Source organism: Seriola dumerili, unplaced genomic scaffold (genome assembly GCF_002260705.1).
Source record: "Seriola dumerili isolate Sdu_G_001 unplaced genomic scaffold, Sdu_1.0 BDQW01000110.1, whole genome shotgun sequence".
Classification (NCBI taxonomy): Eukaryota; Metazoa; Chordata; class Actinopteri; order Carangiformes; family Carangidae; genus Seriola; species Seriola dumerili.
Window position 1 is genome coordinate 2,097,705 of NW_019174365.1, and position 144,179 is coordinate 2,241,883.

A 144,179-nucleotide genomic window follows, 5' to 3' on the forward strand; every position below is an offset into this window, starting at 1 on the left:
GGAGCATTTAGGCTACATTTGGGCCAGTGTCGTTGTCATTCTTTTAGTCAAAAAGTAGCAGCCAAATGTTTTTTTCTTCTACTTTTAAACATGACAAGTGACACATTTCTGTGGAATGCATTTGCGTTAATCTCGGATCTCAGGGTGTAAGATTTTGGGAATGTCAAGGGTTAATGTCAGGTTTGGTATTGGTAAGAGCCCAGTGTCTTTTGTCTCTGCTGTGATCAGTAAGCCTTTGTTGAGGTTCCATATTTTGTGACATGTTCAAAAAGCCCAGCTGTGGTTTCTTGTATTCAAAACAACACAAGAAAGATGACAAATTTTGAAATTCATTTCATCTACAGTATGTTTGCAGTCTGTCTTATTGTCCCTGCATGTTACCACACTGAAGTTCTGGTGTCCAATGTTCGCTGTTCCCTCAGGGTCACAGCAGTGCAGCTAACAAACACATCAGGGAGATGCAACATGACAGGTGTGTTTGCGTGCCTGTTACATCCCGTCATTGACAACACAAGGGGGAAACATAAATGAGAGTCTTGCACAGACGTGAGGTGTTTGGAAAATAAACGAAATTTCTGTTAAATGGGGACATAGAAATAGATGAGTCCTGCTGTAGTTATTAGCACAGGCGTATCATTTAGCCTGAATGTCCAGCTGTCACGAGCGTTTTTGTATGAGCTAATGAATTCTCTCTTCTCCCTTGAGCAACAGGATTCTTTGTACAATATCCTGTTCATGTTCATAATGACCAGTTGCTTTAACTGAGATAACATGTGTCGCCATGGGCGCTCTTTAATGTGTTAACAGTAAAAAAAAAAAAGAGAAAAAAAGAGAAGAGTTTCCATGCACCTGTGTAGGAGACTGCATGTGTCCTCATGTGTCTGTGGTGGTGAACTTGAATCAAGTTAGACTGTAGCACAGGCAGGAAAAAGCCCTGCAGTCAGAGTTTCTGTCTCTCTAATAGCGCTGCTGTGACAGAGATGAGTGGCAGTGAGCAATAACCAGCAGGTCAATAAGAATTAAGGCTGGAGAGAAAGTGGAGGTACTGTAGTGTTAAAAAAAAAAGAAAAAAAAAAAAAAGAAGTGGCTGAAAGAGAAGGGGCTGTGCACTAAAGCTTAGATAACGTTTCATTTTTAGTTCATCAAAAATAACTGTCCACCACAGAGGCAGTCCCTTAGAAACTGCTGCAAGCTTGCTGCTGTTTCGGTTTCTCTCTTTCTCTGGTAAATGTGACTCTGAGAGCATCACGGCTCAGATTATTGTGCTCTATTCTGCGAATTACAAACACTCTGTCATACTCTCTTCCTTCATTTCTCCACTGACACTGCGTTAAACCAAAACCAGCGGACTGTCATAGCTTAGCAACCAAAACAGTGTGCATGGGGCACTGATAGGAGCAATATTCAGTATCTCACTTCATTTTTATCGCTTTTCCAAAACCACAAACACAAAAGTTAAAGGAGGAGATTAAAACAAAAGAAATGTCTTCTGACTGGCTTACTACCTATGTCAGTAACATTGCGTTATCTTTATGTCAGTAACTAACATTAACATTATTAAGAAGGGGGCACCTGTCACGATTGGCATTCTCCACTTGATGAAACAGTGGGGATAGGGCTCGAAGAAGACCAATATTCTTTAGTGTGCTGGGCTAACTAGCTCTTAGCTCTACCCTGCAATACACAGACGATGTTGCTCCTTTACTTCTATGCTGACTTTTTGCTTGTGACCCAAAAGTGACAGTTAATTTTATTTTATTTATATTTTATTTTTATTTATTTTTTTAATTTATTTTCTTTTTTTGTTTTTTTTAAATGTGTGTCACTTGTATGAGAGAAATACCTTCAATGATGAGGGTTCTCTTCTTCTTGAATTAATAGTATCTCAGGGAGTTTTTCCATCTCATAATCAGGGTCATCCCTTATATGGGCAAATACAACATACAGTGTGTGTGTATGTATGTTTAGTGGTTGTGTCTATTTTTGAATGAATTTAAATAACTACAACAAATAGACCGGACAGGTACTACACATCTATCCAGCCATCAAAGACTCCTCTCATATGTCTCTGTCTCTCTGTGACCTTGTGTATTAATTATTCACATTGTGTGACTGTAGCCCCGCCGGAACACTTTCCTCCATTAATTCAAATATATACAGTGCTGTGGGCCTGACAACTCATTTACACGTTCAACACTTCTCACACTCGCTACCGGAACTACATTGTTGTTTTCTTTCTGTTGCTTTTCATAGCGCTGTTTTTTTCCTTACATCTGTCATTGTTATCATTATGTTTCTCCTCACCCGTTCCTCTGCATCTGTTCTTCAGAGCACCGAAATAACATACCGTTTTTCACAACTTCACAGCAGACATACAGTACCTGTGCTTTTTCCCTCTCCGCAGCCTCTCCTGTCTCCATCTGTCAATTCTCATCTTCCCTCCCTTTTGCTAGTGTCATCGATCCCGCTCTTAAAAACCGAAAAAAGTGCATAAAAGCGTCATGATTCTATGAATACTTTAAGTGTCCGAGTACTTTTAGATGACCGGTGCGCCGGTTGCAAAATTCCCATGACGTGTCTTACTCAGCTACAGTGTTATTTTCACTCTCTCCTTTCTCTTCCCTCAGGCTGAGGATCCCTCAGCATCAGAGAAAGCACAGTGAGAATGTTTCTGAAAGCTCGCCCAAAACCTCCAAACCTGAATACCCTAAGCTCACAGAGAAATCATAAACCATTTTCGGCTCAGCGAACCAAGCAATCACAGCATTTAAAGAACATTTTCAGGGGTGACACGAAGTTCCCTGGGGATTTGAATAAAGTTTCCAGTATTTTCTCACGGCCATCAGAGGGTTCAATTTATAATTAATCCATTTTGTACCCTTTTTTAAACTTCACATTACCATACTACAAAATGCATATTCAGTGCGCATCACCTGCTGTGACTGGCTGCCAGCAAACATGAATCTTGTCTCCATTCCTTGAAAGACAATTAATCAGCTGGTGGTACTGTATCTGCATTTCATTGTTCTTGAGGTTTCCCATGATGTTAATGTTAGGTCAGGGTGAATCGTGCACCTGCCATGCAAATGATTACGCATTTAACCTGACGAAGCTCTTGCATTTTAATATACAGATGCAGCAAGATGGAATAATGAAATTAAGCTTCCTGTACAGCCAATAAAAATCCTATTTTAATAGCACACATCCTTAGAGTGAACACTGTGGCTTTCTGCTGCAGTGCTTATCCTTAAACCCATACACGGTTTGAGCCAGAGTGTACCATTGCGACAAATATAAAATGTCGTGACTACAATCTCCCTCCACCCCCTTTTGACCCACATAAAATCAAGGGCAGGGTCAATTGTGTTAGCAGGCTATTCATTTTTAGATTGTATAAGCTGTATCAATATTCATTTAATTAATGTAAGTACAAAATTAAACTACTGGCCGTCAGTATGTTGGGCCAAATATTCTTTTTGTTAGAGAGAGAGAGAGAGACATCATCACTCTGTGCTGTTTTGATGCATAAGTCGTGGGTTGCATCTTTTTGAGGTTCAAAAACAGTGACGACTCTTTCAGTTAACAAATGACCTCGTACTGACTAACCGCTACAGCCGATAAATCATACCTAATAGTTGGAAACTCTCAGTTAAACTTGTAAGAACATGGCAACAATATCTTAATCACCTTACTCAGAATTCAGAGATTAACAGCTGCTCGCCTTGTCAGCCTGTTAAATCATTATGTTAGCTAATGTTATCTTAGCAGTAAGAGCTATATTGCTCGATATTGGCACATTTTACAATGACAACTTTAAACCCCTCTTAAACCTTCCATATAGTGCATTGCAATCCCCCGTAAGTGGGACCCCTGATGTGCGCTGTGTGCGTTAACCTATTGCTTGCATCTGAGGCATTCAGGTAATGTGTAAATTGTCACATCTATTGATAATCTGAGGCATTTAGGGGTCATCTGGAAATTGTAGCATTTACCAATAGTCTGTATGTGGCAGTGGTGGTGATGGGGTTCTTTGCCCCCCCCCCCCAGACTTAAGGATAGCCACTGAGATAGCCAATGAGAGCTGTCAGCAGGATCATTTAGATGATATCCAATATGTTCAGCTTTAGTAAGACGTGAGTAGACAACTACAGTACATAACAGTCAGAACTATAATATAATGCCTCTTTTTAATGTAATGACCAATTTACAGTAGGTCCTGTTAGACATTACGGAATCTTCTATACTGATTTCCTACAAATTCTCATTAGCTTAGTGCAATGGAAAACAAAAATAGCTATATATCTATGTATATGTCTGATATCATTTCTCATATTTTAATGTTATTTTGTGGCACTCAACAGTTGCACAGTTTTCACAGTGCTGTTTGTCGTCTCTCTTGATCGGAGGTGACCCCCTAAAAAGTACTATTAGGCTCATTTCAACCGTTCCCAGGCTATCATGGCTCAAACCCAGTACAACCAACCTTCTTGACAGAGAGTAGACACTCAACAGACATGGTCACATGCTCACACACACATACACAAATACACTTTGCCTTTCTACTGAGCAGAAGCTTTCATACATACCCATAGATGACACTTTAATTGCAAGATAGGCTAAGAAGCATATAGAGCTGGAAATACAGGGGTCTATTAGTGTATCCTTTGTAATGGATATCAGGAATAGAAAAGGGAATTAGGCCTAGGCCTTGCTACTGACAGAGCATTAGAATAATCCCTGCTACTTAGGACAACAGTCAGATACTAAACACACCAAATCCACTTCCCCCGCTCACAGAGCAAAAGCAAACTAATGAATGAGGCGCCTTTGCATATTCACCATTATAATTGAAGTCAGACAGAGACCATTTATTTTTATGAAGCACCATAAAGCACTGCAGCACCATCCGCGGGCCTTGCCAAACAAACACGTGAAGGCAAACAACTCTGGAACGGATGTGCACATTCACACAAGCGTGCACATCCACACACTCTCTCTCTCTCTCTTTTTTTTTTTTCTTCTTTTTATTACAGCTTCAGTCCTACCCTTTGAATCCTAACAAGGCTGAGAACATTCATTTTCTGAGTTGTTAAGTCCAAAACATGATGCTGGAGCCAGAGGAAAATAAGCAACAATACAAAGAGCTCCAGATAGAAAAAATAAATAAAAATGCAGCCAATCCCCCTCTCGACGCTGATGTTCACCATGACATAGAGTTAGTATCATCCTTAATTTCTCCTCAACTCCCTGCCATTTCAATGCATATATTTCATTATAATTTGCAGACCCTTCAATATCTACCTTTGATGGGTGGATTACAATCTATTTGCCGAGATTGAGAGGTTATTGAGAAATCCCCACAATGACCTTCCATTTGGAGGATATGAATATGTCCCAGATTGCCCAGAGAATGAGGCAAGGTCACGTAGGCACAGATTGAATGTCAAACCCAGATGGCTAAATGGCAATATTGATACACCGGTTGATGGTTATATCAATATCGTCATCTGTAATTGGTGTAACCCGATGGACTGCGTGTCAGTTAAATGGTTTGTTGCAGTCATATTATCTGTTAGTAAAGTACAGATAATGATCCGTGATGGTCATGGAGCAGAGGAAGAACAGAAGGAACCTTATTGGGTCCTTCAGTCAATTCTGATTAACTTAGTTTGACATTTTTTTCCACTTTTGTTCCAATTGTTCCAATTGTTCGGCGCTCTGGTGCTTTCAACTTTTTTCTGGACCCTACAAAACTGAAATAAAATGAAACCTTTAACACCCACCTCCAGAAAACACCATATTTTTAAGCTTGTATACTCAGCCGTGCTTTGTGTGCCTTATATTACTTATTGCGATTTAAATATTCTATTGTATTTTCATCGTGGTTTCATTTAACCGTATGATTTGACACAGCAGAAAAACAGAAACAGAAACAAGATACAAAGAAATAAAGAGAGAAAACCCATAATACAGCAAAACAGAAACAATACACACGTTAACCAATATGCATCATTTCTACAGAAAAACAAATCAACCTGAATGTCACAAAAAACAGTCAATGTAATATTTGAGGTAATCTTGTTTTCTTTCCAAGCAGACAAAGTTTAATTAATAACAGAAAAGTGTTTGTTTAGTTTAGTTTTTCTCTTTGTTTTAATCCCAAACAGAGCAACAAAGGAGCTCAATTTGCCAAATACAGCCTATCCAACACGACAAGTTATTTTTTGCACAATTTTGCCTTCAATGCGACAGGGACAGTGAGAGAGAGACAGGAATGGGATGACATGCAGTGGAGGGCACTGGGCTGGATTCAAATCCAGGCCGCTGAAGGACTGAGCCTAAACAGTATGTGCTCTACCAGGTGGGCGACCGGGGTGCCCCAACGTGAATCAATCAAACCCACACTATGCAATCACTAGATAATACTTATGCAAGATTTTATACTTATTATATAGTTTACATGATGTCACATCTGAGACACAGTCTTATGGAAAATGAACAAAAACAAAAGTCATATTTATTGATATATAGATGACATGTTCATATTCTTGGATCTTCTCATAGTAATAAACAGACTGTAAAAGTTGCTGCAAATTAAACTTATCACTAACAAAAGTTGGGTAATTAATAACTATGTATTTTATTGTGTAATACTCATACTAATCTTTATTTTGGATTGTTATTATTGTATAACATTCTTTATAATGATTAGTCAGATGATAGAAAATGAACTGACATCACTTTCCAGCATCACAAATCAGAGGATTTTGCTGCTTTTCTTAGATTTTTATTTCTGGGAATTTAATCTTTTCTTGTTGTTGTTGTTGTTGTCACCTACTGCTCTGGCAAATTGTGGTTCGTCACCATTTTCTCACATTGTAAAGACCAAAAGAAGAACTGATTCACCAAACATGAGTCAACTATGATCTTCAGCCTAATTCACTGATGAAAACAATCGGTAGCCAAAATGTACAAGCACCCAGGTATGAAATACATATTGTCCGATGCAGAGACAAACATACATTTGTTACCCACAATGGATCACGCACGGATGCCGTACTGTACAGGCCTTCACACACACATATGGAGTTGTTCTTTTTATAATGGCTTTGTGTCAGCGTATAACGGATGTCTCCTAACAGTGCCATTTATTCCCATCTCCAGCTAGCCTATGCCTGTCCAAACAACAGCATGAAACAAAGGAGGGAAAACAACAGAGGGGAGACAAACACATCAATCTGCCACTAAACCACACACACACACAATGACATCAAACACACACATGCACTACACAGACAGATGGCCTAATAGAAAGTAAGGTGACATAGTTATTGAAGATTTTAACTCATACATAGTCATGGACTGATATGGGTGAAGTATATGGGATAGAAATGGAAAAGAAACACACACACACACACACACACACACACACAGCGAGCCGAAGAAGCGCAAGTATAAGAAACCAGAGCGGAGATCAATCAGCTGTCAGAGCGCCGTGTGTCTCTGAGGTGGAGTTGGCCCTCGGAGATGAAGTAAGTTTGATACAAAGAGCGGATCTTTGATTGGAGCCAAAGCTTAATGGGGCTCCGCACTGAGAGTGGAATGGGCTGCGGCATCACTCCAGCCTCAGGGATCACAGCACTTGATATTTGATAGAGGCACACTGTCGTTTTATCTGCATGCGCTCACCTGCGCATTTCAGGGAAGAAATAGAGAGAGATCAACCTCCTCCCAAAGTCCACAAACACACACCTCCCTCGTCGTGGTGGATGTAAATGAGCTACTTTTATTTATATTTGTTTGTCATTACACTTAATGCTGTTCCTCTGCTGTGGTCCCTCCATCTCATTGAAATGTGCTGTATAAATGTTTATTGTTATTTTCATGGCTGCATTAAGTATTGCACAAACGCCCCCGCTGTTTTCTTGGTGAACTGTTGAATGCTGCAGCAGATTTCAAACACAGGAAACCCCAGACAAACAGCGGTAGAACAAATAAAACGGAAACTCACACGCTCAAATTTATGTATTGAACTATTATAACAACAACGTAAATAAGCTTGAGCTAAAACCCCGCCTGGTGCCTGTGTGGCAGCCATTGATTAAAGGCCCTTGTTAGCATGTACGGCCCCTCATATGTTTCTGTTGTGTCATTGATAAGGCCTTTGTATTCACTCTCGCTGAAGGGAGCTGGCTAATTAAAAACCAGTGACAGCCAGATTCAAGGAACAAAGGCATTGGTCCCACTGTCGCAGATTTGCATACGCATTAATTGTTGTTCTTCTTTTCATCTTGAAGTTTGTACAGTAAGGCTTACACGCTCAAGGAGTGAATGGAAGTTTCTGCAACAAGCTGGTTTTGTTACACAAGGGTGAATCGGCCTTACCACACATTATGAACACTGCAGCATTATGAATCTATTAAGAAGTAAAATACTGTAAGTAATATCTGTACTTGTATGAGCACTCAAGTTAGACATTTTGTAGTAAAAGGTGGATTACGTTTTATACTCTGCCTCAAGGCTTTGTTTCATCATGGAACTACCACACAGCGTTTGATTTTGTTGAGCTCATAGGACTTGTTGTAACTGTCCTTTTCAACAACCAGCACTCCCTTGATTTTTTAAGTGGTTGCAGGGGTAATCACTTCATCAGGGTCATCAGGAGGGCACCCTCCTTCACCGGAGTTTCAATTGATAAGCCCACAACACCTTCAGAGAGCTCAGTGGTGACATCTGCCCATTGCACGTCAAAGGCCCGTTCTACATTAAAATTTATTTTCAGCCACATTTTCTGTCGTCCCAGTCTCACACACATCTTAATGGAACAGATACACTTGTTTTAATCAGGCTGTTTACACAGGCCATGTAACTGTTCACATCGCACTCACGCAACACACTTGTAAACGCAGCCCAAATCACATTTGAACACTGCAAGTCTATTTTCTTCCATTTTACACATGCAACTACAGTGATTGTCTACTGGGCTCTGACTGATAACAGAAAGTCGAAACTGTGTGCATCCTGTGTCCACATCAAGTGGCAACCTCTAGGGCTGAAAAATTAAACAACAGGGAAATGCCAAAAACTGCAGTTCCTCCAATAACCACTTGAGTCTGGCTCCATAAAACGAGCCAATCCCCATAGACTCCCATGTTAAAATGCCCAATTTAACAGCAGAAATAAACATGTTTACAGCCTGGTGCAAAAAACAGGTTTTGGTCTCTCTTGCTAATTGCCCATTAATGACAACTGTGCAGGGTGAATTTATATATAACTCACACATTTAAATTTTATCAAGGCTTAAAGTTCTGCATAATTGAGAGCGTGTCACTTTGAGTGACAGGTGGGTGTGTGTATGCTTGCCAAAAACCAGCATGCACCAAAGTCTCAGTCTCCCACACACGCCCCTCCTCTTCGCCCATTTTTGGATTAGCTGGGAGTTTGGTGGAATCAGGTGCCAAGACGGCGACGGCGACGGAGCCCACTCCAAGCTTCAAAACCACTACTAAGAAACCTACGAGGGACGTCAGACATACTATGTCCATCTTTATAGACAGTCTATGATCCACACACACAGAGCTGCTAACATGCAAGACACGGTGTTAGGAGTAACTGCAGCCACGGGGAGTGCCAGTTTTAAACGGCGCCTGCTGATTGAAAGTGGTTTCCGCAGCCCTAATATAGTGAGACCTGAAGATCAATCGGTCGAAGAAAAACAGATGAATGTTCATAGAATGTACTGCAGAGGACTCTATGTAAATAATAGCTACCAATACGTGAAACATTTTGTCAATTCTTTTCTCAATGAAAAATACATGAGTAAATCAAGGGTCAAACTTGAAGGTTACTGAGCAAAATGTAGGTTTGCAATCCTTGGCAATATTTCTGTGTGTGCTACTGGTCTCTTTCTGTGAGCTCACACACCAAAACACAGTGTGTGTATCCTTGAAGCCTAAAATTAGGACTCTCCTCTTCCTCTTTTTTCCTCTCTGCTATTTGCTGATGGACTGCTATGTTTCTTGGTGCATTTCACCCACCAACTATCAATCAGGAGAGTGGTGTAAAACCATCCACAGAAAATGATGATACCTGCATGTTTGTGTGTGTACATGTCAGTTAAGCAGAAGATACAAACTAAAGAAGATCCAGCTAATTCAAACAGTGCTCCTATGGGCCAGTACAGTTGTCAAAATCTCAACATGCATGTAAGTTAAAAGTGCTTGAATCACTTGCTTTTACTACAGAGTCTTGCAGCAGAAAATGTGAATAGCTAAGGCAGGAGGAAAATATGGGTTTTGAAAGCTTGAAATCTCAACATTTGGTGAAGTAACTTTTGAATTACTGACATTAATCAAAAACCTAATCAACCTTTTACAGATATATTTAGACCATTATGTTATATGGGACAGTAAAAACTTTACTTATTGCCCATTTAATTGTCAGTATTTAGGGAAATAAGAAATAATGTTGCATAAAACAGTCATCTGGTTTTAGTCTGACAGGCAGACATATGCTTGCCGCTCTAATTAAACCATATGTGTGTGCAGTGTGCAGCCGAGCGTCAGCACGGAGGGGACCTCAGCAGGTTAGAGAGGTGAAAGAGTCGCTTTCCTCCATCAGCCCCCCCCACCCCACCCCACCCCCCACCCACTCTCGCTCTGACAAACAGGGAAGCCACTTATTAGTGGATCCTGAGCTGTCAACAGAGGCGCACACTGCGGGCAGACATTCTGTCGCAGAAGACACCCACACTCTCCAAGTACAAGTCTCTCCTTTTTTTTTTTTTTTCTTCATCAATACACCTCTGCGTGTAACACGGCTCTGTCACCATGCTTATCTACTTATCTACCAATCTCTCTACCTCTAAGCGTTCTGCTCCACAACTTCAGCTGCTTGAATGTAATTAGCACTGGGTAGTAGCGAAGATTTCGTCACGCAGGGATCGGGACACATGTTGCTCAGCAGAGAGGAAGAGACTGGTGGTAGCAGGACTGGGATACTGTGGTTTGTAACAGCGGTGCACTGCAGTCAGATGCAACACGCTGAGCGGGAGAACACACTCTACTCATCTTAACCAGCTCATGCAAGATGGCAGCAATAAAAGAAATGGAACCCTGCTATTAGGAACGGGCAGTCAGTCCTTTTAAGATACTAGATAAATGTGGTAAAAATTTTCAGACAGCCATTTCTCGAGCTTTCAAGTACTTAGAAAATATCTCCATCATATGTTAATGAAGTTGTTTAATTCAGTAATGCAGATACACATATGGAGCTTTCAACATTTTAGCCACAAGACTAATTCTGTTGGAATTTAAGATGCATATTAAGGAATTAAACTTACTTTTGCCAGACTGGAACAAAGAGGATGATGCATGCAGCTGTCACACCTCAGTGAGCGGGGCTTTGTCTCAAGAGGAGATGCTGATGGGAATGGGTATGTGGTATTAAATTGTATCACTGAAGTTCATTTTACTACTACTACTAATTCATCATCACTATTGTAGGAATTGGACCAGAGTCCAAAAAACTCAATGGAACATCTGTGATTACATCATGTCTAGCTTAAAATTAAATTAAAAATTAGTAGATTAGAAAAATGTCTTCCCAAGCATGGGTGTGAAAATGAGAGAGAGAAAAAAGACATAACTGATTGAAACGATTTGCTGGCACTGAAATTTTGAACAGTTTTTATTTTCTATGGGGCACAAATTTACAGAAGTTGCCTAAAGCCACTTTAAAAGGATAGTATCGCTTCACATTTTCTTCCTGGACTAAATAATGCGTCACTGTAAACATGAAGACCTAATTTTGTTTCGGTAGGCTTTCTGTCTGTTTTTATCATTGCTCCGCTGTGCCTGTCTTGAATATATACATATCAGCGTGCACATTACATTGTTCTTTTCTCCCCCGTCAATCATGACACCCAAAGCCTCCTCCTGTAATGAATATCTTAGATCACTGTACAAACTTTTTCATATCAATATATTTGTGTTTACAATGTCTTTATTAGCAACGACAGCACTGGAAGCACTGTAAAACGTATATTTTCCAGATGACAAAAATATAACTCATGGCATTCACTGAAGAACGAATGCCTACAACCTCTAAAGTTAGCGTAGAAAAAGCGACGGGTTCCTATGCATTGCAATTATTTATTCATTTATTTTGTTAAGGGACATTGTACATTATTAATCAACATTCAAATGCATGTTGAATAAATGCAGCGTCAGTTGTGACATTGTTGGTTCTCAGAAATTTTCTTAAAATTATACTGAAGTGAGTACCAGGCTGGATTGTGCTACTGAATTCCACTGATGTGATGCTCTGAAGGAAAAGACGGCCTTGTACAGTTGACTCTAGTTACTGTTTGTAGTAGGTTTGAAGGTAATGAAGCCGGACCACGAAGCCGCTATTATCATTGTACCTTGTAGTGATACTTGTGAAATGATCTGACTATTTTCTCAGCTCTATGCAAGGTGATGGACAAGTTTGTAGCCAGTATCTACTGAAAGGGACATTTCCTCACTGTTTTCACATAAAAATCTTAATGTGAATGTCATGTTTGAGTACTCCAGTGGTCACCAGTGTTACGCAACAAACCTGCTGCAGAACGGCAGAAAAGTACACATTATGCAGAGTGGACCCATACGATTACATATTTCCAGGCATAGCCCCACCCAGCCTGCACCTGACGAGAGGTCTAATCAACCACGAACTGAAAACACTGATGTGAATGTGCAAAGCCTTTAATTCGAAAAGTAGGCTATTAGCCTAGTTGTCAAATAAATGTTTCCCTCTTTAATGACATGGATGGAAATATTTACATTTGAATATTATTCATAATATTTAGGAAACATTGGAATATTTAAGAAAAGGACCAAAAAATATTTTTCATGCACAGTGCTTAAGTAAATGTACAGCTGTCCGACTTAACTTGATCAACCTAAAGTGTAGGGAAGCAAAGTCTAGGTAAGTAAACTACAGGGGAAAAGAGTATAGAGAAAGACATCCCAACCCAGCCCTTACCCACTACCACTTCACCACTAAGTGTCACTCCAAATCAAGTTACACTCGCAGCTGTGGAGGACTCTTCTAGTGAAGGGGGAGGGTATATAAATGTATAGGCAAATTATGGGACGCACCTGCCACTCTACCACAACAAGGAAGCAGTCGTCACCATCGCAGCGGATAGACGCCCTGCTTGCACGGGGTTTATGCTGTTTGACAATTTACGAGAGGCAAGGATACAACGTCTAATCTAAAACCATGAGAAGGAGATATGAGTTGAATTTGACATATTCTCATTTGTTTCCATGTAGGCTATGCACGCACACAGGCATCCGTGGGTTTGCTACAAGTCAAGCGACCTTAAGGACAAAGGGATATTCTGGTGGTTTTAGTTTTTAGTTTTAGTTTTACCTTGTAACACCACACATTCTGTGATTCAGTTTGAGGCTGTAAAGGAAAAACATATCTAAAATACTTGACGTAGAAAAAAGAGGGAACTCTTAAACTCTGTGACAAACCTCCATGTGAATACGCAAATGAGTTTGGATGGGGCGAGGGGGTCAGTGCTTGTTTGGGATTGGGCCATACTGAGTACTGAGTGGTGCCTCTTTAAAAATACTAACTTAAAAAAAAAAGGTACCAATAATTCTAATTTTCTTTGTGGCTGGTTATCACCAAGTTGTCCTTTTCTTTAATGCTTCCATGATGCTTTGACACTACTGAGTTATGAGCCGTACATACTTGCAGCCCCCCTCTCTCAGAGCTGCTAAATCATGCAGTCAGTGGGAATCGCACAGCACGGGGGCTGATTTAGTAGCCCATAGCTTTGGGGTGTTAGAGTTCAGCATCACATCATTACTTTTTTACACCTTACATTGATTTGTTTAGTGGAGTAACAGGCCCTGTTGTGGTCCACAAGGGGATAAAATAAAGACTAGGAGAGAGTGCAGTCAACTGCACCTCCCATGGACACTGCACTCTGTGAGGTGGATGGTGGGATGGATAGAATAGAGTAGGCACTGATAAAAAGTGAGGAGGAGTAACCACCAGGACCTGCTGTCACAGGGGCAATATAATCTTCAATATACCTTTTCCCACATGTACAATACCTTAACTTATAAAGGTTCTGGTAGTTTTTGCACTTTTTGTTTGTTTTTTTTACCCCAGGCCTGGCATCATTTCCAGAAATCACTCACCGTCCTAGATAATGTGCATCACAATATTTACATATTCATATGACTGTTTTACATTGACACCAAAGAGTCAGGTGATTTTCTAGAGGGACACCTGACATCCCATAGTATCTTGCCTGCACTGCAAATAATTCTAGTTCTCACTGCAAGAGGATACCAAATTTAGCAGTGTGTTCACTGCTAAATTTGGTATCCTCTTGCAGTGAGAACGCTATGAAAATTAGTCTCAGCTACAGCTTGAATATGAAGCGTGTTTCTCCGATCAACAGCATGTCAATGCAACATCATTCCGGGCTTTGACTGCATTACCAAGCATCGACTTATCTACCTGGAACAGCCATGTCGCATGGGAATACACTGGAGGATGTAGGAGACCCGTCTGTGAATGATGAAAACCACTAAATAAGCCAGACATGTTGGAGGCTGGAAACATTCCTCGTTCCATGCCAAAGAAGCTTAAGATGAAAAACACACACAGTAAGTGACAGCTGCATCAATCACATAGATTATTGACAGTAAACATATTGAATTCTAAACCTTCAGTGTTTTTATCACGTCCCCCCCCCCCGAGCATGCCTGGTCATCCTTCCAGTGTGAACGGATGAAAGGTGTGTCCAATCAGCTCATGGCATAATCATTCCAGAGCGCCATGAAAAATGGATTGTGGGATTTTTACGGATGGCAGAAAGTGGGAACGGTGGAGGTGTGTGGTGGAGGATGATGTGTATGTGTGTGAAGGGAATAAGCAGTATTGTATGCAGGTTTGGTTCCCTGGATAACGGCAATCAATAAAGCATTAAAACAATCACGGGAAGGGGAACAAGATGTCGCAGCCATCTGGAACTAGTTATGGTATTAATCCATTTGGGAAGGCCTGCTCCCCACATACATCAACTACAAACACAACAGATTCAATAGAACAACATGGGTGTCTCAAGCCCCCACAGCAGAGGAAATGGCACAAAATGATATTGTTGTTTTTGTATCCCTTTAGAGAGCTCCTTTCACTGTCAGTTGACATTGTAGCCAGCAGAGGACGAACACACCGTGCAGCTTGAAGAAACCACAAATGAATTTATTTTTACACCACATTTTGTTTTTTTGTTTTTTTCTCGTGAGCATATTTGTAACCTTATATATGTAAACCGCTGCATTATTATGTGATCATCACCCTGGCAGCATCTCATGGATGTTTTTGTATTCAAAGTGCTTTCAAGATACAGAGATGTTAAGATCAATAATCCCTCGACACATGTTTCTTCAGTGTTCAATACAGTACACCAAAGGCTATGACACACCACCCTGGGTTTCACGCTGTGCAAGCATATGATAGATGAATATCTCTGACCATGTAAACAACATCACAAGACATGCTATTACTCAGATAATTGGAATATTTGATTTTTAACGCAACAAAGCATGTAAAGGTATTTGGTGCAGGGCTGTCTTTGAGGGGGGTCAAATGGGAAAAGATATCTAATGGCCCCTTAAATAGTTAATGCTCTTGGCAGCTGCAGTCTGACTTTGGCTGGTGAAGTAATGTTATAGTTTCACAGACAAACAGGATATACATCATATAACATAGAAATATAGCTAAAGTATGACCAAGTATAAATCAGAAAAGATGCCAAAAATCTGATTCATGTCTGTATTTCAAGTCGACTTGATTACTCTAATGCACTATCCACTGGCCGCTGAGAGACTTCAGAACTCTGCAGCTCGGCTATTAACCAGAACCAAGAAGGGAAGGGCACATTAGTCCAGTTTTATCTGCTCTGCACTGGATTCCTGTAACATTCAGCATTGATTCTAAGTTCCTCCTCCTTATACAAAGCCCTTAATGGGCTAAAATCAGGGATGCAGTCTTTGTCAGGGAATCCAGCACACCAGACATTTTTAAAAGAATGCTAAAAACGTATCTTTTCAATTTAGCGTTAAACCAGCTCTGACTTTCCTGATACAGGCTTTGGTTTTCACTTATGCACGGCTGCACTTCTTTTAAAATGATGTATTTCACTTTTATTTTACGCATTCTATGTATTATATTATTCAACTTTATTTTATTCTTATAAATCAGTGTTCTATTTCCCATCATACGTTACTTTACTTATGTTATTTTATCCCTGTTTTTATGTTCAGTTTATGTCTATTTTCATGTGAAGCACTTGGTGCCTGTAATTTCTCCATTGTAAAGCGCTTAGAGCTGTATTTCTTGCATTAAATGTGCTATAGAAATAAGGTTTTTATTATCATTACTATTATCGTTAATTTATTTGTTTTATTTATAGAGGTCCATGTGCAATATTAAGCATAAATGTTACCTATTTGATGTATTGTACCAGAGAGAAATTGTGACAGATAATGCTGACTGCCCAAATGCAATGCAACAATGCAGTACTGTCTCATACAGAAGATATTCTTGAGGATTTTATCAAGTACTGGGAACAAAAGTAAAAAAAAAAAAAAAAAGTCAGATAATAGAATCAGGGTCAAGCCATTTTATAGACAAACATAAATGTATTATGTGTGAGTGCTGATTATGCATTCACACATCTTGTTATTCTAATCTTTTCTTATACTCTGAAATTCTCAAGGTTAGAGGATGATGTGTCTCCAATGTCCTACAGTGATGACATTAAACTGGCTTTTTATTAAAAATTTTTAAGGTTTGCCCACACAACGAGTCAAGTGGTTTAACGACTGCTTCTTCTGTCCACAGCATGTAGGACGTGTGAGAAAGGATCATAGTGTGCATAAATATCTTGGCTGCATCCACAGAATGACAGTTTCCAATTTGTCTTAAACTTGCCAAGTTGTATTTTTTTTTTTTTTTTTACATTAAGATCCCTAATTAAGCCAAGATATTTAAGTTTGGTAAATATGTCAGTCTCTTTGCCCTTGATGACAATGTCAACATGAAGAGGCTGTAAATTGGTTTTGGAAGAGAACATACCCTTTGCCTCGCCAATGTTCAAACTAAGACATGATTGTTCAAGCCACTGTGTAATACTTAATGATCTTAATGATCCATAATGATATACGTATCAATGTGATGAGCTTAAAAGTTTAACATTCTGGCTTGCATCACCTGTCGGACAGTAGTTAGGGGCTATCTATCTAGCAGCTAAGTATGTCTGACAATACAATAATGTTGAGAAGACAATAATATTAATGTTTGCAAATTGTGATGTCTGCTTTCACCATTTATACTGCCCTTGATTTTAACACAGGGTGACCTAAGATTTTAGATTTTTACGGGGTAATTGTCATAATAACATATGCTGGCTCAAGCCTTGCATATACTAACATCTTCAAATAGGTTATACGTACTCACTTTAAAGTTTCACTTTAAAGCTGCTAAATCTGGTTTCCAGCAGCAGCAGTCAGTTGTTTTTCAGCAAGGCAATGTTCCAAATTAATGGTAATGTTGTTTTGTGTCTGCTGAATGAGTAAATAGGCAGTTGTTTGGCAACACATTCACTATATCAACCTTACAGCATTCTTATATTCAAAGGTTTTCTTTACAGCTTGTTCCATTGCTACAGTGGCCAAAAACATCATGAATGATGTTTCAAGGTAGCAGGAAGACATATATGTATATATATATATATGTATTTGTGTGCCATTTCCATGTGCTTTTATTGGTATTCTATAGCCAACAAACTAAAGCAAAAAGGCACTTTTACTTTTAGTGACAGTGAAGCAAGAGTGGTGCTGGAGGCAAGAAAATAGTGCCTTTTAACATTGAATGCTGGAAGTCAAAAGCCTGTTAGCATCAGTGTCTGTCTAGTTTGTGATGGAAAGAAGAGAGACTGAAAGGGCATAAAAGAGACAGGAGTTCCACTATAATAGCTCTACTCTTGGATAAAGCATCCAGTATGATGTAAGAACAAGCTAGTCTCCTTTTTGCAAACTACCTTTGCCTGCCTCTCTCTTTCTCTCTCTGCTGCCTTGGATTAATAGCAGTTGGTGTGTGCTGCTGGGTTGTGCTGGTTGGTAAACAAGCCAGCAGCCTCTCCTGCATGGCTCCGGAGCACTCCATTAGGGAGCCAAGTGCATTCTGTATTTTTTTTACACACTGGATGCACAAATATAATAAAGCTCCATGCAGCGGTTTAGGATGTAGCAGCAGTCTGTGGCGAAATGGAGGAGATTGAAGATGTATGTGTCCAGGTATTGGGACAGACAGAGATCCCTCCTCACCAAATTACCCCCATCCTATACACCCGTGCGGAACACTTTGTCTAAATATATTCGACTACACACACACACACACACACACACACACACACACACACACACACACACACCCCCATCGGCACACAGATACAATACAAACACACTCAGACATGCACACAAACCATTAAATGTCATATCCTGTAGCAGATTATATCAGTGAGCAATTTCGTGCTCTCTGGCATCATCTGGAAGAACAAAACTGGCGGAAAATAAAAGCCATATTGAACGATATGAGAATGGGGAAATCACTGGAACAGCCACAAACCTCCTTAATAAGGTTTAGGAGGAGCACAGACCAGAGATAAGTAAGTAAGTGCAGACCTGTAATATAGCTCCCAGAGGGGATACTGCTTTGCTATGCAGTTATGGTACAGAAGAAATGCAAAAACATAGAATAAGAATCACATCAATTCTTCATACTTTAACACGTAATTTTGAAGTGCACATGTTTAAATTTCACTCCAAACTGGCTAATAAAAAAAAGTTGCAAAGTGTGTGGAGCATTGTACTTCTGCCAGCTGCATAAAAAAAATAAAAAAAACTGCAGGATTAAATGGAAATACTTGCAATGTGTAGGGTGTTTTATGTTTGGACAAGTCCAACCTTACCACCTGCTTACATGCTTCACACACCAACAGTCCACATCTGTTAGGTGAGTGCGCCGACATAATCCACACCCTCGCATCTGCCCCCGCACATGTTACACGCTGAACGGTCTTTCTCACTTTTGCCTCATCCTCGGCTCTACCTCTAATACCGCTCTCCTCTTCTTGTCGCCTCTGTCACGATATGCTTTCAACACTTTGTTCTCTCTGAATCGCTACCTGTAGACCATCTAACTATTATTATTTAGATATGCTTATATGAGACTATTTTTCTCTCTGATCGCTGGAATAAATGTAAACTGTAACTGCACTGTCAGATCTGGGGCTTCATCTGCCTACAGAGACCAGAATAAATAACAGCAGAATGGCAGCAATGACAAACTAAGTCATACCTTTTCTCTAGCATGAGGGGGAAAAAAAAAGAAGAAAAAAAAAAGAAAGTCAGATGATGTTGCCTAAAGCCAATGAGCAAAATCATTAAGGGAATTCATTTCCCCATGAGGGAAAACAGCTTCAAGCTGTGAATAACACAACAACAGCCTCACAGAGTCCCGATGTTAATCCACAACCACATTTGACATACTGTTTGTCTCAGTGCCCCTTTGATCCAGCATCACACAGGGGGAAGGTGATAGATATCCTATGCAAGGGTAAACACTACACCATCACTCTGATGGGCATTCAGCTCAGCACCACGAAGGGGTTCCAGTCACGCGTGGAGCGGGAGACAAACGACATCACAGAGATGTGCTGTGTTTGTGATCGATGGTTACAGTTGCAAAACCAATGGATTCCCCTGCACGATGAAGCAGACAGCAGCAATTCTCTTGCTCTTATTTGCGTCACTTGTTCTCTCAGCGAGGATAACATATTTTCAGTAACACCTGTGGTTACCTGAGCACGTACTTCTCATTAGTCTATCTACAGCTGTGGCCTCCTCATCCTTAACTCTATGATTTGTGACTTGTGGGAAAAGAAAACGTTGTGGAGTTGAAAAATTGGCACGTATACACACACATACACACACACACACACACACCTGTGCATGCACGCAGGTACGCGCAGAGACACATACAGAGTGCAGCCCCATTGCAGAAATTGATTTGACAAAGAGCCGAGCTGGTCCAGACGAGAATGGTGGTGTTTGAGCACAGCAGACGCACAGCACTGAGCAAGGACAGCTGTAAATCAATGGCATTGAGCTGCGTAGCATTATCAAATCCTACTCTACCAGAAACCTTACAGGTACATGGCAGGCGGTGAGTGGTGCAACCACACACACACACACACACACACACACACACACACACACACACACACACACACACACACACACACAATATCTTGTGCACACAAACAGGCCCTTACATGAGGTTTTCCAAGACTTGTAATAAGGGGATAAGAACAGAGATACAGACACAGAGCTCATTGATATTATGCACATGTTTTCTTTTTGCATTCTCTTACAGCAATACTACCAAACACCACTTTCACAAAGGAAAACAGCAATAATTCATACAGCTTCTAATAATTCATACAGTGTGTTATTTTAAGACTCAGGTAGCGTGTCGATTCAGAAAATAACTCACTCATCCATTCAATCAATGGCCCAACTCATTGTTAGTCTATCTGCCCTTCAGTGGGCGTGAGGATGCATGACATAACGCCCCGGGATCCTCTCTGCAATTTTCTTGTACTGTAGGTTCTGCAAATCTTACATTGTGCAACCCTGTATCATCCTTAGTGTCTGATTTGCATTTCTTCTATTTTAAACTTTATGGTTACAAATTTAGCTTTGAAATGATCCAAATATTCTCCTTTTTTCCACATATTTATAACCTGTCACCTGCAATTATAATGCTAAAGAATGAGCACGATTAGCATTAGGGCTCTGTGTTTTTTAATGCTTTTTATATGCACTGACCTTGTCTCTCTGTATACATTATATATGTCACTACTACTGCCACTGTAGCAACAATATTATTCAGTGTTTCAGCCCAGAGAAACATAAAATCTAAAAAGTAAAGCAATTAAATTGATTTTGTATGCTACAACACACAGAACTGCTCTGTAAACTTCAGACGGGAAGAGAAACATTTAAATTTGATATTATACCAACACACCCCTTCACCCGGCTGAGAGGAGGAGCATTCCGATGTATCCCAAAATACCTTTTTCTCTTCCTTTAAATAGTAAAAAGCAATTAACAGAACGTTTAAAAAAAAAAACATGTTGACATCATCTTTGACTGAAATGGTTTCCAGGCTGCCAATGGTTTCAATTCTATAAATAAAGATCAACTTACAGACACTTGAGGCTTTACTATAGTGAACATTTTTTCAACTGCTTCTTCTCTGTCAAAATACTCTTACTGTTTTGTAAGGAACAAACTGGTAGTGCATTCAAAGACACATTGACATCAAAGATTTGCGATTCGGATGCTATGAGGCACTGAATCCATAAGATACGGTGTTGAAAAATTACACCCCAAAGCCAGACAATGAGGTGACAAACGTTTGACAGTGTGAAACAAGGGCATGTGAATTTTTTTTTTGTTCCTGACATTGAAATGGTTTCAATTTGGCAGCCAGCTTTATGATCTCAGATGCTGGAACACCTTGAATGTACCAAAGGGGATTTCAGAACAGTCGCTGCTAGCAAATGCATTATTAACGCATAATGGTAACATACCTTTGAGGAAAAGGAAGACTAAAAAGGAAAACGTTCACAGTGATGGATTATCGCAAGCAAGTTTAAAGTCTCCATATGTTGAATATCATGTTATGAGAAATCAATGTAAAAATGTGAATGACTGGAATGTATGACAAGAATGCAGTGGAAAATGATAGAATTGTAATTCAAAGGATTAAACATCAAAGTTCGTTGCCATACTCCTTCAACATCACAATATATAGACAATATAATTATAAACAAGTGTCTGACCTGACTGATAAACTAACCGGAGAATACTGTTGTATTTATAGCACTTGAGTTTGGAATCAGAGTTTAAAACAGCTGAGATTTGGGTTTAAAAACAGGGTTATATACAGTGTGTGTTTAAAGCTGACAGGCGCTTTCCATCACAGATCAGTTGCATAAGCTTCCAAGGTACAGAAATAGTACAGACACACATCAGCAGTAGCTCAGAGACAAGAGGAGATCCAGAGCAAACATGAGTATCTAAGAATTAACCTGTTGCTGTATAATTTTCACAACATCTTACGGATGGCTCAGTCTACTGTGAAGTGTGAACAATATCAAATCTGAGAGGTGCCATGTGCAGGGTTGAAGAAATGGCCATCCAGTAAGTACGCTGTAAAATTAGAGTTAGAGGCAATGTTTTGTAATGATCATTTAGTAACTCTGCGGCTTATATTGAGCAAAATTATGTGAATTAACCAGAAGTTTTACAGAATCATGGCGTTAATTATGCTAATTTTCAGGTTCATATTTTATTTCAGGGGTCCATTAGAAAATGTGTACATGCTTTAACAATCATAAATCACAAACTGTTCATTTCTGTTTTCAGCCTCTCTCTGAAAGGGTCCGTTTCAGCTACTGTCTCTTTAAGTGCCCCCTCTTGAAGAGCCCAGTCTGCTCTGATTGGTTAGTTTCCACACTACCAACGGGCATGATGCCGCCTGCTGCCAAGAGACACTGGCTCAAACAGAAAATGAATGACATCCGGTCAACTTTGATGTTAACACTGCTTTTGGTCTGAACATACAGTTTGTCTTTACAGTCTTGCGCGGTAATATCGCCATGATAACCGCTCCTGAAGCAAAAACTTCACAAGTGCAACAACTGCACGTGTTTGATGGGAAGTCCACAATCGAGAAAAACATCAGAACCAAGATTACAGGTTTCCAAGACATTTTTCTCAGGTTAAAACTGCTATATCTTTCTGTCACAAAATCTTAGTTTAGTATTTATGCATTAAGTCTCCAAACTGTAAACATAAACCATTTTACATTTGTCTTTACAGGAACATCAGTGAGAAATGACCTACAGAGCCCAGTAACGTAGAAAGCACTTGTTGTGAGGGGATGCAGAAGTAATGTGTTAGCAGTGATGTTAGCATTTCCAAAACACTTAATGTAATGTAAACATTTTTAATAAATGTCAGGATGTGGGAGTGGAAAGTAAACGAGTAAGGCACTTATCTCTGGTGATTCACCAGCAGCGCCAAGATGGAAAAGCTGTCACACTTGTTTCAGACATAATGTTACGACAGTAAGAATCAGAATATACAGTATAGCTGGCCAGTGGTATCTGGCAGAGAAAGATGAGTGACATGTTTTAAAGATGTTTAACTTCATGTCAGTAAAGTTAGATGTTCAGCAGCATGCCGCAATGGACTGAAATACCACAAACATAACGTTGACCACTTTACATATTCATGAAGACAGCCAAACATGAAGACAGAAAGATAAAGGTCCACACACTGTAGCTCCTTTATGCAACTTTAATGAGATATCCACCAGTGACATGTTGAGCTACACGCTCTTCTCCAGACTCATTAGTTCAGCACCTGTTTATGTTTTATGTGCGCATCTACTACATTTTTGGATCACAGCCCGACATGAAACCACTGAATATTTCTTGCTCCTACAGTTCCCCTGATGTTACGTCTGTCCCAGAGCTATACTGTTAAAATTAGACCAGAGAGTGGATCAGAGCTGACGTTACTCCACGGCTAATATCAATAGCTACATGCTAACGGATCAGCTGGGTCTACTGTTGGCAGGGAAAGGAAGGAAAGGGGGAAGACTGGCCTCTGTTTTACACTGCGAAAAGATAGAGAGGAGCTGCTAAAAGCTGACACACATTTGAAATAGTTTGTGAAGACTGAAACAAACACACAAAGTCACCAGCAAACTAGCAAGTAAGCGTTAGCAAGCTAGCACCTCTGCAGGTGCAGTTCAGCACAAACATAAACCTACCACACCATTTACTTAGTGAAATACCTCGCTATATGAAGGCTGTTGATAATAAGCCACACATTAAAAAAAAAGGTTTTGTGATATACTTATGGTTTGAGGTTCTGAATGACACACTGGCCCAAAAAGGTTGGAAACCCTTTGGGGGCATAACCGACAATCCAAGCAAGCCAGGTGGTGAGCAGCGGTTGTTAAACCCGGTTGCCTCTGTAAATTGGAAAGACCAGATATACAGATAATTTCCACTGATGTCTCGCGTTAACTTCCTTCCAACCAGCAACAACAGAAACACTTTCCTTCACACAGAAGTGTCTGAGGAAAGCTATTAGTTCTGTAATTTAAAACAAGTCTCCCTCCCACACAGAAATCCTGAATAGCATGACCATATGGTAGACAAAACAAAGGTACGTAGCTACACAGTTTATCAGGAATTAGCTTCAACTGTCTCTCAAACACCCACACACATGCTGCATTTGTAGCTCCTTACATCTTTATTTCCTCCTGTCTCCTCTTTCACCATGCTGTTTTAAAAATGCACCTTTTCCTCCACCTGTAAAGGTATGCTGTAAATTTGAAATATTTAGCAGCTTATATTTATTCATTACCTTATGAACTGTCTACTTAGCTTAGCAGGGGTACTTTTATTTTTTTCCCCTGGAATGAAACTGCAGCGACTCTATCTGTATAAAGCATAATTTCATGCTTGCACCTGGAAAATGGAGCCATATATTTTGGGAAGGAAAATAAATAAGTAGAAATTAAGACACCCGCAATACATGCATACACACTCATGCCGCATGCAGATCCATACACACAGACAGAACATAAACAGATACTATAAAAACGTCCATCCTAAGTCCATAATGACAAAAGAATAATGTGAATTTTGATTGTCTCACATACATATACATAAACAAACACATAATATCGAGATGGTTTTGTCTTCACAACCAGTATTTTGTGTTTGTTGTGTCTGGAGTGTGTGACCTTGTCAAGAAGAGTTGAAGGACCTGAGGTCCTGACTAATCTCATTCAGGCTTGGACCCGGCCTTGTTCTAATGGACAATCAGCACTCTATATCTGGCTGACATTTTCCTCCGGCTGATCAGCTGCTCTGTCTATGTGCTGGAGTGATGTTTAGGCCTGTGATTACGCCCTGACCTTTAGCTCGACACGGAGATAAACAACACAAAAAGCTGCTGAATAACAGGCCATGCCCCCTCCAGAATCTCCTTGTCAAGTTCAAGTGTTAAGTGAAATCAGGTTCAGGTGTTGCATACTGGTCAGCAGAAGTTACTTTGGTGGCTGTTGTCGGATTTTGCACCAGATGTTCTTACACAGAAGTCCTGTGAAGATTTGGTGTGTCAATCTGATAAACATAATATTCACTCTCATTTTATCACTGATTTTAATCTTTGTTTTGGTTTGGCCAGTGGCAGGCGTATACACACAGTCCTAAAACAAAACAATGAGCTGAAAGATGCTAAAGTGGGGTGATAATTCTCTGTGGATTTGTCAGTACACGTAACCCCTTTCACATTACATGTAGTCACTTGATCCATTGTGTTGCACCTTGCCTGTTTCATCCATTTTTTCCACTTTTATTTTGAAATACTTGTATTGTTGTTTCACTTCCTGCCCTTGTGTGACTTCTGCATTTGATCATCCACACCTGCCTCCAATTACTTACCTGCCCCGGGTGTTCCTGTCTGCAAACCCTGTGTACTCTTACTCCCCTGTTTCCCCTTTCCCTTTGCCAGATTGTCTTTGGTACTCTCTAGTGTGTTTGATTCCATGGTCTTTGACGTTAGGGAGTTAATTCTCTCAGTTTTTGGATTTCTGCCTGTGCCCCGTCTGCTCTTATTTACCCTGTTCAGACTGCTTACTTGTGTATCACACCTGCTTAAGCTTCCATGTAATGGCATAATTTCCACGTTGCATGACACAGGGGCCACACAGGGGAAAGTAAAGCCGCTGGTGGATATTTTGGCAGACGACAATTGCAGTCACAACGGCAGTGTTTGATTTGGGACAACACTATCCTGTCAGACTCCACGCACTACGCCAGTGAATACAGTGTGTAGGCAGTGTACTACATGTGAGTGTTCTGACAGAAGTATTTGAATTTATCAGAATTGTTACACTGTTAATAAAAAATACTGATTATTGCAGCTTTAGGTAACAAAATTAAGATGACCCATTATGAATTACTATCATTACAAAAACATTCAGATGTAAGCAGCATTTAAATGTTGTAGCTGTGTAATTTTAAATGCTTTTTATACCATTGGGTAGTTAACAGTACAGCAGTGGTTCTCAAACTGTTTCACATCATGGACCCCTAAACTGACACAAATTAGGCCACAGACCCCCATCTGATAAGATTTTTGCTTTTAGATGTTTTATTACAGAAAGTGTTTGAAACCAATGACCAAAACAGTCATACATTTTGTCATTGTGTTACTTGTGGATGGAATTATTGTGAAAATGAATAATTCATCTTCCCCAAGGACCCCTGGGGGTCCCTGGACCCCACTTTGACAACCACTGGACTGAAATATATTTCTACATTGTTTCCCTCTGAAATCTAGCCAAGTAAAGGGGCAAAAGTGCATAAAATGGAGTCATCGTTTAAAGTAATAGTACCTCATACTTGCATTTAAGTAGGGCACTTGAGTAAATGTACATCCTTTCTACCACTGCGAGGCGAGTGTGGTTAATGAGGCAAGTATTAATGATTCATAAAGTTTTACATTTATATGAAGTTTTGTACAGTCGATTTTGTACATTGTTACTGGTGCAGATCCCTTCCTTTCACAGCCCCGCGCTTCTGCCCGCCTCTCCTCATTTAATATTTGTGTTTGTCTCCACGCCTCCTAACCAGCCCATCCAACGGTTGTTGGTTTAGCCGCTTCCTTTCCTCTGTTCTCTCTCTCCCTCATTGATTTCTACAATCTGCATCTGCACCCCAAATTAGTGTGATTCTCCCGCTGTTGAATAATCATGTCTGGCTGTCTGTGCACTCATTAACACTTTGTACAACAAATAAAGCAAACCACCCACATCAAGACCTTAATTGCCACAACGGCTCGGCTTTCACTGAGACAACTGCACCTCTATTATGATCTGTTATGATCCATTATAACAAATAAAACCGCCTCATTGATCCAAGCTTTAGCTTGTCATTCTGCCACAAGGTACACGAAGTATAAATGTTAATAAAAGAAAAACACTGTAACAAAACATCTGTTCAGGCATTCACCTGTATCCAGTTTCAAAACATTATAGATAAATTTCCATCATAAATAAAAGTATATACATCACATACAAACTCTTTTTCTACTTCTTATATGTACACTTGTGTTGGAATGATTACATGATGATAGCTTTAAGAAGACAATGAATTGTGAAACCTTCAGCTCTGTATCTAGGCTGTACACAAGTACCAGCACAGCAAAGTAATGAATGCAAGCTTGATTAGCTCCCTCTGTCATTATTTTACCATCTTACCAAAATCTATTGTGAAAAATGAACACAAGTCTGTGGTAATTGCAAGATTTTAACCTGTTAAGCAGTGATTGAAACGATTGAGCAAAAATAACTTTCCTGTTTCCAAAAGTACTTTAACAGGACAAAATAACATTTTGCAAATGTCACCATTACAAAAAATAACTGGTCAAATGAAGTGGCTCAACCTTACAGATTTTTTTGATTTGTCTGCTAAAGACTAAAAACTGGCATTTGGTGCTAATCAAATGGTGAATTCAGTCTCAGGTTTCAAGTTTTAATGTAATTATCTGCAATAAGTTTCTCACTGAGAGAAAACTTACACTAATGAGCTAATATATGATAAGATATTAAGATAAGATATTTATGATGCATGTTTTTTATTTTTATAATTACCAAAAGAAATGATTCACTTTCACCTGATATAGTACAGTATATGCCAATGGTCAGCAAGTCAACTTTGTATAGACTAGAAGTTGAATAAACTTAAAGAAAGTTACACACTGTATGTAGTGACAAAAATGATAACAGCCATGCTAGCAGCTCTTTGCTTAGGCTAAAGTATTAAGACAAAAATTTTGACCCAAGGCTGGTACTAGATGAAAAGTCAGGGAATCACTGAAACTATCACATTATCAGACACCCACACACTATCTCACCATGATGAGGGACATGAATTAATGAAATTGATCCATTAGTTGTTGACACATTTCACTCAGAATCACAAATGTCAACATCATGGAGTGCTACAAGAGAAGTTAGACGATTACAAAAGCCATTATGATACATTATCTTGTAGTATGTAAGCAGATCCTAATGATCAGTACTTGAGTCAGTCACCACTGTAACAAAAGTGATTTGACCTATGATTTCCAGTTAAGGTTATAAAAGAACATCAGTGTTGGCCAGAGTTGTGTCCAATGCAACATGGTTCCACCTGGTGAGGAACCGCCTGACACAAGTGCAAAACCAGACTGCGAGACTTCGTAAAGATGGGAGAAGGTACAAGAGCATCAGTGGGCTGCTAAACATAACCTGAAGCACATTTGCAGAAACGCTTTGGAAGTAGAGGAAGGGCCATACTAACAATAACAACCGAGTCTGGTTTTGTTAGAGGTTACTTCCTGCTAAAAGGGAGTTTTTCCACTTCATTGTCGCAAAGTGTTTGCTCATTGTAGAAACTGTTGGGTTTCTCTCTATAATATTGTAGGGGTTGGCCTTGCTCTGTAAAGTGACTTGAGATAATGTATGTTAAGATTTGGCGTTATACAAATAAAACTGAATTGAATTCAATAACAAATGAAAAGCGCAAAGGCCATCCTCTGAAACCTAGCACAATTCACTATTTACACAGCCTTGCATTGAAAAACAGACAGGTACGTGTTTCAGAATTAGCACAAGGATTTTCTGTGTAAATCTGTGTTTCAGTGAGTGATCAGTGTGAAGGACATCGCACATCATGTCAAGTCAACCTCAAAGAGGAAAACCACTGCTCACAAAGTCACAAAATGAAACTTTTACGAGGAACATGTTCATTCATTCAGCACAGTCTGTGGTCAGATGAAACCAAAACAAATCTGTTTGGATTAGATGGGGTCCAGCGTGTTTGCTGTGGACATGGCCAGGACCACCACAGTGACTGCACAGCGCTGACCGTGAAACATGGAGGTGGGAGTGTGCTGATACGCATGAGTGCAAAAGATGTAGAAGAGATGACATTTACAGATGGCACTGTGAATGCAAGGAAATGAAAAGATGACTCATAAAATCAAGAAGCTTGGCAAGGGAGGACGTTTCAAACATGATAATGATCCCAAACCCACTGCAAAAACCACACAAGAGTTTGTAAAGAAGAACAAAATGAAAAATATGACCTGGCCAAGTATGTCCCATGACTTGAAACCAGCAGAACACCTGTGGAGCACTTTAAAGCAGAAGGCAGAGCAACAAAACCTCTCCAGAAAAGAGCAGCTGAAAAGAACCACCTGTGAAGAAAGTCTCTCTGGTATCATTTGGAGGATCGAATCTGCCGTTGAAAATAAAGGTGGACAAATAAAATATAAAAAAATAAAAGAATGGAATCTGACTGATGAAGGGTGTACTGACCTTTGCTGCAAGTGTTTTGTTTTTTTTTTAATATGGACCTTTCATTACAATTTAATTAGTCAAACATTTGTGTTTTTCAAATCAATTGGCTTCATTCTTATTTGGCTTTGGCTAAAAAAAAATAAAATAAAATTGTATTAAATGGACAGGATTTGTAATTGCTTAATATTTTAGTGATATTGACAAGGGGTGTAATCAGTTTTGTTAAATACTGTATTTTTAATTGATCTGTCTCAGCTAAAATAAAGCCAATCAAATTTCAGTCCTTTCCTTTACATGAATTTCCCCTAGGGGATAAATAAAGTATCTATCTATCTACTGTACTCTGCCGTTCTGTCCAGCTCAACCTGCTAGTGTTGCAGCGCTGCTCTCATTTTTTTCACTCCATATATCCAAGTGAAAATTAGAGTGACCACATCATGACTGAATCTGAGATCTGACACTGAGGCTAGCAAAATTCATCTTAATGAATCTGTTATTTCTCCTCTCTTATTAGCAAAAGAGATGAGTCCAGAACATTGTGATAACATCTTGTTTTGAACCAGCACCAACTGTCGCTTTCGCAGTTTCACGAACATCGCTGGCAGCGGATCATATCAGCTTTAACTATCTAACATTGATTCTGTGAGTAACTTGATGACAGGCCAAAATTACACTGGTATGTTGTCTAGGTAAAGTGCCCTTAGCAGCCAGCGTCTGTACTCAGCCATACCGATCATTTGTGGGGGAAGAAGCTACACTGTACCACCACTATACAGTTGCAAGTGGACTGAGTGCTTCTATAGTTCCAACAAATACAGCAGTGAGTGAGATGTCTTCTCTCCAGCTGATCACATGTCTCGGGTTCAATTACCTCATGAAAAATAAGGTTTGTCAGATTTAGTTATTTCAATGTGTCAGATGTATACTTCAACAACATAAAGGTAAATATAAGTATTGGATTGGACTCAAATTGGACTCCTAGGCCTAACCCTAATCAGCATATTCTCACTTTTAAAGGCCTGAAAATCAGGCCATCTCTGTTGTCAAGGATCCATGAGATACTTCAGTCTGGACCAGCCAATCATAGGAAGTCACCACGTCCCTGGACTTCAACTTTGTTTCTATTGTTGCCTGTTGATAAAGAGAAAACTGCTGGTTGCTAAGCTACATGCTGCAGAAGGTGTTAGAGTGAGAAACAGATACTTGTCGTTCTAAATCACTCGCTTGAAGTTTCACTACATGAGATGCATCAACTCTATTGTGCCAATTGTTAGCTTCTGTGCTGCTCCTTTTGATTTGAAAAGTGCTCTACAAATAAATTATTCTTCCATCCGTGCTTGGAAACATCCACTGGTGTATGAAGCCTTAAAACACACAGTTGGTTGCTTTTGTATTTTGTTCCAGCCCACACCTAATCAGCCACACACACTGTGAAACTGATGAAAATGAAATGAAATGAAAAACATGGGTAAAATGGCAGCAAGATAACAACGACACTCAGTGGGTTCTACTATCAGCCCCACGTGAATACGATTGTGAAAAAGGTCACAATTATGTACAAGAACTTGATTTCTAACAAGAACAATATTAATCAGATTTGAATATCTGCCAAGAAAGATGAGAATATTAAGATGCAACTGTCTTGCATACACCTGTGTCTTCTTCTGATAATAGGAGCAACAGTGTCAGCAGTGTGAAGACAGACAATGACAGTTTTATCCTCCTGTGTCTTCTTCAGTAGGAAAGAGGGGTCCTTGAAGTCTCACATTCCACTCACACGCATTTCCCCTCAGGCTTTCATCTTCACAGACTCATGGGTGCTGAAGCAGTCATAAAATGACACCTATTTCTCCGACTTGGTGCGTGCTTGTGTGTGGATGCGCACTTTAAGTGTGTATATCGAAAGCATTTGAATGCGCCCATTTACAGTAAGTGTGTGTGTATGTGTGCGTCTGTGGGACCAAAGATAGACGTATAACAGAGTGTGACACATGGCCGCAGTAAATTGGATTGAAGATGTTAGAAAAGACAATGACTCACTCGCCGCGGGGGCTTTTCCTCGCAGCGAACTGGACAGAACAAGAAAAGGGCCTAGGAGAGGAGCAAAACCATCAAAGCAGTCAATTCTTTGGGGGAAATGTCAGAGGGAGCTGTATCACCACTGCAAATGAGAATATTCTGTCTGTCAAGTCGGCTTAATATGGTGCGGACGACCAGTTGCCACAAAGAGTGGGAAAAGATTACTGAAGAGGGAGGGAGGGAGGCATGTGAAGGAAGGAGCCAGACAATGCCCTTTTCTTTACCCAAACGTCTCGCATTGACAACAGAGCTGGATTTTCCTCCCAAGCAGATGCCTGTGGCATCACAACAATCTTAATTCACCAAGGAAGCCCATGAAATAATATCCTCATGTTCCCTCCACCAGGGATTTCTCTCTGGTCTCGTCCCAAGTGGGTGGCAGAGCTGGCAACAACAGTGCCTGGATTCCATTTTTCATTGAGAGGGCAAAGAAAGGGAAGACACCATACAGTTGATTTCTGTTTCCCAAATTAATTACAGTCTTGGATGGGAGAAAGACAAACGCTCACACCTCCTGAAGTCAAACAAGCAGAGGTAGCTACCACGCCTTGACTGCGAAACCCGGCAGCTGAAGAAAAAGACAATGATTTACTCCTGATGGAGCTTCTGCCAGTGTCTCAGAGGGAGTATGTTCTCACACACACATACACACACTGATGTCATCCCAGTGAGCCTGCGTGTCTTACTGGATGTCCATGGGTAATTGACCCATAAAGGTCCCACTCACCACCTCTCACCTCATACTGACATGAGGAGTATCTCAGGCCTGTTACAGTCTTGTTAGTGTCACTCAACCTGCACCAGTCATATCCACCCCCACACACACACAGAAGGCACACAGTCCACTGCATATGAAACCAGCCTGTCTAAATATGAATGCATTTCTGACACACTGTTCCAGTCGCACAACACGCAGAGAATTTGTTTGATTTATCCTGTATAAATCTTGTAATTTGAGATATAAGCTACAACATGTGTGGAGGAGGATCGTTCTGCTTCCTACAATAATGTATGTGTGGATTTTATATTATGACTGATTACAGTATACTGTATGTGTGCTGTATAATTACACACTCTTGATTTGTGTGTGTGTGTGTGTGTGTGTACGCATAGCCGTAAGTGCATATATTAACCACTACTACTTACTCGTGCTTGCAGTTTTAATGGGTTGGCTGAGGAAGCAGTCACAAACACACCTGATCCTATTTGTCATGCACACGGGCGGATCCAAAACGACAACAAAAGGAGAGAAAAGTAGGAAGTGGAATGGCATTGCAGTGTTGTGGGGATTAAAATGTTAGCCTCTCTGGCATAAGGCAAGAGCAGACAATGAGCTGTATAATACAGAGAAAATGATAAGCATTTTAAAGCCCAACAGTGCATCAGCGTTACAGCACTTGCTCAGCAAGATAACTAAGTGATGAAATGTTGAGAGGGGTGTGTGTGCACATTTCCCTGGGAGAGATGTACTTGGTTTGGGAGAGGTGTGTTATTTCAGTTGATGCCAGAAGTTACCCTGGGAGAAAAGTACACAGCTATGGTGTCAACGAGAGCTGAGGGGGGAATCAAGACACACACACACACATCACACACACAGTTTAAATGTAAAAGCCCCAAGTTTCCTGGATGAACTAACTTAATACCTTAATTATACCTTGATGCTACTGCCGTTATTTTAAATCCCCTGTAGCTTTGTACTTTACCTTAATGATAATGTGACATAAAAGGGCTTTTTTTAGTTAAGTATATGCTATATGCCTGTATTTCACCCAGTCTTTCTGGAAGCTGCCTACGCCCTAAGTGTCCCATTTTTAATAAATTTTGAGGCAACGCAGTGGCATGTCCTTAATCTATACTACACTACATGCAAATTCTTTACAGTGTGTACAACATACTAATCATCAAGGCATTTTACTGTTTTTGACATTAATAAGAAATAAGAATAAGAAATATCAACATATTTTATCATTATATACTAACAGGAAATGATGCAATAGGGATGCTGTGAAACACTTTGAAATGTTTGAAATTTCAAGTTGAATTTGAAGAGACAGCAACATTTTTTTTTGCCTTTTGTATAATTAAAGGTTTACTATTTATTTTGTTTTGTTCTCATTATTTTGGAGCTGTTTCAAAAACGGCTGCAATTTATTTAAATATTTTCCAACTGAGAGAACGATTTCTCAATTTCCTTTATGCAACTGCATAGTTAAAGAATAGCGTCCATTGACAACACGCTCAAATGTCGACAGTATGACCATGACAAGAGGCTGGTAGAGATGGTAGTGAGCAAGCATGGTGACAGTCAAGATGGGTGGCCATACCAACTAATCAGCTGAAAGTAGAGCTTGGAAGATAGGGATAGAAATGGAAACATTTTTTTTAATTTTCCACCCAATTGTCTAAAGCCAGAAAAATTCAAAAACAAATCAAATTTCTTCTTTTACGCTGATTTAATAAAAGAAAATTGACATTAACCAATCTAGCTGAGACACATGGAGAAGCAGAGCCTGAATGACAGCCAGACTACGTCACAAAACCAGAGTAATGCTTCGTCATTGGCGTACAGTCAGTTGTGTTGCTGTTATCTAGTGTCTAAAGATAGAGTTGATATCCTTGTGTTATTGAATGAATAAATTCAATAACTGCTGTTTTTCCATGTGAGTCCTCAGGGTGATGATCTGCCTGACTGCACAAATCCTTGTGCCACAAGTGAATGGAGGCTTGAGGCTTTGATGGCAGTGCCAACACCATGCACACGTATGCCACACACGCACGCACGCACGCACGCACGCGCACACACACACACACACACACACACACACACACACACACACACACACACACAGTCATCAAATGAGAATTGCAATTGGAGGTCCTTGTATTGGTTGACTGACTTTAATATTTGATCAAGGTTGCATGATACAAATACAGAGTCAGATACACATAAAATATATCCCTGCAAAGGACATGCAGTGGAAAATAAGTCATAAATTACACATGGCCGCTGCAGTTCTCTAGGTTTGATTGATATATTGACGATGTATCTGGGATTCCACTGCCGATTAGTCAACAGAGCAACCTTCACTTCATCAACATATTCATCACTAAATCTGCCGCTGTATTTGGAAATAATGAGCTATACACTTCTGTGTCACATGTGTAGTATCTATATGACCCATAGCTACATTTGAATTAGGGTCAGTGTATCGGTTTACCAATGCATTGATCCAATGATTGATCAAATGTCAGATCTTAGCTAATTATGTCCTCTTCTGCAGCGTTGAGGGAAATGTTATTGTCTGTGCAAATTATTTATTTCATTATATATTTATTTTAGTTGTTTGTTTCAAGGTCTGATCTATCCAATAGTTTCACCTTCAGTTAAACACATGGATTAGGTAACAATGCCTTAAAGAGATACTGGAGGTTTGGATTTTTTGGACATGAAGTTAATGTTAGAGCATGGACATAAGCTGCAGACCGGTGAGAACAAAATGAGTTGGAGCACATATAAGGACATTTTCAGACACAACACATCATGCAAAACCACGTTTAAACCATCCAATACACTGTGCAAAGACTCAATTTTACTTCCACTGCCAAACTGTGTAATGCTGCCTACCAGCTATTTGCACAAGGTTACAACCCCACTGCAGTTAATATGTTTTTGTGTCGTGCAGCACAACCCCCCCCCCCCCTATGCCCACCCCAAAAAAAAGAAAGAAAGAAAGACAGATTTAAAAGATGCTGCAAAAGCTGGGAAAAATTGCTCCGGGGTGGGGATTTAAATTTCATTGTCTTTTTGAATGAGACATTTCACAGAGTCACTGATGTCACTGCCTCCATCTGCGATAGATAGATAGATAGATAGATAGATAGATAGATAGATAGATAGATAGATAGATAGATAGATAGATAGATAGATAGATAGATAGATAGATAGAGTCCCTTGTTAGAAGTCTGCTGTTTGTGTGTGCAAATCTCCATGCAGGTGTGTGTGTGCATGTGTGTTTATCTGTCTGTGTGCTGCTTTAGCTGGCTGCCTGGGGCATATTTGGACCCCCATTACCCCCGGCATGTGGAGAGCAGTTTGGGTTTTACCTTTTAATAGATGGGTGGAGCGTGAGGTGCAGACTTCTGCGACTACACCCCCCCCCCAACCTTCACCACCACACACACACACCTCCGCCTTCTCCCCTTTTGTATTTTATTTTCTCTTTTCTGACGGTTATTCCCTCACCTGAGACCTACTTGGCAGCCCAAAATATCCACAACAGACGGCAGCTGGATAAAATGCCGTCACACGCCAACAAAAGCACACCGAGGCTCACGGACTCATCGGTTTTGTTGTACTGGGAGAACAAAACACACACACACAGACACACGCAGTGATTATGTAAAACATGTGAATGCGGATCCACAGGGAACATCAGTCCCAGTTTTAGGTGAGTAAGGCTGCTTGTAGGATTGCTGGAATATTGTGTGTGTTTGTGTTGCGGGGCGGTTACATGTAGGTGAATCTCGTGTAGCCCTATACATCTAGTGAATATTACTGTGCCTTGTTGACATGTGTCTACTCAACAGCACAAGATTTGTTTTGTCGTCTGGATTTCTGTGTTTGTGTTGTGTCTGGAACATTCACTCATTGACTGAGTTTCTCTCTATGCACAAACAGTTACTGTGAGATAAATGGAGTCCTCCACTGCTCTGTTTTCACAAGTGTACGGGTGTGTGTGACAAGTCTTGGTGGCTCGACAAATAGCGGCAGGTGATGCATGAATACCCCACTTGACACTGCCTGAAGAGCCATTATTAATGTATCTCCAGCAGGAGAATATGTTGAGCAGACTTTCTGCAGAGACAGAGAATCAGAAGAAGAAAAACAACACAGTCATTCTTTGCCAACTACATATTGAAGCCACACACTAAATGGAGAGTTAACATCACACTTCAGATTAGTTCAGTCGAATAATCCAGCCATTGTCAGTGAAAAGTCCTTTTCTTTCACACGTTTTTGCTTTTTAAAGACCTTCAATCAATCACCATTAGCATACCTCTTGGCTCTTGTTCTTTCAATTAATTAAATTCAATAGCCCAAGTCAAAGTCTCATGTTGCGCTATCTATTATCATTCATTAAGAATGAAAAGGTTTTAAACTTCAATATGCTGCATATTCAGCAGCACCGAACACAAATAAATTAGAAGAGAAGAAAGAAATCAAACATTTGGGGAATGTCTGATTATCATACTAACTGCTTTGTTTGCCCACACACACACATACACACACACACACACACACACACACACATATCTGCAAATACCTCCGAGGTCTGAGGAATAAAGTTCAGCAGATGGGAGAGCAAAGCCTGCAGCAGGTGGCTTCTTTTTTCTTTTTTTTTCTCCAGATACGCCCCTTTCACTTTTATTACAGCCTACAATGCAAAAATGGAGTTACAGCAAATGGGCTCGTGGAGCCGTTTTTTTTTTTTTTTTTTAGAAATGGACACAATGTTCCTGCCAGCAACAATACCCCTGATTTAATTTACACATTACACACTTCATGATTGTTTTTAGGCTGCATAAAATCTTGTTGAAAGGTTAATTGCATGTGTTCGTGAATGAACAGTCGCTGTTTACTTCACATTTTCTTAATGTGGAAGAAAATTAGATTAATTTTGAATTGTACAAGTTCCAGTAACGGTCTAGCACTACGGCTTCCTTTTTCAAGTTTACTTTATGAGTCTGTAAAACACATCTGTTCATCCTTTATGGACAGACTGATTGCTGAGCCAAGCCCGTGATGAACACATAACAGCTTTAAAACCCAGCCAGCCCCTTGTGCAGTGGATCCACAGGCATAATTTGTAAATGAAAAAGATGTAGAACATTTTAAATGGCAAAAGATTCTTTAAAAAATCTATTATAAACCACTTGTGTGGCATCATTACCAACGTGATATAATTAACAGTAACAAAATGAAACGAAATTAAGTTGATTAATAACTTATCGTGATGTTTCAAGTGCTTTGAAGAGAGAAAAGAGTCAAATGTGGAGAACTAGTGGAACAAAAGTGGGTAAAATAAAAGACATGTAGGTTTGTGTTTGGAACAACTCCGTAAAAAGTGTGGCTACAGAAGTAAGTTTCTCAAACTAACTTAAAAGAATATATTGATTCAGCATGCCTGATCTCTCCTCGGGCGGACTGTTTCGAAAGCGTAGAGGCTTTGATGGAGTAAGGCCGATCACCTTTATTTTTCAAACTCGACTTTGGAACAAAAAAAAACCGCCTGGCCCAAAGAAATGAAACAGAGCTCTACCTCAAAGGAGATTAAGAGGTATGAGCTACAGCCGGGGGGACCATACTCAGCAATGCTTTAAAAGCCATCAATAAAATCTTACAAGCAATTAGGAAACTTGCAGGTATGCTAATTCTTTATTCTTCCATCATGAATGTGTCACGCGATATAATACAGGCCTATTTTTCTTCAAGGGTTCAAAAATTTCCCTCCTCATTTTCATCAACTATTAGGATGAATGTCCAAAACATGTCTTCATGCGTCTCCTTTTCCACTCATGCTATGCCCCCACATTTTACCATCATGCAACCATCCCAGTCTATCAGCAGGAATTACTACTTGCAGCAACATGGACATGATCCCTCACCACCTTCCCACCTGGACGCTGCCAGTTGTGTTGAACTGACAGGTGGTGCCAGTGGTGGTCGGGACTGTGTCTTCTGTGCCAACCTCTGTGTGAGGGGTCTCTGTGCTATGCGAATAAATTAGCTGATGCTGTATATATATATGAAATGCCAGGGGGTGCCATTTGTAGTACGTTCCACACATTCCTATTGCTCCACAGCAATATTTACTCAGAAAAGCAATTTCACATAACATCCATTATTTCCTCTTTAGCCTCTACATGGTAAACAAATGTACAGTGTAAAGTATGTTCACATGGCTTTTTTGTACGCCTCCCACAAGACGGACGATCCTGATGGAATCCCCGGCTTTAACCTAAGAGGTTTGTGTAAACTGTGAAGTTACTCTCACAGAGGTCATTGTGTCGCAATATGTTTGCATAAAACATATTTCACATCATATCACAGATGGTCAGGGTTATAATAAACACATTGTTTTGCAGCAAAACAAATACTGACGGCAAGTGATTCCCAATGCTATTCCTCTTTTTGTCAAACCATTGCAGCTCTGAACTTGTCAGCATTTTTCAAAAATTGCAGATTTGGCAGTGGGAAGCTCAAATAGGTTGCAGGGCAATAATTTTTTATTCTTCTTCATGTTCTTATCCCAGTAAAAAATAGTCTGTACCTCAGAATACCGCCATAGAATGCATACATGCTATGGAAAGGCAAGCAGGTCTGAAGCATAAAGTCTACGTGTTATATATATATATATATATATATATATATGTGTGTGTGTGTGTGTGTGTGTGTGTGTGGACACAGGTGGGTGACAAATCAAAGGAAAAACAAACAAAGTGTCTCAGGAAGCTGTTGGGCCACCATGTGCCACCAGAACATCTTCAAAGCTCCTTGGTGTTGATTCTACAAGTGTCTGAACTGTGGAGGGAAGAACAGCATTCTTCCAAAAGGTATTCCCTTCATTTGGCGTTTTGATGATGGTGGTGTTGAGCGCAGTCAAACACGTTAGTCCAAAATCTCCCACACGTGTTCAAACGGCTCGAGGTCTGGTCACTACGGGGGCCATAGCATGTAATTCACATCGTTTTCAGACTCATCAAACCATTCAGTGAACCCTCGTCCCCTATGGAGGGGGTCACTGCCATCAAATTAATCAGACTAGAGGCCTGACTAACAGCCGACCTGTATTTTCTGTAACCGGGGAAATAAAGCCAAAGCCCGGCTGGCCGCGGCTCCTCACTTGATCTGAGTGTCTTCATCACTGCTGAAAGGAAGCATCTTCAAAGACTGACTCGCCTATAGGCCTAGACCACAAGTCTTTACGTCACCAGCTGAGTAAACAGACTGTATTCACTTAACACGTTCGGGATCCAAGAGAGACAAAGACAAAAGTGTTGCCGAGGAAATAACAGGTTACACGTTCTACCCAAGTCAGCTCCGCTGCTTTTCTCGCAGCTGGCTGCAATCGCCTGAGGAGCGATGCAACGGGCCCGTCAAGGTTCAGCCTATGATTGTGCTGAAACCCCATCAGATGGATCTCCACTCATTTCAACGGATTTCTGAATCAACACAAAAAGGCTCGTGTCTGGACAGAGACGTTAGTTAGTAGTAGTGTGTGCTTTTTAATGGTACATTTTGACCATTAGCAGTGCTATGGAGCGATCTGTTTTGCAAAGAACAATCACAAAACATTTTGGCGTGACACACTGAATGTAAACATAACTTTTGTTACCCACAGGGTATCTTTAAAGATGAAGCGAGTGCAGACATCAAATAGACATTTGGGCTGGACTAAGTGCATCTTATTGTATGCACTATAGTTAGATGCACTTAGTCATTTCCCCCCTTCCCTCTGGAAATCCAAGCACACAAAGTTAACTCTTTCTAGACCTACTTTTACCCACTTGGTGATGCTCATAACAGTTCTGCCTCAAGACATCCTCATCATCCTTTGCCCCACAAGGGGGTGTTGTTATGCACTCAGACCCAACACTGCCCGGATGTGGGGAGGATGTGAGAGGGTTTCACATCATATATCTACACATTCTGTACTGGAGTGCCTCTTGACATTAAGGCTTCTTGAGAAAGCCTTTATCAGTAGTTAAAGCTTGGTACACTTTGCAGAATGACTGCTGTACGCAGCTGCTCTTGGCCTTTCACACCCACTCTGTCACCCAAGTTTAAATGTCAAGCCCACATTAGCTTGTGAAGCCTTGCATGGATACAATTGGTTGTCTGACAGCCAGGGTTCAGCATTACACACACATACACACACACACACACACACACACACACACACACACACACACACACACACACACAGCGAGCCAACACACACACACACACACACACACACACACACACACACACAACAAACTTACACACTACATCAAGATTTCACCATACAGCACCAGACACAAAACTTATTTGCTTCCAGTATTCTATGAGGCGATTGCTGATATGTTTAATATATGACATCTCGAAGCCCATTGCTGGATCCACACTTTAGGTTATTCCTGCACACACACACACACACACACACACAAACACACTTGTCGTGAACCTGTCACGGACCAGCCACCTGTCATACAGTCACGGCCAGAGGAGGCAGCAACGATGCGGAACAACAAGGCAGGAGCACGATTCCGCCACACATATACAGTGCCTGCACACACACACACACACACACACACACATACCGAGCCTCAACACAAACACCACCTAAACCACACACCTACTCTCTATGGCAGACACCATCCCTCACTTTGACTTGGCATCTCATAAGTCAGCTGCTGAGGCTAGGGGAGGAGACGCAGCGAAGGATGAGGGGGTGGTGAGAGGAGAAAGGGAAGGCAGGTAAAGGGTAGAGGAGGCAGAGAAGGAATAGGGGAGTGGTGGAGCATGATAACCCAATTTGTTAGTGGTGGATAAATAGAGGTCTGGGAGGTAAATCACCATGGGGAGAGCAAATGAAATAAGGATGGAGAGAAAAGGAAGGAGGGGAGGGGAGGTGAGGAGGAGGAATGGGCAGGAATAAACAACCTGGGCTAATGTAAATAATGCCAACTGTGCTTGGTGAGAGGCTATATTTCAATATCGAGCATATAAAAAGGCTACAGAGAGGAATTATAACTGCCTACGACTGTGCTAAAGAGTCATAAATCACTCTAGTGTAGCAGCTGACCTATTTTCAAGACACAAACAAACTGGTCGTCCATTTATTGGATTGAATCTTTCTTAGTCAGCACAGTTTTATCTGTTACTAGGTGTGTGAGTTAGTTAATTATTTTTTCTTGTCAGTTTGTCTCTATTAATAAAACACCCGCTTGTACCTGAATCCAAATTGTAGCTTGAAAACAGTCGATACAGCTTTCTCTGTGGACTGGAACCTATGGAGCCTATTCAACAGTTTGTACTCACACTTATTAGGGAATCAATAACGAAACAGCGAAACAGCAAGATTTAGATGAAGTCACTCATTCAGCTTTGTCATTTTGTGCTTCCCAATTAGGCTCCGAGCAAAAAAAAAAAAACGTTGCTCAGCACTTTACACTTTGTTCCTTGTTCATCAGAGTTGCTTGCCAAAAAATCCTTACTGAGAGTACTTTGTTGTGTCGAATTTGCATCAAAATAATGGCCCCTAAGGGATGTAGTGCTGAATTAAAAAGGACAATGTATTACCTCTGGCTGAGCCACCTCAGAGCGTGGGGGGCAAACCAGCTCGCTCTCTTTCTCTTTCATCTCTCACACACAAATCCAGAATTTGAAAGGAAATAGTAAACATCCATTCAACTTGAACTTGACATCTCACATCAGACTACTGATCACTGGTAAATTACTAGGCTTTTGCTGCTCCATACACATCACTACAAGCCTTGTGGTCTGAATCTACGCCATTATAAAAGATCTTCTCATTTTAAAATGCGGTTTTAAAACGAATACGATCTTTGTCCAGATGAGCGTTTTAGCTCCGTATCAGAAATATATGTAATATATATCTCCATCCATACTAACACACCTGAAAATACACATCACGTGACCATTCACATACACTGGGTATGTGTGTGCCAGTGTAAACAGGAAGCGGATTGTCTACCCTGCAGTTGGTCGCTTAGTTGCACAAAAAACTACAAACAAGGAACAGAAGCAATGGAGCAAAAAAAAAAAAGATCAGAGATTCCTCTGCTTGAACTGACAGTGAAGTGGAACTGTTACTGAGAGTCACACCAGTATGAGGGATATTGGCAGAAAGCATTGACTGGGGTTCGTTGCAAAGCGAATACAGTGACATTTTAAAGCGGTGCTCGGAGCTAAACCCATTGAATCCACAAATCAGCGAACAATACATTATGACTCATAACCAAATCAGGAAGTGATCGTGGGTGTCTGCTTTATAGTCTCCAAAAGTCTAAGTTTCTGCCATCCAGACTACATCCTGACAACACAACCCCACAGAGTTTTCAAACTAAAATGGGGCCAGCAGCGTTTCCAAAAGTCTCCATCTGAGGGGCTTGAAAATTCTGGAGTAGTATGGACACCAGGTGTAAACGTAGCAAAGGTGATCCATTTTAAAACTAAAATGTATTAGTGAGGATGTATACAGTACCATTTAAAAATAACATCCCTGAACGAATTCTGGCTTTGAACATTGTCTGCATGTCTTCCCGCCTCGCTCATAAAAAGGTTGAAATGTGTGGAATTAATAAAAAGCATTATATACCACTCATCATATGCAGGAATTTCCTGTGATTAACAGGGTTAATGTCTAGGCACAACCCTGTCTCCATGTACTTACTTTTATACTACATATTTATAACGCAAAGTAGGTTTTGAATGAAACACAGTTGCCGCCTTGTTGTGGGAATTCTTTCCTTCAATCAACAAAGTGCCACATTCTAATACTGCAGGAGGTCAGTGTGGACGGTGGACATACACTACTGTTAAATACTAAAGCTTTAAGTCAGCTCAGACTTTTTCTATATTTATCCAAGATCATGATTTTTTCCCCAACCTTAGGCAATGCGCTTTGAGTTCTTAAACATAACCATGAAAACCTTGACCATGCTTTAGTTCCTCTATAAACAGACATTGCAGGGAAAACAAGTTGGCACAGTCACGTTTTATTTGAAGATTTGATGTCCATAAGATGTATTTGTGGATTTAAGTACCAAAAACCATCAATCTCCTCTTTCACACTTCTGTCTGGAGCTCTATCAAGACAAATGAGTTTTGTGCCAGCCTCTGAGCCTCTCCTCTGATTGTCTGTCTGTCATTGCTTTGGCACTAATGTTCATCAACCTCTTTTTTTTTTTTTTTTTTAAATCAATAAACAATACAAAAAAAAATTGAGCAAACTGAAAATGTTGACAAATGTGCTTGTGCTTGCATTATGTTGTTGTTTGCCACATTCAGTTTCCAAGGTGAAGGCAATGATTTACAATAAATACCAAAGGGTTAAGCTCTCAAATGGTTTTTATTTTATGTCTCTATCAGCTTCAGAGGCTGAGAAATAAAGGTTTTAGTGAATGGCAAGTTTCTCAGAAAATCCTCAGGTTTTAGGGGGTTATTTTCAAACAATACTTAGGTTTTTAGAAAGCTTTTTTAGAGGCCGCCTTAGGTCTTAATGGGTTAAAACAACAGCAACAAGAAAAGGTTGGATAGTGAGTTTGGGTGGGCCGTGCTGGGGGGAAAAGTTGAGGGTAGTGACAGTATAGTTGTAACAACAAAAAAAACCCCAGAAATCCTGACGGCACCGTTTCTGAAGACTAGTTGTGTGCATTTCTGATTTTTTATCAGTGTTTATAAAGTACCTTAACCTGCTTCATAATCAAAATCGACGAGGAAATCTCATTTTCTACAACCTTCAAACATGTTTCCTCATTATGTTGATAGAAAATGGCCTTTTGTTTCTCAGAAACATAGGCTGTAAACAAATTAATAGTATATGCATATAATTCCTTGGAGAAAAGGTTGTTTTGCATGTTATTGGATGATTTTTTTTACAACTACTGAACCAGACTACGCTCTTCAATGGTCGATTCAATATTCATGACATGAATCAAGTGGTTGTATTGGTGTGGTTTGAACAGGTTTGACTGACATTTGAAACAAGAAAAACTCTTCTAATGTTGGCAGAAAACTTAATATATGTTTTCAGGGACTTTAAGTTTTCTTTCTGAGAAGCTGAGTCAGTGCTGTCATCATCCACAATATGGTTACAACATAATTAGTCAAAACTCAGATTGGGTGCAGGGCTGCAGAGCCAGGTAAGATAATGCACAATGCCCCATTTATACCAGCAGCTGTTTCTTTTCTTCACTATGAAAGGGTGTCTGTCTCTGTCTCTCTTCTTTACACTCGGGCCTTGAGATCTGCATTGAAGGGCCCAATGAGATCGTCTGTCTCCGTTGTTTGTGCCTGATGAGCTCTTTGACAAACAAACAGCTTGTATCCTCCCCGGCTTCCCTGCACTGCTGGGACTTTTAACCTCAATATTTGGAATCTTTAATGGGGAACGCTGCAAAACTTCTAGCGGAGACGCGCTATGTTAAAGGTGCTATATTAAAGTTTTCTCTGCCCTTGAATGTGGTTTCTTGCCAGGAGCAGGCGGCGGAGGTGATAATGGTCACTTGCCAAGAGCTTCAGCCCTCACTGCCTTTACAAGACAAGAGGTTACAATACGTCCTCTGATCAGCGCTACTTCTACATCATCTCATGCTGAACCGAGGACAGACGACACTACTGTGACTCACTATGTTAATGTAGTGTTACAAGACAGGCCGGGGCTAGCTAATTAGCATGCTAACTTTAGCCAAAGAAAAGGAGTGACAGAAATAGAAGCAAAACCACAGTTAACATTGGCGTTGCATTTCACCACTGGAGACAGCGAGTAAGAGAGGTAGTTTGATGATGAACTCGCAACGTTTCTTCTAGACTGGTAAGTAAATAGCTGTAAATGGTAACATTGACTATGTAGCAAGAGCATAAACTTACATATAGCATCTTTAAGGCAAAGAGGTGCACAACTGTGTATCCTGCTGTTGTGTATCCTTTGTCAAAAGTCCAGATCTTTGACGAAATGGTGCAATTTTTAAGAGGGAAATTCTTGAGGGCCCAGTTCCACAGGTGCATGGATTGTTTTGTTTATTTTTCATCTACTTTATGTCAATTTTTCTTAGACAGGATGTGTTTGCTGTTTTTGGTTTTGGGTTTGTTTGTTCTTTGTTCTACACTGCACATGATACAAATTTTTATGACCTTCAAGTAAAACTTTAAAATTTTTTTAGTGTTTCAAAACGAGTGCCTCAGCAGTTGAGAAAAACTGCTTTCGTTAAATTTGATGGAAACGAGCAAAACAGTGCACAAAACATGAAAAATGTCTGTGCATAATGATGTGCAGTAATTTGACAATAGTATCTATGCAATAAATAAGTAATAGAAATTAGAAAAAGAAAATAGCATATTGATAATACAGAGTTAATCCTGGAATCCATCCTGAGAATGCTGCTATTTAAAATTATATTACTGTATAAACTTAAATGTGGGTGGAGCAGTTTACCTCTCTGGAATAAAGGAGAGCACAGTATGTCACGTACCGTAATTATGCCATACTTAGACCACAGATGCAGAACACACAGGCTTACTTTGACTCAACTGAAATGAAAGCTACCGTAACCTGATTTGCATTTACTACATGAAAAATATCTATGAAAGAGAAAAAGGCAAAAATGAAACCGCATTTTGTTTGTGATAAGAGGTGGTGGTCTGAACAGGCGGGAATGAAATACAAATGCAATTTTATGCCAAAATGAGTGCCAAAAATTGCAACGCACCCTATGATCTGCATAAATGTAACCTCAGCTGCGACACTTAACACTTCTTTGGAGCACCAAAATTACCAAACTGGCACAGGTGCAAAACGACAGTGTTGCATTTACTATACTTTATGTGTTGTCACCTAAAGGCATCTGCCTTGTGCTATGAAGCTAAATACCTGTGACATCGCAATTTCTCAAATGCAAAAATATGTAGGCTAAATGTTTACACTTTAAACATTTAATGTTCTAATTTTGCCACATGCAATTTAATGTTACTAATTAATAATGGATGATATTTTTCACACTGACTATATTGCAAAAATTACCTTCAGGGTGAGGTAGTCATAAGAGACTGAGTGGCATTTTGGCAGCCGTGACTAAAACTCCACAATACAGAACACAGGCAGGAAATATTGACGTGTGTGTGTCTGTCTCTGTGAGTGGTGGGTGCAAGAAACATCAGCCTCGGTGACCCAAGTGACTTTGTGTCCTGCTGCAGTTCAGTTGAGGGATGGAATGAGTTGTCATGAGGTCAGGGGGCTCCCTGTGGCTTTTTCCAGTAGAGCAGCATAGACAGTATGAGTTTGTGTTGTTGTCTTGTGTTTAGAAGTATGGGCTGGGGATTACAGAGTTCACTAAAGGGACACAGAGAGGTACCAGGATGTATGTGTGTTTGGCAGCGGCCTGGTGAGGGAGTAAGTGAGAGTACAAGGCGGTTCATGGCAGGGTAAAAAACAGTGTTGCTGGTTGCAGTGGGAGGGTTCACTTACTTTTTAGCACTTAGGTCACTGAGAAAGACCGACAGAGAGCAAACACACACACACACACACACACACACATAAAGTATCAGTAAAGATATAATCAGGCATTCATGTAATTCATGTGACTGCACTCACACATACATTCAGACACACATATTGTCCAAACACACACACACACACAGTTTATCAAATCTCAACATCAAACCAACATTATGGACTGAGATGTTTCACTGCGCAGCGCTGTAGTCAAGATCCCTGAAGTACAGTCCAACAGAAGTCAAAGTCTAAGAACAAGCCAAGACTGAGTCCAAAGGGGGTTAAAGCCAAAATCAACTCTGTTGAGACCAGACTGGGCTGAGACAAGCTCCACGCACTACAGTCCTCTGATTGCTAAATATGAACATGTTCCTTTGAGAAACTACTACTACACATTGAACGAAATACATCACAGTTGAGTAAAATAAATATTCTTTCAAAATGTCTACTTCTCTGTACTCCTTTAGTTTATAATTGCTCTTCATACCACAAAAAAAAATACTTTTACGAAGGTTATAGGGAAAACAAACAGATATTCAGAGGAAGAACTGGTAAAAAAAAAAAAAAGATTTTTAATAAAGAATAATAATATCCTGTGGCCTATGGACATAAAGTTAATAATTTTCAAAACATTCACTATCGCCACTGTCGTCTTTCATATAAAACCCTTCATCTCCCTGCTAAAAATCATTTTACTTAATATATCACTGGATACCAACTCACCATTATGAGCTCCCACTGTAAACAGAAGAAATGTACAAAAGGTTATGATTCAAATCAACGCTATCACAGCTCACGCTTCCAATGCAATAATAAAGATTAATGGGAAAAAAAAGAAACGGGGGGGGGGGGGTTTTTGACTGATGCCACCATGCTGCTATACCTGCAAGCCATTGTGAACAGGAGTGGTCAAGCTAGAGTGAGTAATCACTCAACAGGAGCGCATCACTGAAATCAGACCCTTCAGGTTACAGGAAAACACCTATGTAGCATTAAGGTTAAGCAACATTGTGGAACGTTCATTTTTCAACGCTTCTGGCCAATATTTACATTCATAGCTCAACTTGTATTTAACCATTTTGTTGTAGAATGATTGAATAAGGGAGTAAAAAAAAAAAAAAAAAGCCATTATGTGTCAGCTTCAGCATCAAAGCCGAGAAGAGACTGGATCTCAAGATAAAGATATCATCTCCCCCCCGTCACTGGGGTTGAACATTATTGCCTATTCCTCACTTGCTTGGAGATATCATCAAAACTGAATCATTTCATCTCTTTATGGATGGTTCCTGTTCCAACCCGAGACCTGTATTTCTTTGCAGTTTGATACTATCACACAATATTTCACGACTACAAAGAGTTACAGGGATGGATTTCCACCGGTGTCCCAACGGTATTTCATATCTATACGTTGTGTTCCTCCAAACCTGATCTTAAATTACCGCAACCTGTTAACACAGCATTACGTGGTGGTAGCATGGAATCTGTTCAGTTACATGCTGGCACACGAAGCGCTACATTCTCTAATGGCAGTGGAGGCGCAACAAGGTGGTTGGGGTGGATGACGGCTGTACAAAGCACATGACTGTCACACCAGAGACCGGCACTCACACCAGAGCACTGTGAGTGCCTAAACATAACAATAAACATGTGTAATAATGCCATGGTCACTACAAGTCGCTATTTCACTGTTGCAAAAGAGAAAAGTAATATTCCTGTCCATGTACACAAATCAGTAGCTTACATTTTATTTGATGACTATTTCACAAACGCTTATGAGAGCGGGTTAAAATAAACATTAACCACAGATCACTGTGTGACATCATTGTTGAACCAGATCATTTGTGTGTTCACCATGATAAAGGATCCTAATTGACTTTCCATTGCCATTGTTTCCATGGTGGCAGCACGTGCCATGTAATGCAGTGATCAGAAGAAATGGTCACTTCACAAATGTCTGTGACATCAGGTTGGTTCCTCCCTGATGATTTTTTTTTTTTTAAGCAACATATGTTGTCACATAAAGGAATCTGTCTTGTGCTATAAAGTATTACTGCTAAATATCTGCAAAATCTCACACCACAAAATTTCTTAAATGCAAAAGAATGAAATAGTTTGAACACCTTCAAGATTCAATGTTTAAATTTTTTCATAGAAAACAAGAAAAATTAATGATTTTTTGCACACTGCAAAAAAGTCCGAAGATGACCTTCAGGAGGAGGTAGTCATAAGAGACTGAGTGGCATTTTGGCAGCCTACACTAAAATTCCCCCATACTGAACACAGGCAAGAGGTATTGACGCGCGTGTGTGCCTGTGCCTGTGTGTGTGCCTGTGTGTGTGTGTGTGTGTGTGGGAGAGAGTGTTGGTGCAACATTGGCCTTGGTGATCCAAGTGACTTTGTGTCCTGCTGCAGTTCAGTTGCAGGATGAAATGAGTTGGCATGAGGTCAGGGGGCTCCCTGTGGCTTTTTCCAGTAGAGCAGCATAGACAGTATGAGTTTGTGTTGTTGTCTTGTGTTTAGAAGTATGGGCTGGGGATTACAGAGTTCACTAAAGGGACACAGAGAGGTACCAGGATGTATGTGTGTTTGGCAGCGGCCTGGTGAGGGAGTAAGTGAGAGTACAAGGTGGTTCACGGTGGAAAAATCAAAAATTCCTGTCCATACACACAAATCATGTTCATTACATCTTGTGATTTTTTCACAAACTGTTGTGAGAGTGGGTTGAAATAAAGCTTTTAAAGAAAAAACAACATCAACCACCATCCTTTCCATTGGCATCGTGCCACGAAATGCAGTGTTGAGAGGGTGTTGTAATTTCACACATTTCTGTGAGATCACTTTTGTTCCTCTCAGATGATTGTTTTTTAGCAGCAAGACATCCTAAAGCTTTTAGCGCTGCAGCCATATGGTGTTGCTGCAGCGCAGAGGCTTGTACCTTAAAAGCTCCACTGAATGGCGTAAATTCAGATCTGGTTATCCAGGTTGAGGTCCGGGCGTTTGAGAGATTTATATACATGATTTCACACAGGCACACAGGTCTGGATGTCTTTAGAGGCTGTGTGTATTTATGTTTGTGCATGCGTGCATATGGCTGATGACCCACTTCCCTGGAGGGATGCCATGGGTCATTTGCTCTGACCCTTCCTGTATGCACAAGCAAAGGGCTGCAAACAGATGACACAGCAAACATCCTCATATTCACACTCATATACTACCATACCACATTGTAGTGGAAAAATATGAATACAGTAGCTGTGTCCACGCTGCAGGCCAACAAATGTCTGTTGTTTGTTTTGTGTACATGTCAGGTGGCACGTGCAAGTGAATCCTCGCGACAACTCAAACAGCACTCAGTAGAGCGCCATGGCCAAACAATCCTACGCGTCTTTTTTTTCTCAAGTGTAGCTTTATGTATTTATTGTCTTTAATCCTTACACAAGACAGCTGTATGGTTTTTTTTACCTGTTGTGTGTAATGATGAAAGTACAGTATTATACAATTCATACAGCGCTGCAGCCTCATTGGCGGAGATAATGAAAAACAAAGAAAACAGGAGTGGACATAAAAAATGCATATTGAGTATTTACAGAAAGAGTGTTCCAGTTTTGTTTCCTGGGCAGTGCTTCCTGCCCCCCCCCCCAAAAAAAAAAGTCCATCCTTTGGAGGTTTAGTGCCTTCTAACTGCCAGGTGACTATTTGGGTGGAAGTAGCATAAATGGTATTTAAAAAAAGAAGAGTAAAAAAAAAAAAAGCAGGAGCACCAGTCATTGCTACTTTTTGGACTGGTATCTTCTGTATAATTTCTACCTCACACACACTGGCACAAAAGTGTATTTACAAAGAACCATATGGTGGCCGCTATGTCCTTGCATGCAAGACTATCAGGCAATGGTCTTACTTTTAAAATTCTTATTGGTATATTTTGGTCAATCTTACTGGTACTAAAGGCACACAAACAAAAATATGCTGCCATGGTCACATGCTTGAAATTGTCTTATTCATTGATTGCAGAAGGTCAAGAAGGCAGGTCTTATAGGAGCCTGTCAGAGGAAGAGTTCGACATGTTGGCAATGTAAAGGTTGACCCTGACTGAGTGTTTGAGATTAAACATGCATCCTTTCTTTGGTATTGGTAACCAACGGCATTCAGTATATTCTGTGGCCTATTAGTAGCTGCAGTGCTTGGTGTTAATTAATTCCTTTGGATATAACAAAAAATATCTCTCTATTAATATCTGTGCCATAACAATGTGTTAAGCGGACTTTCAGTTCTCAAGTTGTTTCATGTTTTACTTAAGTTCCTGGAACCTTTCAGTTCCTACTAGTGGTTTCATTGGTCCATAATTTTGGACCTGATATGAAACAGGTGCGTGGAAAACTTACAGAAAAAAAGAAACCTCGGGTCAGTCTCCGTTACAAGAAACTGAGTTGACTCGTAAAGATCTCGTACTTCCTGAGTCTATTAAGACAAAAAGGTTCTTTAGGTAATCCAGTAAAATACAGTTTCAAACCACAACAAAAAGTATCCAGTTGAATCTACACACAATTCACAAGTTACAGAAACAGTTGTATATATTTCAAGACTGTACTAGATTACATTTCTTTATAAAAGTGTCCCTGTTTTTGAGTCCTCCCTGTATGTGTTGCCTGGTGTGCGAATAGCTGTGAGTGTGTGTGTGTGTGTGCTCATGGAACTTGAACTTTCAAACATTTCAAGTTCATACCCCCCCCCCCCCCCCCCCCCCCTCCCCCCTTGACAATAGAATTTCTTTTCCCTGATTAACTAAATAAGCCTGAAGGAAAACATGTTTAAGCAGCTATATTTGGTTGAATTAAAGGAGGGATCTCCTAGGAGACAAACATTTGTACCTGGAAGTTTAATGTATTCTTCATTTGAAAATAACAAGTTTAAAAAGAAGGACTATTATACAACTATCAAAATATACACAGAAAGAGTAAACAACAACCTTGGTTGTTAGTGATAATGATGTGCTGCTCCTACCAGGTGCCATGAATAATGTTTCTCTCTATTTTCCTCAAACTACCTTTTTTTTCTTTCACTCCGAAACTCTGCAGCTGTGACTGGTGTGCCTCTGCATTTGTGTTTAAAGCCATGAAGCAAGAGCGATTCAGAGGGAAACCATGTACAAACACAGGGAGGAGGGAGAAAAAGAGAAGCTGTATATAACGTGGGAGGGTGGGGAGATATCAGCCAGCCAACAAGGTGGAAACCAGCTGTGAGCAAGCTCAGGAAACATTCAGGGAAGTCTTACTCACATCCCAGAAGGCAGGGCAGATTAGACAAATCACAACGCTTGGAGAAAGCATTAGTCATATCCCAGAGTGCCCTGCTCTGGAGAGCGGTGTGGTGCTGGAGAGTCAGGTATCATGGCTGAAATGATAACTCGGAGATGAATAAGTGTTTGCCGTGTGCACCTATATCACTCAGCCAGCATCCTAGGGGAAGATGAAAGGACGATTCCAGACACCAAGACAAAATTGAGACCTGGAGAGCAGAGAAACTGACCTTGCCTATTTTTGCATCAGGACTGAATTTTGTGTTATATTAATTTACCCATTTATCTTTTTTTGCGATGGATAAAAATTAAGGGAAAGACAGTGACAACTAAGAGAAACTGTCATTGTTTCATTGCCATTGTAAAAGTGAAACGCAAAGCCCTAAGTGGGTAGAAAGGAGGGAGAGAGGGCAGAAGGAGGAGAGCAGGGGGACTTTGATGGTTGGAGCGACAGCTGTGTCCCTGGTGAGTGTCTTTGAAGAACAAGAGGAAGCCTCGAAAGAAATGCATTAATTGTAGACGTGGGAGAAAAATGAAAGAAGAACGATGGAGATGAAGGAGAAGAGAAACAGATTGTGTTTGTTGACTGAGAATAACTCCAGCTGAGAGAGATGAAAGGCCCTCGCAATTGTCACGTCAGAGGTTATAAAAACATTAATGTAGAGCTGCTGGATATTGCCTAAGAGCGCTGATGTGTGATCAGTTATTTTCATCTGTAGTGACATTTCTCGAAATCTGAATGATACATTACTGTACATTGTTCTGGTTTATGTACCCTAAGACGTGTGCAAAACTCAAACAAACCACTTCTCACAGAACTTATTAACAAGCTCTGTGACCCTGAATCAAACAATACTATTCTGACACTCTTCATTGTTCCTCGAGCTGCAAATCACAGACTCAACCTACTTCTGTTTCAACAGATGCAACTCAATATTTCCTGTTCAATCTTATATTCTGGATCTTTTTTTTTTCTTTTTTTTTTTTATACAGTTGTCAATGTTTCATCAACTTCAATATTTTGTTCTGTGGACTTGGCCCAACCTCATCTGTCTGCACACGATAAATAAATAATGGAAAATAAAGCCAGGAGAGGTAAAAGGTTTTACGAGGAGAAAGAAACAGAAAGAGAAAGCCAGATGAGGAGGCGACCAAACTTTATTGGTATTATAAGACGAGTGAGGAGGAGAGAGACTATAAACGTTAACAGTCTCTTCCTAAATCACTTGGCAGTTCTTGTCAAACTTTTTGAAAGTACTGGATTTCTTATGAAGGTTTACAGTATATAAAGCCCAGTCACCACCTTTGATGGTGTCAGAATTCGTCTCTAACAACATTGCTTCACTTTTATCCGCTTTTGCCAACTGGAGTATCAATGATTTATCCGAGACAAGAACTGCACTGCGCGCTCAAAGTGGTTGAGGTTGTAGCAAAGGGGAATGAAGTAGCTGAAAAGCTCCCAGGTGCATCTCCACAGTGGGACTGCATTTCTCAGGTGATTTCTAAAGCAGCCTATCTATAGCCCCTTTGCAACCTAACTGTATAAATATCTCCTCCTTCTCCGTCCCCCGCCCACCCCGCCTGCCTCCTCACACCGTCCCCCAAAGACGTCCTTTTCAGTTGCTGAGTCTCTCCTCTGCCAACCCCCCTCCCCCCTTATTCCAGAGGCCCTGCACGTTCCCATCCTTTTTACCATAGGCATTACCATACCTTTGATCGCGCTCGCCCTACCTTCTCTCCACTTCATTACAGATGCATACATCTCCCTCTTTTTTTCAAAATATCTTTGTCCTAGTCAGCAGTTAGGAATGTTCATTTAACAATTGCCTTAGATGGAATTATAACGGTAAAAGGAGATGGCTTTGAAATGGAAATTGTGCACATGGGAGGCCCTGGTGAGCACTCCGACGGTCTCCTGGATCCTGATGACGAACACCCAGGTTTCATTCCATCTGACATCAGAGGCAGAGGCGGGTACATGAAGAACAAACATGTTGTGGAGAGAGGCAGAGATAAGAAAGATAGACAGCCACCCCTGTCCTCAGTTGACAAACAGCTGCATCGTCTCCCTCTCTTCTTTTATGTGTGCAGTGGATTCGCTTTCATCTGGCTCACGGTTTGATGTGATGGTATTATTTACACGTCATTAGAGGCAGAGGAAATTGCGTCTGTCATTAGCTGGATAACACCTCTTCCAGATTAGATGACAGACGAGAAGGACTAGTGACCTGATTGGAGGAGGAAAGAACCCAGGGGATCAGACTGAGGATGGGTATTACTTTCAACGATGGAGAAATAGATGACAAAGAGATGGAGACGGAGAGAGAAGATACGAGACAGAAAAAGCTCTGAATCGCAAAAAATATAATTACTCAAATAATACAGGCAAACAGATGAATAAAGAGATGAAGAGTGAGCACCACCTATGGAATACGAGACAAGGGTAGAGGGGAGGTAAAACTAGAGGAGAGGAGATAAACTTACCTCCGAGAAATTAGGACATGGCCCTTTGTTTGTTCATCTTAGTGTGTGTCTTTGTGTGTAGAAGTGCAGAAGCATGACTTTGTGCAACAAAACAAAATTCCGTGTTTGAATTGCCCTCCAGATTGAGACATTAGGGAAAGATCGTGGTTTGGGTTAAAATAGCTACTTGGTAAAGGTTAAACGAGCAAAACAATGCTGACAGTCAAGAACTGAGCGGTGATCTCCCATGTCAAAGTTCAACATCTTATTTACTTGTCGTTCCATCTTGACCTCCTCTCTCCGGGGGGGATTTTGGGGCTCTAAATCCAATAACTACATTTGTAAAGTCAAGGAACCTTTGGATGTTGGCTGTCAGAAGTGCTGGAGGTGAACAGCGAACAAGTGTGATAAAAGTCCAATGTTGTGATGACTCATTCACCCATCCTGACCTCTCTCTTTGTGGCTCACTATCAGTAGCACACTAATCCCACTTTGACCCCAATGGAAGAGTCACAGTTCCCTATATAATACAATACTGTATATCGTTACTCGGCTTTAGCTAAAACAGCTGATGCTGTTTTTCTTGGGAGGACCGTCTCTTAAGAATGGAGGGTCAAGTGAAGCTTGGAAGACCTAACCTACAGTGACATTTCTTGATACAATCTAGTCTCTCACACACACACACACACACACACACACACACACACACACACACACACACACACACACACACACACACACACACACACACACACACACACACACACAACACACACACACACACACACACACACACACCTGTTTTGACAGCTAGTGTAATGTAAACAAGGATCAGAAACATAGTTGTGTATGTGTGTGATGTACCAGTGTAAATTATGCAATGGATCTATTCCTTTTGACTTTTGAATCTCCAACTGAGATTTACTATCTGTATTCTAAGGTAATGATCACCTAGCACCTGCTCTAAGATGTTCAAACCATGATCTTACTACAGTTGAACAATGCTAGAATTTGTTGTGGAAAAACTAGTTCCCATGAAAATTTCCCAGTGCAGCAGCCGTGTGGTTTGGGTTCTTCCATGACATCTATCAACACTCACTTCTAATGTCAACTTTTTTCTGTCTACAAACCATGTACACTGTCGGACTTGGTTTGTCCTGCTATTGATCGAGCCGAGTCTACTACTAGTACTACTGGTAGCAACTCAACCCGCCCATGGTCTCGCCTCCGTCTGTTGAGCAGGATGTTTATGATGATCTTGGGCTTATGGGAAAGAGTGTTCAGTAAAGACTTGTTTTTAAGATATTAGATTGTTATTTCATAAAGACAAATATCAACCCAGTCTTGATGGAGTGAACCACATGTCATCTTCTTGAGTAAGTTATGTTGCAAAGCAATAGTATTCATGATCTACATTATTACAAATGTCGGTTTGTTTTTGAATCAGGTTTTCTTACTTGTGGGACAGAACCTGGGAGTTCCAGTCTCAGTTAAGCTCTCTTACGCTTGGTTTGTCTAAGGAATTTATAATGATATAAAACTGAGAAAAACAGCAAATCGTCTATCAACAAATCAGTCAATAAACTGATTTTTTTTATAATTCTTTTTTACGTTAAAATTCATTCATTCATTCATTTTCTACCGCTTATCCTCTAGTAGGGTCGCGGGGGGGCTGGAGCCTATCCCAGCATCCTTTCGGGCAAGAGGCGGGGTACACCCTGGACAGGTCGCCAGTCCATCGCAGGGCCTACCTATGGTCAATTTGGAGTAACTAATCAGCCTAGTCCCCATTTGCATGTCTTTGGACTGTGGGAGGAAGCCGGAGTACCCGGAGAGAACCCACACAAGCACGGGGAGAACATGCAAACTCCACACAGAAAGACCCCGCGTCCGAGCCGGGACTCGAACCCGGAACCTTCTTGCTGTGAGGCGACAGCGCTAACCACTGCACCTTTTACGTTAAAATGTGACTGAAAAATAATTAAAAATAGTTTAATAGGTGAGTGTGTGTACATGTGTGAGTTGCCCCTTTTCCTCATTCATTTTCCTGTAATTAGTGCAAGCTCGTTAATTAAGCCACAAGGCACTCAATTATATTTCTCCTTTTAGAGCTGACCTAAACCTGAGGGAAAACATGTTGAGCCGTCTAAGAAACAATGGCCCCACTGATCTTTGAGTAATTATCAATTACTATGCTAATTCATCACTCACCGTCATTTCCCTCACAAAAGCCTCATAGTGCCTGACAAACGTCCATGCCCCCACTGACGAACTGCATGTCAAAGTTAAAAAGAAAAAAGAAAACACCATTCAAGTGATGACCTATTGTTAAGGACTTTGCTCCTTCAAATTGTGGGCGAGTGAAACGCATGCGTGCCTTCTGAAATTCTGGTCTGTGCTGTGCTGTTAAATCAAGGCTGAAGGATACAAAAGGTACTGGGGAGCAAGATTAGGAGTTTTGTTTTTGTTCTTTTCAGGAGCAGCTCAAGTGCAATGTGTTATTGAAGTTTTATCTTGCAGAAAACCTTGTGGTCTAACGAGCAGTGCCAGGCTGATTGAAAAAAAAAAAAGGCATTTGAGCGCTTATGGGTGTGTGCATGTATTTAATAATCTGGACAAATTAGACACTGCATGGCGACACAAGATGAACAAAGGGATCTGAAGATGGGAAGAGGAAAAGCAGGAGTTGGATGGCTTCAACATGTTTATAATTAAGGTAAAGTCTTTGAGCTGCATCCTGTTTCCCAGGGAGAGGGCAACACATTCATAAGCCCCTCTCATAGCGACACCACCCTCTGATTAATTGGTCCCTGAATGCACAGCTTTAAATCACAAAGTCCTAGACACACACCCACTCAGATGCAAATGCAGGCATCCACAGCTTCACAAGTGCACACACACTGTACACGCAGTAGGTCAAAGCCCCTCTCCACACTGCATTAAATCACAAAGTTAGGCCAAAACACCTGCTGATCTTTCCCCATGACAGCACTGAGGCACAGGTGACCTTGTGTATCGTTATCAGCGGGTGAAGATGAATGTAGAACACCTACACGCAAACACCCTCCTTCCTGGCCTTTTTAAAAGGAAATTTTACGGATATTATTCTGGACTGCCTTTATTTTACAGTCTAAAACAGAGGATTCCATCCAATTCTTTCTGATGTACCCCCACAGACCTGTAAGACTAAGTACCCATAAATCAACATAACGAAAAATACATTGAAATTTCTCCTATTTTCACCTCAGAATGAGTGACAGACATACACATACACAAATGAATTGTCTTGTTTATTGTACAAGGTTAAGATACATATTGCAAATGCCACAGTGAAATCAATTGCTTAGATCTATTCTGAGACAACAAGACAAAAGTCTTTGTCTGTTACCCTCTCACATGCTAGCAGCACAGAATAAAGCTATGCCTCTTGGTACTATAAAGAAGGGCTTTCTTCTGATGCTGCTTCAGACCCGTCCCCTCAGACTGTTTATGTATTGATAAAGGTATTGCCCATGAAATATCAGGTCCTGTCTACAAATAATTGATTGTTTGCAGTTTGATAATACATAAACGTAGAGACTTGTGCTTGTCAGTTGTGCTCTAAAATAAATGCAGCCATAGATTTCCAATTAAAGGTGGCTGGCAGGGCTATTAGTTAGCTCTAAAGGTAGCTGTCAGGGAACGGAATAAGCTGGGGTCTATAACCACCATGATAAGGCAGCTGTGAGAGGTGTATTTATCCAGCTCTGGACACACAATCTCTCTGCCAACAGCGTAGACGTATGGAACTCTACATCGGGTGTTAGGGTTGGGTGATATCTTGATATATACCATGAGGCGATAGAGATCTGTCAACAGTAGAGATTGTATTGTTTCTATAGAGGTAGCTATACTTTTAATACAGTTACTGCAGTTGAATCAGGCCAATGCAGAGCAAGTCTGTTTTACGGCTATATTGGATTTACAAGATTTGTAACTAAGTGCCTTGATTCGTCATGTATTTAATTCACTGAAATTAAGCCCCCCCCCCAAAAAAAAAAAAAAAAAAAACTGACATTCTCCTCAGCCTATTTTATCTACAAATTGTTTCTCAATTGAGTTTCCAGAAGGTGTATCGTTGTATAAATCAATATCACAATAGAAAAGCATACAATGAGCTTGAAAGTTCTTTGTTTGCCTTGGAAAGTTTAGAAAGTTTATGAGTTTTGTGGGATTATTTGTGGGGTATTACCTGCCTTTATTTCGAAAGGTTACTGTAGAGACTGACAGGAAATAAAGAGAGAAAGCAAGAGAGAAACACTCCACCAACCAAAGGTTGTGATTACATCATATGTAACACCACTAGGACACAGTGCCACCCTGGAAATAATCTTAAATAAAGGTTCAATTACTGGTTTATTCTAGAGCTTTCAATCGTACTTCACAGTCAGCAACTAAGGGAATTTTCCCACCACTTCTGGTCAATATTTCCATATTTTTAGTCATGTGCTATAAATTGAGCAAGTCCATCCCGTGGTGGTGGAACAAGCTACCAGATGCTATCAGAGCAACAATCTGACAGCTCTTTGTAAACATGCTGTTGGATATGAACACACAGAGAAATGCAGTTGTAATGTAACACCCAAATGCAAAACATTATTGAATTATTTAACTTTAAAATAGTTCAAAAATATTTGTCACGGATTAGGAAAAGGTCATGCTTTGGGTTAAAATAAGTACTTCATTAAGATTAGAGGACCTTTGTTGTCATGGTTACAACAACAAACACACAGTCAAGGTTGTGGAATTGTCAGGGATAAAAGAAATCGGTTTTACACAGGTAACAAACAACTGTCTCCTCGATGAAAGTCCTGTCCTTTGTCCACCCATCCAAAAGTCTTCAAAAATCTCTTGAAGGCTCATCTCTTGTGAGAGCACCTCCTCTCCTAACATTTCTAACATGTCTAACTAGCACTTACTATGCACTTTGGGTGCACTTCTTTACCTGATCTTCTTCCACTGATTGAACATATGTAGTACTTAGTACTTACAGCAAGGTCTCCTACTGCACTGAAGCTTTAGTTTTATCCCTTGCTTGTGAGTCGCTTTGGATAAGTGTCTGCCAAATCAGTAAATGTAAATGTAAATCTACAACAACTGCAAGATTAATCAATTAACAGAGAACATAACTGTCAGATACATCAATAATGAAAATATGTTTCAGTCCAACATGTAAGACGGGGAAAAAAGGTTTTGGTTCTTTCTGAAGAGACATTATATGTACCATTTTGAAAACATTTTTTTCACTCCTCAGTTACCCTCTATTGGATATTAAATGCATCTTTATCTTAAAGTGGAGCCCAGCATAGAGGCCATCTGCCTCAAGGACTGACATTTGAGTTGTCTGCCCTGAAATGCCCTTTCTGTGCACCACTTTTGTACAGAAACGTTATTTACATTTTTTTTTTTATTGGCCTGCGTGTTCGCTTGAATACATTTCCCACTCTCCTGTGACCTCTCGCATCGAAATGGCATTTTTACCCCCCGAGGACTGCTACACCTAACTGGGTATTTTTTGGTCATTGCACCATTCTCGGTAAACTATATGGTTTATCGGGTCTGTCTGTAATGCTACCAGCAGCATATTGAGCACAGTGTACTGAAAGTCACATATCTTGTTCATTTTAACATTTAGTTGACCAGAAATTGAATGTCTGCATGCTGCGCTCATGTAAGAACGATGTGTCCCTGATCACTTAGATGCTGACTCCATAGTAAAGATCTAGTGACAGGAATATACCGTCTATGGAACAAGTGAGGATGAGGTAGGAGACAAAAGAAAGTGTATAAGGGAAGTGTGTATAAGTGTGTCAGGACGAGCATAGAAGAGAACAGTGAGACAGCCATAGGTAGTTTGAGGGAAAGAAGAAAATCAGACAGAAGGACAGAGAGAGAGGAGTGAGTGTCTTTTGGGAGAATGAGTGTCCCTTATCACTCCGTTCCCTGGTGTTGCCTGTCACCCCCATTTCTGGATAACAAGCTCCATTTCAGCCTGCCTTGCCTTGGCAGATGAATTCATACAGCCTTAGACGCACACAGGGCTAAGCTACATATAGACTTATTCCTTGTGTATGATCCTACAGAATGGAGACGAGCAGATTTCCTTCAAGGATCAAAGTACACTAAGATGTGTTCTTGAGAAATGTCACACTTGCAGAAGACCAGAGTAGCCCATTTTCCAGAAGCTTCTGAGTAGCCCCCCCCCCCCCCGCCCATTTCTGCTCGATATGTTTGCATATTCGTCTGAATCTCAGCCACACTCGCACAAACACAGAGATCTGATCTCGGTCATTTGATTTGAGACTCTGGTTTGATTCGGGAATCAAACCGAGGCGAACGACAAAAATACCTCCAACCTCACAAACAAAGTGTCACTCAGCCCATCGAGTAGAGCTCCTTCATCAAACTTACATTTTATGGAGACTGCTGTTGTCATGGAAACGATGAGTTTGAAGCATTAACCCATTCCAACAAGCTGCACTATCCTCCAAATGGTCTCTTGGCCGTACCCCCACCCCCTTGCGTGCGCGCGCGCGCACACACACACCCGCACGCACACACGCGCACGCACACACACACACTAAAAACTAATCACCACTTTCTTCACAAATCCCTCCTCACAGATCTCTCACTGTTCTCTGGGGTCTCTCCACAGCGTATTAATCAACGTAATTGAAATAGTTGATTACATCACTTCACGCCTCATCCCGGTTTAAGGGACTGTGTGTGCAGCGAGCATTAAAGAGGTAGTAAAAGAACAATGAGATGTTGTGGTGTATGTGCATATCCTGCTTAAAGGCATTAGCACAGATGCTATAAAAAAGTGCACTAGACACATTAACTACAACTGTCTCCACTATAGAGCCATTACTCACACTTCTTTTAGAGGAAAGTGCAAGGATATTGCTACTCTGACACACACACACACACACACACACACACACACACACACAGCAACACACAGCACAACACACACAACAATTACAATCCCTTGTAACATCAACCAACGCTTCAAAAACTGGCTTTAGCAGTCAAGCTTGTACAGAGCTGCTGTGGGAGGTATAAGTCACAAAGTCATGGTCCAATATCCTGCAGCATAGGTAAAAATACAAGATACTAGTTATAGTTTCTTGTTATATAATGTGAACATCATTTGCAGTGTCAGATAGGAAAGCATGGAAAATTTCTCCATAGCTATAATACATTTCATTTACTTTCATCCTTGAAGAGTTCACATAGTTTAACAGGAACTAATTTAGGGGAAAACTGACCTGGTCATCACTTTTAGGACCAATGTGATGCCTTCATAATGTTATGGCTTTAAAATATTATTTTTCCATTTGTTGCACACAGACAAAGCTGTGAAGTTGCCTTTCATATCAAATTATCAAAACAGATATTTGGGAAGTAAAAAATATAATATGTGTTATGCCTCATCGCAAATATAATCAGTAATCTGAGGGTTTGTACATGAAGGCACAATAAACAAAGATACAAAATACAGTGACAAAAAATATCACTTATACTTGACTGCTAAGCTTTACAAGTTGTATAAGTTGAATTCAAATTGTGTGGTAAAATGCAAAATGTCTATTTCTTTTCATAAGGTTGACCCACAAACAATAAATGCCTCTGATTCACAGAGGCAGCAGGAGTGTGATGACATTACATGGCATATTGACTGTCGAGCAGACAGCTGAGCCCTGACAACCCTATTCAATTTAAAGAGTAAACAAGGTAAAGGTAAACAATTTCGCCACACTGACATTCAGATGCTGTATTAATAGTAACATTTTCCAGGTTTAGGTGCTTATCATGTAAAAGGTGTACATCATTCTGAAACTGAAATTCCAAAAACTGCTTCATTCAGGTATTGTAACATTTTTTAAAACTTATTTCATGCAAATTAAATACACTCCCAACTGTGGGTTTATAACGCTAAAAGCAAAGTATACAAAAAAGGTCCTTTCCTTTATCAGGGTGAAAGTAATGTATTTCTTCACTTCCCGTCCTCTGTTTCCCCTCACAATACATCTTCCTCATATCAATTTCTGGCTTTATAGTATTTTTTTTTTTACAGAATACCATAACCACTCAGCCATAACCTTTTGGCCTGTAATGTCTCTATGCCTCACAAGTAGCAAGGTAACTGCCCTTTCTTTTTACCCTTATACGCCAAAGCAAGAGTGAATCCAGTCATTTTGATAACCGTAATAAAAAATACTGATGATTCTTATACATTGTTCTCGATTAATTGAGCTTAAATTGGAAAATAAAGAAAATCTGACTATTACAGAGATATTGATTTGCTGTTTACACAATGGGTGGAAGACGTACCGGACTGCTTTAATGCCATTCCAACAGACATCATGTGGACGTGTTGCACATCACGTTGTTAGCAAACAGTTAAACCCGTAGCAAACTTGGCACAGCGACACGAAAAGAAAAAGAGGCACAGAAATTGAAGTGCTATGAGATATGGTATATAGCAGTAAAAAAAATGTTCCCTTCAGGCTTTAGCATGCTTGAAATAAACCAGTTGCATGACACGTCATCATACTGTGAATCGATATTTTTCTCATGATTTATAATGAAGCAAACCGATTAAAGGGTTTTGGCCGTAGAGTTAGTAGCAGGAAATGAAGTGAAAGTGAAGAGTCAGGTTAAGTTCTGAACCATCACACACAGTTGGTGCTTGTTACCATAGCAAACACTCGCACTCTCAGTTCAGAAACATGTCTGTCTGTAGTCAAAAGACAGAGACTGCAAAACTGCTCCAGTGGTCAAACTGATCCAAAAACTGTGTTGAAAATTCAAGAGACAGCTCGCTCTTTATCTGTAGGCGACAGAGCTACGATATATTAATACACCACCCTTCTAGCAACCAATAAAGGTCGAGCAGCTCCCTGATAATTTTCCAGAAATTGTAAATAATCTTGTTAGACGGAACAGCCGGGAGAAGAATAAAATAACGGCTAAGTAAAGAGTTATAGGTTTTTTTTTAGAGCAATTAGAGAAGACGGAAAATGATTCAGAGGGGAGATGGTAATATGAGGTGCTTTTTGAGGAGATGAGTTTCAAACTTAAACAAGATGATGGAGAATGGCTTTGCTATTCTAACTCAACTAAGGGGGTACTTCAATGTACTTGTAAACAGAAAAATAAAATGGCATTATATTTGAAATTAAGTTGTTTTTTTTCTGTGAATACTTATTATATATATATATATTACTAAAAAGATAGTGAGAGATAGTGAGAAAGTAAAATATGGTTACCCCAATAATATAAAGTAAATGATTGTCACCATTTTCTTTCCAGGAGTAGTCTGTAATTTGCTCCAGCTTCATAATAAAACATTTTTTTTTTAAATGTTGCCAAAAATGAACAACCCAAAAACACAAGGTGCAGGACTAGGACAGTGGTATGAGGATTTTGAATCTGATGGTGAAGTAAATATTTATTTGTCAATTGCAAAGCCTCCCTTCACTTTTAAACCTAAAATCTTAAACAGTGAATTATACTGTCCACCTTCAAAGGCCTCTTTTGCTTTCCCATCATTCGTCATTGTGGTGCTGTTTAAAAATAATACATAATTACATAATTACAGTGAATGATTTTTCTTCATAGCATCTGTATATGTGATTATGTTTTCAGCCAGCTTTTTGTTAGGAGTTTCAGGGCCACATGCAGCATGTAAGGGAAAACAGACTGATTACAATTGAAGATTTGCTGGCTGGCCTCTTAAAATTGCACAGTGTCTTCTTGGATGCTTTTATTAGTACAAAATGAATCAGAAAAGATTCATTATAATATGCTTACTTTGCTTTGGCCTCCTCTGAGATGAAAGAGGCGAACATTTAGTGAGTCTCATTTGAAGTGGATATGAAATGTTCAGAGTATTGAAAACGTTTTTTGTTATGTCTGTGCTGCTTCTGATGAATGTATGAAAGAAATGATGAAGAAAACTTTGCTTCGGGTTCGCATTTGTTTTTAGCATGGCTGGTTCAAAAGTGGAGACATTTCATTGCTGTGCCGCATATGTTACCATGGAAATCTGCCCGACAAGTCCATCAGTCGAAATGACTAGGCTCCTTTCTCATTGCCTTTGAAATCGACTCGATAAGCATTCTCCGATTTGAAATCCCGATTGGCATGAAGTTTTTTCTCTGTGTCAAGGCTTTATAAAAAGAATATGATCATGAAAATATAATGCATATGTGTGTTTTCTGATCAGTGTCTTCTGAATCTACCCCCTTATGCCAATGGGAGCGTATACGCTTCCAAATTTCATGTTGTCTTTAGAGCGTCATTAATCTGTTACCGGTGAGTCACTGACTTTGATCGATACAATGACATTCAAATTTTGAAAATGTTCGCAGTAATCCTACCGTTTTTCTGGCGCATTGCTGCTCTCTGTCTGTGTGTTTATTGATCAAGTCTCATCCGCATTCTTTGCAAGAGACGTCTTGGGTCACATCACTCAATTTGAGATTCCTATTGTCTCCGGTGGGTGCTGTAACAGCCAATCATACTGTCTTATTCAGAGGCTTGGCCTGCCTTGGCCGTATACCCAAATTAAATGGGAGCTGTACTGTTTTATTCTGAGGTCAAAGTGAAAAGAAACTGGTCTGAGTTTATTGTAGTGACTGAAAACAGATCACATCAAATCACCTCTAGCACAACTCAAACAAAAAAGTACAACTTTCTGTTGAAATTTTCCTTCTTTATTATGGTTGACAGTCCATTTATCTGTAAAATAAGGAAAAATTCAAGGTCCATTTTTTAATGAGCTATTAACCCCTATCATACTGTACAGAAGTCTTTAATGAGTGACATTTCTAAATAGCTGAGGTTATGCTGATTATGAACATGTGCAGCACTTGGTGAAACTTTTAATAATGACTATTTTTTTTAGGAAAAACACAAAAGCATTAAAACCACAAGCATCAACCATATGGTGATGCTAGAGGGAAAAAACAGGGCATTACGAAAGTCAGTAGGATTTATCATCTGGGCACCATGGATATTTGCACCAGATTTCACAGCATTGCAGCTGGTTGGTGAGACTCTTTACTAGAAACTCCAACAAAGTCAGGAAAGGACCACAGTCAGGAGGCTTCTCTCTCCATGAGACCATAAATGTCTTTAACCAAGTTCATAGCAAACCATTCAACAGTTGTTGAGATTTTTACGTCTGGGGCCAAAGTGGTGGGCAGACTAACAGTCTGAGCAACAGACCAACATACAGATATCCCTAGAGCCAAGTTGCTAGCATGGCTAACAGCGACTGGGTTAAGGTTAAGGAAATGATGGTAATGGAACAGCAGCCTCTGGCATCAGAGTTGGACATGAGAGCAAACCCCTATTTGCTCCTGGGTGACAAAAAAAACAGCAGCTAGCTACATGTGCAAGCTTGACCTACTGCAGTCCACTTTAAAGTCCTACAAAATTAGATCTATTGCATAACACACCATGACAAAACACTTTATTCCCCACACAAGTGGAGGCGAGGGGAAGAAGAGATGGATTGCAGATAGCTGCTCCATTGACTCCTTCACTACAGGAATGCAAAGCACAACTTGGGGTTTAGAAACAAGCCTGAGTCATGATGAATGTTTTCTGCGGTTGTGGCTGCCTCTCTCAGGACTTCTGACATCAAGTGCAAAGACTGACAAGCTCCAGTTAAAGGCCGTTGTTTCACCGCTGTCCCCTGTCCTCTGTGGTTCATTCCAAAAGGAGGTTGGGAAGGGAGAGGTGGAAAGGACAAGGGGCAAATGAAAGTGATGTGGGATAGATTTATATTTATCCATACATATGGCTGGGAAAATACATCCAACCTTGTCATCTTTGCTGCTATGTATGAGAGCCATTTGGATTTAATTGTTGTATCTAGAATTGTACTTTCTTCTGGGTGAAGAGGTGGCCATCACCACAATTTCATCTTGGCATAAAGAAAGAGACGAATCAACGACATCTCATTCAAAGAGGAGCGTATATTTATGCACACATCTTTCAGCCAACAATTTGCGGTGGACAGCTTTGTCTTTTTTTGACACTTTACTGGATGATGTATAATGCATGTCCATTGAGATATAAATGTATTGCATTATTCCTGGTTGCTATGTCCATTATTTTGGTGTGTAAATGAATATGTCACCATGGCACCTCCATGGTGTGTAAAAAGGTGGGAGGACAGTGTTGTTGCTCAAGAATCATGCAGGCAACAACTTCAAACACATGCATGCACACAAATAACACCTTCTAACAAGGTTCTAATTACGTGACAAATGAGCATGATTTCCCAAAGTCACAGCAGAGACCCAGTGTCTGACTTTCCCAGCTCGATTCATCTTAGGGAGGCAAGGCAGTGCTGTTTTAAGATGATGTTTATGCAGGGTATACACAGTATATTATTCAAGCTGCGCTGGATCAAAAGGCTGATAGTTCAACTCAGCCAACTATTTATCCTTGCTCCTGAAGCAGCTTTTGAATGCAGCTCAGATATCAAGAACATTACTGAGAACTAGCAGAGAGAACAGTAACAGAGAGTGCTGATGACACTATAGACCAGTGATGTCCAACCAGGAGCGCTTATACCCCAGAGGGGGTACTTTTGCAGCTGCCAGGGGGTACTTCGAAAGATTGCAGCATCTCTCCAATGATACTGAATGTATAAAAAATTGATTCAAAATATATATCCATATAAATATAATCTATAAATGGTTAAAAAGGATAGCTACAACACATTAATCAATGCTTAAAAATAATGAATGAATGGCAGAAATGTCCAGCCTCTGCCACACAAGTGGTAACAGTGCTACTGCACGTTTGACCAAATAACCTAAATATAACACAGTTCAAATCCATGAAAAATGATGGCACCAATATTCACTTAAATACAGGTGGTGTTGATAAGGAGGTACTTGAGTTCATCGGACAGAGCTGCGGGAGTACATCAAACAAAAAATTGACTAAATTAACTGTAGCAATTTATGTCGAAATATATCATACTGATTATACACACACACACACACACACACACACACATATATATATATATCTATGTGTGCATGTGTGTGTGTATGTGTGTTTTCATTGCCTAACTTTCGATCACCTCCAGCATTCTTTCAGAGTAACCAACAACGATTTTCCAAAATCCCTCAAACAGCTTTCATTTCATAACGGCATGAGCAATCAAAACTTAAGTGTTTTAACACCAAATGACTGCTTGCACAAACAAGATGATTTGAGAATAACAGCAGCGGTATTTTAGCAGGTGTGGGTAATAAACACAGTCTAATTGGGGCAGGACACTGGGAGATTGATGTGGAGACAGTGGAAAGAGGCAGCCACCTGTTTGTTTTCCATCTCTTTCCATCTCCAATCTTTCTCAGGTTCCTCTCTGCAATTACAGTCAAGGTTAAGATATTCAACTCTAATAAAAATCAGGATGCTGACATCACGTCAAGCTGTATTTTATCATGCTGTGTCGCATTCCATCATAACAGCATAAAATCATCTGTCGTTTGACCTCCCTGGCATTGCTACAGCAGGACTTTGGCAGATGAGTTGGAGGAAAAACAAGAAACTGCAGAAAAAGAAGTAACTGGACCAAATGGATTACAACGCTGACAAAAAAATAAACTTGACTGTTGATGACTGAGACTGCCAGCCAATGCAAGAGAAGTTGACTGCCAGATTACAACTCCTTTTTCCCCATAAGATCACATGTATTGACATAAACGAGACAAGAAATAAAAATAGACTACAGATAATTAATTAGGGAACAGAGAACAAATAGAAGAGAAAGTCAGAAAGACAACAGAAAACAGGCAATTTGAAAACATAAATTTAGAGTAGTCTAACCTAAGTCCAGGAAGCTGATATATTGATATGAATGAAAATGTCAGCAACAACAACGCCCTCGCAGGTGATGGTGCACTTGCTAACATTTGAGAGAATTTGAGGGGGGGTAGGGGTGGGGGTGGGGGGGCAATGCAGACAGTGAAAATTAAACTGTCACTCACTTAACACCCTACGATTCATAGTTACACATTTTATGAATAACAATGACAGATTGCTGCAAGAGCATACCGGAAGATTTGATGGCTCCTGAGTAATGAGAGTGGAGTTTGAATGAGTTACAGAGGCTGTTGATGCGGCATCATAAATTTTAAGCAGAGCAAATTCCTCAGCTTGTGGCACTTTAAATTTTAGATCATGGTACAATCATGATGCAATAAGCTCCCCATGAGTAAAATGCTGTAATTGGGTTGAGAGTGCATGGCTCTTAAAAAACAGAAAACCTAATTGATTCTCACAGATAAAATACTGAGGGCCAGTTAATTTGTGCTGCTCCGCGGGGTTGGAGGTCAGCTCTAAGAGCTTCTTCGTAAAACTTATAACAGTAAAGTAATGAGAAAAAATAGACAGAGAAGAGGTGCATGATGTTGACGATGATGATGACCATGATGCTGGCAAATTCTGAAAGTTTCAATCTGCATATTTATCACTGGAAACAGATAGGAGAGTGGTATGGAGTATTCTTTTAAGGTTCCTTAAGCTTGAAACCAACTAGGGTGTACAACATGTTCTTTGACTACATCTAGAAGGTGAAAATGTTACCTGTTCCGAACAGCCACACTCGAATATGGGGGGAAAAATCCGAGCATCACTGATTCATCAGGGCAACATCATGCTGCCTCGTTTCATGTGTACACTTTTGGACAGCCTCTCCTCAGAGGCATTCATGGCGTTGCACTCAGTTTCTACAGCTCGATAGCTTGAAAGAGACCTTAACCCCATTTAACATTCTCACATCCGCAAACCTGGACAATTGCAGTGGAAAATGAGCACAGCAGTCTGTCAGTTTTGGAAAGTCACAAACACTTCACCTAACCTGTTTGCCTTTGGGCTGCAGAAATAAAACGAAGCAGCAGAAGGGAAAATAAAAACCATGGAGAACATGAAGACTCCATACAGGAAGGCCCCAGCCATGTGGTGGATTTAATCTCTGGAAATTCTCGCTGTAAAGCGACAGTGCTAAACAAACACAACAGCTACTGCACTGCCCTGGACTCATACAGTGTTTACATAATTAGTACACTAGGGCATGTACCAACTGTGGTGCGTATTTCAGTGTTGAAACAATTAGTTGAATGATAGAAAATTAATCAGAAGTGATTTTGATAATCAGTTAATTTTCCTAGTAATTCTTCTGACAAAAAAAGCCACACATTTGCAGATTTTCTGAGAGTCTGAAATGTGAGGATTTGCTGCATCTCTCTGTTTTGTATGACAATGATGTAAATTTATACCCTGGATAAGCAATTTGAAGATAAACATTTGGCACTCAGGACTTGTGAAAAGCAAGTTTTTAAAAACTTTTTGATACTTTACTAACCAATCTCAATTAACAGATTAATCAGTGAAGAAATATTCATTAGTTGCAGCTCTACATAGGTACAAGAAATCTGCAGTATAGACACATTAAAACAAACACACACATTTCCACTCAGTTCTTCCTTCTTCCAGGCTTTTCTCTGCAACCTGATGTAGAGCTCGGATGACAAGCACCAACCCAGGATGGATGATGTGAGCAGTGAATTTGGCCCTGATCCCTTGCCAGGGCACTCTGGCTTTCTTGCAAGGATTTTTTTTTCTCCTCTGTCCTCCTGCCTTTCTCCTCCTCTCATTCCCATCCACCATTATTCCCTTGCTACTGTACAGCCACTGCACAGCACAGTTTAAATCTCTGTCCAACTCCTAAGTGCTTATTAGAGAGTTCAAGAGCTTAGCTGGAGATGAAGCGGGATAGGATTGAGTTTGCGTGTGTGTGTGTGTGTGTGTGTGTGTATGTGTTTGTTCACGAGAGGTCAAATGGAGGGAAATGTGTTCCGCGTGTGCGTTGTCTTTGTGCATGTGTGTGTGTAAGTTAGAAGAGAAAAAAAAAAAAAAAACTACTACAGGCCAAAATAAAAAGAGCAATAAGATCAGACGCCTCAAGGCACAATGGTGGGAGGGAAAGAGAGCATTTCTCATTCGCTCCTTATCTTCACTTGAACTCTAAAAACCTCCCTTTCACATGCAAATGCAGCACTATTCAAAGAGAGGTCAACTTGTTCCCTAATGAATAAAGATGCAGTTCAAACATCCACTCCTCTACACATGTACCGCGAATGTTGATGGACATACGGGAGCACATAAGGGGAAGAAAGAAATGGAGATCGCATGTGACGTTAAAATGAATGCGAGGATAAAAGAAGTCTTTGGCAAACTGCTGTCTTGTTGCCATGTCAGATAACACTTAGCAAAATTGCTCCAAAGTAACACACTGACTATTCAGAAACAGGCAGGTCTTTTAAACCACTTTTATTGCATTTTTATGTGATCACCAGCGACATTCAAAGAAAAAAAAAAAGAGGGATAAATAAGTCAATTCAAAGCCATTTCGGTGCAGTTATCAGCAGCTGCCGTTTGTTGACAGACAAAGAGGACGATGCAGTTACTATTTTGTACATTTCACTCCCAAGTTTGACTGAAAATGTACAGTAAACAGTTCAATAGCAGGTGAAGAACACAGAGATACCCAATGATAACGCCTGATGTGTTTCACTGCGTGCTAAATTTACAAGATACTACTACTTTTAACCATGGGTATGTAATGATTTCCCATAGTAAGACTAAACTTCAAGATGCAAACCACTCATTTTAGGCATGAATATCTGTTGTACTTGGCACAAGGAGTACTACTCAGTCTGCGAAACAAGCTTTAAAATGTCATCTGTGGCTATGAAAGGACCTTTTATGCAGGCTGATAAACCCATTGATGTAATCGGGTTGTTTAAGACTTCAGATTTTTTGACACATGGCCTGTGTTATCATCTGGGTGCGTGGAGTTTGAAAGACTGTCCTCTACAGGTCAACTGTGCAGGCAGCTTGTTACGACCGACAGTTACATTTACATTCACTCATTTGGCAGACGCTTTTATTCAGAGCGACTTATAAGTGAGGAAAAGAGTAAAGCTTGAGTGCAGTAGGACACCCTGGTGTAAGTACTACCTCTGTTCAGTAAGTGCAAGGAGATCATGTAAAGAAAAATAAGTGCACAGTAAGTCCTAGTTAGAGACGTTAGGGTATTAGAGGAATTAGGAGAGGAGGTGAGGTGAAGTGAGGATTTGAGCCTTCAAAACATTCTTGAAGACTCATCTCATTTGGTAGCTTGTTCCGCCATTACGGAACCACAGACAATCTGTAATGACCTTGTATGCAGGGATGTCAAAGCCAGATGACATTCATTGGAGGAAACAATGGAACACAGTGGCCGAGAAAGAACATAAGCTTGTATGTTTGAGTCCAGCCTGTATTATTGAGATTTATTGTTGGGAGACCTCCAGCGGCCGTAGTTATTACAACAGAACNAGGAAACAATGGAACACAGTGGCCGAGAAAGAACATAAGCATGTATGTTTGAGTCCAGCCTGTATTATTGAGATTTATTATCAACCAATGAAGTCAGGTGATGAAACGCCAAAGTCTGTGGATGGATGGGTGGACAAAGGACGGGACTTTCACCGAGGAGACTGTCGCTTGTTACCTGTGCGAAACCGATTTCTTTTATCACTGACAATTCCACAACCTTGACTGTTTGTTTATTATTATAACCATGACAACAAAGGTCCTCTAATCTTAATGAAGTACTTATTTTAACCCAAAGCATGACCTTTTCCTAATCCGTGACAAACATTTTTGAACTATTTTAAAGTTAAATAATTCAATAATGTGTTACATTACAACTGCTTTCTTTAGATGATACAGGCACTGTGTGTTCATATCCAACAGCATGTTTACAAAAAGCTGTCAGATTGTCTTTACAGTTAGCAAATATAACAAATGCATAAAAATCCCAGTGGACTGCACAGAGAACATTGAGGAAATCTCTTTGATGACTATCATATTTCATCAACACTTCTCTATTTTTCTGTCATCATCTTCTCAAATACTGTAATCATTTACCGTCTTTGGTTTGCTCCATCACCACATTATGTACCAAAGCACCCTTCAACAGGCAAAACCCACCCACATTCTCTTTTGATCAGAGCTACTCAAGATTAATTAAGCCATGATTTACTTTAAATAGGTCTGATTAACACGCTCATTAGCATTTTCTTTCCTAAGGAATACTTTATCAAAGCCACACCTGGACACTTTATGTGTGTGAGACCGCATGGACTGTGAGAGATCTGGTCGGCTAATGAGCACACATAGTAATTAAGAACCTTTTGCATTCACATAATGATTAGCTCTCATTTAGATTGAGATGTAAGCACACTTTCACGTTACATGTGTGCTGGTGTTACAGTGGACTGTTTGCATCCATTTGACCAAGACAGAATGAGCAATACGCACATACCATCGACTCCTATTGTTATTCATTAAAACTGTAAGATGATGTCCTTAAAGCGTTTGTACTGTACCTACATTAGGCTGCTTTAGAAATGTCACCATGCACATTTTCTTTTTCCACTTTATTCCAATCTTATGGTCATTTGTCCCGGTTTAATCATGTGCTCTGCTCTTGGTTGGACTTTAACTGATGAGCCAATGACCAGGAGACACACGACAATATGGAGCTGCTATTTGTTATACTCCAGGGTTGCCTCTGTGCAATTTGTTTTCCCAGTACATCTTCCACAGCCATCCATACTCATGTCAGTATAAACTACTTATATCTACCTCTGTCTCTCAAGATCCACCACAATATTTACTTTCTTGTTCCTCTCATCTTATGTCAATGACACTCATCCCTTTCTCACATTTCAATCCGACCTCTTCTTTTTAATCTGTTTGTTCTCACCTCACACATTTTCCCTAACACTCTTCAAGGCGCTTGCTTTCCCTCCTACTCCTTTTATTTACCTTCCTCATGTTTTAGCTCAGACAATAATGTTTTCTGAGACAAAAATAATATTCCACACTAAAATAGACGTTTGACTCTGCTTGGTGTTCCTGGCTTAGCTTAGCTGTTTCTAGCTTGAAATCTTTTAGGCATCATACATTAAACACAACATGTATCACATGCTGGAATTGATACAGATATCTTCTTGAAGAAGCAGTTAACATTTTGGGGGAAACATTGTATTACATTTTAATGTCTCTATGCTAAATATCAAGCTAGAGTCAAGAGACGACGAGCTTAGTTCCAGTACACAACTCCCAGTCAAAACACAACTTGTTGGATTTACATTTCTTTTTCTGTATGGATTAGACAAACTATATATAATATGCTCTGGCGCTGGTTCATACATGTCGGTGAAATAACAGCAAAACTGCAGATTGGAGGCTATAGTGAATGGGCTTGAGTTGACTGGTCAGTAAACAGCTGTTAATGCTAACGTTGGCTATATAGCAATAGCAAAACGTACAAATAGCTCCTTTAACTCCACAGGGTTGCTGCCATATGTGAGCACTTTGCTAATATGTTTCCTATGACTACACTGCCAGGATTCACTTTTTAATATTTTCTTGCTTTCCATTTTTGATAAATGTCAATAATCAAAAGCAGTTATTTAAGTGGTAAAATATTCATTTCTTCAAGTGGCTCAAAAAGTTTTACTTGTAAGAAAATCAAACTTTCTTGGCATTGTTTGAAGCACAAAGACAGGTCAACACACTGCTGAGTGCTCTGATTGTGAATTAAATAGCAATCAATGCTGAATGCAACACCTGCACTGACCCCATCCCTGAACTAGAATTACCAACAACACTGGCTTGCATTTGCAAAATGATGACTTTTTGTATTTTAACAGTAGTAAACCACTAGCTTGTGAACACATTCTCCTGTATCAGGTTAATGGAATAAATTATTTACTTGTTGAAGTTAAGGAGGTTGAAATATAATCCATCAAAGAGATAGAATGGGTTTTACATTTCATTCAAAGACCAAAATACTCCTGAAACTCTCTCAAAGTTGAGTGTGAGTTAGCTCTTCACAGGAGGTAAAACTCCCTTGAACTTTAATAATGGGACTGACAAGCAGAAGAAGAATGGACGACCATTTTTCTTCAAACCGTTTGCACACTTGGCGGTGCGGTGACACAGCGGGGTATGTAATGAGGATGGTGCGAGACTGGACATCCCATTTCACTTTCAGATATTTGACTTGGTGTTAATGAGATTTTTTGGGGCCCGTGTCATTCCTGGTCCCCAGCATGTGTCTGTCAGTGGCTCAGAGGAGCCAGTAATGGCATTCAGCAGCCCCGCTAAGGACCAGTGATTAACGAATTGAAGAAGCACTGGCGCGTGGACGTAAACGTTGAGTGCACGAAGCTGTGTCAAGATTGCACAATATCCAGGGAGAACATATAGCCAATACCGCCTCTGCCTGTATCATAATGTCTTCATATATACTTGAGCTCTGACTCTGGAAATCATCCGATGAGGCTGAAATATGGACAGAAATAGAAGCACAGAAGTGAGGAGGACGGAAAATGGCAAGAGCATAAAGGACGCATTTGGAGACTGCAAAGCACAGGCTTGGGGAATAGAATACAACTTTCTCTATGTAAGGTGGAGTGAAGTCTTTTGCTCACCAAGATATAAAATCAGCACAAAAAAAAAAAAAAACATATAAAAGATAAAATGAGGTCAACATTTGGGATATTGCTTCTGACAAAATGAGTGTATTTTTAATTGGTTCTTATTGTCAACAAATCAACAATGACTTGATCTCATTAAAAAGTATTGTTTGTGTGGCCAAAGTCTGAATACCTTATATATCTATGCTATCGAGCTCCGTTGTTGTCCAAAAACTATTTAAAAACGCACCAGTGAGCCACAGTGTTGCACTGGATGACATATTTCTTCATTACTGCGAACATGGACACTGTGGTTTATTTTGAGTGGATTCCACATGCACAGTCCTGAGGCCGTAAAAACTCAGTAGAGCACAAATTAGCCGCCACTAAAAGTAGTCCCCATTAAATGCATTATTTACTCCTATTTGAGCAATGTTGGCTGAAAAGAACAGTTCCCAAATATTTTTTTTTTGTTTTTTTGTTTTTTTACATGCAAGTATATATTGACCAGTTTTTAAAGATTTACATCCTCCGTTGGAAGAAAAGGGCTTGGGGCAAAGAAACATAGGTGGGGAACGGAAGTCACAAAATAAAAACAGATGAAGAAATGAGCTGCTGATTTTGGTCTTTTCATTAAATTTTTGGCATTAACAAAAATATATAACATTGCCAACCACATCCTTTAAGTGGGCAGACTGGATTCGCCCACATTTTCAGCAGTAACATTTGTGAAACAGCCTGTAGAGCTTACCAGCACCACATTCTTTGTATTGTATTCGGGGCCTTTCTGGACACATATTGGGTAATTTTGAGGCAAATAGACAATGGAATGGCACTTGTGGTGACTGTAAATGAAACCCACAACTTTCAATACATATTCAGCCTCTCCAGTGGCAAGAAACAATTCAGCTGATGTTCCCATTACAGAAAAGATGGCAAAGTTGTTTCAAAAAGTTGTGTGTTGTTTATTTTAATCACCCTTCATTAAAGTTATTAGTAGTCTGACACTACCGGGCTTGATTGAGCTGCTGATTTAGATGAGTGAAAATACAAATGCGGTATGAATCATGTCACTTCCAGTGTGCTGGCTTTGTTTTTAACAAGCTTGATTAGAATTGGCAACCAGGACATCTGTGATCCAATAGGACAATCAACACTTTGTAATAGCAGAGTGTGGAGAATTGTCTACAACCATAATAATGGTTTGTTTGTTATACAATTCCCTATTCCTTACTGATATGTTGAGTTTAAAAGAACAGGTGCTTTTCAATGGTAAATATGTTCCTTTTTTTTTTAATCAGTGGAACAGTTTTGGTTGTTCATATTATATTTTTCATCAGCATGTAACATTTCTTTTTCTTGTTCTGGCCTGTTTCTCTGACAGACATAATTTTGCAGCAATAAGCACCCATCACATTTTCCTAAATATCCCATAAATCCTGTAGACAAGCAGTAATGGCTCTCTGTGCCCTTGCTGTCAGATCTACTTTGAGTTGGTGCAATGCCAATGCGTTATTACCCACGATGTCCCGTGGCAGGTTGTCTTCCTTGTCTAAACAGCACTGCCCACCAAGGTAGAAAACCAACAGTGTCATCCAGGGAAATTAGGGCCCCTCAGCAACATTCTAATTTTGACATACATTTTTTTTTTTTAAATCCTGCCAGATTCAATATCTAAAGACAGGCCCTTTAACTGGCTTAGTCAGGTGTTTGAGGACGAGTGACAGTGCTATTTGGAACAAACTGGTTCCCCCCACTTAACATGTTGCAGTGTAAGAAAACCTCGGATTTGATTTGAACCAAGCCACAAGTGCTCTTTGAGTCAGATTTACTTGACTTAGCACGGGAAGCTGTGGTCCAAGCACTGAACTCCTGTCAGCCCTTCAAGCTGGTGTCAGGATTTATTAGTAAAAATCAGACCTCCCATTGCTATATGTTGCGTGCATTAGCATAAACATATGTGGTTACTACTCTTTGGCATGCACATTGGTGATTTAATTAACCGAGGACCCTTAGGGCTGCTACCACTGTGATTTCATGGTGTCGGGGCGGGCTCGTTCCTCATTCTCACCGTGACGCAGAGCCCCATTTCCAGTTGTTAAAACAAATTTGAATTAATAGCAATATCCCCTTACAGTGGTTAATGTCAAATGAGGTAATGGATTCACTCTGTCTCGTCTCTGTCTGGCGCACTCTCTGTGTTTATGAGCACAGATTCTGACTCGGGACGAGGCCATTAGCGTAAATGAATGACACATCCCTGCAATGTCAAAGGTCAGCCACCCCATTATGAGTGAATCATTTCCACAAGAAAAAGAATGCAATGCCACAAGCCTCCAGCTAGGATCCTATTCAGTTTTGACAGGGTATTTTTACTAGAGGCAAAACTCCAAATCTATTCAGCAGTCAATTTTCCTCCCCAGCTCTGATTATGAGCACTGCTGCAGCAGCAAGGTCTGATAGCTGCTATAATACTGCCAGACAGTCCAATTTCTCCCCTCGCTTCTTCCCCATGCCATTCACACACAGAGTGAGTCGAGCTCTGTATACATCACCCAAACTAACTGCTATGATACACCATTGAGTCAATATTAGACTGCGAAAAAAAAAAAAAAAAAAAGAAAATCACTTCCCACATCTATGTTCTGTATTGGGTATCACAGGGAATCCAAATGCATTGCACTTCTTCTGATGACAAACAAAGGTTTTGAAATTTAGTCAGCCATGACAGTTTGAACAAATTAAAAGTTCTCAATAGTGGTGGCAGGATTTGTGATAGGCTTTGATAGCATCTCCTTGGGTTTCCTTTATTTGGCTCTCCCCTTCTCTTTGAGACGTTGTATCAGTAATTTGTCTGCATTGCCAGCCATGGACTGATTATAATAACGCTTCTATTGAATAGCACAATCAGCCCTTCGGCCTCATGTGATTTTCCTAAGGGATCCCTCGCTCTGTCTTCACCAAATAGAAAAGAAAAGGGAGAGAGAGATTTGTATGAAGTGAGCATGCGCAGAGAAAAAATTCATTATCTCTCATTGAATTCCAGCTCATATGCTTACTGTGTAGCTTCTTATATATCATTGATGTTGTGACAGAGGACAGAGTTATAGAGAGATGAAAGTCAGCTCGAGGTTTAATTTTTATGTAGATCACTTCCTATGGTGTGTTTGTTTCATGTTGGTGACTTATTGCTGTGGTGTGAAAGGAGAAAACACTATCCCTGTGCAGACTACTGATATTTTTATACTGGCTTTATAGTTATGTTATAGAAATGTACAGCCCATGCCCTCTTCCTGTGAATTGTGGATGTGGACAGTGATCACACCTGCCGTTTCCTCTGACTGTGACTAACAGGGGCGGCTGTTGTTTGCATGAGAAAAAGTTCTTTCTGGACGCTAGCCATCAAAACAGCAAAGCTTGAAATTGAATATTGGAATCCATCATATATTCCATCAATATTGGAATCCAATGGCATCCACAGAGCGAGTCTTAAGTGGTGATTGAAAGCTTTGGCACAATGCCCAGTTGGGTTTTTACATGAACCCTTTTAAGGTTTCAAGGTCTGCAGCATTTAACACCATGCCCAGGGAGAAACTGTTTGCACTGTCTGAAAGCTTTTCTTGTTGCTTGTGGTATCTGCACCTGCGGTGTGGTGATTGTGCCCGGTGAAGTAGTGAACAAGCAGATTGAAAAATGGTGTATCAAGAGTTGTTCTGCTTACTCAATCTTCAAGGCTTGTTCATAGATGTTTGCATTTCTGCCAGTGTAGCCATGATTTTTCTTTTAAAGGGTAAATCAAAACAAAATTGAAAACAGCTTCTGCATTATTCTCCATGGGTTGAAAGTTTCAAGCAGCTGCACTTCTGAACGAACCCCCAGTCAGAGATGTCAGAGCTGATATTTTTTGCCTTTGACAGCTGACGTAAATACCTGCTGTGACATAACTTTTTGGGATCTGGCCAGAGCTGCTCTGAAGTTTAAACCCTTGGAAAATGCAGCAGTGGGTTTCTGCCATATGATTCACTGCTGAATTCGCCTTTAAGCTATTAAAAACTATTTCGGTAATCAATTTCAAGCTAAAGGGGCTGGGTGTGAAAACCTATGCCAGAGAAACTGGGCAAGGCACCTTGTGTTTTTAAGCCAAGGAGCTACACAGCATCCTGAAGGACTACTTTATTTGTCCCCAAGGCATGGAAGGACAGCTACAGTACATGCCTTGAGACAAAGCCATATGTGCTTGTGAAATTTAGAACAACCACAAATTGGTATTTGGTTTCATTTGGTTTGGTTCTAATATTTTTTAATATTTAATTTTAATTTTGAAGATTGGTAGTTTATTAAAGCTACATTAAGACTAACTGACATGTACAAGTATGTTTGGGGACTAGTTTGTCTTGAATGATGGATGTGTTAGGCATGGCTGTGGTGGTGGTGGCTACTTGCCCTCCCTACCTCTGTTTAATACAGAATGCAGTGTGTGCTCAAATTTGGATTCCCTGGCTCCAGGAACAGAAACGTTGGCAGAAAAGTACAAGAAAAGAGAAAAGTTGGCAGCAACTGGTAAACCCAAACTCCAAAACATCCACTGAGAGGTCAGTGGGTGATGTGGTTACTCCCACTGATGACTCAATGTACCCAGTACGGTCTTTTTTGTTTATCTGTATTTGTATTTAAAGCTTATTCATATCAAGTGAAAGGCATTTATCAATGTAGCTTGAAGGGATTTTTGCTACTTTAGTCCTGGGACAAGAAATGGGACAGAATATGGGCAAGAAACTACAAGTTCCAAGCACCTGGGATCCATCAAAAAACAATATACCTCTTAAATACAACCCTCAATCTTCCATATCCTTTCACAGCACTCAATGTAACTAAATTAAATGTTTTCTACTTTAAACACAGACTTATGGTGAGGGGATACCTATCACATTTGTTCTCGACTTAGTGGACCTCTGCTCAGCTACTGAGACATCTTAAATAATGCAGTCCCTATGAGGTGCCCCTGTGGTTCCTTATGAATTTTTAAAGTTCAATAAACGTTTCTTATCCACTGGCCATACCTAATGGCACCCATTACTATTTTATGTTTTAGTATTTTGTACAGTGTTAAAGTCATTGTACAGCATTGCTACAGCAGCTACTCTTTTGAATTACCGCCTATAATGTCAGACCAAAACTTTTAGATCTTTACAGGCCTGTGAGGATTCATCAATACAAACTGATGCACTGTGTTAAACATTCAAAATCCAGTTACTTTGATCCCTACAGCTTCTGTTAAGAAAATGTTGAGAGCAAATGCAAAATGTATGCAGGCTTCAGTAGATCAGTAAATTCAGAAGTCGATACTAAGTCTAACAAAATGGGCATCTGATGGCCGAGCGCTTACATTAACCGCAACGTCCGTTTTGTTTGGTTTCTTCGTTTTTTTTTTTTTTGCTTTCTTGCATATTATATAGCAGTGAACTCGTGGTAGACCCGTGAACAGAGATGTCAGCCAGCTCCAATGGTTGCTTTAAGCCTTTAGCTGTTTCTCTGGGCTTCTTTTTACCTCATTGAGCATTCTGCGTTAAAAAGTGACACCGAGGGTCCACCAAGCATCCGTATGTGAGTTGGAGTGAGAATGTGTCTGACTTTGTAATTATCTTAACTGGGCACCCACTTCGATGAGGAGTATTATAGACAGCTTGTCAGACTGTGGCCTGATGAATATCTCTTTTTTTTTTTTTTTTTTGTGAGGCATTGTTCACAGCAGCAGATGCTTCATGTGAACAACAAAATGTTTGAATGTTCTGTCAAAGTAGCTCTAACCCAGCGGCGTGCCGTCAGGGCAAGCAGGGCAAGCAGGGCAAGCGGTGCTCGCCCAGCTGAAGCTAAAAAATAGTCATCAATTAGAAGGATACCCAATGAGCAGAGAAAGCGCTCTTTCCCAGACACCCTGAGTGATGACAGTAGGATGACTATGTTAAAACTAAACAGTTGTCATCACAAACATAGTATCACTTATTTTCATTTTATAAATCGGAGCATTCGCAATATTCACTTAAAACCAGCACAAAGAAACAGCTGTTTATGGTTCGCAGATCTCTCTCTCTCTTTCTGTCCGTTCACTTTCCTGTTTACAACCACGAAAAAACAAGCAGGCTAAGAAACCGAACTAAGTGATACGTTCTATCTATTAATCCAAGAAAGTCTCACAGAGCAGCTAGCATGGCTGTAGAGTCTTGTTTGAATGAATGAAGCGTGCCATGTTTCCATTAAATAAAGCCATCTAGACAAGCAGTAGCCCATGAGGACAGTTCCTAAAAAGGTAGTAAAGTTAAAAGAAAAATATTATACACACCCTACAAATGCACTGAAGTGGCGTACAGCAGCATATGATGATGTAATTTAAATGTAGAAGTCAGGGTTATGGAAAGCTCTACATAGAAGAAAAAAAAGGACACAAAGGTCCTAAAGGAGTGTCAGAAAGCCGGCACATCAGAGGGAGTCATTTACATCTCTCTGTAAGGATTATATTTAAATCGTAACACCCATTACAACACTGCTCAACACCTTATGTAGGTCATATACAAAGTAGGATCGAACTCACCTCTGTTTGACAGGAGGATTACTTTGAGTTGAATGAATTATCCTCTGAGGATTTCCCCAGAAGCTCTCACAAATTTATAATATTAGTAGAATTACAATGTAAATGCTCCCTGCTGCATTATGTTGTTGTGTACATCAAGGCTCGATTCTTTGGTGTCTTAAAGGTGTATTTAAATGCTTCAGATTGCTGATTATGTATCAGGATGAATGCTAGCGGGGAAATAAGTTATTGGAGCTTATGACTTTTACTTTAATTCAATTTTTTAAATTTCCCCATTAAGTGGTTGAATCCCAAACAAGACTGAACTTTGGTTGAACTTTGACGTTTTCATTTTCATTTCTATGGTGACAAAAGTGATAATACACTGAAAGTAATTTAAAACAGAGAATAACAATTATCTTCAGCAACCCCTTTGACATCAACTATTGCAACTGCCTTGTAACACATTGAACACACACACACACACACTTACTTATGTTCACACTCATGCACATGGACCATCACCCAAATTCCCTCTTACTGCCATTTTTTTTTTTTCCCCCTGTGGCTGGTTGGCTGACTGGTAGCAAGCATAGCCTACGGCAAGTCTGCCTGGTGACTAATGATGCCTGCACAGCAAAACAGAACCGAAAAACAACAACTTTCACAATTAATAATAGACATAAGGGCAAGTACTTATTGCTAGGAGCCACACTTACCCCAGAACATGACAACACGGCGTACATAATTTGTTCAATTATCTAAAATATCTGAGGAGTGTAGCGGCCATATCCTAGGGCAGCAGTTGGCACACAGGACCGTGATTAGGGCTGGCAGTATGAGGAGTGTGTCTGTGTGTGCCCGTGTGACACAGTGTGTGTGTTGCAGGGAGAGAAGAGAGAGAGAATTAGAAAGAGAGAGAGAGAAAGAGGATGCTGTGTACATGTGGATGGATGTGCTGTGTGCATTGGCAGGACACTGCACCTGAATGGTGCTTTGATGCTGTGCAAGAATGTGGACATCATACAAGTATGAGTATCAAGCTTCAGTGAAAGTTTGAGAAAGTGTGTGAGGATCCATTCTCTTTTCTTTTTTTTTTTTTTTTAAACCAGTCGTGTGTTGCTGGCATTTCTTATTGGACGCCAATGTTTTGGAGGCAAGAACTGAGTTAAGGAGCCAATCTAATGACTACAGCAGATGCAGAGAATCAAACAAATCTACAATTTAATTACATGGTGTCTGCTTTGAAAATATCCAAGGCCCTATAAAAGAAGAACTGAATTTTGGAGTGGAGTGGAGGGTTCCCCCTACCCTACCCCCACACATACTGTATGTTTAACAGGATAATTCCAATTGATTAAAACTCTTCGATTTTCACCCTAACACTATTTCTCACCATGTCAAGTTCATCACCAGGAATATGGCTGCCTCATTAAAAAAGATTGTCAGACGATCAAGCCCTCGATTCTGTGATTAGATGATTAGCAAAATTTCGGATGAGTGCACTCAGGGTTTACCTCCAAATAAAGTAGTCCAGAAAATCTGTCGGACTATTTAGTTGTTTACAACCTGTCTCATTGTCTGACCGCTCGTTTCACGCCCAATTGGACTTTGTTTCAGCACCGTTGTTGTTTTTATCCAGATTACTTCAGGGAGCGTGTTGTTCTCCTTAACCGATAGAAATAGTAGTACCAATAGTCTCTGGTTGTTATAAACCAGAATTATCCTTAGGTTTTAAGTTTTGTATCACAGTGTCAGCAAAGGCCGCAGAGTGAAAGCAGCACATCAGTATCAGCTTCTGTCTTCCATAAGTGTCTAGACAGGATGCATTCAGGCACAGTGCAGCTGTGTAGGTCACCTGCATTTCAGTAGCGCAGAACCCAATACACAGTCACTGTGCGTGCCGGGACCAGGATCCTAAGAGGATGCTTCAGGTCGCGGTAACGTTAAAGTACAAGCTGTTACACGGCCTGTGCAGACAGCTGTTCTGCTTTAACTAGATCCATATCTCTTCCATCAGATGTGAGTGTGAAGGACAACTGAAAAATGTGACCAAAGTGGGATGTAAGAACCACAGAGCAGCACGGTCTTCGACGAGCTTAATGTAAACACTCAAGAAGTGGCGGCTATCTTCCCCCCCAAAAAAAAAAAAAAAAAAAAAAAAAAAAAGTCATGTTAAATATTCCGGCTGCTCTGTCAGGGCATCATCAGCCTCTATGCCCTTTTTATTAGCATCTAAAAGTTCTAAAGAATATCCTCATTCATTTCATTAAAATTCATCCCATTTCTGTTCAATGTATTACTATTCAATACTTTATCCTATCTTTGTAATGAAATGCAAAACCCAAGAGACAAGGGCAAAGAATAATGTTATTAAATTATAAGGGAAAATTTCTCTGCCGTTTTTTGGCCTTATCAACTGTTCAGGTGACCTAATCCCTTCCCCTTTCTTCTTTCCCCCCCCTTCCCCTCCTCCTCTTCTTGCCATCCCTCTTTCCCTCCCCGCCCTAATCTATAGTGATATCCTTTTGTAGTTTGCCCAAGGCCAAGTTCATATGCAGAGAGGTATCCGACGTAGATAAGGTCTATGCATTACTCTGACAGTGTGCAGAAGTGCAGAGATGCTACAAGTAAAAATAATCAGGGCACAACTCCACTCTGCAGAGCTGTGGGGCTACACAGGCCAATAAGAGAGATAGAGTGACCTGAAGGGAACTTCAAACTTTGCCACACACATATACACACAAATACACACAGACATTAATGAAAATAGAAGATACAAAAAAGTATGAGAGGAAAGTTCTGCTTTCTTTTTCATTTTTGCCTCAGTATATGCTGGGGATCAGCTGCTAAATGTTTTATTCAGCAGAACTTGGCTCAATCTCAGAGGCCCTTTGATAACAGTACTATACAGGCCCAAAGAGCAGTACAGCACAATAAAAAAAAAACACCAAGGCACACTGTAAGGGCAAGGAAGTCCAAACAAAGCTTCAACAGTCACTGTTAAACTTGGAACAATCTTCCAATATTGAAAGTACACTATGATTTTATAAAACTAGGTCTTCTACGTTATACAGCAAGAATTTCAAGAGCCTTTTATGAGACTTTTAGAGAGCAATCAGGTTATGATGCCACTAAAGTCTTTTACCTCTATCAGCTGCTAGCCAGCAGTGAGTGTCTTGGCAAACACTCCAATAAACTGGAATCAAGATCTCTCAACTATAAAGACGCTGGCATTTCTCTTAGAATAGACATACAATGTACTGTATCATCCCTTAAAAGCTCAACTATATTAGTCTGGTAAAATACAAGCAACTTACAAACCAACAGCTAGCCTTTGATGTTTGCTTCCACATACATTCCAGACAGAGTCCATCAAGTTTGAAGTTGCATCCTTTCGAGGAGAAGTTGAGCCACTGGAGTCAAATCCAGAGAACAGGAGCATGCAGAACAGCTAGGAACAGCTAGGTAACAGTTCAAATCTGTCAAACTTTGTATTCTCGCACGGCACACATGCAGTTCACAGTAATAACAGCTGCAGGTTTACAGTCGAAAGTCTTGGTGATGCGTCCTTGATTTCAGACAGAAGTAGACAGAAGCAGGTTTCTCATTTCTAGCCAGTAACAGTCAAAAAAAAAAAAAGAAATCTCAAACCATAACTCTGTGATACAGTCACCACCACCACCACCGCTTCTGGATGTTATAAAATGCATATTGGGAAATAAAGTAAAGTCAGCTCCAAAGCGTTCTCCAGAAAATGTGTTATTGTAACTTTTCTTATTTGGACCATGGTTGGCTGAAAGCAGACTCTGAATTAGGACAGTACCAGGCTGTGATTGATGATGTTTCAAAAGTGCACAAGAACAGACAGGAACACAGACTGACAAAAGCTATAAGCTTGTTAATATAGCATTTAATATAGCTTTATGGTGAACACGATATACTAACAAAACAGCTGCATTCATTTTTTGTTTTTCTATACCTTATCTGCAAAAAGTAGTCCAAAAATGGAAATGAGCTGGCTTCAGCTGAAACAACTAATGCCAAATGACTGCCAGCACACCAACACCTTGAGGAGATCCTGTGAAATTTTGTGCTCTTAAGTTCCGTTTCTTGCTGTGAGCCTGATGCTCAGTAAATACTAGAGACCGTTTTGCGATGGGGTGACACCAGCCGCAGTCCAAACGTTCCGACCCATGTGGACTAAGCAGTTACTACTACATTATGGCATGCCTGCTCAGTACTCAAGGGCTGGACCGCACCCATCTTTGAACTCAGCCTTCATTTTAATCTCAACTACCCCCCCCCCCTGTAAAGTTTTGGGACTGTATCTTGCACAGTGGTGATGACAAAATCTGTCCAGAGACAGACAGACATATTAACACCTGCTCAAAACTGACTCTGTGGTAGCTCCAACTGCAGGAGGTGTCTCCAGATCACAATTTGCCATGATCATACACACACACACACACACACACACACACACACAGACACAGGTGGTGAAAGGTGAAAACAATTCCAGCCACATGCTGCTGTAGCTGGGAAAAAGCTTTATTTTCAGCAGAGGCTGTAGCTGTTATTTTCCACATATCCAGCCTCCCTTGTGCTTTTCAGTTGACAATGTGTTGTAGCTGTTCAAGAAATGACACACCACCAGCACCACTGCCGCCACCTGCACCTGTAGATTGTTACCGCGTTAGATGATACACGTGTAGTGTCAGCCTAGCAGTCCGAAAAGGCTCATCCCACCTGTTCGATCATTCCCATGATGCAACACAAGCTACAGACCCACCAAATGTTGCGGGAAATGGGACCTCCCTGGCAACCTCTGTCCTGTCTTTTATTCCAACGAACAGTATGCATATTAGTTTGAATAAAACTCTTCTGACGTTGCATATAATTTGGTAACAGTTGTAAAGAGGCCAAAATACCCACAAGGACTTTCTTTACTGTGACTCAGCTAGGAATCATGCATAACCTTATCACTGTTTTGTGTACCTATACACACTCTCTCTTATGTGCTTATGTGTGTGTTTGAGAGTGGGGCAGTGTTTCACAGCCAAAGGCATCAACATTATCCAAGCTGACTTATTCAGGGACATGGTGAGTGTATGTGTGTGTGTGTGTGTGTGTGTGTGTGTGTGTGTGTGTGTGTGTGTGTGTGTGTGAAAGAGAGGCGTACATGGTGAGCATGTCATTCTGCAGCGGGGCGACCTCATTCTGTCATAGTGCCAGAGCGCCTGCCTCACGAGCAACCCCGTCACCATGACTCACTCATGCATAAACAAACACGCAAACACAAACACACACAAACACGCACACACACATGGTACACAGCTCATACATCACTGTTGAGAGGGATAAAACTATACTTTCTGGAGACAACAGGAGCATTAATAAACAATTTGTACATCTCTACAACAGTGTACACTTCTGAACTTTCATCGGCGTACAATCGGTAAATATACGTTCATTCATTCGTTTGAGGATGAAATTCAAAACTCAGAAGTTAGTGCTTTGAATAGCAACATCTACTCTTATATTTCAGAACACTGTTCAGTAATGTTTGAATAGATGGTGGCTGATCGGCTATTGGAGGTAGGATTTTTCTTTTATATATACACTCAAAAGGATCATATGTACATTTAAAGAGTTATCGATCACTGTAATCATTCCTCTCTCTCTCCATACTGGCCATGAAGTGATCCCTTCCTCCCACAACTCCAGTGTAAGAGTTGGGAGACAAAATCAACAGTCCCACTCCCATCTTTTACAGTGTAGTTGAGTTAGGAAGAGATCACTTCACATTCAGTTTGAAGAGGAGGAATGATTACAATGAACACTACTACCTCTTTCAGTGTATCTATGGGAATATGAATATTGTAAAAACACAACCTCCAAAAACTATTACATTGGATAACTGAGTTAAGTCTGACTCATTATTTGTTCTAGTTTTGGCCATCACTCCAATAGTTCCTACTGAGTTAGTTGCCCTGTGAAGTTTTTGAACTCTAGTTGCTATACAGAGAAAAAGTTTTAGGAGAAGATCCCCATTTTGCACATGTGATGCTCGTGTTGGCAATGTGATACATACTCATGTCACTAGTTTCAAGCTACTTCACTGATCAACTGTTGACAGCAGTAATTGTGCAATGAAGAGCGTGATTGCAAAGGTCATGAAAAAGAAGACTGCAAGCAAGTACGCATGGATGTAAGCTGTAAACACTTTAAAATATGAAAAATTTGGTTTTGCAACCTTTTGTTTATACTCTGCTAAACTACAAAGGGCACCTTTAAATCCTACGATCTGGGAAAGTCACAGCATGGTTAAAATAAAGTCAGACAGTCAAGCAAACCCCCACATCAGCAAAGGAAAAGGTTCAGTTCATATTTAGAAGGAAGGGGAGATATTGTCAGTATCTGCAATTATGAATCTGAAAGAACCCCAGTTACATTTGACTGTTGCACTATAACGGTGACTATCAAACTAGGCTGAATATCTGCCTGTATTTTATTAAACCTGTCTGTAATTATATTTATTTTTTCTTATCTTTTGCCTGTAAAGCACTTTTAATAACCTGTGTATGATAAGGTGCTATATAAATAAATGTGTCCTACCTTGCCTTGCCTATCTTGAAATATCATCCTTTCATCAAGTGCTGGTGATGAGTATAGTCCACGACTTACATCTGACCTTGAAACATTTCTAGAGCTAGTCCACTTGACAAGCAAAATAAAATCTAAATAAATAAATAACATGTCTCAGATTTCAAAAACCTCCCATTTAGCGTTTGAAAGCCATTACAACACTGTATATCAAGTACTTTGCACTTACTTTGGCTTTGGTGACATGGACCTACTTAACTGCAGTGGCAGGAAGAAGTGAAAAAGATTGCATCAACTTTTAATTGGCTTAAAGCTGTGTACATTAGATTTTAGAAAGTTAAACTAAGCGAAAACGTGTAATCTAAAAATTGCAGAAAATATTTTAGTAAAGCAGGAAAACATTTTTTTTTTTTTGGTTAATCATACCGGGCCATCGCCTTAAACGATTTAAGTCCCAAGTCTCATTGGCTATCACAGCAGTGTAAACCACTCTGTCCACAACCATACCTACATATACAGTACACTCACAGTTGTAATGGTGACCAAGTGAAGAAGATCTGGGACTTTGGGAGGGGACAATGTATAGTTTGGTACTTCACAAACACCACAAACATAAACTGTTCACTCTCTGCCCTTTTTGGAACCAATTCCTGGATAATTCTGTCATTATGGGGACTGACAGAGAGTAAGGCTGCACTATGTATCTCTGTGCTGGGTAGAAATGCAAACTCTACTGGTGCTTCTAATACCAGGAAGATGAGCAAGGGAACCAATAATTTGGTGCTGCAACCTTGTTCACTGGCCACAATTGCTACACAAGCACTATGATAACTAATGGTGTCAGAATATCAGAAAACACATCAAATTTATGTAGTTTACACGCAAACATTTTTTTTTCTTTGAAGAAAAAAGTATCTTTTATAATTATTCTAAAAGATCTATCAGTCTGATGGTATTCATACTCCAGTACAGGTTTCGGTTCTGTATGAAAACTAACTTGATAGCAGGTATATAATGGTAAAATATGACACTTCATCACCAGGCAACTACAGAAATGAAGCAATGGTATTTCAGGGTGGAATTTTCCTTTAAGTCCAGAATTTCACTTTGAAAATGATGCCAAAGAGAGGCAAGCAGCTAAAAGCGCATCAGTGGAGATACGTGTAATGAAGCCTGATTACTTCCTCTGAACAACAGAGGCAGAAAATGCTCAACTCTAACCCCTTCAGACCACATGGAAACATTTACATCAGTAGATGTAATTTTAACTTAGTACCATAAACATAGCCAGGTATCTGAGATCCAGTTCAGAGCAAGTTTATATCAGATCCCAACCAAACAAGCCTGTGTCACAACGAAGCTTAGCAGCGCTCTTCTCACCATAAGTCACCTTTGGGATCTCGCAAGGCATTGTTTAGGTCCTGACAACATTTTCAGGCACAATGCTGTCTCTCCAAAAACCTCTCTCTCAGATAAGGATAAGATCATACAAGCATTCCCACTGGGAATGTTGATAGATACTGTTGCAAAAGTATTTGAATTCAGCATGAAAAATGACAAAAAGAATATATAAACAACGAAAGAAAATATGAAAACAGCACTTGAACACCAACAAAGTCTATAATAGCTGTGCCTCATGCTAGTGGAAATTAATAATAAAATAAACAACATACATGCTATATTAAAAAGTATAGATATGCCATCATGTATAGATATACCAATAAATGCAGTTAGTATGTGAAACTTGAATAAAATACATGTTCAGTGTTGTATATTAAAGAAATGAAAAATCAAGTTTTTAACCTTGCTTACATGTCCATATGATGTTCCTTATATAATACAAGACACATCATAAGCAAAATAAGCAGTCAGCACCATGACTGCACATTTCCACCTTGGAACTGCAGTGAACCAATGACAGTCGCATAAAAGCTAATTCAGACAGCCAGGGATTCATACAGAGAGCGAGAGTTTGCATTAGCACAACCACTAACACCATGTCAGTCACTGCCAGCTACAATCTAACAAACAACATAAACAAATAAAAGATGCTAGCTATGCTAACCCTTCCGATACGTTCGCTATTTACCGATTTTGGTGCACAACACACTCCTCATCTGAGTCTGGGTCTGACTGAGGCTCAAACATGTGGCCGAGTCTCTCTGATGTTTCCTCTAACAGCCTCAGGTTTGGATTTTTTTCACTTTTTAATGTGTGAAAACCATGTTAAACAAAATATAAATCAAAGCAGAGTATTTATACATTTTTACAAGACATGTCTGGAGAGGAACCTTAAAAACTCTACAGAATGCCTTATACTGCACATATACACAATGTAATCATTGTACTAATGGAAATCATAAAGTAGTATGTGTACAAAATGTTTATAGTGTAATGTATTAAGTGTAACCCGTGATGAAATTGTTGAAGGAAGAATTCCTGTCTGAATCCAGGGCCATGTCAGCATTAAGCATTGAGCAATGTGATGGCTGACACAAAGAAAGGGCCTAAAGCACAAGGTTTAACACTTCAGGGGTGTCTTCTCCTACCTCCTACCTCCTCACAGCACAAACAGTAGGGCCGTGTTGTCCAAGATGGAGTTCACTTTAGTCCCGACCCTCCCCATCTGTTTCCGCCTCCAGGGTGTCCAGGCTCAACAAGACAGCTATCCGTTATTTCACCAGGATTATTAGAATACCAGGATGTCTTTCCTGCAGCCCCTGCCTTGATGTTTCCTACCCAGCTCACAAATGCAACGAGCACTGTGCTGCAGACCCACTGGTACAACATAGAAGGCCTGATACTCCACAGGAAGTAGAGTTGACTTGGTAATCTTTGTCAAGTGTTTTTGTACTACTATTATTAAACTGTATTATCACACACAAACACAATAAAATTAGATTTTCAAGTAGGATTGCTGTTCTTATTGTGTGTGCTTGACTGATGCTTCAGTCACAAAGAACACTGACGCCGCCATTTTTTTTTTATTTTAAGTGTTAAATTGTTTCTTAATGCAAGAGGCAATTATAGCTTTCTGTTTCACAACAATAAAGACAGATACATAAACCAGCTCCTTCTACTGTCTTCATATATGAGCAATAACTTGAGTTGCCTCTGTATAGAATTGTCCATAATGGTTGTCACAAACAGCATGTAATGGCTACATCAGTGCCTTGAACAAAAGTCCTTGCAAAAGATGACGCTGATTTTTCTGACAGGCAATCTCTTGCTTATTGAAGATCTTTGAGAGGGCTTAGTGTGTGTGTGTGTGTGTGTATGTGCTTTCTCTTTAACAATGTTAAGGCCAACACAGAGTGTGAAGCAGGGTGAAGCACATCATATCAACAGGAAACGTCACTGTGCAATTTTCCAGCACTTAACACATGCCAACTCTTCAGAGAAGCAGCAATTTTACTTTATTTGCTCCCTGAATGGGCACGTACAGACTGCTATACCTTGACAACTTGCTCTGTCACTGTAACACATCCAGCTACAGGTGTCAACTGACACATCTCATTGACATCATGCTCATTGTCTCTCTGACATCGGAGACAGTGGCGTTTTTGCCATGATAGTTATCGGTGAAGAGACAGACAAGTCAAACAAGTGGGGTTTTTTTTCTTCTGTGGAGAAAAGCGGAACATGTTTGCTCACTATGACGTATCCAGTATGAACATTTTATGACTTGCCAGACCCGGTAAAAACAACAACATAACTGAGTTTGTGTTAAGACAAAACTGGAGACAGACATTTAAGGTCTGTTGTTACATAACTTGTTCTGAGTATATTGTTATTTTAAATAAAGTTAAGATATATCCACCTGCATTTTCATTGGTGTCTCTCTTCTTACAGTTCACGCAGCAGCGTGTCTCTAAGGGTGGGAGCCATAATCCAGTGGTAAAACTCAGGTGCGTCTCTCCCCACCATTACTGAAATATACACAAACAGTTGCACAAACATAATGACCGACCCCTCCCACCCCTACCACCACCTCTTTGCACTTTTGCCCTCCGGAGGGAGCCTCCAGAGAATCCATGCAAAGTCCGCCAGACAGAGCAACAGCTTCTTCCCCAAAGCCATCAGCACTCTTAACACCCTTCGGATGCTGCCCCTCCGCTCCCGCTGACACCATATCACAGAGGAGTGTGCCATGATTGCACCAGCACTTTAAAACATACCAGTGCCTAAGCTACTGTATCATACATCGCACACATGACAATGATAGGCACATAAATGTGTGTCTCTTTTATATGTATCTGAGTCTCATTCTGAACACACTGCTTCTATGTGCAATAATGTGCTTCTTGCCTTCCCAATAAAAAGTCAGCCCACTGTTCCTTTATTTCTTCCAGCATGCAGAACTCAGACCCTATATGATTAACTGCATCAGTGACCCTCTTTTCTTCTTCTTTTTTTTTCCCAAATACCACGTCCCAGGCCTGCAAACCATGTCGTTTCATTCCTATACTTCCCTCCACTTTCTTACTATGCAGTTTCAATTTCACAGTCACTGAGAGTCTGCTGCTTTAGAGTCTTTTCTATCACCAGCTGTAGTTGCTGTGACATTTTGCCTAAATGATAATGACAGGAAAAATGATACTGCTATTAACAGGTTAATTATTGGCATTTCACCAAGCACTTGTGGGTAAACACGGGGAGGGGACGCTTGCGTGATCACGTAGACAAAATTCCACTCTGATTTCACTGTAGTAATTGCGGGTGCTTAAAGTTGAATCTGAGGGAAATAATCATTTTTGGAGAAACACTGAAACACCAGACTTTTGTGCTCCTAGTACATTAGTATTACTAATAGTACAAATACAGAAACGTTAGAATAATCATTAGTCCAAATACCTCAGTTTTCAGAAGACTGAGCTGGAATGCGAGAAATGTGGTGCAATTGGAATGAGTTCTGCAGTAATGAAAAACAGGTGTCAAGTGTGATGCTTAAAATGCTCCATCTGTACTCGGCCAAAAGGAACATCATATTTAGAGTGTCCAATGATATGCATCAATTACTGCATCCAGTGCCTTCAGGGCTTTTCGTTCCCTGAATGTGGAATGAGGAAACGTAGCGGGCCGCCATGTGTGATGCTTTGTTCACTAAGCTTAAAACCGTCTTTCACAACTTCCACAGCAGAGGAAAAGCACCTATGCGACCGCTAACATACAGATAATGCTGTATGTGGATTATGGAGTCTCTAAATAGACAACTGAGCACTGATCATGCACACGTTTTAAGATTTCAAGACCAAATTCGGCGGGAAACACGACGAAGAGAGAGCGGAGGTCATGTTGTTTCTGCAGCCCCGCTGTGGATCATATCCAGGTACATTCGCCACTACTCTCCTGCGCACGGCGGCAGTAATGGTGCCCCCTGGCCAGGACTGTGTGCTCTGCTCAGCGCGCTGTGGAAATCACCCAAGGACAGCAGGCAGAAACACATTTTAACCCACGCTGCTGACATCCATCTAGCCCTCGACACCGCAGGCTCAGACCTGTCTCCTCTGCTCAACAACAACATGGTGGATCGCAATCACAGTGCCCGACTTAGCTCTTCTACCACACACACACACACACACAGACACGGGCAGACGAGTGTGTGCCAAGGTAGTACACAAAGTCACATCATATGACAAACATTTGCACAGAGCTGGTTTCAATAAGACAATCACTAACACAGCTAAGACATGCATATTAAATAAACTTAACTGTCAAACATTATGGCTGCTGCTTCCAAAATGTTACACTGTGAAAGCCTCTTATTTGGAGTCGTGATGTGTATATTATGCATGAAGCGAGCGCACAAACACACTCGGGTGAATTTTCTGCACTTGAATAAATATGTGGAAAGCCATACATGTGATGTTACGTATTAAAATTTTAAAAAGTCTCAGCGATCACATTTCCCCATTTCCTTTGTTTAAATGTGCCTGCTTTCAGGATGACAACCGACAGTTACATGTGACCGGCATGAATAAGGCAACAGGGTGTGTGACGCATCATCCACATATCTGAATGAAATTGAGCAAAATGTCACACTTGAGAAAGCGTCCGTTTGATGCGTAGAGGCTGAGGAATGATTTCAGGAACTTTTAGGTGGGTATATAGTAAAGACGGGATTTGATTACATGTAAATCAAAGTAAACTTTATCATAAGCCGCTGTGACAGACAGGCCACACCACTGCTCACAGTAATCAGTACTCAGAAGCTAGACAAGTAACACCAATCTTGATTGTCTCTCTCTTTTCTTGGCTGTTTAGAAAAATCAATTCGGAGAGTAAAGTGTTTGCACAGGCGATTAACTCCAGCTAATGATAATGAATTAGTGGTATATTGCACCTGCACAGCAAATACATGTGTCCCCGTATGACTCCTGGGTGCAGGTTTCACTCTGTCTTCCCTTCTCTTTTTTTTTTTATTTATTTATGTATTTTTAAGCGAGAAATCATCAAAGAGGGTGAAGACAGTAGCTGGAGATGATTCACCCGCGACCCCCGACCCCCCCCTTTCCTGTCATTTACAGTTTGCTGAACTTTTTCATGCATGTGTCTTCTGTTTTTGTGTCGGCCCCGCTGTTTGTTTGTCAATGTCATTAAAAGGGAAAAACAAGAAGCGGTCCTTCCATCAGAAAATTGTTTCATCCAAGGTAATTGTCACTCCCTCAACTATGAAATGGCAAAGAACGTGTGGGCAGATCCTATTACAGTAAACAGAAACAAGCTCGCCAAGCGTTAATCAGTAATCAAAGCCCCATGGTGTTTTAAATCACAGATCACCATTTGTTCATATTACAATGCAGCGCTCGTTGATCGCCTGTTGATTAAGCTGACTTAACGAGGGGATGAAAGCTCTCTGGGGAATTCTGCCGACCATTGACCATCACACTCTGAGTGTGAGAGTGTGTCTGTGTGAGTAGGAGGTGAGACGACCTGGCCTGACCTCCCACTTGCTGTATAATGAAAAGCTGTCTCTTCTCAGGCAGAAACTCTGTGACCCCAATATCCTTCAAACTTATAATGCTGGAAACAGCTGGCCCTCTTCACAGGACTCTCTCTCACTCACTCTCACACAAACACACACACACACAGACACACACACAAGTAATCACAATCACAAAGGATATTACACTATCCGCTTGATCAATCAACTTCCCACAGGCGCATTTACTTTTCCCATCTCAGTCATGCTGCTAATGCAGTCCCTTTCTCCTTGCTCAATTTCACTGGAGTGATGATGCTAGAAGGATGCCGGCGACTCGCGGCGGAGCACATGTGCCGTGTGTCACATTTTATGACTAATTGCCACAAAAGAGGGGGGGGCTTGACTGTAATTTCCGCCACGACTTTTCAGTGTGTTCATGTAGAGAAAGAAAGGCAGCAGAGAGAGAGGGAGAGCAGAGGGTTAATGGTTTTCTGTCAGTCATTGATGATGAGCGAGGCTCCACCTGGGATTTACTGTTTAAAAAAAGAAAAAAAAAAAAAAAAGCATTTGTGATGGTGGATGTGACTGAATGAACTGCGGCACGCTCACACAAACCCACGAGTCACAAAATCTGCCTGCTGATCCCGCTCATTATTCCTGCATCTCAAGAGACACTAGATTGAGATGGAAATAGAAAAGGGGGAGGGGGGGGAGGAAAAGGGCAGAGGAGAGTATAAACACATGGCAGGGAGGCTGTCAGGTCAAACAGCCAAGGACATGAAGATAAAACAAGAAAATGAGCTCCAAGTTGAGAAGTACGTCTCCAGCTTTCCTACCCGCTGGCTCGCCCGCTGGATGTTCTCCTCCCCTCGTCTTCCTCCCGGGAGATGAGAGAAAGAGGGGAGGAAAAAAGAAAATAAAGAAGAAAAACACTTGTGAGTGAAATGGTGTGAGAAAGAAAGGCTTAGAGCAGTGGCAACATCCACAGAGGAAATGGCATTTCTCTGGTGGAGGCGGCCTCTTCTCCCTTTACTTGATGAGATGGAGGAGAAGCAGGGATTGAGTTGGGAGAAAGTGTGAAAGAGGCAGTGATACGGAGGATGGAATAGGTCAAAGGGAAAGTGGCGAGGGCAGAGCAGCTCAGCCACTTCTCTCAGTTTCACCCTCCCTCTGTAATTTAACTCAGCTCTCAAGGCATCCTGTAAAACAAGCCTGGGTATCACTCCTCCAGGATAAGAAAATACAGTGTTTGAGAACATCTAGTGGGAATAATGAGCTACCTGAGAATAATTATTTAAAAAAAAAAATACATATTAAAATTTGTGATGCAGCCCTAAGCTTAAACCTTGTCAACATGGTTAATTATCTACAGTGAAAAGCAGGACTCGACAAAGTCTTGTTAGCCAGTTGTTTAAAAGGCCCCTCAAGCAAACTCAGACCAAGCCAACCAAGAATAACTGCAAAATATTTTTTGAATAATAATTAAATAACCTCCTGCCCGAGCGGCAATACTTATTTATCAAGAGGCAGACTTTTATACAAGAGATGTAAAAAAAATAAAATAAAATAAAAAAAGAAATAAGATGTTTTTAATCCTCACACGCTCTAGGGTTGTTCTCATGTCTCGCCTACTTGAGAATGAAGTTGAAGGTGAAATGGCTCCCTAGCCTTAAAAGTCGACTTTGTACCAGGGTCATCCTCCTTAAAAATCATAGTTTAACCCTTTCAGTCTTTCAGTGATGGTTTAATTTCTTTTTCCTTTACATCCTCACAGAACTGTGACTGTAGCTCCGGGTGATTCCTCTCTCATCTGTCTTTCTACTTATGTTCATACTGTATGTATGAAGTCTATCTATGAATATATGTGGCACAAGCAAAGTTCATGAAGTTACTCAGTAAAATAATCCTTATCCCTCCAAACATTATGTAATCACATTATTTTATTCATAACTTTAATGAGGAAGTCATGTTCAGACTGAATGCATAGTGAATTTTAGAGGCGGCGAGAAAAAGTATGTCACACAAGAGGCGTTGATGCTTTTGTGCAGAAATTTCTTGTGTTTAACACAAGATACTACAACTGGAATATCAAGCAGAGGCGAGTGTTTGTCCCTGTTTCACCCTGCACAGTCTTTTTCTGAAGAGAAAAAAGTTCCTGGTGAGTTTTGGGGTGAATATCGAGTCTGTGCTGTCACAGATGTACAGACACACAGAGTCGCTGCATATATTGTTAGCTAGCTAGCAGCGTTACAGTCGGTATGCACACCAGCCAAACAGTCAAGCGATGACATTTATGTGTATAAAAGGAGGTGAAAACACAAATTTTACATAGAAGGGAGTATCCCCATTTTCAGCAGGGCAAGGAATCTAATGCCCTTACTGAAAATCCGACAGCTGTGTGTTACTGGTTACTGATTACAGTGACATGAAACGCTGCTGGGAACAAAACCATTATGCTTTAAAGTCTTTATTTCTGTGTTAAAAGTGAAAGAAATAACAGTTTTACTATATGTGGGTGCACAGTGTTCACTGAATACCAAAACAGCTTCCATATAAGTTGTAGCTTCTTCACTTTTTTTTATTTATTTTTTTTTACAGCTGATCTCATCAGCCTCCACAAGAGGATTTTATGGAAACATTAAAAATTGAGAGCTCAAACAGATCACTGCGGTGATTTTCTCCTTTTTGTTTCTGTCTGCTAAATTCACAGCAATATACTGAGAAAATCCTTCTGTAAATGATCTCAAATGTCACAGACGATGTAAAAATGAGACCAGTCTAGACAGAAGAGAAGGACAGAAGTTGTGTAGGGGATAAAAAGGGCGGCGGACGGACTCCCAGTCTCCTCTCATGCCGTAACACGGCTGCTGTGTGCTCCTCTGTCTGCTGTCAGTCAGCCGTTAGAGCAGGGAGCCTGTATGAGCTACATCCTTCAAAGTGCGCTTCTTGCCTTGGGCTACTGGTGTGTACAACTCTGTGATTCGGTCTTTATATCGCAGCCCGACACGCATGCACGCACACACACACACGCGCACACATACACACACACACACACACACACACACACACATCAATACTGTTAAGATCCATCTGAGTCCCTTGATCAAAGGAGAGTGAAGCAGGGGGCTTGGAGGACATCTCTGATTACTACTGCCTGAGGCAAGCCACCTCATCCCCATCAGCCTTCTCCCGCCGCCGTCGCCATCATCATCATCATCATCATCATCATCACCACCACCACCATCATCATCATCTACCACCGCAATCAATATGCCGGCACAAGGTCCTGTAGGAGCCACCGCCATTACAGAGCAGCTATTGGTCAGCAGATCCGGAATAGGGGGGATGAGCAGTTCAGAGAAGTAACCTGGTGCCGGGTGGACGCAGAATAAAACAAATATATAGATAAACTGATCTGTTGTCCTCATTTACATACATTTCTGTGTTCGCTGCCATACACCTGAGCGGGCATAAAACAGTGATTTGATCGCAGGCCGCAAATGATACCTGCAGATGTTAATCAAATCACCAACCCAGTTTGAGCACTCAAATCAGTCAGAAAGCTTCAGCATAAAAGTTCATTCCTGACCTTACTGCTGCACATATACAACATTACAGCTTCACAGTCCCCAAAAATATCTGTCTGAAGACCAAAGAGAAAAAGACGCCAGTTAGCAGGCCTAGTGTGGACGTGATCTCATCAGATGAAAGAAAAATCCATTCCTTTAAATGGAAGCTGTGTGGCATCGCAGCACGTTTGCCAATGCAGAGAGCTGGAGAGAAAAAACCATGACCATTTGGCAAAAAAAGTTGAGCCTGGCAAAAGAAGAGGAACAAAAAAAAAAAAAAAAAAATTGAGAAGGAAAACAATAATTCAGGAGGAGCAGGATTTGTGGGGCAACATTACCATGCTTTACTGAGCCTTTATTGTCATTCCTTTCCCCAAACATATATCAGCCCTTTGTGTAGAATAGCATTCGTGCCCCTCAGGATGAAACAACACATTTTCATTACACAGCCAATATTGCCACATCTGTACTTTCAGCTGAAACGCCATTTCATTTCCCTTTCCTGCCATCTTCCTCCCACTCTGCCGACTGTGTCCTGACTTTGATGCCAGCACATCTGATTTAATGGGAGGATGCAATGCCAGCCAAGTACATGTGCATGCAGGCACACTCACACGGGCATTTACAAGCACATGAACATGTTCGGATACACCAAGGTCGTGTATAATTAATCAGGAGGCATGTGTCCTTTAAAAAGACTAAAAATCTAAAGTCCCTGTTAGTGGCCCCGGGTGAAAACACGTTTGTTCTTTTTTTTTTTTTTTTTTTTTTTTTTTTTTTTGTCCTTGTACTCTCAACTTCCTGTCAGCTGTCCTCACTGCAAGAGGACCTACTGCACCCACTGTAAAAAGCACCATATAAAACAAATTTTGCAAGTGTAGAGACACGAAAGCCACGTGCAAAACTGCTAATTTGGATCTGCGGATATCAGCATAAGTCATTGTAATGACATGTTTGTTATGAACGCGGTGATAAAGGAAAGGCAGCAGAGTCATTGAAATCAATTCATGCACTTTGGATTATGAATACCCAAACTAAATATCATGTAATATCCAGGCATGTTGTTTATGTTTAGCTATCCTTAGGTGCTACTGCAAAAATAAATGACCAAATTAAGTATTATATAAGTAGTAGCAGTACACTTTTACACTTCATATTTAATGTTTGAACTAGAGATGTTCCAATCGCATTTTTTCCTTACCAATACCAATACAGAATACAGATCCTACATCAACGCTGTCTTTTATAGTGATCAAAAAGCTTGAGTCAGAATAATTCCTATACAAATGTTGTTTAATAACTCACTTGAGGTAATCAACTAGTCCGCTGACGGTGTTCCTTTTGGGTCTTTTCATACTTGACCACATATGGAAAAAGAATTGTTGCTGTTTTGTGGCAACTGAAATGTTGTAGCCTTCGACTGCAAGCTGTCACATGCTCTCCCAACTTATTTCTCCGACGGTGTCGCGTCTCACCGTGTGTATATTACTCGCTGACTTGAGCCACAACGATTGGCTGAGTAGCATCACCTGATCAGTGACCTAAAGGCTAGAAAAGCTGTGCTTGGTTAAAACAGAAACACTTCATCTAAATGTAATAATTCTCAATAATTTATAGGTTATGCGTCCAAGTCTGAATAGGACAGCATCTGGGTCGGGACCCGAACCACAGTCCACCTCATTAGCAACCTCAGCCAAAGGCTAACGCTACTCTATTTACCAGAAACTGATTCTTCTTCACCGCTCGCAGCAACAGTAACTGCAATTGGAAGCAACAACTTGAGCATGAATCAAATTCACTCAAAACAAGTGTATCTGCCTCTGTGTGTGTGTGTGTGTATGCATGAGAGTGTGTGTGTGTGTGTGTGTGTGTGTGTGTGTGTGTGTGCCCTTTTTAATGCATCACACATTGCGGTTTTAACAATAGGTTCAACGAGCTGCACACACATATACATCGATTTGCTGTCCCGATTGGCGGTCAGGACATGTGAGCAACACAATGAATCATTTACTTAATTCACATTGTTACACATCACTGACCATGCTGAACTAAGCATCACGTTTAATTCCAGTGCGACCAGTTAGAGATAGAGAGAGAGAGAGAGAGTCCGGTCCAGTTACACAGAAACAGAAGCATTTGTTTGTGCATGTGTCCTTGTGTAATATACTTTAGATCTGTGTGTCTGTTTAATCATGTGCGAGTTCAATTGTCTCAGAAGCCTCACCAGCACTCACTCTGTCAACTTGTCTCTCACTCCCAAATCCTTCAGTATCTCCCAAGTGAGAGGTGATTTATCTCACTTGCTCACGCCTCCCATTAAAAGCGGAAGCCAAATAATTACTTAAGGTTAAATGGGCACTTGAGCAGCACATAAAGCTCTCGTTTGTCCCCCCCCGCATCACTCAATAATTCATTTGTATTTCTCTTTTGTTAACTTTTGTCCTCTGCCAGAGACTTGCTGGGCTGGCAGAGGAGATTAGAAAAGCTCCAACGCTTCAAGATGACAGTCAATGATAGATGATGTGTTGACTGCAAGTGCAAAGCGTCCTGCTGAGAGTAAAACACTGAGGCGTGATGAGAAAAGATACAGTACAGGTTTGTTAGTTCCAGGAGAAAGTTGCTCCTGCTGAACTGGAGGAAATGCATTTGTTGTTTTCAAAAGAGACAACCCTTTTTTTTTTTTTTAAGGACTTTCATTTTGTTGTTGTCTTGTAATGAAAACAAACAAAAAATAGTTCTATCCTCGTCCGAGTAAAAAGAACCAACATAGCCTACACAAACAAGAAAGCATAAAAGCTACACAAGTGCTCCTACTTGACCCATTTGTTCACACCTGAGAGAAACCAGATCGCTGAGATTACTTTCCTCTTCCCTGATCGCAGTTTTCAGAGATTGAACACTCAACGCAATTAAGCTGTGTACCCACTTAGCCTGTTAAGCCTCACCTCTCCCATGGGAGCAAATTCATGTTAGAACTCGCCCATATGAGACCGCTGTTCTATAGAATATGTGCTTATTGTTGCGAGCAGTTATGTGCTGTATGATAAACAGACAGTAATTTGATGTTGAAATGAGTTGTGGGAATTGAGTGTGTGGAGTGTTAAGGTCACTGTGCATGACACACAAACACACACATGCAACTTAACTGTCTTGTTTACTGACTCGCATAATAATTGTTTTTCTTTTGGAATTCAAATTTTTCTTCTCACCTGTTTGAGAGAAAGGCCAGAGGTCTTGTGCTGCTCTCTGAGGCCATAGCCACCTGTCACCAGGGTCATTCACAATGAATAATTGCTTTAGCTCCAGGCCCTAAACTCTAGAGGCTAAAATCCAAGGCCCCTTTCTTCCCTCGCAGGCCACAGAGGGGATTAAAGCTCAGGGTCTGAGACCTGCTCACCGCAGAGCAGGACAAAGGCTGGAAGCTCCTCTACAGGGAGGGGAATTAGTTAGGGATGGATGGAGGAGGAGAAGTATAGAAAGCCTACAGAAAATCAGTGGACGTGGAGGACGAAGGGAGAATAACTGTACAAGGATTGGAAAAGAGAGAGAGGATGAGCACTTCGGTGAGGCTTTAGTGAGCTCTGTAGGTCATTGATTCCTGACACCAGGGAGAAAACATGTACCACAAATAAAAGTGCTTTTTAATTTTTAGACCATCTAACAGGGGGATGGGAAAAAAGAATTATCACTATTCCGCAACTCTTTTTTTTATAATATTTTTGATCTTAGTTATATTCTGTAAGAAAAAAAATCATCTCAATGTCCCTCTTACTTGTTGTTTTCAACCATATCTCATGGCCTTCCTCAGGGAATGGAGTTGCAATGATACAGTGTGTACTAACTTACGTGAACACCTGGGGCCAGATGCAAAAATGATGCATACGTACAAAAACTGGTATTTATAAACACAGAATGTGCGGTGAGAATTAGCACACCTCCCGCATTCCTTTGACCATGGTTACACAGTTTTCCAAAGCGATGCGAGTTACAGTGAAGTGAAAATACAAAATTCACACGCACAATTTCTCAATGAGTGAGCTTTATAAAACTGTAAAATAATGTAATGTATACAGCAGATATAACCCTTTCTTTAACCTAGTCATAGATTTTTAGCTTTAACCATTTTCTCGAACTGTCTTAGAGATATTAAATAATTTACTATCTCTGTGGCAGGATGTATTTGGATTTCTCTTGCCCAGATGTTTTCCACTCCGGGTCACGTCTCTTTGCTGCCTACAGGAGCTGCTTCCAAGTTTTAGTCCGTTAGCCTCCAAGCTAATAAATAATTTTAACCTGGTATATTTGATCTCTGATAACAATGACAACGGCAGCTGAGCTCTCCCACATAATTGAGCTGCTGCTGTCAAGCACAGTGAACATCTCATCTAGCTGGCGCGATGCCTGCTGACAGACAGGGCTACTACTGAGCTAATCAGAGAGTCTTAAACTGTCTGGCCTTATGCGTTTCTCCCGTTAGCTTCTGCTGTCTGAGGGGCTAATGTTGGTGACTCAGTCAGCAGCTAATCTTTGTCCCTCCCTGTATGCTTTGTGACTGCTCAACTACTCTGAAATCGGCTGCATGGTGATGGTCACATGAAAGATGGAGGCAGCTAAAAGCATTGTTGGGCTTGGTTATTGTAGCAGTTTTTGCTTGCTGTGCTCCACCTTGATCGAGCAGGTTGTAGCGGTCCCCTGAGAGTTGTCAGGTTAGCTAACTAGGACTGGCTACTATTTGTCAAGCAGCTAACACGAGGTACTGTCGACTCCATGAAACACTAGTTGACTCAAACTGATTGTCGTCTAAATTAAACATCATAAAACACTGACACGCTACTATGAGCCAAGTAAGCCAAGCTAACCGCCTGATTTTCACCCACAGAAGGAAATTAACCTAAGCAACAATATGAACCTCAATACAATGAATGACTAATGCTACAAAAATGCCAGTCTGACCTAGCATTTGAATATAGGCATTACAGTAATTAAGCAATTAATTCACGTTCACCAACATCATCATTATGATTATGAGCATAGACCATAGATCATCAAACAATTCTCTTATATCCATCAGGCATACATACTCCCAGCTTATCAGCAGGTCTCAACACCCGCTTAAATGTTTGAGCTGGGAAGCCTGTAAGCCTCTATTTGTTTAGTAATTTCATGACTGGCTAACCTTCCTTCTCTGGGGCATCTCTCTGACTCAGTTAGAGCTCTGTCTATATGTGTTCATTTGTGCACATCACCTCAATGTAAACCCATTTATCAGACAGATTCATCACATACTTTTTCCTAAGCTGTCTGCAAAATGTTTTCTCACCCACTGCCCACATGTAAAGAGACTTTTCAATATCCGGCGTCCGCAGAGTAAGACCATTCTTTCATCACATGCCTGTCCCATCTGTACAAGCCGCCTATGTTTTCAAGAAAAACTAAAACCATTTTGACGCCGTTCATATTGACGAAGAAATACAGACATTTTCCTGCCGAGACTTGCTGATGTATCACGTCAGCTTGTTTGCCTCACAAATGTGAAAACACTAAACACTGTGAAACATGAAAAGCATTGTCATATGTCACAGCAGACTAAGCAGTGGTGAGGCCTCCAGGCAAATTAAAGACAGTCCTTTTCCAACTTATATGTTACTGCATTCTTAAACTGCGTCATGAAGCGCAGCATCAAGCTCATTTGCATTTCTATTGCATCTTCTATTGCTTTTTCACAGCAAGAGGTTGTCCCAGGTTACCAGGACAAAAGCCCGAGGGTCTCCCACCTCCAATGATCTGTGGCGGCATAAATTCAACATGTGGTCATTAAAAGGAAGGTGTCATCGCTATGTTTAGCTTTCAGTAGATTTGTCGCTGCTGAAGCTCCTCCAGTTGCTACACAGCTGCAGGCATGTTGACTTAGTCACCGATGTTAGTGACACACTTGACTCTTTGACTGATATATAGTGAATCTAGTTTCACATGCAGTCCATACCGTAATTGTCTCGACAGCTAGTGCGCATGGGACAACTCCACCTCAATGATAATGACAACTATCAACTTCTCAGTCACCTCTGAGCCACATGCGAGTGCTTTTGTCCGCAAGCTAACGATGACACAGCACCCAGCTGCCAAACAAGACGAAGTGTCCAACTGCTGCTGAACCCTTGCAATCTGCAATCTGAGCACTGTGTATTAAAAGGTGCTACATCTCCCACACAGTTTTTTCTATATTGACGTAAAGCAACTCAAATTAAAGCTTGAAATAAAAACTGGAAGGAAGTGCAGTTCCAAACAATTATGGTCTGGACTGAATGTAGTGTGTATAGATTTTTTTGGCAGGAGTTCAAATAATCTAAACGAAGTCTGAAAAAAACTCGATGTAGACAAAGGTGAAGAGGTAAAGACAATGGACAATTTTATCAATCTTGCACATTTTGCATATTCTCACTAAACATTTTTAACCCTTTCAGCGCGGCCAAAATATACAACTTCTATGCGCTCAATCAACCAGTAGGTGCTCAAGCCGAACATGAGCACAATCACTTTTTTACCCATAGAAAATTACAGTAGCTATAATTGTGCAACTATAATTTAAAGAGCAAGAAGAAAAAAAGAATATGGACCCACTTATGCACACGGCATGGTCACATGTTTTGCAGTGATGTATAGTTTAAATTGCATGACATCACAGTCTCAGTCAAGACTACAGTTCACCAATGATATATGAATGATGATAGAACAAGCTCAGATCACAAATCAGATCACTGAATGACAAACTCGGTGTCAAATGACAGCCGATCAAGCCGAGCCCAATATCACAAGTCACCTCAAGGGGCTTTACAGTCTGGACCCTTTAACCTCACACCCTATATACAGACAAACAAATCCTCCAGACCACAAACAAATCCTTTAACAGAAAAATTTTCACAGAAATTTGACCTTATTCTAATATAATTCACCTGTTTAAGACAAAAAAAAAAAAAAAACTGTGAACAACGGGTGGTTTTTGCCGACATCAAGGACATTCTAGTCTCAAACACAAAACTTCCCAGACATGATCAAGGTAAGCCAAGTTCTCAGCATTCCATTCTTGTATAATGGAGACATGAGTTTGTGCTGCATGTGCAAGTTTGCACACTATAATGCACATATACAGCCTAATGGGGCCACTTGCAGTTTCTACACTTAGCTCCACCTGTAGTCCTTCTCTCAGGCACATCACAAAATGTCAATGGGCACCTTAAATGAACTGGGAAGATGGCTGCAGCGATCCAGAGAATTATCTAGCATTATGGATGTTTCAGACATGCCATCTCTGTGACTAATAAATCTCCTCCATCATCTCTCCACTCTCTCCTCCATCGTTCAGACTAGTGCAAACTGCTGCCAATGGGGCGAGTTACATTCATAATGTTTGAAATGTTAGACTGAAGTAAGCTTCAGGAGTTTTCTCGTGTCAATGTCTTGAAATCTTGTAGAAAGGGGGAAAAAAAAAGAGCTTCTCTGCTCTTCACATTTGTCTCTAGATGACAATAATAGACTCTGGCTGGGTGGGCTGGTGATCCAATGAATCGTGCCGTGGGTGCGGCTCCAACCCCAGGGGAGGCATGGATTCATGGTTGTGTGTGGTCGGTAGCAGGGTGGAGGGCTGTAGAGTTCTCCCTCCTTACGCTCTTGTTAATCCACAGTTCACTGACAGGAGTTAGCAGCAGTGTCTCCGTTTGACTCTACAGCATTCTACAAATTCTCCAAATGATTTCACACCGTCCTTCACTCACTCCCCCTCACTTACTCCTTCCAGCACAGAAACAGTGACACACACACACACACACACACACACACACACACACACACACACACACACACTCTTACACACAGACTTCCATGCACGCCTGCACATCCGCACACCTGCCTCCCTCTCATCGCCATCAAACCTTGGCTCGCTTTCAGACGATGTTTATTTGAGTGGCAGAATTTTTTTTTTTCGATTTTTCAGTCTGAAACACTGACATATGAGTCACTCAGCCCCCCCGCCCCCCAAGACAAACACGAGCCTTTGTCTCTTGCTTCACATCAATTCAAGGCCTCCAGTCTTCACCAAATGTCTTTTTAATGAAAACTGCTTCGTCTCATCACTCAGGGAGTGTCTAATGGCTTCTGTATTGCTGCAGGTACCAGTGAGAGGTAGGGATGTCTGGCACAGGAAAGCAGAACCTAGGACCAAGACAAATAACACTCACACACACACACACACACACACACTAGCACTAGCACTTGCACACACACACTAGCACACTTTACATTTCAGCCTCACCGAGTATCCAGCAAATCCAGAAGTGCATGCAATTAGTTTGGCTTCTCTTGCTCCCATGGCGAACAGGAACAGTGCAGGTTTTTAGAGCAAGATATTTCTGAGTTCATTTAATCATCAGAGACTGTGAGGTGTGAAAAAAAAAACGAAAAAAAAACACAGTGGAACAGGAACAAAGCCGATTTCAATAAAATGTAGTGGCTAATGAGGACTAAGGCTGCAAAATCAGACTACATAAATGAGAGTATATATGCATATAATCATGCATGGCAGGTGAAAACTGCATCCCTGATAACTTGATTGCATTGTATATGCCAAATCAAGGCACAAAGGCCACAGCTCTCACCTCTCATTTCCCCTCCTCTCTTTTCTTTCCCTCTGCATCTTTCTCTCTCTCTTTTTTTTTTTTCTTTTTAACTCCTTTGTCATCTCCTTTGCTCCCATCTCCTCTCCTGTTCATTGTCTTTCCTCGCCTCACCTCACCTGCCCCTGCTCCCCCATTACTCGACTCTCCTCTCCAAGTGGAGGATTTGCTTGCTGATCCTGATCCCACACACAAAAGGAGACAGGATAATCAGCGCTCTCTCTCTCTCTCTCTCTCTTTCTCTCTCTCTCTCATCCGGCCCAAATCGGCCCTCTTCAGAATTCCCACGCGATCCCATGGCTTCCGAAACTGGACTGGTACCCATTATCCCTCATCTACTCAGCCACTCATCCCTAATCTTTGGCTCTCTTATCCCCACTCCTCCGGCTTCCACTTCGCCCTCACCAGCAGTCGCAGGATGGATAGTGTTTGAGACAAGGTTATGATTTTTAGGCCCTCATAGAGGGCCGAACACGTATCCTGTATGCCCCCCCCCCCCTATTGAGCATTTATAGAACATATAGCATTTAATAAATCGTTTATTTATTAATAACTATAATGGATTTATAAGCAGCAATGACAATATTTTAATTGTTTATTAATGCACAGTATTTGTCAGCAATTATAACTTCTCCTATGAAGACATTTTCTATTATTATATCTGCTTACAACTACATTATAGGGTGTTATTTATTGAATATTAATTATAATTGTATTATATTGCATCAAGCTAACTGCTAACTTCAGCATGCTAACATGCTCACAACGACATTGTTCACATGCTGGGCTCATCTTAGTTTAGTGTGTTAGCATGCTACAATTCTCTAATTAGCACAAAGCAGAAGCTGGAGCTGATGGGAATTGAAAATCCGATCCAATGATGGCCCTGGACGAAAAGTCAGGAGATCAGCAAAAGTTATGACTATCTATCTATCTATATCTATCTGAGAACCATGAATGTCTGCACCAAATTTTATGCCAGGTGAACATCTTCCAGGTGGAACAGATGGTTTGGATATTTCACAGACTAGTGGATCTGCTGGTAGCAGTCACCTATCCATTGTCTTCTACAGAGATCCCATTCACATTTCAAATGAAAAGAAGACCATTTAACTCTTTACAAATACATTTGGAATACTAAACTTTCTTTTGTTCAGGCTGAGGCAGAAATGAATTCTCATGTTTCTTCCACTGCAAAGCGCAGTGTGTTTTAGAGGTTTGTTGTCTACATAAATCCCCTTCAAGTTATGCTTCAGTGATGACAAATGTTGCACAGTTGCAGGAAACAAAATGATGATGGAAGATGAAAGTTGGAGCTTAGGCAGCGAACAACAGATCCCTCTGCCATTTAGCTTCACGACAAAACATGAACTATGCCAATGAATTTAAAACAAATGTTCACTTTCTGAATTTGAGAGAAAGTATGTGAGGATTGAACAAGGTTGTAATTAATTTATTCCCCCGAGTCAAGGAACTTCTGTGCAAACTGCTTTTGAAGCACAGAATTCCTGTGTACACTTCCCGCGTAGGCAACCAGCTCCCAAGAGCACTGCTTCGTGTTCTTACTTTAAATGAGCTGTCTTGTCGACTTTTAAGTGAAACCTCCGACCTCCTAGTACTCTCCCACTAAAGTTCCTCTTATTGTCGGCTTTCCCGTCCTCATTTTTCTCCTTTCTCCGCATCCGAAAAGGAAACCTGTTTGTTATTGTTTCACTTCTGCTCACATCTCTTTTCCTGCTTTTGTGTTCCACTCTGCTTAAACTGCCTGCTTTTTATGCTTTTGTTGTTCTTTTTTCCTCTATCCCACACACATTCCGATATCAAAGAAAAAAAAAAGAGCAAAAATACACGGTGCTTCACATTTTCTCCACACATTTTCAGTGTAAACAGATGATGCTAACTTTTCCGTTGCATACTATAAAGGCGCTAAGCTGTTCAAACCAATCAAGCAGAGCCAGATCTCAGCCTCTTAGATCGCTGGGAGGATATTTTTTCTCGAAAACAGTGCATTACACGCTGGATTTGGAAGTGACAGAATGAAGTATAAAAGGCAGAATGAGAGAGAATGATGTAGTAGCAAGAAGAGTACATGGTGTGTTTGTGTATGTGGAGCATTACTGATTCATACAGTCCTCTGATCCTTGCTGTGTGAAGAGTTAAAGCCCACCCCACCCCACCCCACCCCCACCCCCCTTCTCTCTCTCTCTCTCTCTCTGACTTCGCATTTCAAAATTCATTGCTGGGCTCTTGGTATTCCTCAAACTGAGCTCCAAGAAGAATCAACTATCTCATTCACCCATCAATGATTCACTGTCATACTCACAGCTGGAATTTAACAACAAACAGACAGCTCAGATGTGTGTATGTGTGTGTGTGTGTGTGTGTGTGTGTGTGTGTGTGTGTGTGTGTGTGTGTGTGTCAGAGAAGTATCGCGCGCAATGGGGGGGCAAGTGAAAGATTGAGCGTTTGAAATTTGCCAATTCAAGAGATGGTCTCCCATCGAAAACGCGGCTGAAAAAAGCATTTTAATACAGAGTTTGTTTGTAGCCTGTTGTTTTTTGAGGTACTATCTCACAAAAGAAGAAATTATTTCGATTGCATCCTGGTTGCGGCAAAAGAATAAAGGACTCTAGTCTGAAAACTTTGAATAATTAAGTGGGGGTAGTTTGATATTGAAGCCAGACTGCGGGTAGATTTGATGTAGGGCCAGCTCTTACACAGACATCCCAGAAATCAAAGCCCTCTTTGACATGCCTAAGTATGACAGAAATCCTTGATGGGCACATAAGAGAAGGTTTGTATCGATACACCTCTATTGGTCTGCAGTCCACTCACCTGGGACACGTTCTCTTTGTCAGCCAGAGAGGGGGGAAAAAAAAAAAAGGGTATGTCTGATTGCATCATTGTTTTTTTCCTCTGTTGTCTACATCCCTTATGTAGTAATTAATGAGAGAAGGTGGTACAGACAAGCAGACGAATTGCAGCTCCAAATTAGAGTGACCTTTTTTTTTTTTTTTTTCCCAAGAGGAAGCTTTGATGGCTCGCTCAGATGAAACACGCCGCGTTCATGAAAGCGAGAATGATTTTTTGGGAATGAGTTCTGACTGGAATTCTGCATCAGGTGAGTCATCAATAAATAATTTCAAGGACAAGGCGCCTGAACACTGCCCTCAGCGAGGCAGGAGTTAACACGACATCAAACCTGCCACTCCCCTCCCCGTTTGCCTTGATCTTTCAGGTGTTTCTGTCAGCTGTGGAGGTGAGACAATGATCGTCGAAAAGACAAGGTGATATCTCCCCTCCTGACGCTGTTCGCCGAAGATCTGCCTGAAAATCAGTCAATCGTTTCCATTTTCCCCATCCGTGTTCTCCTCCCTTTATTCTCCTCTTTTAAAAGACATCTTCTCTTGTAATTACAAAAGCTGATTCTTGATTTAAAAGGAAGAAAACTCAACTCTTATCCATTTGTTTCCATATATCACTTACAAATCAATTTCTCTAAAAGCAAATGTGCTTTTCACATAACTTCGACTTAAAGAGGGTCAAAAAGATATCCCAACATATAGGAATAGCCACTTACTATTCACGGCACATAGCAAGCTAAACAAGTGTGTTGGACGTATGTATACGTTAATAGATGTAATTACTACAATTACATCTTTGACAGGCTCCCATTACTTCATGTTGTGTTGTTTAATTTTCTTGAACAGAGGGATATTGATTTTTCTGAGCTGGTTGCCTTGCCCAAATTGAAATGGATAGATTGCCGTGTTTGGCTTTCTTGAATTATCTACATGAGGCATATGCGCCGGGCTGATTTTTTTTCAAATTGCATCTTGTAGCTTACAGTCTTTCAATCAGTGGGCATTTGTCGGAAACCGATAAAGACTCGGGCAGAGAGGCAAGGAAAGGCAGCAGCAGGAAAGAGAGAGGGAGAAATAAACTGGGACTACGGGATGAAGAGAATGTGCAGTTTGGTCAGGCCTCGAGTGGAATCTCCCGAAAGAAATTTTGAAACTGATTTTGTGGAGAATGAGACGCTTTTCAATTTCACCTCATCCGTATATAAAAACATAGGAGAAAAAAGTGCACAGCGTATGGTAAAATAGCTGCACTCCTCCGTCCACAACAAGAGGTAATTAAAAAGTAAAGGGATATATTAAATGGCAGGGTGTGGGGTTTATATTGGAGATATATTCCTAGCACAACACGTCACCAAAGGCAGTCACAGTTCACCCGCTGGATCATTTTTAAGTCCTGCAATGTTTCAGCAGTGAAGTGGTATCACTGTGTGTGAAAAGCCCCTCTCAAATCTGCCACGCGCATCAGGCCTCGGTTCTCTGGCGAGATAGTCTCATGGGATTTCTATCACAAAGGTGCCGTGGCGTATTTATCCTTCCCTCGACACATTCCATGCCCCCACCGAGCTACGTGAACGCCAGCTAACTATCCGTCACTACAAGCTAACAGGGCTTTGCATCTATTGTCCCCCGGCCTCTCAGCATCCCCACGCCCCACACCCCCACCTCGAGGCCCTCCAGCCCTGTTCTGTGCACCGGTGGCTGGCCTGCTGGACTGTGTGATCTTCCCCGCAGGCGGTACTCACTCCGCAGTTCTCCAGAGCTGACAGGTGTGTCAGTCCGGTAAGCCAGCGTGGCCCAGAACACTGAGTCAAACAGACGTCCATTTCTGAGAAAGCACAGGACTTTGGTTTCTGCTCATTTCTCTCTCTTTGTGATCCACTCTCCTATCTAATATAAACAGACAGTGCGATAGAGATGACTCTGGAAAATAAAAAATCTGTGAAACTCCTAAAGAGTGAGAGGGCCTAAGCCCTGGGGCAGAGACAAATCACCTGAGGCAGAGTACAATTCTACTTTGTACTTTGAGACTTTTTTCCCCCCTTCAATGTCTATTTTAGTCATGAATAGGTATGAGAGGAAAATGAGGTATTTCCTTTAATTAGAAACACTAGGTACATGAGTATGTGATCTTTTTGTTCTTTGCCTAATTAGGCTGCATGTATCTAGAAATATGCATTGTGTTCCTACCTGAGTGTAAGTTTGGGCCACCCTTAAGGGGTTGACCTACTAAAAGTTACAGGGATAGCGTGCGCATTGGGTGTGTGTGCGTGTGTGTGTGTGAATATCAACATGCACGAGCGTGTGGAAACTTTGCGCAGACATTTAAAGTGAGAAGTGGGGTGTGTGTTGTGACAAGAAAGTCACGGCTCTGTCTGTGAAATGGCAAGCAAAGGAAGAAAATGTCAATTCCCAATGTGGAAAACCGCGTAATGACTCTCTCAGAGGAAAAGGGTAACACACACACACACACACACACACACATACATAGACCTATGCGCATGGGCACACATTTCGTTTTTACTCTTGCTATACCTTCATCTGCCCCTCAACAGACAGCAGGCCTTTGGGGAGTCCTGACAAGAAGTGTGTATATGTGTGTGTGCATAAGCCAGTGCGTATTCACTTTATCCGTCGACTCACCTGTCAAGCTAAACCAGGTAGCTCTGTGAAGTGAAGGTTAAGACAAGGAGATCTGGTTTCAGAGACAGACGGGAGAAACAAAAGAGAGGCAGAGAGTTTTGTCAGGGTATTTTTCATGTTTTGTTAGCATTTTGACAAATGCTGTAGCCAGCCTGAGCTTTTCTTGCTTTTCAAAGCAACCCTCCTCTGCCTTCAAGCTGTTGGCACCTCTGTCCATCAGTACGGGAAGTTTACTCCACGTTACAAGCAATGGAAACGTCCCCATGTTCACTGGCTCTTCCCTCACTTCTCCAGTTAAACAGAGAGCGCTGCCGTAGATACAGCGAGCATGAAGGCTTTATATACAATCAGTGTGTTTACATGCACCTAAGTAATCTGATTACTGTCAGATTTCTGCAGTGACCTGATTTCTTAACATTATTCACAATCATTGGTTTTTCTCAATCATGGTAAGATGTTCAGAGAAATCTGGTTAACACAGGTAGATTTCGAGCGGAGGGTGTGGCCATGTGTACTGGCCAAAGCCAAAATTTCACCAGAAGACTGGAGTGACCAGTCAACAAAGAAAATGTTACTAAAAATCAAGCTAAACCTCAAAGTGGCAAGTAAGCAATATCAAAGCTACTTGGTGTGGTTAGCTTTGGTTAGTCTCAGCTAAACCTAAATTTACACACTTTTTGTGTAAATTTGACACAACAACACACAACAGCAATGACTGGCCCATAGCAATGATTTTATTGGGGTAAAATAATCCACCTAAAAAAGGCATAAAATGAATGCATTACAACCCCTGCACTTGTTACATGGTTTCCCAGGTCATTTTTCAACCTTTTTTGCTTGTGTGCATTTGCATAACAGTGAGGAGGGATGAAAGGAAAGATTAACAGTGCTTATAGTTACTCGTGGCACTACGTCCTTGAATCTCAAACAGGTGAGACCAAAGTCAAACTGAAACTAATGGTAAGTCTGAAGTTTTGAGCTTCCACAGCTGAACAGCCGACTAGTTCGGAAACCCAGAAACTCACTGTGTCTCGCTGTGTCATCGGCCCACAGGGTCCTCTCCAAAAAGAGAAATTATTCTTCAGGCTGCTGCATCATACTTTATGTCACTAATGCACTTGCAGTATATCTGCCTTTGATCAGAAATATGACAGTGTCTTAACTTGATTTTACCCAACAATCTCTCTTTTGTTTGTGCATAAAAATGCTTTTAGGTCAGCTTGTTAAAATACAACTGTTATTTAGGCAAATTAGACGAAAGAAATTATTCTAAAATGTGTTATCTGCTCAACTTGACTTTAAGACTGCTGAACGCCCCTCAAAGGCACAAATTTCATTTGCAAAATGAAATTTCGTAATGTTCCCAAACAAGTCTGCTCATGAGTTCAACTTCTCTCTGGCCCTTTTTTTCAGATTGAATCAGTGTATGTACAGTGCAGGCTAGCTGCAGAGTGCTGCACTGCACTACAGAACAGTGCGAGAGAAAAGGTTCTCTGCTCTCTGAAGTTTCTGCAGACCTACTGTACAGTGCATTCAGAAAGTATTCAGACCCCTTCACTTTTTTCATATCTTATTGTGTTGCAGACTTATGTTGCAATCAGTTAAAGTCATTATCATCTCATCTCATTTACACTCAATACCCTATAAAAAAAAAGCAAAAACAGACATTTTTCAAATTTGTTTAAAAGAAAAAGACTGAACTATCATATTAACACAAGTATCAAATTCAAACCCTTTGCAATGACACTTGAAATTTAGCTCAAGTGCCTCCTATTTCTCTTGATCATCTTTGAGATGTTTCCACCTTGATTGGAGTCCACCTGTGGTCAATTCGATTGATTGAAGATGATTTGGAAAGGCACACGCCTGTCTACATAAGGTCTCACAGCTGACAATGCATATCAGAGCAAACACCATGAGGTTGAAGGAACAGCCTGCAGAGCTCAGAGACAGCCTTGTGTCAACGCACTGTGCTGGAAATTGCCAGCAAGCACTCAGCACACATGAAATAACACAGAAGATTCTGTCGAGGTGAAGAGTAAAATATATATTGTACAACACGGAGACAATACTTTGGAGAAGTCAGAAGTCAGAAGGATATGTCTTCCAGAAAAATATATTTTAGAGTTGTTGCGGTGAAGGTTTTTCCCCTGCAGTGATTTAGGATGGCTTAACAGCAAGGTATGCAGTGTATGCGAAATCTGTCAGGACAGCACGCCCCGGCGTTCTCCACCGCTGAGCCAGCAACTCTCCGCATCTCGTCTAATCATTGTTTTCACCTTTTTCCAATACATGTACAGTTAGTATCTTCTAGTTTCTGAATCTTAAAAATGAAAATCCGCCTTCACGTGTGAGTATCACAGAAGAGTTATCTTTGTTTTTTTCTGCGCTGTAGTTTGACTGTCGACTGGTGATTTAGGCCTTGTTCAGGCCTGACATCCACATGCGTCTCAGGGGACCTGGCGGACAGTTCACACCTTGCATTAGAATAGGTCTCCACACGCAACTTGAGTGACCACTTGTGATCGTATTTCACATCTCACTCTATATGCAAATAAACATGTGCGCTATGCATGGTTGTTTTTAGCTAGTCCAACTATGGCATTCGGGTCCGTTGCCAATGTAGAGACAGAGAGCGGTTTGCTTGTCTATCGCACAGATTTTCAATTTTGCAGTTATTGCGACAGCACTAATAGACTCCACTATACACAAACCTTGAGTATCAGAGATAGGCCTTCGTTTTCATTTTGGTGCTGTGGCGTCTTTCTGAGCACAAACGCTGTCAACAGACCTGACGCCTGCCCAGCACGGTGCTGTTAAACCAGAAACACTATGGCTACACCTTCTGCTGAGCATGAGCCGTGTTCAGGGCCTACGCTAAATAAGTTTTCAAAACACACAATCACTGACCAAAGCGTCTCACACAGAGGTTCTGACACTTACAGGATTACCAATTAGCAGGATGAGATGTGACAGATCCGTTATACCAGTGTGATATAAATACTTAACTTAAACTGGTCAATATTGAGCTACACATCATTAGCTCATATAGACTATCCACGATTCAGCTGTTCAGATCATTTCACAGAGATCATGAGTACAAAAGTATAATTAATTCAGATTTACTGGAATAATAAACCAGCAACACGGGGAAATGTAACAGTTGTGAAATCCGACTGTCTGTCAGTTCCTCAATTATTTATATTCCTGTAGTCCGTGAGGGTCCACCGATCAAAACAATCAAAGGGTTTTTCATAAAAGTTTTTGTGAATATTGTCATGTGCAGTCCAATGTAGACTGTCCCATCACTTTGCCAGCTGTGCTGTGACTGCTGTCTGTCTGCCTGACTGACTGAAGTTGCTGAACTGCTAGCTTAAACCCCTGGACAGGTAAACCCTGTGAAATAGCTGTGGCCTTGAGCCTTCAGAAGGCCTACAGCAATGACTTTTGGTCTCACCCACTATAAATAAAAATGTGATTGGTTAATTCATTGGTTATGAAGTCCCAACAAATGAGTGGGCCAGCAAACCTTACTCTGGCAACAGAAAAGAAAAATCTGATTGAAAAACTGGTTTTAGGACATTAACCCTTTCATTTCTGAAGCAAACTTGAAATCTAAGATTAGAATTAGAAAAAAATTATCATTCAGCAAGAGAGATTAAATATAACATTTAAAATGCTGATATGTTTGGCCTTCTTTGACGGCCTAGAAAGCCTTGAGGGTTCCCCACTGATTTATAGTATTCCTGCAAAAAAAGAAATCACACGTTTAGCACTGTGTTGCTTATACAAGATAGTCACCCATTGGAAAACTGCCACACTCTAGCAAGAGTCAGGGTCAACATCAACATCACCCTTTATGGTAACCTCAAGAGACCACAAGCAACAGGTCACAAGGGACAAGATGTCACTGCTGGGGGCTCCTTCTCAGGAATGCGCTGAGGATGTCTGAACAGCAAGAGTGCGGTATTTTTAAAGCAGTACAGTTACAAAGGCATACAGAGTAGCAGAAACACATACAAAGTGAATAAATAATAAACCTCCAAGCTTTATGCTAATTTACTTTCATAGCACCGATCTGGGGAAAGCTACAAAAAAAAAAAAAAAATTCTGCTGCATTGAAAGGTCCCCAAGAGCACAGTGGCCTCTATAATTCTTAAATGGATGAAGTTTGGAGAAACCAGGACTCTTCCCACAGCTGCCCAGCCAAACTGAGCGACTGTGGGAGAAGGGCATTGGTAAGACAGATAAGCAAGAACCTGATGGTCACTCTGGCTGAGCTCCAGAGATGTGGAGATGGAAGAAACTTCCAGAAGGACAACCATCAATGCAGCACTCCGCCAATCTGAGCAGTGACACGTGACACATGAAAGCTGCTTGAGGTTTGTAAAGAAGCACCTAAAGGACTCTAAGACAGTGAGAAACTAGAGTGTCCGGTCTGATGAAGGTTGAACTGTTTGGCCTCAATTCTAAGCGTCATGTCTGAAAGGAAACCAAGCACTGCTCATCACCTGTCCACTACCATCCCAACGGTGAAGCACAGTGTTTTTCAGCAGCTGGGAGACTGATCAGGGTTGAGGGGAAATCTGATGGGAAATTACAGAGATATCGTTATTGTAATGTAGATTGATGAGTGGAATAATGAATTTAAACAATTTTAGCAGAGGGCTGCAAAATAAAATGTGAAAAAAGTGAAGGGATCTGAATATGAATGCACTGTATGTCAAACTCATGTCACTTGCAATGAAAGCAGAGATGAAAGTATACCTTGTTCTATGCCACAGAAAATCTCATCGAATGTCATCTAATGTAAGTAACTAACATAATCTTGATCAAGTGTGATCTAATCTGAATAACTACCATGTCACCTTGATGCTTGCAGTCATAGCTGTGTCATCCAGCCCCATCACCTCCTTACCGCCTCAACCCTCTCCCTGTTCCTACTCCTCTTTTTTTCTTTCAAAGTCATACATATTTCATGGCCGTTGCTTTCTCCTGCCACCGAGCTGCGGACTCGAGGAGGGTCTGAGGGAAGTTATGAAGCTGTGGAGAGCCTCTCAGGTGAAATCCTCACAATAGAAACAGTCCATTCTCCTCCCACAGCTGAGATGGAGAAAAGAAGCAGCAGATAAACTGTTGAATCATTCACTGTGGCAGGGTTATCTTTGTGTGCCCCGGCGACTGACTGTGTGTGTGTGTGTGTGTGTGTGTGTGTGTGTGTGTGAGTGTGTGTGTGTGTGTGTGTGTGTTTAAAAGGATGTGCATTTGTGCTTGCTTTTAAGCCTCTTCTATGTCTCTCTCTCTCTCTCATATATATATATACTGTATATATATAATAATTGGGGGAGAGAAATGAGTGGTAGTACTTTAACAAGATACTTCTCAATTTCAATTTAATGCAATAACTATCATTTTCATCCTTTAATGTGTATCACACCAAAAGATATTATGTCACACTAAAATTTGCTTTTTTAAATCTTAAAATATCTTAAAAAAAGGAGTCGAGTGTTGAGCATTAGAGGAGGTGTAATCTCACCTCTCATTTTAAATTAGTATAATTTTTAAAGTTCTAAAGTTTTTAAAGGATAGCAAAGTTTGTCTCGTATTTATTGCAAAAGTTCAATAAGTCATGGGGGAAAAGTGTTATTCATAATGAAATGATATTAAATAAATAACATTAAATGAAAATAAATGCCCAACAATGAAGATAAATCTCTTAAGCTATGTCCATATATTTTTTAACATACTTTTTCTTAATTTTTTTTAATGTCACCATAGGACACGTTTACTGTACAGTTCAGTGAAAATGTAAAAAAATAAAATAAAAATAAAACACTTAAAGTCTTGACAAAGTTAGTTCCCCTTATATTTTCTTAAATATCAAATTTCACACTACATAAATATGTATTCTTCAGAAATTGTGTTAAACAAACACTTCATTTTATTACTGCATATTTGTCAGTTACACATATGTGTTCATCTGTTTGTTCCTACATACATGTGTGCCTACATGTGTGAGTGTATGTTTCAGAGCGTGTCTAATTATGACCTTGTGTGTTGAGCCTGGCAGTTTCAAATGTGAGAGTGCAAGTAGAGACATATCAGCGGAAATCTTTGCCCATGCATGACAGTTCTTATCACCACTTTCACAAAATGGGATTAATGAAGAGAACAATCAGATTGTGTCATAAAGATTGTGTGAGCTATTTAATCACCAGCCTCAACAGCAGCCACATACATGCACACCACATTTGTCCAGTGCACATAAGAAAATGTTATATTGAATATATCATGGTGTTGTAAACCAATCACTTTTAATAACTACAACTACACGTAATATTTTAAGTTTTAAACCTATGCGTGTTACTGTTAATATATTTGTCAAAGAAAAGCTTTTCAGTGAAACTTGCCACCGACATGTGGACAGACACAGTGGCTTCATATTGTATTCAGACTTAACCTAACCTGCCGTTGTTCATTTCATTATAAGTCGTTGTCGTTTTGCCCATCAATCTGTACTGTGTAACCCATAATGACAAAATGAAAACATGTTTCTGGAAATTTTTGCTTATCTATTAAAAATCAAAAACTGAAATCTCTCATTTACAAAAGTTTTCAGACCCATTCCTGTGGCACTCCAAACTGTTGTCATGTGCATCCTGTTGGCTTTAATTACCCTGTGCCCACCTCTGAATACCTGAATTGATTAGACATAGTTTAGAAAGGCCCACACATGTGTACATAATGTCAAGCCATATAGTCCAAGACACTCTCTGTAGACCTCCATGATGAGACCTCCATGACTTATACCATCCCTACTCTGATGCATGGCGGTGGCAGCATCAAGCTGTGGAGGTTTGTCTCTGCAGCAGGAACAAGGAGACTGGTCTGAGGAAAGGATGAATGCAGCCAAATATAGAGAGGTTCCATAGTGCATCCAACCTGAGACTGGGCCGACATTTCATCTTTCAGCACAACAATGACCTGAAGCGTACAGCCATGACAAGGTCGGAGTGGCCTCAAGTCTCAGTCTTCCCTTCATTGAACCAGCAAAAGTCCAGATTTAAAACCCACAGAAAACCTTTGGAGAAACCTGAGGATGGAAGTTCACAAACACTATCCAATCTGACAGACCTCGAGAGGATCAGCCCAAATCCATGTGTGCAAAGCTTGTAGAGACGTACCCAAGAAGCCTAAAAGCTGTAATTGCTGCCAAAGAAGTTTCTCCAAAACCGGAATTCCTTATCTGCTTAACAGGATGCAAGGATTTACAGGATGTAAGCCCTCAAGACATTTAAAGACAAAGATGGTTGTCTATTTCATGCAGTTGTGCAGTGTTCAAAAAAAAAAGCAGAATCAATGCATCAAGTCTTGACAACCTAAAACATAAGTGAATTTTACTTTTGCGAAGAATGAAAGACAAGACGTACGTAACCAATTAGTATACATCATTTTCTTTGTTTTAAGTTCAAGATTTATCTGAAAGTCTGTACAGCAACATCAAACAGCTGACTCCTTCAGAATAAGCTCATGTGTCTTATTAATATTGACATTAATTAATAGATTTAATACAGGTAATGTACTTTAAAATTTTTGGGGGGACACTGTTCTACATAAAGCGCACATACACACACACACACACACACATACACACACATACACACACACACACACACACACAAAAACAGGTTCATCTCTCCACTCAAGGCTCCAGCTGCCAGAGTTTGGCTTGATGCACGTTGGACAGCACTTCTTTTGTCATTAATATCACCATTTCTCAAACAGTGGGTGGTGTGCATGAATGTGTGTCGCTGCCTCTCTGTGTGTGTGTGTGTGTGTGTGTGTGTGTGTGAGATTGTGTGTGGTTGCATCTGCACGTATCAATGTGCAGTTGATGGAACCCCCCAGAGTTATAACACGTACAACTGTTGACCGTATCTGAGCTGTCTGTTTCTGCTCATGTTAAATTAATGAGCGAATAGCGTTCACCTCAGGAGGCGGTCACAGCGTATTATAAAGCCAAATGAGACTTTGTAATAGGCTGACTGAAGCAAAAGACTTTATCAAAATCAATAAGTGCAGCAAAGAGCCAAACACAGTTTGTTTGCTGGGTTAACAGAACGTGGCTACACAATCGATGATATATGACTACATCTGAATCAGATCATCAAGAAACAAACAAACACACACACACACACACACACACTATTCTAATATGCCTGTGCCCACAGTGGGTGAGAACCCATTAATGAGACCATTGACATCCAGCATGGACGCTTTATTCCATCATGCATCACGGTTTTTATTCACATACATCATCCATGTGAATACAGTGCGAATGCCATTAACGTCACAGTTGAACGTGATTCCACTGCCGCCACACCACTGTGAAAAACACTCAAGGTCAGACCCTTCTGCTCTTTTCCAGAAGCGTGGAAATGTAGATTTACTCTGCATGACTAATGCATCCCTCTATTCAAGATATGACCCTGCGCGCCGGTCGATTGGATGTAGAGATTTGTCTCAATTTGCCACTGCTTTGCCATTTCTGTTGCTGCTATGATTGCTTATCCTAGAAGTTCAGAGGTGGTTTAGACAGAGAGACAGATTTTACTTAATTGGATAAAATGCAAACTTGGTTTTAAATGTGATGAAATCTCAAATAGCATATTAATTGAAAAAGTGCCAGATGTTTATGGTACATGGCGTAGTTTTCTCAAGTGTATCTTTCTCTCCATTTGCTTCATTTTTCTTCCTAGCTCCTCAAAACATTAAATATCATTCTTCTCCTCTTGCTTTTGTGCATCATATTTCTCTGGAGGACCAACCTAACTTTAGCCTCTCATTATATGCCAGCACATTGTTTCTGCCTTGCCTCTCCCTTGCTGGTGGTTGCGCGTCGGCAATTCATGATTGGGTCCCCGAGGATGGGGTACCTCTGAGTAGGTAAACATTCGGAGAAGAGCTATGGTAAAAACGAAGGCACAAATAAGGAAGACGCGCTCATTCTGACATGAACAAAATGCACCTTGACGTTCAGTGTCATGTGGAATGATATTAAACATCAACATTAACCTGTGCGGGTAATGAAACTGCAAGATACTTGGACATTTCCCTCGTTCCCGCTCTTCTCTCTTTTGCCGTTTGTCACGACACCCGTGTCTCAAGGGGGCTGTTTCACTGACAGGCGGGAACATGAATGCTACAATGCACTAAAGTCACTCATTTTTATCCCAAGCTGTCACTTAGCACCTCCTTGAGCTGTGCCTTTGTGCCTACCTGTCGGTTTGGCTGTCTGCTTGGATGTCTGTCTCTCTGTGTCTCTGTCAGAAGGTCTGTCGAAACCAGCCATCACCAGCCTTTATCTCACTCAGCGTCATGCCTTCCACAGCTGCTGGGGGTGTGTGAACATGTGAAGCCATGTGAGGTCTGTATGACTGAGGCTTGCATTCTCACACACACACACACACACACACACCCTCCCCCCCCCCACACACACACACACATTACAATACATATGCATTAATCAAGTCTCTTTGTTTGAGAAGTTTTACTTTTTCAGGGTGCCTCATTATGCAGTGGCCAAGGAGACATGAGCTTCGCCTCTCAGCTACATCTTCCGTCAACAACTTGCTTCACTGCATTGTGATGATGATGAGGACCGCACAGACCAATCAATACGTTTTGTACATATTCTCCCCTGCTATTAACAGCCCTATCTATATCCAAGAGCAGACACCACGGTGCCGCCAAGTGAAATTAAAGAGGCACTCCACTGATTTTACACAGGAAGATCGGTTGACTCATCAGGAGAAGTACTACTCAGCCAGCGATAACAGTTGTAAGATGTCTTCTGTGGCTCTGGAGGAGCTTTATTAAGTCACAGAAAAACAATCCAGATCGTGTCTTGTAATGGGCTTGCAGACTTTAAAATTATTTAGGAAAGCGTGGGACATGATATTTGAAAGAAGTGGGAGGGTTATTAGGCTGGGAGTAGTTGCATCATGGGAAGTGTAGGATCCAGTGTTTTTGGTGCTTGACCAATAACTAGATACTAAACATTACAACACCTCAGCTTCTGCTGCCTCATTTTAGACTATCATTTTGTTCATCTGTCTCTTTGTATTGGTTTCCCCCATGTATTGAACCAGTTTGAGTCATTGCTGATAAAACCATGTCAATTGAACCGTGTAGCTTTAAGTCTCACACAGCTTTAGACATTTATCTTTACACATCCAAGGACGCTCAGATTTCTCCTACATGCCCACTCTGCCCAGTCAACAAAGACACACGCTCTTCACACAAGTCACAGCATCTTTTCCATCTAAATATGACTCTCTGTGCTGCTCTTCTCATCTGCACACATTCCACCTCTCCCTCCCAAAGCAAACGCTCATAAAGTCGTGCCAAGGGAAGCAAGACACCTTGTACCTTTCCTCCACCTCCTCTCCTTCACCTCCACACTTTCTCTCTGTATGAGCTACCTCTGGCCTGCGTGGTGTAATATTGCAGTGTCTGACATGAGGTGTAACACCTCAGTTAATAGCTGCTCACTGCTCCTGTGAGCTACGCTTTGGGGGAAAGCAAAATTACAGGCTACTGAGAGTGACAGCCGAGGCGCCACAGATCTTCTGCCCTCTGAGCCTCTTTTTGGCTATGAAACCCTTCTCTAAGGCATATCAGCACTAACACCAAATGAGCAAAGTAAACAAAAGTACACGTGTACTGTAAACACTTTCACTCACCGCTGGTTTGCAATTACGGATATCCATTCATGTAGTAAAATGGCCTTAGCCATGCATAAAGCAAAGCAGCAGTTTCCTTCAAGAAAAGGATCTTTGCTCTGCGGTACTTGACCACAGTTGCCAAGAGAGGCAGCAAGAGTTTAGGAAGTTTGTTTTTTTTAAAGAAATAATAAAAATAAAAAAAACACAAAAAGCAGACGAGAGGAAGCATCACAAAAGGTCCATGGTGCAAGAAGATAAGAAATTGAGGGATATTGCCTAAAACGAGGGAAGCCGCAGCGCTCTCACACAACGCTCATACTCATCCTCAAACAGTGGATAGAAAACATTTTGTACATGGCAGGTCAGTCTGGGTTTTCTATTTTTTCTCTTGGATATCAAACAGCGAGAAGAGATTGAAGAGGCGTAAAGACAAATGTTATTGAACAGCATGATAAGGGGAAAAAAAACAAAAGCGGAACGAGGACAGAGAGCTGTGAGGAACGAAGGAGGGCATTATGTGGGATGTTATGAGCACGGGGCATGCAGAGAGAGGGATGGGAGACAGAGAGAGGGAGAACAACAGGGAGACACAGAGAGGAACATGAGAGGACGTCCATCAAAGTGCTGTCTTTCTGCTGTGCACAGCAGTCCGACACACTGCTAGTAAAGGAGACGGAGTCAGGGAAGAACAGGCTGCCCATTAAAAAAAGAGGAGGAAAAGAAGAGGGGAAAAAGAAGTGGGGGGAAAAAAAACCCACGCTGGCTCTCTCTCTGGGCCCGTCGAGAGGCAATGATCAGACTCTGAGTTTTACATCAGCAGCTGATGGGCATCAGGGTCCCTCAACCCTCATCTGCCTTCTCTTCTGCTGCAGCACTCTTCATCTTTCTCCACCTTTCCTCTGTTCTCCTCCCCCTCAGGCTGCTCATGTAATTGGCTGTCCAGCAGTGCTGGATCTTGTACTGTGTGTGTGTGTGTGTGTCTAAGTGTGAGTCTGTAAGTGTCTGTGACATTGTGCAACTACATGTGTTTCTCCATTTTACTGTGTAACTTTTCTATTTGTGACTTTTAGATGATGACAGGGAGGATCTCAAGTATATTATCTCTCGCTTTGTTTCTGTGTATTGCACACTCTCTGACACACACACACACACACACACACACACACACACACACACACACACAAACACACGCACAAACACACAGCTTCCAACCTCTAATTCATTTCAACTTGGAGGATAAAATCCTTAAAATCCTTGCAAAATAAAATCTCATTATATCTTTTAATGGGCAATCAAAATGGTAAGTGACACACGACATAAGCCAACCAGACCACATACTGTATGAACCCATTAAAAACATTCTTACTTCGATTTGGAATTTGTCAAACAGTTGTATGGAGCCACAAGGCACCTGATATCAACATTTAGAAATTTGCAGAGGAGCAATAGTGCATTGCTGACTATTAATTTACAATGGTTAGAAATGTGGACAGAATAATTAAGCGAAACTCGTACTGGGGACGTCACCTCGGTCACATCAGACAGACAGAGGTAGTCTAGCTACAGTGGCTGGGATGCATCTTTTCTGCCTCCCCTTTTTTTTAAATTAGTGCATCCTGGTGCATCAACGCCAAATAGAAGCATAAAAAACAATAGGAAAGGTTTTTTTTTTTTATGTGCGTCATAAAAAATGATGCTCAACAGTAAACTATAGCTACACGGTAGTCCTGCTACAAACACGCTAAAATAACCTTCTCTTCTACTTAGCACATCTATGCAGGAAAATAAACAGCACCTCAATGTCCCCCTTTTCAGCAATTGTATATGAACAATATGGTTAATTACTAATATAATGGTCTATTCCGTTATGTATAAAATGTAGCTGTGTGCAGCCATAAGGACATTTTTAAGTGTTTATTAATGTACAGTATGTCAACATATAACCTCCTATAATCTGTTTATAAACCAGCCTAAACATCTGCTTGCAGCTGCATTTAAGTGTGCAATAAACCATTTATCAAATGTTCATACAGTGTTATAAATGGTAAGTAGAGGGACCTAAAGTCTTATCAAAGTAACATGGGTTAAGTCCACAATGAAAAGAGGAAGTAAAGCTAGACTAAGTGGAGCATATACACTTCTTAAAATGAAACAGACACAAACTGCAAAAATTTGTTTTTTTAAAACCTATAGCAAAACATATTTATTGCCATTAATATCTATCAGCAGCACTGTAGGAAGTTAGGAAAAGTGGGAAATATTCAACAGCTCAACAGAAGAGTTGAACTCCACCTGCAGATTGAGATAATCACAGTGCAATGATACATTATCACATACGCTCCCACTCACAACTCCATGACCCACTGATCTTACACAAAGTAAAGTCAATGCTCTTTCACTCATGCAGGTCGCTGCACTAGGGACAGCCCTGCCATGCATCACAGGCTGAACGTCAGGTCATTGGTCATTTTATTTTCAGTCAGATACAATTTTTTATCCACTCCAGTCAATATTTGTTTATTTGTGTCTCTGTACGTAGGTATTGTATCTTCATTAGCAGCGTAGCGTTACAGAGATGGTTATTCATGTTGTTATTTTTTCATTACTGAAGTGTATGCTGAAGATTTGTTTGTTTTGCAAGGCTCTTGTTAGCTCTATAACTTTTTTTTTTTTGTCCTCTGTAATTCATTATCTGTCACATCTGCACACTAAAGTATTTTTTATTTGTTGGTGAGATTAATACTGGTGCATCTTGGGGCCATTTTTAATCTTAATACAGCTGAGACAAACTTTTGTCAAATCCCTGCGGGCACCAATTAAGTAATGCACTTTATGAGATTCCTCATGATGGAAAATGACGGTGGCCCTGATGAACATTAACACCGCGCCTTGTGTGTGAAATTCCAAATTAGGTAAATTGCTCATTAAAATTCATTATCACAATTTGTACGTGCCAGAGAAGTAACATAAAAAATCCAAATTCATCCTCCAGAGTTTTAACTGAACTGTTAATGCCTGTTACAAAATAAACCTGAGAAATGGAAAGAGACAAGACACAAACTAATACGAGGAGCTAATTACATAGCACCTCATCTATTCCCCCGCGTAACTGTCTCTCGATTTTACTAAAACTTTCTCAAGCATTAAGACATTAATATCAACTCTGTGTGCTCTCCGCCTAAGTGCTCCTTTTTCTGCCACTTTACCGAAGATTAAAAGCAAAGCAAAGCCTCCCTGCTCTCCTCACCCCCATCAACGCCCCGTCTCAGTTTGTGCCATTGCCCCTTTAACTTCCCACGTCTGAATGTTCCCTAACTTCCATTCAATGCCCATCACTCCATAACAACTGTCTTCAGCCGGGGGCACATGAGAAGAGGGAGTGTCTGCGTTTGTGCCCCCTCATGCATACACATAAACCACCACTGTGAGTATTGAGACTCCAAAGAGAGTTCGATTGAGAGTAATGTCACATACTTCCCTCCCGTGTCTGAGAACAACAAATCTCCTTCTCCCCATCTATAATACATATCCCACTGCACCCCTGGAGGCTTTATCAGCTAAATACCCTTCAGTTGGAGATCCTAGGCATAAGCCCATGTGTAAATTTACTCTGCAGCTCCGAGGACACGTTGCACAGGGAGACGGCCGATAAAAGCTATACCATTAAAACAGCATTTGGGGCCTTTTCTTTGTAATGAAGATTGAGGAACTGCACTCCTGACAGTGTCGGTAGATAAACAATCAGGTGCTCTATCTGAGCTTGAAGCATTAGGAAGGTTAGTAAAGAGGAGGTTCACTACATCCATGCACTTGAGCACCAACTACAACTACATAGTGTGATTTTGAACGTGCGCATCCCCCGTGCTAGCGCGTGTATTCCGAAAGTGTGCGTTATACTCATGTGTGAGTGCCTTCGCAAATCCAATCCTGGGGCTGCAGTTTCAGATGGAAGCTGCCTTGCGGTGGAGAAGATGTATATTTCATTAATTCGCAGTAGTGACCTCCCGGGCTGCTCGCTGGTGTTCATCAGGCCTGCTGCTGAATCCTAATATGACTCTCCAAGGCAGCCTCCACTGTCAGTGTGAGTAGTCGGGGAGAGGGAGGCTGTGAGGGGATATAGAGGTTACAGGGTCATTTTAGGAATGCCTCTGCTCGTGTCTATCGATGAGTCCCCCTGTATGTGTGTGTGTATCCGAATGTGTAGTCATGTATTTTTTTTCACTTTGTGCATTGGGAGTTCAAGCAAAGTGGCTCCAGTACCCGAGACATTCCCTTGCTGAAAGCAGCTTCAGCTGAAATAGGCAATGGGACGAGCCGGCAGAGGTGATGGGTTATTAAGAGCTGAGGTGAAAAGGTGGGGTCAGGATCAGGGTGCAAGGGAACCAGAGAGGAAATCACGGATTGGCCTGGAAAGTATTGAAGCAGCTCCAGGAGACAAACACAGCTGTGTATGTGGGGTCATTCAGAGTGTGGAATAAAAAGTGATACAAACTACTTGTGTTTTTTGAATAAAGTCTTTCCTTCTAAGCAGCCAATTGTCGCATAGCAGTGAAGACGTGAAGTTTCTGCCCCAGCAGTGTAGCAAATGGAGAAAAGGCTATGATTTCACTCCAGCACACTGCATTCTAAGATGCAGCTTAAAATCCTGGTTCCTGTTGTATTCTGGAGGCCTTTCATGTGTTTAGATGTTTAAAAGCACTTTCGATCACCCAACCTAAAATTTTCCCTGCGTGCATGTACCTAAAAGTAGATAACATTTCTGCTTGTTGTGTGTTCTCCTGCCAATGATTTACCACGCAAAATAAGCTGGTTACAACTACAGTGATGCTGCACAAGGCTGTGTGAACTAAAAGTAAGATGTTTGCATGCGATGTCAACTCGGATTAACAGAATACTCAAGGTGCTTTGTTAATTTTTATTACCAGAGCTGGGATAAACTCTCATCTCTTACTGTGAATCCAGCATATTCCTGCCACTGCTCAGAAATGAAGAATGTATTGTTCTTCAAACACTTGGCCTTAAAATCCTACTTTTTTTCCATGACATTAAATATTCATGAAGCAATGATCAAAAAAGAAAAACATATCTAGGTATTAATTTATAAAGAGATTAATACTGACAACTTAACTGATGTTGATTAAATAGCCCACAAATGTCAACAGGTTTTGATTCAAATGTTGCTAAATCCTAAAGTGGTGAAAATATTGGGGTTTTTTTTCACAAGGAGGTTATGTTTTTACTAAAAACCTTGACCTTTGAAAACAAAATTTAGTCAGTTAATCCTCGAGTCAAAATGGACATTAGTGCCAAATTTGAAGGGATTCCCTCAAGGCCTTACTGAGATATCGCGTTCACGAGGATGGGACGGAGAGACGGACAACCCGAAAACATAATGCCTCCGGCTTGCATCTTTGTTCTAACATGACAACTACAGTATTAATGTCTTGTCTTTACATTAACTTTTAGGCTATTTATAATGAGAAAATTGCTGACAGTAATGCTAAAGTTTTCACTGTCGGTGTAGGAGAAAATAAAAAATTTACTGCAGATAAATGAGAAGAAGCAACACCACAGCTTAGACGAGGAGGCTTAACCTTGAATCTCCCCACAAACTTTGCCCCATTTAAGTTTGGAAAATGGCTTTGGAAGGTATTTTATGACCAGTGGGCAGGTGCTATCACTGGGATGGATGGGCTAAAGGAGAGATGTGGCGATAGAGAGATAGAAGAACAACTGTGAGCTGGTCTCAGCTATCGGGTGAGATGAAATCAGCGTGGAGCTTGACAAGGGTAGGATGGGATGTTAAGAAGTGGGAGTGGGGGAGGTCAGAGGGTTGAGGAGAACAGTGCCAAGCGAGGGTGGGGTGGGGTGGGGGGGTGGGGGTGGTGTTTGAGCGGGCAGGGTGCCCTGCTGACCACTGATAAAAATGGGTACCTGTGGGTGGTGGCAGAAAAGCTGTTGTTTACCTCTGGAAACGATCTCTCCAACAGACAAGATAAAATACATGAGAGGCAATGGGAATTTAGAGAAGAGGCTATGAAGAAAAAAGAGAAAAAAATGGAGAGAAAGGAGAGGTATTAAATGTTAATTAATGAATATGTATGTTGACTGAAATCTTTTTTTTTTGTTTATGAGTTCGGCTAAATTGTGAAAATGCCCCGTGATTAAAAAGAAATCCTCCTCATCTGTGGCGTTTTCAGAGATTAAAGACATAAAAACAAAACCAACTCTTTGAGAATCAAGAAACCCTGCAGGAGAAAAAGGCATCTTGTAAAATAATGTCTTATTCAATATTATTCACCATGTGATACCATTTGGACTACAATGGGATCAATGTTAACACTGCCTTTGTTCAATTACTTTGAAAATCTAATGCAGTGAGACAGAGAGATGCTACACTCAAGAGTTCACTGACTAGATCTAAATGAAAATTTAGTCTTCAATTCAGTGAATCTGAATATAGGAGGTTAGACTGTTGGGTCAATGCAATTATAGTCAGCCTGGTATAGTTATTGACCAACATAATTAATGGGCTAGAGATGTCAAGAATCCACTAAATGAATACGTCTTTTCAAATCCAGATAAACTTGATGTAGAAGGTAAAACAGAGGGTTACTTAGTGAAGGTGCTCAGCCTAGCAGGAAGGGATGAGTACTGAGAACGGATCTTAACTTGGGGTACATCCACACTATGAAACAGCTTTTAAAAATAGAAAACTTCTCCGTCCAGACAAGTGTTTTAGCTCCACATCAGAGCGCCGTCCATACAAGCAAAAGACAGCAGAAAACACATCACATGACCCTTCACGTGCGCTGTACATGCGCATGACCGTGTAAACAGGGAGCAGATCATCTACCTTGCAGTTGGTTGCAGAAAATACTACATGAGGAACAGCAATGGCGTTAAAGTAAGACCAGAGATTTCTTAACTTTAAAAAAAAAAAACATGCACAACAGCTGCTTGCAAAGACAACAAGGTCAGCGACGCTTGTAATTCGTTATACATGTTGCATTCATCACTGGTGGTCAAGTCTGATGCAGTTTGTTTTCGTCTGGAAATGTGATGTCATGTGATAGGAGCGTGACAAATCAGGGAAGGACAGGTCATGACTGATAAGACAGCGAACGTGGGTGTTTGCTTCATTGTGTCTGTCTCAGTTTCTGCCCATCCAGACTAGTTTCCAAACTAAAAAACAGCGCAAGCAGCATCTCCGGATGCCAGACATAAACGTAGCCAAAGTGATGTGTTGCATCTCGTTACTGGCCCCTGATTGGTCAGATTGGCGATAAATTCCATCAGTTCTAATGAGGAAATGCTAACGCGCTACACTAACCTGGTGAACATGGTAAACATTATACCCGTCACTATAACATGTTAAAAAATGCTTACATCAGTATGTAAGCATTTTTTAAAAATGCACCCCTACAGATCCACAGGGCTGCCAGCCTGGTCGTAGACTGCTGCTGAGTGTCAAACTCCTATTAAATAATAAAGTGGGTTGATGTTTTCTGAACCTTATGTTTGATTGCTGCACATTTAGCCATGAATATTTAATCCAGTGTTAAAACTTCTCACCTTGCCGCAGTGATGTACAAGTGTCCTCCACGACCGCGTGACATCACAATCACTACAATTACATGGTTATTTCTTTTAAGTGCATCATATGAGTAAAAATAGTGATCTGGATTCAGACATCTTGACTTTGGTTTCTCTCAGTACACCTCTCTTGCCAGGATGTCAGGTCCTTAGCATTCACACCTGCATTAACCTTTCCCTCTTTCAAAAACACATATGCTTTTATCTGTCCATAGGCAGGAAAGAAAGAGTGAGTAAGAGAAAATGCAGAGAGAATAACAGTGCAAAGGACACTGAGGTGCGTGGGTGAGTGTGCAGACAGAGAGCCACTTTAACTGTTTGGGATTAGAAATAAAATATATTACCCTCAAAAAATGAAGCACATTATTGAATGGGCTCATGCATTCACAAATGAGAGCTCCACACGCACACACAAGCAGCATGAAATATGTATCAGCCTGAGATATGGTTTTCACTCAGAATAATAATCAATGCTGTGGACAGAACAGAGCAGTAAAGACAAAATCAAATTCCACAGCCACCCGCAGACACAAAGTAAGCCCGGTCGCATCGCAACCGCTAGCAGCACCATCCCGGGGGGAATCTAAATTATGTTCCAGGGGACCAAGTTCCAGGGAACTTAATTCCAGGCTGGACCAACCCCCCCCCCTCAAGCCTGGAACTTAGTCGCCTAAGTTACAGGGTTGACAAAGTTTTCATTGTAACACCAACTGAGCCTGTGAGTCTCCAGTGGTTTCATGCTAGTTTAGCTGTCAGAATCTTTGTGTTTTCTGCATAGAGAACACCATGACAAATGTTTTGGGGATGATTTGCCGGGAAATGTCAAAAGGTTTTATTCTGTTTGTCTCTATCTCTTGGAGGGCATGCACTGAGTATTTTACATATCAATGTGTGCGTGTGTGTGTTTACAAGACTTGTAAATATTGCCACCTTGTGATAGAATACTTAACAGTGACATTCTTTCCATTTCCCAGGTATTTGCATATTCCCTGAATTGCCAGCTTTCTGTGCAGTGTTTTTCAACCACTCGTAGGGTCAAGCGAAGTTGGAAAACATCATCATCCACTGGTGAAACTTAATCAACATCCTAATTCAGCATGAAAATAGCTTTCCTTCTCTTTTCAGGCAACAACTGTGATAACTGGCAATTGAACGTACAAATGTTTGAATACTGAACAGTCAGAGAGGGGAAAAAAAGCAGCTTACTGTTGAGAAGTATATTCTTGAAATTAGGAATACTGCCAAATTTGACCCATCTTTCGCAGTTTATGATGAGCTGTCATCGATAAGCAACTGTTTAGTGAAGATACAGCAAAACTGTGTGACTGGAAAAAGCCTATGAATAAATTTAAGCTCGAAAAGCCTATCAGTTTGTAGAGGGAAAAAAAAAAAACTCCATTATGTCTCAACATCTGCAAGATGGATTGTCACAAATTTTGATACAGTCGAATGGAAAATACAAAGAAGTGAAACAACCTTCTTCCTGGGAATTCAACTGTTTCTGACATTTCAGCGGCTCCAGCAGTCACCAAAAAAGGTAACAGCATCGTGGGAATTGTGTCTTCTTCACATCCTGACAATAGAGGTAGCAGAATAATCAATGTTGAAGCATGTTTGTGCTACAAGTTATTTACATCTGATCTTTTAGCTCTTTCTTCCTGTTGACAGAAGTGAGACGTGGCTACATCAGGCTTGTTTTCAGTTCTTGGCATTTCGGCTTTCACGAGACTGACAGCTCTCTCTGGGCCGAGATTTGAGGCATCTTGATATATAAATGATGCTTAAAGTCTTTGATAATATTCTTGGTATTTACTGACATGATGAATGGTTCATGCTGCATGTTCGCTGTCACTTCACTTTCCACCTTCAAAAGACAGGATGTGTGCCAGGCTTCGCTGACAGTGGCAACGGCTAATGCTCTGCAGTATTCACTGATCTTCTAATGCTATTTGGACAGTGACACCCCTTTCATGGTTTAATTCTTTGCTCTTATCGTTTTCACTGTCAAATCACACAGGAGCTATGAGGTTAATGTACTGAAAGGTTGTTTTTTTTTTTTTTACCCACCCATCTTCATGAGATGAATAGTTAAGAACATGACAGCACTGAAATTACAGAGGTCCTGATTTCAGCTTTTAAAAAGTGACAGGAGTCACTTTTTGGCGTTTTATTGGAAATCCAATAACTTTTGCCAACAACCCAGAAACATCATCACAATTTGGACTCTTTATTTTCAGGTACCACTTCATATTTCCAAGTATCGCTTTGAGAATTTTGACCTGACATCAGAGTCATGACAGATTCTGCATGGAGCAGATAGGAAGGTAAATGGGGGCTGAATTAAATGAGTCCCAAACCTCTGCTTCCCTTCCAGAGATGTTTCCAATTAAGTCAAGTTGTTTTTCAGGTCAATGATAAATTCAGTGGGTGATGCCCCAGACCTTTTCTCTTCCAAATCACAGCTACTTTGCCTTTTTTTTTTCTTTTTTTTTTTAGACTAAATTAATGCTACAAATCTACAATGATGTAGACAGTAAGCCGACTTTTCACCAAGGACTAAAAGGTGTTGAAAATCATGACACTTTTATGCACACACCTGTCCTCCCTCTAGAGTTAAATCTATTACGAGTCCAGCAGAAATTCTGAAGGGTATTGTAGCTCACATGAAATCTTATTAGCTATTTTGCCCACTTTTTACCATCCAAAAAAAAAAAAAACCTTATCTGGATTCAACAGTATATTACGACTACATTTCATTTTCAAAATCACCTTACATAACTTAATAGTTACAGTAAAAAAAAAAACAGGGTTATTATACAACTTATGAATTCCAGCCTCAGCAATAACGACCAGTTCTGGCCTAACAGCTGGCTACGGTTCTCTCAGGTCACAGTGCACACAACGCTCAACTCGTGGCCACAAATAACCTTCTCATCACTGTGTCATCAGCACGAACCTAACCTCTCTGCAGCCTTTCAGAACTACTGGTCATGCTTTTCACTCAGATTGCTTTATAAACTGTACTGGAAATAAAAGTAGCACCTAGAACTCATCATAGCCTTTTAATCAGAGAGCCACTTGTATGACATTTTCAAGGAAGTATATTTTTATTTCTCGTTATTCCCTGTAAAATGTGAGGTCAGGGTCTTAATCCACGGGCTTCAATTTTCAGTCTTGGTAGCATCACTCATGTTTCATTGCATTCATCTACTCATACAAAGTCATTCTGACACTTTCCTTACATGTTAAGGCTGGGATATCTGTAATCATTTATAATCTTGTCTCAGACTGAAAACCCACAACAAGCTAGCGCAGGGTGGTAGCTGTTAAAATGCATTAACAGGATGTGAGACAGTATTCTCCTGTAACATACACTGGCTTTTCTGAACTGAGTAAGGTTTTATCAGGATGTTTACCATTACACTCAACCCCTTAATTGGACCAGAGTCGGGCCAGGTTGGTGTATTCAAAGTGATCACATCCAGGTAGGGCTCCGTCCTTTTGCTGTGGGTCTCATATGTCAATGTGTCAAATACATGAATGGATCTGAGCAGACTTGCAAAAAGCTCTGATCACTTGGTGGGTCACGATTGTAAGAAAAATGTTTTTGATATGATGGGAGAGTGGCGACAAAAGTGCAGGGTAACTGACATCTCCTCCTACTCTTTTCAACCATGGCAACAGTCACGAAACTTTACAAGTATGTAGTTATGATCAAAATTAAGTTTGCTAACATCAGCTAACTTTAGCCACAAAGCCAACTTTTTTACTGATATTACTAGTACATACAAGTTTGTTAATTATACAACACACTGTACACTCTATTCATGTAATTTTGAAAGCCCTGTCATATAAACTTGCCACCCTTACACTGTGTTATTCTATCACATGGTGTTAATTCAGGCTTTTCATCCCATATGGGATTTATGTTGGATTGACTTGGTACATTTAGCACTGTAATTTCAACTGTCTGCGAAATAGAGTGGAAGTAATGTATCTCCTGAAAAACTGTGTGCATGTGTGAGTCAGTGTGTGTGTGTGTATTGTACACACGTTGCAATGCTTCTCCCTGTGCTGCAATCAATCCCTTTAATTACTCTGTCATCGCTGCAACCAAAGCCTTCATCAGAGGCCAAAACACTGCAATCCTGGCAGAGTGAGTGGAAGAGGGAGACTAGAAGACTAGAAGAGAGAGAGAGAGTTATTCCTGACAGTGTAAAGTGTTGGATATGCGTAATAGTTCAATGAATGTGCGGACATGACAGTTTTTAAATAATATGGGGGTTTTCAATGTGAATCTCTGCACATCTATAAATCTGTCATTTATGTAAATCACTCGACTGTATTAGCATGCATTAGCTATTAATAATTGAACATCATTTCCAAATTGCTTTGCATCGATTTTACAGAGGGGAGAAGAGGGAGTTACTTTATACATCCAAATTATATAAGATACAGATTTGCTGTTTGAGAAAACTGTACTAATATCGGGAGATATTTTTCTAAGCTCCTCTCAGGCAAACAGTCCCATTAGACGTGATATACTCCTACGACCTCTCACAAGAGGTCAGTAAAAGACAAGACAATGCACTACTGTAGAAATCAAACAGTCTCAGTTTGAACAAAACAGAACAAAACAATGGTGAATTTAAAATTTTACTGATCTGAGATAACGTCGACGAAGGCCACCGTCATATACGGCAAAGGCCGAACCGAAATGAGACAGTTTGGCCAATGTGATGATTTCCGCATTGCTCCCCCAGCTGCGCCCACCCTTACTGCGGAAGTCTGTGAGATGTTTCCCTGTGTTCTGAAATGTAAGTTTCAAACTTTTGTAATACATATTTGCATATTTTGTTCAGTTAATCCTTTTATAGACATCGGCGTCACTGCGTTCCACTGCTGCGTATCTCACTCTGCAGTAAACTCTTCAATCCCTCTTCTTATTTTGAGGCATGAGGCCGCATTCTTCTTTGCTCTAGTTGAGTTGCTGAGAGTGCAGTACTCTGCTAGCCTCTAGGCAGTGTTCAGAGGGTGGCCCGGGGGGGTGTTACTCAGCTTTTCATCATTCTCAACCTTTAGAACGTGCCCATAGGAGGTGACAATGTTGTGACTGGGAACTGGTGGTGGCGGTGTTGTGTTGTTCACCTCTGCTGCACTTTGTTCTTTTGTCCTGGTAGATCATCGTTGCTCCAGTCTAATGAGATCACACAGAAAGTACCATAGAAAGTAGTACACCAAGAGATATGTTTGGGGTTTATTTTTGAGGCGGAGGAAACACATGCTTATACACACACATGCACATTCATACATATCACAGCAGACTTCTGTGTCAGGTCTGTGTGTGTGTGTGTGTGTGTGTGGGGGGGGGGGCTCAGTAAGCGATACTTCTTGGCTTGCTGATAGATTGAGTGGTGAATTGCTGTCTGATGGAAAAGGAAGAAACAACAGAAACTTTGATCGAGCCATCACAAACTAATATCCTTCCCTTACGTCACTCTGCACTGAGAGTCAGACAAAATGAACCTCTTTGAGGTGGCACTGTGAGAAGCGCTGCTCAGACTGTTGCACTGCTTTTGTAACATGTCTTGAAACCTAACAGGTACTATTTTTGGGATAACATGCTCATTTAACATGTCCGCTTCAAGAAGAAAGCTTTATGGTTACTGCTCTGGCTGACATGCATCGCACACACGCCATACACACACAGTAGCTGTCCTGCAAAAATATGACTGTCTGAATTAGATTTTTTAAATTATAATTTTGTCCAGGCACTATTTGAGAATTTACAATATACATGGATTCAACTTTGAGATATTTTATTTTGATAGGGAATTTAGATTTTTTTTTACTCAACATAAAATAAACAATGCTTTTGTCAGGTAAAGATCTTTAATCTCAAAAATGTTTACACTTCAGGAGCTCGATAAAACAGCCTGACTTCAGCTAAATGATATGATGCAAACACTAAAGACTTGGACTAAAGAGACTAAGAATTTACTCAACTCACCCTGTACAATATTTACCTCCTCCACGCTGTCTTACTTATCAAAGTCTGCAAAATGGGAGGAAAAAGGTTTTGCACAAGAGCCAAGCTCAACTCTAATATTCTTATTGAACTATCAAACAACATGCAAAGGAACTGAGGCACAGGCTAGAATGCATGTTTTCGTTGCCACTACTATAAAATTGTAGGAGCAGCAATTCCTCCTGTAGCTCCAGGTATTATATCTTCATAAGAGATAGTGTATGATCAATTCTTGAAAAGAGCCAAGAAAGTGGCACATCAATATTATTACTGTGAAATGTTAAAAAGAGAAAGGGGTCAAGCTGCATACTGCAGTGAACATCTCAGCAACCCAAACAGCTGCCAGGAAAATTTAGGGTTTTGACCCCAAATGCCCTTGAAAGTAAGCACAAGGCTTTTACGTAACCATTTTCTCTTTTTAAAACCCATTTGTCTTGGACAAAATGTGGAATTTATGTGTGTGCAAACTGTGTTTGTCTGCACACCGTGTACTGGCAAGGGAGATTTCTCTAGTGTGATATGTGGGGTCAGTATCTGTCTATTATTATCTGTCCACTATGAGCCCACAGTATTTGTCCCGTCATTAACCGGCATGAATCAACCTCAATCCTTACTTTGTCAGGTGTAATCAAGCTTTAGCCATTACATTCTGCTTTAACACATCCGCTGCTTCCACCATGAAATCACAGCAGCTCATTCATTGGTTGATGATATTTCTTTTTTATTTTCTTTAATGTTATTTAGCATTCCTGACACAGCACATTTGCAGTGTTACTCAGCAGTGGAAAAAGTCTCAACTGTCTCATGGAGCAGAAATAAAGTGCTATATCAACTCTAACAATAGCGCGCTTGCTGAATAGAAACCCAGGCCAAGTGTTGATTTTTGCAGTTTTGCCTTGCATGTTCCCAAGCTACAACATTTCCACCTAAATTTGTGTCAGCCTGCGCCATATTATTCCAGAGCCACTTTGTTCATCCCTAATGTGGCTCAGTGATACAGCAAGACCTTCACTGAGCTAAGGTTTCCCCGTCACTGCCTTCATTTTCTCTGGTTATTTTTCTCCTGCTGACTTGTTTGTTGTGATCTGTCCTCGTGCCCATTTCCTGGCAGTGAGAAGCTGATATAGAGCAAGCAGAGAAATTGCGGGAAATGGGCTCCTTGTGCACTCATGGTTTGACATCATTTCCATATGGACATCTGGGGCCAATCAAGGAGCTGAATTGAAGCCGGGGAAGCTCAGGTGTCTGAAAGACTTTCATAATAAAGAAAAGAAACTAGCACTCAGGCAATACGAGACTCACAAATGGAAAAGAATGCAGAGATGGGAGTCAAAGCACACTTGTTAATGACTCGCAGAAGTCTTGCCAACCCTCTCCTTATGTTACGCCTCTCTGTCTCTTTCCTTCTTGCCCTCTCTTTCCCACACACACACACACACACACACACACACACACACACACACACACACACACACACACACACACACCTACAGTAAAATGCTCCCTGACCCAGAAGTGCCAAGGAATGAGACTGCATTTAGCTGCTGTGGTGTATAATGCACTTTGATCACGTCTGATCAGAATTTGTGACACTTCCCAGCTCCTTCTCTTTTGCCTGTTAGGGATTTGAATAATAAAGGAACAATCTCTTAAAGGTGCTTTTAGTTTCTCCATTTCCTCTATTTTATATTTCAGTGAGAGGCACATCTCCGTCTTTGTGCTACGTAAGTTCATTTGAAGCAGGCGAGGCTTGAGGGGTTTCCAATCTCAGTGAGTCTTTCAAGGTGAGGTTACGTAAGCAGCTGAGGCTTAATCTTTAGCTTTTATTATGTGTGCCTATGTTTAATGGCAAATAACTGCTTTCTCCCCTTATGTTCTTTCGTGTCTCGACTTTGTCCTGTCCTGTCTTTGATCCCAAACAACCGAACCTGCCAAACAACTGGGCATATGTGCCGAGATGAAAACTTGCTTTAGATGAGAAGTTATGGCTACTCAGGTAGCCATAATGAATCCACATCCTTTGAAAACCAGAATCAGAAAAATATAACCTCTACAGGTATCTGACACGAAGACAATCAGCCCACCTTTATTTCTGTGCTCTCGCTTTTGTTTTTTCGACAATGTCCTTTCTCTCTGATAAAAAAAAAAAAAACCCACTGAAAAAAGTTAACTGTCTAGCTTCGCTTTCCTCTCATACAACACAAAAGTATTCACCATGAAAGAGAGGCAAGCATAAAGTGTGTACCCAGGAGAAAAAGTAAGCTTTGTATTTCAGAGCCCACACATGTATCCTTATATTTTGGCTTTAATCAGCACTTGTTATAGGTCAACATCTCTCTCTTTTTCTATAATTATGGTGTGGAGGGGACACGGTCATGCCGCATTACTTCTGTGGTCATCTACTTTCTGGGTGCGTGAGACTGGAATTGTGGGACTAAGAGTGGGAGATAGAGGAGGAGAATTTTTGCAGGTCATAAATGTGGCCCAGTTAGATTCTTGTCATTTTCTTTTTTGTTGAACAGGGAAAGGTTGAGGCGAGGCATATCTAACCTGCATGGCTGAAATGCCAGAGAGTGCTACTCTCTTCTTACTTTATCTTTGTGTCTTAAAGGGAGACTAACTCGTGTTCGAAAGAAAGTGAATGTCCACCTGTGCAAAATGGCTTAAATAGATGAGTCCAATAATATCAAAAAATAAAAGTATTCAAAATAATACAGCGTCATTTGCTTTTCCCACATGTGAAATCAAGAAAGGTGATTTCTATACATATTTAGGAAGACTTTTGTGTGATTTTATGATGCGTGTTTTCCAGTTTGACAAGTATAGAGGGTCATTTTTAGCACCGTTTCACGAGCAAAGACACAAAACAGCAAAAGTTTATGGAAAGGATTCGGTGCATTTGTCTGCTATAATGTAAGCCGCAAATATTAGCATGTCTGGCTAACAAGCTCACTACCCACAGTAATTTAGCATTACTTCCAAAGCCAAGCAACATATCATTAGCTAAGAGCAGAATTCCAGGTTACCTGTCAAAAATCTCCATTCAGAAATAACACATCCACATCTTTACGGGAGCCAAGATACTATGCAAGAGTTGAAGTTACACAACAGGAACTACATTTAAACTTGGTGCCCTTTAATCTTAGTCCTCATCCTAAAAGCTTTTATCATATGTAAGTGAAAAATTCTTGAAATATGAACAATAACCCAGACATCTCTGTGTTGCTTGTTCAAGTATGTTTATTTTCTTTTGTGGTTATGTTAGAGTGAAATAACATTTGACATGTGTGATGTAATGCATAGACCGTGTTTGAAAGTGTCTCGCTCAAAGGGAGAAAGTTACTCCCTTAAAACAAGTGAGCGATCTGATCACAGAAAACTTGTCACATCCTTAGCATCTCAACTGGGATCATTTCATGAAACATGAAGAGGAAAAGTAAACATGAGCTCACTATTCAATATTACCCCTTGATGTCATTTGGTCTTGCCAACATTTATACTTTTTATAACACAGCAAATAGTTAAATAAGGTGGTTTAGGTTGAACCTCCTTAAAATATGAGGTTTGACTTTCAGATCTTCTACAGGTGCAGTGCAGCTGACATTCTGAATACACACCTTTTAAATCACTGTCTATTTGTATGACACTTAAAACCTTTCTCTGTTTCTCAAAGACTGATAGTAGACTTTGGAGAGATCCATTTTTCCCACACTCCACAAAGTCCACACTCAACATAATCCCAGTTTGGTAAGTATAGTCCGTTCATTTCGATCCAGACGCACAGTTGGCACAGATACAGCACATAGAGAGGTTACAGGAAACCATTTTTGTCCTGTCTTTCTTGGCTTACTCTCTCCTGTGAAGCCAGAAACTAATGATTCTCCACTAAAAACCAGAAAGTGAGAACTGTTCTTCACACATGAAAGATTCAGTGTTTCCTCAACATACATTTTTTTTTTTTAAATTACTGCAGGCGCTGCAATGTCACAAAGCCACAATCACACAATTCTGCAGAAGGTTTTTAAGTGACGGCTAAAGTGACACCAAGGTGCACCACGGCCACGGGGAGAGAGAAAGAACAGTAAAAGAAAAAGAAGAGAGTGAAAGGAAGATTTAACAGCTATCATTAAGTTAGATTTTTAGATAGATTTTTTTTCTGATGTTTCTTTATTTGTGATGCATTTGAAAAAGAAACATCAGCCTTTTAAACATGGACAGCTTGTGCTGCAGCCACTGTGCCCGCTTGGAATGAAAGAGTGATTGTAATATTGTCAACATTGATTTGACTTGATTTGACAGTGTGGTCAGTTAAGCTTGACGAACGAATGTAAACTTGCCACCGTAGGAACAGTGGTTACATAACCTTCGCAACTCGAGCCACGTGTCATATAGTGATATAGGTGTAGTCTGGGGTTTAGGCAAATACCACCCCACCCCCACCTCCAAACCCCCCCATCTCAGATCTAGCTGTTGCTCGAAATAATCTTGGGGGGAAACACTGGGATGTTGTGGACATATTGGATTTGTGAGTTGGCCACTTGAAGCCTCTTGAAAATAGCTTCTTTTTTTTTGGGGGGGGGGGGGGGGCATTTCCAGCTCATTTGAAATGTTAGGTTGTAAGGTTGAGTATTGCGAGCCAGTAGTTCAAAAAATTGAGTTGAATCCAAAATGACTGTTGTGTCCCCAATTTAAATATGAATAACAAGGTCAGGTTAGAACATGAAAGGGTACACAGTGTGTTTGTGTGCCATTCAAAGCAATGTCGTTGCTTTAAAGAACAGCCTCACACACACAAACACATACACCTGTTTTAATAGTCTTGATGCAAACTATGAAACAACTAGGTTTGTGTACGCAGTCTCTCACACTCTCACACACACACACACTCTCTCTCTCTCTCACACACACACACACACACACACACACACACACCACACATCAACACACACACACACACACACACACACACCATTCAATTAAAGACAACCCTGGCCTAATCTTTACCCCTCTAATTAAGCCCTGGTGAATAATGTTTCCAATCTGCCAATGGTTTCCACACCAACAACACCACTGTTGCTAAGAGACAGCTAGCCACCCCTAAAGAAACAGGGATACTTAGTGTCATTACCATACAGATTCTTCTTCATTTACCTAAATTGCTGTTTGCATTGCCTCTGCTCTTATTTTATCTCACTTTCACTTGGCTCAGACTCTCCCCAGGGGCCGTCACTCTAGGTCAGAGTGAATGAATGAATGAATGAATGAATCTGGCTGTGAAAAAGGCCGCAGATCAAAGAGAGAAAAATCAAAAATATTACATTATGTATTTTTTCTTTTTTTCTTTTTTTTTTTGTGGGTGGCAAGTGTATGGTAGTAATCAACATCAAAATACACTGCAAAATAATCCATTCTGAATCTCTCCTTTGTTTCTGCAGTCTGTGACAAAAACAAAGTTTACAAATTTGATTTAAGGCCGGTTTTAACAGTTAAATTCCTCTCCGAAGTTCTACACAATTGGTTTCCCCACTGCCAAGCAATTGTCCACAAAACACCATATCCTAGGTGCTTAGCGCTCAGCCATTTTGAGCAATGGTTGAGAGTGCAGTCTTGCCGTGAATTGATAGCCATATTCCATGATGAATTTGATAAGGGCGATGCCGTTTCCTTCCTCTTTAACCCACCATGGGGCTTGATGTGAATTGTCATTGGATTATCCCTCTACTGTGAAAACTGGACAAGGAGCATGGCTGAGAGGAGCTCATGCGGGGAAGGAATGATGGGGAAAGGTAGAGTTGTTTGTTTGAAATGCCACTTCATGTCTATATGTGTTTGTTCATGCGTGCTCCTCATAACAACCATCATTCAGACATCCAGTCTGCCAGGAAAATTTCAAGGGACCATTATGAAATCACATTTTGGCAAACAACAGTAAATTGCAGTTTTTAAGATGATTGCTGGGGTCTATAATAACTTAAATTGCTCCCTTTCGCAGCATTGTTGTTGTGATTTCTGACTAGCCATATTTAATTAAAATATTTTTAATGTTTCTCTCTTCATACATTGGGTTTCATTTGTTTATTACTTCAAATCTGAAGCTAACAATTATTTTCATAACTGATTTTTCTGTCGAAGCAATTAATCATTACATTTCCTTAGAAACCAAGTTGCTTGTTGCTTGTTTTGACCAACCAAAATAGAAAAATGTTCCATTTATAAAGATGACAAGACATAGACATGCTAGCGGCTTGTGACGCTGTACAAATCAGCGCTTTGAGTCAAATGCTAACATCACATGTTAACATGCTGATGTTTAGCAGGTAAAAATGTTTACAATGTTCAAGATCTTAGTTCAACCTGTTAGTATGCTAACCTTATAAGCTAATGCTAAGCTAATGCTTAGTAGCATTAAACACAATGATATAGTTGAGGCTGATGGGAATGTGATTAGCTTTGCAGGTATTTGGTCATAAAGTATTAATAAGTTTTTAGTAGTACTATCGCTTAATGGTTAGTGCTGCAAACTTGTCAGGTGCTATTCTCAATGAAAATTCATCTTCATGTTCACTCTGCTCTGTCAAGTTCTCTTATTTGGCCTTGAGCACACAGAGCTTGAACACTGACACAACAGCAGCTTCGTTGCTACATGGCATCAGAAACATGATATTATTGATCCAATGAT